Below are 144,179 nucleotides of genomic sequence, written 5' to 3'. Positions count from 1 at the left end.
CGGACTCGAGTCCGAGACCGGACTCGAGTACTACATCACTAGTTTTTTCCTCTGCGCCGTTCAGAGAAGAGTTAACAGACAGCTGCAGGGTTTTGTTAACTAAGTTATCCTCTAAAAAAAAAAGTTTTGTTTAGAGATGAAAGATACCCTCTGCCCGTCAGGGAAGATTAACATTACAGGTTAATATTGTGTATCCTTTGCTTTAGGCAGAGAAGAATTAGCTTTACGTGCTAGTTATTTTTGGTTTATCCTCTGTTTTTTTTGTAGGCAGGGAGGTTAAGTGTGAAGTGTTGGTCATTTGGAAAGTTAACAATAGTTAAGCTGTGTTAACAAGTGTACCCTCTATTGTAGACAGTAGAGAGAAGTTTTAATGTTTTGTGGGAACAGAAATTCACAAAATGTTTAGGAAAAGTACTAGACAGATTACACCTTTTTGGACAGATAGTGAATTCAAGTCTTTGTTATCAGAGCACATGGACTCCATCGTGACTGAGCCAGTCAGATTGAATTTAACAAAGAAATTTGGCATTGATCCAGAGAAAGTGTGGTCAATTGAAGATTGCAAGAAAGTGTTGGGTGCATGTATCAGGAAGAAAAATCTGAAAGGCATCATCTGTTGTCACCGAGAATTTAGCTTATCCATTGCACAAGAACAAGCTCGTTGTATTGCTACGTTAAACGATCAGAACAAACAATTGCAGACTCACATGTCCTGTCTCAAGACAAAGGTGGGCCATAGCAAAGCCTCAACCAAATGTGATTCAGAAGACCAACAGTCAGATGAAAGCTATCCTGATTTACAGTCTTTTGATAGTATAGAGGACAATGTCAATGCAGATGTAAATGCAGTTGAAGTGTGCGTAGCTAGACAAAAGCCTCAGGGAAAAGGTGTTGATACAGTTCCATTTGCAACCCCCATATTGCAGCCACAAGCAGTCAAAACATCTTTACGTCCGAAAGATATTGAGAGAATTGCTGAAAGTTTGCCATCAGTGCAAAGAAATTTTTCTGAGTTTAGGAGAGCATTGTTCAGTAAAATGCATCTTTACGACATGTCGTTGCCGGAAGTCACACAGCTGATGTCACAAATTCTAACTGAATCTGAATTCAACAATTTTGAGTCTGCTGTTACTTCCGAACTGCAACCTGTCAGTAAAGGCGATTTGAAAGAAGGTGTTTTGAAAATCCTAAAGAATATCTTAGGACCGAAAATCGATTGGTCAAGAGTTACTAGCTGTGTACAAGAGAAAGAAGAAACTGTGAGTGAATATACTGAGAGGTTCTGTCAGGTAGCTGCAGTGTACAGTGGAATAGTGGATGATTCCGAAAGTGTGTTAGCTGACAAAGGAGCTCTAATCCGAATTTGGGCAGATGGTCTTGTAGCTGAGTACAGAACAGCCTTGCCATTCCTAGATATTACGTGGGCTAAAAGAACTCTCAGAAGTAACCTAGAAAGTTTAGCTATTTGGGAAAGAGACTCTGATGTCAAAGAGAGAGTAAGAATTGCAGCAGTTTCTGTTAAGGTCAACTCAGAGAAGCAAAAGAAACGCAAAAGTCCTAGAGAAGCCAGTTGTTCTTACTGTGGCAAGCACGGACATTTTGGAAATGAGTGTAGGAAAAGCAAAAATAATTTTAAAGATGTAAATAAGGTTACTCAGCTTCTGCTTAGCCTGCTTGATATTCTGAAGCAGCCCCTCCCCTCCTCGTTAAACTCGTGGGGCAACTTGATACAGTGTTAACCATTTGGGCTGTGAGTGCTTAATTTCCCCAGTAACTCACAACAAAGATGAAAGACTTATTTTTGTTTAATAGAACAAAAGGAAAGTGACTGTCTCAGCCTTTGTTTGGGGGACATTAAGTAAGACTCACAGCCTTAAAATGTTATACTGCAGAACACTACAATCAGACACCATCCTCTGTTAATGATGTTTATTAGGACTGATGTTTCACTGGAGAATGGAAATGTGCCCATTTTCTCACACACTGTACAGTGTGTACACAACACAGGGATAGGATAGGACACATGGACCAGTGAGGAACGCAGGGAAGAACTGGAAGCAACATGCTTTCGGGGGCCAACCCTGCGGTGAAGATTCCCTTATAGGCCCTTCCCAACCATAGTCCATCCTCACCTCACTGTTCCTTTTTAGGTGTCTCATAAATTAAGAAATAGGGAAAAAAGGAACCACAATTAGCAGACTCAGATTGAATAGAGGATACAACCCTAAAGTTTGTAGTCTTTACAATGAATACTAGTCTGTTGCAGTTGTTCTTTGTTTGTTTGTTTTTAACCATATGCACTGACCTACACACCCGCATATGAAGACCCAACCTCCAGAAAACAACTAGACCAACTGCAGAGACTATAACCAACACAGAAGAAAAAAATACACAACACAGACTCACCTACGGGAACTTCAGTCATCCCTCATCATGATCAAGATTGTCGTACTACTACTAACCATCACGGACATCGCACAAAGTGTGGACCCCAGAAACAACATCTTCTTAGAGCTGATGAATATGTCCAGAAATGCCTTGTTTGCTGGAAAGAACGTTTGCATGCCATATGCACCTTCAGTAGGAGCCGGAATCCCATGGGTGACACACCCTATTTCTGTCTACAGCATCCTACCCAGCCCATTCAACGGCAGGTGCACCCTGGTTTATGTTCTACCAGCTATCAGAGAAAATACACACTCCACCCCAAGCTCTCCACAGCTACAAAATTCAGCTCCTTCTATCAACAAAGATGGCTGCTTTCCAGGACTCACTAGTGTTCAAACGTGGTGGTCAAGAACTCTTGGAGCATTAATCCCATCGTATGGTGTACCTGAGTGCTGCACCGGGTTGATGGATCCAACAGAGAACTTGAACAAAATCCAACAAGACATTCTTGATCTTTCAACAAAATTACACCAGATGACTGAAGACAATTCTTCATGGTTCGGAAACTTGATAGGAAAAACCCTGGCTGTGGATTAAAGAAATAGCAATGCTGCTGTTATTTCTCCTACTGGCATTCTACGTATGCTTCCACAGTATCAAGTGTTTCATTCAACAAATGACTCACGCCTTGCACGAGAAAATGACTGGTCCAACCATAAAAGAATATTACCCGTAAGAACTTTACGGACCCTAATTGCATGTTTTGTTTCTGTGTCAGCATGCAATTACAGATGAACAACACAGAACTTGCTATGTGCCTGTAACTTACACAAGTTACAAGAATTAACTTTTAAGTGTATAAATTTGTATTTTGTGAGAGTTTTTTTAGACTCTCAAAGGGGCAAGTGTGGGAATCCAGATTTATTAAAATGTTTAATTTAGGTTTACATTGAATTTAGCATGTTAAGGTTAGGTATAAATTATGATTATCAGAGTTTTCTAGCAAAAGACTCTGGTCGGTCCTGTTTTACTGAAACTCTTGGAGTTTGTGTTTTAGCAAGAAAGTCCAGCCAGTCCTGTACTCGGGTCTCAGTGTTCGAATAGATATGCTGAGTGGATTAGGGTGGGCAATGCTCTGTCTAAAACTGGTTCCTGCCCCTAAATGTATATAAACTGTAAGAGAACATTTCACGTCAGACTTGGTGACTGCAGCTACCGACAGCTCGTGTTCTCAATAAAGAATCCTGCTGAAGAAACAACCAAGTCTCCTGGTCTTTCGATTCTAAGTTCACAACAGCTCCTTGTCATGAGCTGTGATTGGTCTGTCCTTCAGACAGACGTGGTGTAATTGGTGCTATAGTCCATAGTCTATTGCCCATAGTAATAGGCAGTTTGCAGTTCCACCATTTCTAGGCGTGTTCCCCGAACCATACCTTAGGAAGGTGCTTAAGATATACCTTCTTACGTTCGACGTTAGCGGGTGCGATGGTGCTGAATTGGTTGATATCGATGGTTCGAGAATCAATTATTCTCTCGTGCAGGGGCTGCTTTACTGCATCATGTGAGAAAGCTGTGTTCTTTATAAAAGAAGCACTTCAGAAATAGTTGAAATTGCATTTATTAGGACTCATGGGATATTATAAAAAAATAATCCAAACTATAATAGCCTAGCCTACATATTTTTAAATTCTATCATATATTGCTGCCATAATAACCATTTCAAATTTTTACGTGCTTTCTTCTCTTTCCCATTTTTGTTCATTGAGGTGGAGCTGCGATGAAATATTGTTCTTGTAAATACTTTCCAGCATTTCAGTAATAAAAGTGTACATCTTACGTACGGTGCTCGGCAGTGATCAAAAAGGTTTTAATCAGTGGATTTTGAATCTCTTCTTGTAAATGTCAGGTTGGGGGTGAAGGAAGAAGCGAGGACTCAGGTGCAGAATTGATGGGCTTTATTTTAAAAATGAAATAAAACAGGAACAAACAAAAACTACCCCGAAGGGGAAAACAAGACAGACTTGACTTTGACTCGGCTTGACTTGACTTGACGGCAGGGAAACACACAGTGTAGATACGACAACGAACCAGCACAGGACTGCAAACACAAGGAGAATAAATAGAGAGAGCAAACAAAGCAGGTAACGAGGGAGGACAGGTGGGGAAAATGAATCAATAATCAGGTAACAAGGTGGGCGGGGTTAGACAATTGACAGGAGAGCACATGGCACAAGGAAACACATGACAAGCCATGTGCTCACAACAAACAGGACTAGAACACAAAACGAGACATGAACACGCAGCTAGTGAAAACTCATAAGCCACGTGTTCACACAAAACATAACATGAAAGCACACAGCCAGTGAAAAACTAGCTGTGTGCTACACAGCACAAGACAAGAAAAAACACGCAGACAGAAGAGCGCGCGGCTCGAGCGAACTCGAAACCGCGCGCGCTCACGTGACAAGACAGAGCGCACGAGAACGAGCGAAAGCTCATTCCGTGCGCTCACAAAAGAAAACAAACACGCGGAGCATTGATGTCCGAATCCCGACACAGAACCGAAATCTAACTAGACAGACATGTCGGGATCCAAACACCATGCCCCGCACAAATAACAAGGCACGTAGACAAGTGAGTGCACGGCCCGAGCGCGCTCGGAACCGCACACTCACACAGAGACGAGACAAAACAGGGAGTGTCAGAGCTCTGTCACAAAACCAAGAAATTAACTAGACCGAAGTGACAGAACCCTGACAGTAAACTCAGAGATGTGGATTCAGACGGCAATTAAATTACCACACAACCTGTTTGTCAAAAAACAGTAGGTACTAATTTGGCCAGGGATTTTTACGTGGATTGGGTGAGAAAAAACACTGACATTAAGGATTTGGACAGCACTAAAATCACAGACTTTCCCCTTTAAATGTTTAAAATACTGTACGAGCCCATGAGAAACAATTAGCGTCCGAATAGGCCTAGGACTTAACTGACAATAGCCTATGCTTTCACTGGCCTTTAAAAGCACTCTTTAATTAAATTAATAATATAATATATATAGTAATATAACAACAATCAGTGTAATGACAATTTTATTCTTTGCATGAAAACACTTGAATTCGCCTAATTGAACACTGTCTGTGTGTATTAAAACTTCAGAATTATATTCGTATAGACCTGCAACAGTGATAAGGTAAAGCTAAGAGTGGTCCAGACCAACCTTCCGAATGTATGACTTAGGTATACTTAACTAAGATCGTTTCGGGAAACACGTATTAACGTTAAGGTATAGCTTATTGTCATATGAATCAGACTTAATAGTTTTTGATTGTAAAAGTTGCTTACAACATCAAAAATAAATGCAAATATATATTTTTCAGAATTGCAAGATTCTTTATTTGCATTATCCACTCACAAAACCCCAGTACAGCTGCAGTGATGCTGTGGCTTGTACTGTTACATCACTGATGGTCATTTTGGCTCATATTTCATATGATATTGTCTCCTATATTTGTCACCCAATAGTGCTTTAAAAGGCAAAATCAGCCGTTGTGCCATGTCTTACATCGTATCTACCCCGTGCAAGGCTGTCTACGCCGCATGCGTCAAAGCAAAGGTGCGAATCATTTGTCCTTCGTGTAAATTAGCGCAAGTGCGTGTAAATACTCACACTCCTTCCTGTTTGATTGACGAATGCGCATGCGTCGCGTCTGAACGCGTTGTTGTCTTTGGACTTCCATCGATTTGATTTATAATTCTTGATTTTTCTCTTAAATCTCACTTACAACGAACATTTTCTACTTTTCCTCACCTCATAGTTACAACGCGGACTGTTGAGCAGACGCATCTCAAGCCTATTAGTGATCCAACATCGGATACTCTTATAGGTTACTCCTGTGGATCACGGCTGAACGCGTCTTCTCCACACTCACTTACAAACAAACATTTTTTCGCCTATTGTGCGTCTACTCTACACCCGTACCACTAAAAAGACGGATTATATCCAAGACTTCAGTCATAAATTAGTATTAATATTGATAGCATCACTGGTAGCGTCGCTGCTAACTTACTGTCCATCTGTTAAAATGGCGAATATATCAGATGTAAGTAGTCTACCTTTTGGTGCAGGTGAGGACACATTTGAGCTGCACGCACTGCAGTCTGAGCTGGAAGCTGTTGAGAAACAGATCCACTACCTTTTAGTGAGACAAGCCGAGCTGAGAGACCGGCGTTTAGCTCTTGAAACATCACGCGCCGATGCACACAAATCAGTGATTAACGTTACAAACCCGCTGACTCCGACCTCGTCTACTCCGTGCGTTTCTCAGCATCGGTCCCGAGCACCGAGGTCGCGATCAGCCATGGTCTCGTTCACTCCGGCTCCAACACGCCACCACGAAGCCTGGATGATTCCGCAGCGGAAGACGCGAGTCAGGTCTAGACCAAGACTCTCTCCGACCCTCCCGGTTTTCGAGATATCCACCCAAAATCGTTTCTCCCCTCTTCGCGAAACAGAACGCGATGCTGTCATCATCGGCGATTCCATCGTTCGCCACGTACACGCTACGTCAGGTAAAAGTAAGGTGCACAGTCACTGCTTTTCTGGTGCTCGTGTTTCTGAAATCGCTGCTCGCGTTCCCGAGATTCTGAACGGTGACGAGCGCGTAGGAACTGTGGTCCTGCACGCGGGAGTGAACGACATCAGGCTGCGCCAGACAGAGGTTCTGAAGAAAGACTTCAGGACTCTGATCGATACGGTACGCAGCACATCGACTGAAACAACGATCATTGTGTCAGGACCGCTTCCCACGTACCGACTAGGACATGAAAAGTTTAGTAGATTATTTGCGCTAAATGAATGGTTAATGTCATGGTGCAATGAGCAGAAACTGCTCTTTGTAATTAATTGGAATCTGTTTTGGGAGCATCCTAGGCTTTTCCGTGCTGATGGCTTACACCCAAGCAGATTCGGAGCGGATCTTCTGTCGGATAACATCTCCAAAATGTTAAATACCTTTTGACTAGTAACCAAAAGTCCAAATCACAGTCTCTGCTGCACCAATTTAACTGATATAAATACTAGTGTAGAACATTGCATAGAAACTGTGTCTATTCTTCATTTAGTGAGATCAAATAATAAATCTACTGCAGGATCTAGGAAAAATCTAATTGTTATTAAAACAGAAAATGTTGCTATTAGTAAACAAAAACAATTTCTAAAGCTAGGTCTTCTAAACATTAGATCACTCACACCTAAGGCAGTTATTGTAAATGAAATAGTCACAGATAATAGCTTCGATGTACTTTGCCTTACTGAAACCTGGCTTAAACCAAATGATTATTTCGGTCTAAATGAGTCTACTCCATCAGGATACTCCTATAAGCATGAGCCCCGTCTGATTGGTCGTGGCGGCGGTGTTGCAACAATCTATAGAGATATTCTCAATGTTACTCAGAAAACGGGTTATAAGTTTATTTCGTTTTAAGTACTTGTACTAAATGTTATGCTCTTAGATGTTAGAAAAACATCCCTATTATCTCTAGCCTTGGCTACCGTATTTAGACCGCCTGGGCCTTATGTCACCGGGTGAAAACCTGGCAAATCCAAAAAGATTCCTCATTGGTTCTAATTCTGGCTCTGTTGAGTGTTGGCCATAACGAGCGCCAGCTGAATCAAATCAGCTGTGCTTCATTGAAGCATGTGCTCAGGAAAAGGAGCATAAAAACGGAGTGTTTGAGCAGTGTGGGTCATGGGCAGGCAGCAGTGTGTGTTCTGACAGCCGCGGTGAAATAAAAAGGCTGAAGGTTTAATGTCGGCTCGGAGTTCTACTGTGAGATTCCCCGAGGCATGCTCATTTGGTGAGTTTTCTGAAGAAACCACGAACAGCAACGCGATGAAGTAAGTGAGAAGGTTATACAGAAGGAAAACAAAGGAGAGTGACTGGCAGAAGTGAGAGAGGAAACCACTGCAGGAAAAGTTAAGTGCACTCTTCATTTGATTACCCGTTGAGAAGACCACATTTGAAGATTGACCATCACCAGTGTGCAACTAACCTTTGTTTGCGGGCAGTGTGTGTGATTTTGTTGACAGAACGAAGCGTAGTAACGGGGACAGCTGGGAGGATCGCTGATGTGTTCATGCTGATCTTCTGAAAACATTATTCCTCGAGTCATCCACCCTACAGAGAGAAGAGAAACGAGTCGATTAATCACTGTGGAGATGAAGTGAGTTTTTGCAGTGTCTGAAAGAGTGAAGTGTACACATGTGAAGATTTACAAGAGTGATTTATGCACAAGTGTGGTGAGATCAAACGACTGCGATTCCTCTGAAACTTTGATGGATGAATATTGACTTATGACTGTGAAGATTTCTTCAAATTGATCTGTCTAAAGCTGTGTCCAGGTTCCCACTCGAGCGTACGGTGTGGAGGGAAAGAGCTCAACGCACCCCGAGTACCACACTCCACGAGCACTGTCTCTCACGTCCACGAAAGTCCAGTCTCACGAACTCTCCAAACGACGCCGCTCTGCTGCGCACGGAACGAGAGCAAAGGCGGGTAAATTACCACAGTCCTGTCTCACTTGTTATTATCTAAGCACCGTCACTGTCTGTCCCTCAGAAGAGGTGAGGAAGCTGCTGTCATTCGATCGGCTGTTCCATGAACACGTCCCCAAGCCGAGTCTGAGCACCGTCACTGCCTGTCCCTCCGAAGAGGTGAGGAAGTTGCTGTCATTCGATTGGCTGCCCTAAGAACATCTTCACGAGCCGAATACTTACCTGCTCTGTCTGTGGGGGAAAGCTGAAGGCGAGAAGAAGCCTCTGTCCGTCCTATAAGCACATTCTGACGAGTCGGGGAAACGAGAAGAAATTACTGTCTGTCCCACAAGCACTTTTCTGACGAGTTGAAAAGACAAGAAGCCATTGTCCCACCTACGAGCCAGAGAGAAGAGGAATATCCTCTTCCCAAACCAGGTTCCAGCCCCGAACATTCCGAGCATTGTTTTTATTGTTTTAAATCAATAAAAAGAAAAACTTATCTTCCAAAGTCATTCTGTTGTCCGCCTCTGGTGTCTGCTCCTCCGGAGTGTGGTAATTGTCCCTCGGCCCTAACATCGGTTACACTTACGCTGATTTCCTAAAAGAGTTTGCAGATTTTCTCTCAGACCTATTAGTCAATGTCGATAAAGCATTAATTGTTGGAGATTTTAACATACACGTAGATAATCCAAATGATGCGTTAGGGACTGCGTTTACAGATTTATTCAACTCCTTTGGGGTCAAGCAAAACGTTACCGGACCAACTCATCGTTTTAATCATACACTCGATTTATTATATCACATGGAACCGATCCAACCGATATAGACATCATTCCACAAAGTGATGATGTCACTGACCATTACATGGTAACTTGCATATTACGTACTCCTGTAATATGTCATGCTGCGCCGTGTTATCGATCAGGCAGAACAATCATTCCATCCACCATAGATAATTTTTCAAATAGCTTATTTGATCTATCTCAGCTGCTCAGTGAACCCAAACAAATAGATGAACAAGAGGAATTAACTAGCACTATGAGCACCATTCTCTCTGGAAAATTGGATATTGTTGCACCCATTAGATTAAAAAAGGTCAGAGAGAAAAGTAAAGCACCCTTGTACAACAATACTATGCATGTTCTAAAGAGAGAAACCCGTAATTTAGAGCGTAAATGGAAACAAACTAATTTAGAGGTCTTTAGAATCGCATGGAAAGACAGTATGTCACGTTATAAAAAGGCCTTAAAATCGGCCAGGGCTGAGCACCTCCGCAAACTAATAGAAAACAACCAAAACAATCCTAGGTTTTTATTTAACACCGTGGCTAGACTAATAAATAAACAGATGTCACCTGAACAAAATATTCTGTTACAGTTTAGTAGCAATGATTTCATGAAGTTCTTCACTGAGAAAATAGAAAACATCAGAACCACAATTGTAAACGTTCAGTCCTCAATCGCGCCTTATAATTCAGCCTCAATTATCACCCCGCAAGAACAATTACAGTGCTTTACAACTATAGAACAAAAAGAGTTAAATAAACTTATCACTTCATCTAAAACAACATCATGTTTATTAGATCCTATACCCACTAAACTACTGAAAGAAGTGTTACCTGTAGTGGAAGAGCCTCTCCTCAATATTATTAACTCATCTTTATCTTTAGGTCATGTTCCAAGAACATTTAAATTGGCAGTTATAAAACCACTCATTAAGAAACCACAATTAGATCATAATAACCTAGCAAATTATAGACCCATTTCAAATCTTCCTTTTATGTCTAAAATACTAGAAAAAGTTGTATCCGCCCAACTGGGCTCTTTCTTGCAAGAAAATGACATCTATGAAAAGTTTCAGTCTGGATTCAGACCGCATCATAGCACTGAAACTGCGCTCGTTAAAATCACAAATGATTTACTATTAGCTTCTGACCAAGGCTGTATCTCAATACTAGTTTTACTTGATCTTAGTGCTGCGTTCGATACTATAGATCACACAATACTCTTAGATCGACTACAAAATTATACTGTGTTCAAGGACAAGCATTAAGCTGGTTCAGATCATACTTATCTGATCGCTACCATTTTGTCTATTGAAATGGAGAAAAATCGATCATAACTCCAGTAAACTATGGAGTGCCGCAGGGATCTGTGTTAGGCCCTCTGTTATTCTCAATATATATGCTGCCACTTGGAAATATTATAAGGAAACATGGAATTAGTTTCCATTGTTATGCTGATGACACTCAAATCTATATTTCATCACGGCCAGATGAAAACGCTAAATTATCCAAATTGACAGAGTGTGTTAAAGATATAAAAGATTGGATGACGCGCAATTTTCTTTTATTAAATCCAGACAAGACAGAGGTACTAATCATCGGTTCAAAAAACCGCCCACAAAACCTCTCACACTACAACTTTAACATAGTAGGATGTCCTGTTACTTTATCCTCTACAATAAAAGACCTGGGTGTTATACTAGACTGCAACCTGTCTTTTGAAAATCATATTTCATATGTTACAAGAACAGCCTTTTTCCACCTTAGAAACATTGCTAAGCTACGTAACATGCTATCAGTTTCTGATGTAGAAAAGTTAGTTCATGCATTCATGACATCGAGACTAGATTACTGTAATGCTTTATTAGCCGGTTGTCCTGCATCCTTAATAAACAAGCTATAGTTAGTCCAAAATGCCGCCGCTAGAGTTCTTACTAGATCAAGAAAATATGATCATATAACACCAATTTTATCATCACTACATTGGTTACCTATAAAGTTCAGTATTAATTACAAGGTATTGCTACTGACTTATAAAGCCCTAAACGGCTTAGCTCCAGTCTATTTAACGGACCTTCTATCACCCTATAATCCATTGCGCTCTTTAAGATCACTAAATTTGAGGCTTTTGGTCATACCTAGGATATCAAGGTCCACCAAAGGAGGGAGAGCATTTTCACATTTAGCTCCAAAACTCTGGAATAGTCTTCCAGATACTGTTCGTTGCTCAGACTCGCTCTCCCAGTTTAAAACTAGATTAAAGACGCATCTCTTCAGCCAGGCATTCATATAATACTTTTAATCTTACAGTTAAATCCGACCTCTAGACGCCAGAGGAGAACTGGCCCCCGACTGAGCCTGGGTTCTCCCAAGGTTTTTTTTTTTTTCTCCATCAGGTCACCTGATGGACTTTTTTCGGTTCCTTGCCACTGTTGCCTTTGGCTTGCTCAGTTGGGGATATTTAATTTAATTAATCAATCAACAATACTATTGATCAGCATTACCAAACGTGGACTTTTTCCACTAGAAACAAACATTGATGTATTATTTTAATTTAATACTGTTAAGCTGCTTTGATACAATCTGTATTGTGAAAAGCGCTATATAAATAAACTTGACTTGACTTGACTTGACTAGTACTTCAGAAGAATGGGCATCCGTTTACTGTTGTGCTGCACCATGTCCCGTCCAGTGTAGACAGTATCACTGATTATATAATATATAATGGGTGCTATTTGCTTTAGAGCGCTGTCACGCTGCTTGCATCCAGTGTAGAGAGGGTTTTAATGATCATGATGCTCAGGATCTGTGAATGATCATAATTTGTATATAATCCTGATTTTATCCTGATTCACTGATTCTGATGGAAATATAAAGAAGCCCTAAACTCCAATAATATTTTGGAAACAGGGTGTTTTAACCACACAAACAGTACTTAAGCTCAGTTTGAACGAAACACCCATAGTATACAGTTCCTTTCAGGGGTGCAAAATTAATCTGTTTCCACCTGAGTGTAAAGCCAAACGTGATAGGTTGTAACGATAACGTGCTACAATTGGTCTGTGCAGTGTGGCTCTTATCTGATTGGCATAAGTAGATGGTGGGTGGAGTCCACTAATTGCGGATTTGTCTGCAAGTCTTGATGCTAGTGTTTCAAAATCCACAAATGCTTGCGGGGATCTACAAAAAACACGAAGCTGTTCACAAATGCATACAGCCTGAACACCACATCAGCATATTAATGAAATCTGAAGGATGGCTGTTGAAACAATTCAGCTTTGCCATTACAAAAAAATATATATAAAACAGAAAACAGTTACTTTAAAATGTAATACATTATTAATGTTTACAGTATTTTTGATTAAATAAATGCAGCCTTGGTAAACATAAGAGACTTTTAAAAAACATTAAATAATCTTACTGACCCCAAACCTCTGAACGGTAGTGTATATCATATGACATTCCAGGAATTAACTTATCATGTAGAATATGAATGTAATAGTTATGCAGCTATATGTTTTCAAGCTTTAATTCTAATTTAAATGCTAAAAGAGTTTCATCATCATCTCATCACATTTGTGTTTGTGACATACAGTGCTATGCATAAGATTAGACACCCATACTAAAGTTGACTAAAAAGAGGAATAAAAAATCATCTTTTGGAAATTGAACTTAATGCCTTAATTTAAAAAATTTGGAAAAATCCAACCTTTAAGGACACCAATTTTCTATGTGAATGAATAATGTATCGTAAATAAACAAATGTTCTTCCTTAAAATACAGGGTGCATAAGTCTGGACACCCCTATGTTAAATTCCCATTCGCCACCTAGAGATTGGCATGGTTTTATTTCAGTTAGCCTAATAGCTGGTTTGATTTGCATTGAGAGATGATCTTATGGAAAGTACTCCATGCCAATCTCTAGGTATGGTGAAGGCTATGTGATGATGTGGGGCTATTTTAATTCCAAAGGCCAAGTGAACTTTATCAGGGTGCATAGTATCCTGGATCCATGAAGTAACTGGCCTTTAAAAATAAAAATCTGCCTGCCTCTGTGGGAATTTAACATAGGGGTGTCCAGACTTATGCACCCTGTATTTTAAGGAAGAACATTTATTTATTTACGATACATTATTCATTCACAAAGAAAATTGGTGTCCTTAAAGGTTGGTTTTTTCCTATTTTTTTTTTTAATTAAGGCATTAAGTTCAATTTCCAAAAGATGATTTTTTCATTCCTCTTTTTAGTCAACTTTAGCATGGGTGTCTAAACTTATGCATAGCACTGTAAAACACATTTGAATTTTTTTTTGTTTGTTTGTTTTTTTGTTGCAAATCTCATTTTATTTATTTGTGAATTTTATTCGTTATTGTGAAAATATTAAAAAGAATGTGTGAATCTATTTATTTGTATTTATTTATTTATTTATGTATTTATTCTATAACAATTCTAACCCCATAGATCCTGCATCTAATCATCCTTGCTGCAGCCATTTGTGACAATAGAAAATATTAACAAATAAATAATAATTAAAATGAATAAATTAATTAAAATAAAATAAAAATAATTTATTAGAGGCAATCCAAAATTTGGTTAAAAATGTCTGTAAAAAACTGTTGTTTAAACTTAAGTGTTGTTTGTTGTTTAGCTATCAACTCACTTATAACATTCTTTTTCTTGTCACTGTCCACAGTTAAAACCACCTCAGTGATATTCAAAGATTATTTGAAATAAAAATGGAACTGCGATTCTATTAAATAGTATATTTTTAAATGTAACATTTCCTCATGACATAAACATTACAAGACAGTTGCTTTTTATGTAATTACTGCCGCAAAATTCCAAACGAAGCATACAGTTTTAACAATCCTAAAACATATTAGACATTATAATCTGAAATCACTTAGACAATTTTAATGATTGCAGTAATGGATAAAAATATAATATCCTAAATGGAAACAAAAGCAATCAAACAATTTATAAAATCACTACAAATAGGTCTGTCGATTTCTCGCACTACTGAAAACACAATGAAGTGAAAGAAATAATCAGTTTTGTTTTCAGAAGTGGAAAATAACATATTGTATAGTATCTGCCTAATTAGAATTAATTCAAAAGTATTATTCAGTCTATATTATTTTTTATTTGTCATTTTTAATTTAACAACAAAAGAATTTAAGCCTAAATTTAAGATGAAGCCTATGTATTTTGTCTGCATTTCATCCATGTGGATTACAGTAGATTTAATGCAAACAAACTAGGAAACTTAATCATTTATGTGATATACATAAATGAAACAAGAATGAGATTTCTGTAATAATAATCAAGCTTTAAATGCACAATAACCAGGTTTATATATTTATCAACAATAAATACAGTTTGCTTCAGTCTCATATATTGTAACTTGAATCTAGCTTGTTCCACACATATTCATACTTTTTAGCAGATTAAATTGAATTGTTTTCACAATGAACAGCAGAATGAATGCAGATTCTAAGCAACAGAAGGAACTGTTCTGGAGGTTTTAGAAGCAACAGTGCATCTACAAAATGCTCTCTTCATTGCATTTTGCAGTTCTTTATTCCTCAAGCTGTAAATGATGGGGTTCAGCAGGGGTGTGAGCACAGAGTACAGCACAGCGATGACTATACGAACATCTGGGTCAAATTTAGCTACTCGATATGAGATATACACAAAGAAGGCTGAAACATATGAGATGCACACCACTGTCAGGTGGGACACACAAGTGCCCGCAACTTTGAGCTGCTGTGACTTGCTCATTTTTCTCATAGCTTTGCCAATAAAGACATACGAAATTAAGATGAAAAGAAATGTACTGAGAAGTGCAATGAGTGCGTTTGTTAAGGACAATATGCCGTTCCTGGTGGTGTCTACACAGGCAAGGCTCACTACTGAGGAGTGATCGCAGAACATGTGCCTAACAATATTAGGCCCGCAGTAAGGCAGCAAAGTCGCCCAAATAAATGAGGGCAGCACCATAACGGACCCAAAACCCCAAGCAGCAAATATCAATAGAATACAGAGCCGCCTGGTCATAATAGTTGTGTACCGCAGGGGGTTACAGATTGCTACGTACCGGTCAAACGCCATCACAGTCAGCAAAGCGCGCCCTGTGAGTCCAAATGAGAGAACAAAGTACATCTGTAAAAAGCATCCCGTTTTGGAAATGGTCTTGACCTCAGTCAAGATCACCGACAGCATTTTGGGAATGGTCACTGACGTGTACACAATATCAGAAAAGGACAAATTATGAAGGAAAAAATACATAGGAGTGTTGAGCTTGGGGTCAGTTCTAACAAGGTAAATGATCATGCTGTTTCCACACAGAACAGAAACATAGACAGTGAAGAAAATGGGCAGCACGTTTCTGTCCTTCAGTCCATCAAGGATGAAATATTCCACAGGCCCGCTGGTGTTCATTGTGGTGATATGCAAGCATGCAGATCCTGACCTGGTCAAGGAAATACTGTATATGTAGAAAATAACAGTAAAACCAAACAAAACAAAAAAACTCTTACAATATGCAACTTATGCTGTATGTTGGGGATTCATCATTATCTATACAGTTTTGTGCTATGTCTTGAAAATTATGTAGTCTTTAAAGTATATGCACTCACATTAAAAATGATAGAGAATCCTTTTACAATACACTGTTTACTAGTTCTATGAATAAATCATAGTATAATATACTATATTAAATATTTTTTTGATTTATATATATTTTATATTTTATTATATATTGCTATTAATAAATAACATTGTGCCTTAAATGTTCAGATTTTTTTACTGCATTAAAAAATAAATTATATATTAAAAAATACAATTTCAGGATGTGTAGAGAAATTGAACCAACCTTACAATAAAATATTAAGTGAAATGTAGAAAGTACTATACACTTTAGAGTACTATAGAGAGTCTCTAACAGTTGATAGTCAGCATGGGTCAGTGTTGTCACTCTGGCATCTTCCTATGTGACAAACATTAAACACAGAAGGGGCTTTAAATGCGGTAATTTTCAAAGAGGAAAAACACACTGTTTTTTTTTTTTTGTTGTTGTTTTTTAAACCAATTTCCATTTAATGCATAATGATGTTGTGCATTTTATATCCTTGGCAACAACTCTCGTGGTGCATCATTAAGAGGAGCAAATTATAGTTTTGTTTTGTTGTGTAAAATGTAAACATATTATTACTATCATCATTATTATAAGCTGAAAATATTTTAAAGATATATGTAAATAAAATAAAAGAAACCAAACACACGCACACACATACATATATACAGTACTGTGCAAAAGTCTTAGGCAAGTAAGTATTTTCACCCCAAAAAAATGGTTTTAAGCCAGTTATTTATGGATTATTACAATTAATGGCTAAATTAATATATATATATTGAATAGACCATATAATATGGTGGTGGTTAAGGTATTCCCTGTTACAGTATCTATAAAGCTCTTTGAGCAGTCTTATTTTCCTTCTTTTAAAGAAAATTGTACTTAAAATTACAATGTGCAATTGATGCAGTTGTGCAGCTTTTAGGATACCGGACAAGCACTAAGGATATATATTATAAGGTTACAGTACATATGTGTGTGTGTGTGTGTGTGTGTATATACTGTATATATATACTGTATATATTCCCATTTAATTTCAGGCCTAATTTATATATTGATCTAGTCCTTTTATTTTTAGTGTGGTAGATGTAAATAATAATGGCCTATGATGCCATCTTGTGTTGAAGAAGGAAAGTTACACTATTATATACATTCAGTATATTCAGTTCACTAAATTAATGTATTCATAAAATCTGTCATGGTTACACCAGGGGGGCAGTGTTCCGGAAAACATTGAAGCTTCCCCGGGCGCCGCCATTGATTAGCAGACCCCCACCTGCTGTTAGCATTCCATTGACTCCCATTCATTTTTGCGTCACTTTGACAGCGAATAACTTTACATCTGAGGCGTTTAAAGACTCTATTTGTCCATTGTTTATTTCTAAAGAAACACGACAATGTATAAAATGCTCCATTACCTTGTATCTTACGTTATGGCCCAGTAGAAACAGTTTTTGTAAAAATAGGCTAACGATTGCATCATAACCACGCGACTCTCTGTCGCACAGTAGAGAAATTACCGTATGGACTGGAGGAGAAGCTTGCGCGCAATCGGGGGGACGTGGAGGCAAAATGACAAAGTAATTAATCAGAATACTTAGCAAAAGTTGCTCATGCTCCTAGCTCATGGACACCTCCTACTCACACTCTCCGTCTCTGCAAGTTTCGGAAAGGAATGATTCAGATTTCTCTTGGCACAGCTACTAGAAGACAGACAGTTTGCTCACGTGACATCTACGTCGTCAAGCTCAGTTTGAGTCTGCGCAGTACGCTCGGCCATCAGGGGGTGAGTGCTTGTAATTGACTTCACTTGTCTCCGTTGAATCCAATGGGGTCGCTGTGTCCATTTCTTTTACTGTCTATGGGTTACACCAGGGGATACACATGCATTTGTTGACAAGCCGATACCCCCGAACTCTGCAGAAGGAGTTCTCACGTCTTGGGCAGACTGCCTGCGTTGCGTGTGAAATGTCTTCATCCCAGGTACAGTGGCATATATTTCAGCATGTCATATGAATATAATTTCATGGGTTTATTTTTTTTTTTCAACTGCCAAAAGATCGCGTAGCTCACGTTTACAAGCCAGCATCATTATAGTAGCCTATTGGCTACTGTTTTACAGAATGCTAATTCAATTCAATGTTTTTGTGGTAGGTAATAGCCATTTTTCGTCAATATTATAATATCAAGCTACCATAGATGAATCTGAAAAGTTGAAAAATCGATTTGCATTATAGCCTGACGCAAGACACTTTCACCAGAAAAATAAATAAACAAACATGACTATCAGCCTGCAGTCATTAGGCTACTTAGCCTAAAAGATGATTTTGTCCGTCTAATCATGTATTATTTACTTGCAAGAATGTAGCTCCTACCAAACTTGTACACGCTGTTTAGACATAGGCATACTTCTGACTTTTTTTTTTGTCCGTTGCTGCTTTGGCCATGACAAAAACATACGCACGAAAGCCGGAAAACAAATGCTGGTTGGCCTCTCACGTCCGAATTTGAGTAAGTGGTTGGAGAAGTGACGTATGCCGTAAAGCAGTCGAATTTTGTAGTTCCCTTTCGTAAAGGGAACTCCCGCTGCATCGATACTCGATACTTTGGGGAATGCCTTCGGCATGAAGCGTCTGAAGTCTACTATACAACTATTCCAATCTGGATTGGTGCAACGTCATTACGTCAGCCGTGACGTCGCATGTGACGGTGATCCGGAAGCTATAAAACGGTCACAGGAACCAGGAAATGTTAGCTTCTGGTCTTCAGCAAGCGTTCTGTGTACAACTGTTTGTCTTATTTGGTGTTGTCTGTCCGTGAAAACATATATATATATATTAAAATACAATGGCCGAGAAACAGTTTAGGCAGTGTGCGTCCCCTTGCCCGCGCTTTCTCGCCGAGGGTGACACACACTCGCTGTGTGTGATTTGTTTGGGAGCGGAGCATGCACAGGCAGCGCTCGAGGGTGCTGTCTGTGCTAACTGTGAAATCATGCCCCTGAGAACGCTCCGCTCCCGGCAAGCACTATTTACTGAGAGTGGCCAGCCCCGCGATCCCCGTGGATCAGGTCCCGCGTTTGCCGAGGCAGCGCGGCGTCTGCATTCATGGGGATCGCAGAGAGATCTAGTGGATGATGCCGAGACGGCTTCGGCCCTTTCTCGGCATTCTGAAGCTAGTTCTCATAGTTCCGCTCAGGGTGCGGAAGCCCGCCCTGCGGCTTCTTCCGCCCCAGCAGAGGAACCGATGCTCGAATTATCTGGTTCCGAGGAGCTAGATATTTTGGGCATCGAGGCAGGGGAAAGTGAAAGTCTACCTCATTCCCCTGCCTTTGAGGAGCTGCTAGAGGTTGTGACCAGAGCAGTTAATAAATTAAAGATCGACTGGCCATCTGAGACGCAGGAAGCGACGGTAAAAAGTAAACTCGATGAGCGCTTCCTGCAGTCTCGATCACAACCTCTACGCCGGAGTCTGCCATTTTTTCCCGATCTCCACACCGAGGTGTCGAGATCGTGGAATAAGCCCTTCTCCTCGAGAATATCTAGCCCCAATGTACATTTATATTCAAACATAATGGGTGCTAGGGAGGAGGGCTATGGGATGATGCCCAGGGTTGAAGAGTCGTTTGCTTCGCACCTCTCCCCTGACGTTGCGTCATCCCTGCGGGCTCCGGCGCTTCCCACTAAACCCTGCCGTACAACATCGGCTTTGGTCGGGAAGGCATATATGGCGGCAGGTCGGGCTGGTAGTTGTCTGCATACGATGGGGCTGTTGCAGGCATACCAGGCCGACCTCCTCAAAGAGGTGGATGACGGTGGGGAGGTCGCCTACGACGACATTAGGGAAATGCGTCGTGTGGTCGACTTGTCTCTCCGTGCTACCAAGGAGACGGCCCGCGCCATCGGCCGCTCCATGGCAGCACTGGTAGCCACGGAGAGACACTTGTGGCTGAATCTGTCGGGCATCGGGGACAAGGACAGGGCTTGTCTCCTCGATGCCCCGGTTTCGCCTTCTGGCCTGTTCGGCGACGGTGTCAACAATGTTGTCGACAGGTTTCAGGAGGCGAAACGACAGTCAGCCGCATTTAAAGAGCTTATCCCCCGCCGTCGTTCCAGGTCTCGTGGGTCTGCTGCCAGGGGGCAGTCCCACGGGGCCGCCGCCAGCTCCTCACACCTGCTGAGGCAGAAGGAGAGTGTGGCCTCTCGTGCTCCCCCCCAAGGGGCATGGAGGCAGGGGCAACACTCTCAGCCGAAGCCTTCTAAACCGAAATCAGATCTGAGGACTGTTATTCAGGCAAGGAAGGCTTCGGCTAAGAGGCCTTGACGGGGCGTCCAGGCCTCTGAGGGCATCCCCCTCCGCGAGGGCTTTTTAAAACTTCGCTCCGCGGAGCCCTCAGGAAATCGATGTTGCTTCCCGCCGTCAAGTGCGCTTCGGGACGCATCGAATTCTAGCGAATGTTTTTCACAGAATGTTCCTATGAGATCTTTTATTCTGAAGCGTTCGCTACCTCTCACGAGGCCTGTAGAAAAAATGATTCGGTTAGTTCCTGCCAGAAGAGTGCTTCAGGTCACCGAAAATATAAATGAGAATAAAGATGAAACTAGAGATGTGGATGGAACACCTGAGGTTAGTCCTGAAAGACTAATTCCCTTAGTAGATTATTTAGACACCTGGAAGGGTCTTCAAAATATATCGCAGTGGGTCCTGAGTACGGTTGAGAAGGGATATAGAATCCAGTTCCAGTTTAGACCACCCAAGTTTAGTGGTGTTGTTCAGACGCTGGTATCTCCTGATCAGGCTCAGGTAATGGAAGATGAAGTGCAGACTCTCCTAGCTAAGGAGGCCATAGAATATGTGCCCTTAGAGCAGAGGGATTCCGGGTTCTACAGCCGGTACTTCATAGTTCCAAAGAAGGATGGTGGGCTGCGTCCCATTATAGATCTTAGGGTATTGAATAAATCTTTGAGGAGATTTAAGTTCAAAATGTTGACGATACCTATGATCGTTCATCAAATCAGATCCGAGGACTGGTTTGTGACGATAGATCTTAAGGATGCATATTTTCATATTTCCATCATTCCACATCATAGGAAGTTTCTGAGATTTGCTTTTGGGGGAAAAGCTTATCAATATAGAGTTCTTCCTTTCGGCCTAGCTTTATCACCTCGCACCTTTACTAAATGTATGGACGCTTCCCTTGCTCCACTGAGACTTCAGGGGATTCGTATCTTGAACTATATAGATGACTGGCTTATTTTAGCCCAATCAAGAGAGTTGGCGATTCAACATCGAGATGTTGTTTTGAGCCATTTGAGGTGCTTGGGGTTGAGACTCAATGTGAAGAAAAGTTCCTTAACTCCTCTTCAGAGGACTACGTTCCTGGGAGTAGAGTGGGACTCAATTACGATGCGGGCACAATTGTCTCCTGCTCGTATTAATACTACTTTGAACACAATGAAGAGTATTAGGCTAGGCCAGGCTATCACTGTCAAACAGTTTCAAAGAGTTTTGGGACTTATGGCTGCAGCTTCCACGGTAATTCCCTTTGGTCTGCTCCATATGAGGGCCTTGCAGTGGTGGCTCAGGAACAAGGGGTTTTCTCCTCTGGGAAACCCTTTTCGCACAATCAGAGTTACGAGCAGATGCCTTCGTTCTCTGGTTATGTGGAAGAAACCATGGTTCCTGTCTCAGGGCCCGGTGTTGGGGGCACCATGTGAGAGAAAAACTCTGACTACGGATGCGTCCCTCACGGGCTGGGGTGCGGTTATGGAGGGCCGTTACACCCGAGGTACTTGGAAGGACCATCATCTCTCATGGCATATTAATCGCTTGGAGATGTTGGCTGTGTTTTTTGCCCTGAGGCACTTCCTTGTGGACCTCAGAGGCCATCATGTTCTTGTTAGGACAGACAATATGTCGGTGGTCTCTTATATCAACCGCCAAGGAGGTTTGAGATCTCGCCCTTTTTTGTAGACTGGCGCATCAAATTCTTCTTTGGTCCCAGGACAAATTTCTCTCTGTCAGATCCATTTATATTCCTGGGGTTGAGAATAGGGGAGCAGACATTCTGTCGAGGCAGGGGCTGAGGCCCGGGGAATGGCGGCTCCACCCTGAAGTGGTTGAGCTTATATGGAGGGAGTTTGGCCGGGCGGAGGTTGACCTGTTCGCCTCTCACGAGAACTCTCATTGCCCGCTCTGGTATTCTCTCTCACATCCAGCTCCTTTAGGCTTGGATGCCATGGTACAGATGTGGCCGAGGTCACGTCTGTACGCTTTTCCCCCGATCGCTCTGCTCCCTGGGGTTCTAGAAAGGGTCAGGAGGTACGGAGTGAGACTACTCCTTGTAGCTCCGTACTGGCCGGCCCGAATTTGGTTTTCGGACCTTATTAGTCTCCTGGAGAGTCCTCCATGGAAAATTCCTATTAGGAGAGATCTTCTGTCTCAGGCTGATGGTACACTATTTCATCCCCGACCAGAGTTATGGAGACTATGGGTCTGGCCCCTGAGGGGGTCCCACCCATATTTAGGTTGCCCTTTCCACCGAGGTGGTCAGGACATCCATACTAGAACCCCACTCTACTAGGAACTAAACAATTAAGTTAGGGAGTGCATCGAACCCAGTGTATTACTGCCCACTGGCTTCAGTTCTGGTGTTCCATCCCGCTCTCTAACGGGATCTCCTGTTCATGCTTAGGGCCTCTGTGGCGGCCTTCAGTGCCCTCCGCAAGCCTTTAAGGGTGTTCTTGAAGGGACGTTCCCACTGAAACTCCATGTTCCTGTAGATTGGAGAATGGATCCTTTTCATCCAGCCTATTGGCTTCAGGCTGATGGGGTATCCCTGGCACCCATCATGTCCTGTGGATGAAGTATACGATTATATATTTGAGAATATATAAGTATATATAGGAGAATCTATTGAGTCTGCTTCCTGCTCGTCTTACTCCCTGGAAGAGTGGTGGTGCTGCCCCCTCTTACTTGCGAGTGTGGGAGCCACTCTACATTATTGTTGCCCCGGTACCGAGGTGCCGGTAGGCGATATCATGATTCTTCAGGTATTCCATCCTCCATCGCATGTGTCGGGTGGTCAAGGCTAGCCTTGGAGGTTCCTATGCTAGGCCTCGGGCTGGGAGGAGTTAATCCATCTAGTAATGTATCAAGGGTTAGGAGATATTCCCCTCTATCAAGTAGACAGTGGGTTATCTGCAGAAACCACTTATAATTGAAATATAAGGTGCGCTTTTGCCTTCACCTTTTATCTTATACTTTCTACTGTCCGGGGTTTTTCCCTTTCCACGAGGTCAGTTGAGTCTCCGGCTCCTCACCTCCCCTTCTTACACCAAATCTTACGACAAACTAGTGTGGATCTACCATCTACTCATTTTATTGTCCTTGAGTGTACCAGATCTTTGTACCAGGGCATTTTTCTCTCAGTGTGGCGGCGTGGGTATTTGTTCCCCAAAGTATCGAGTATCGATGCAGCGGGAGTTCCCTTTACGAAAGGGAACGTCTCGGGTTACGTATGTAACCCTCGTTCCCTGAGTAGGGAACGAGACGCTGCATTCCTCGGCCACACTTTTCGCGCCCCTGGGAACGACTTGCTTTGACCAATTAGAAGCTAACATTTCCTGGTTCCTGTGACCGTTTTATAGCTTCCGGATCACCGTCACATGCGACGTCACGGCTGACGTAATGACGTTGCACCAATCCAGATTGGAATAGTTGTATAGTAGACTTCAGACGCTTCATGCCGAAGGCATTCCCCAAAGTATCGAGTATCGATGCAGCGTCTCGTTCCCTACTCAGGGAACGAGGGTTACATACGTAACCCGAGACGTTCTTTTTGTGCTCGGGTTACTACCCGAACCCGAAGTTACGTAGTGCCAGTAAAAGCGGCACAGACCCCGTCAGGCTATGGCAGACGTGTCATTCAACCTATTGTAAGTCGATGTACCATCACAAGGGTCTTGGAAATATATTATGAAGGTTGAAAAAATACATAGTGTTGCTTTAAGTAAATTTAACTGATTTGGCAGCACTGAAATGAACTATTTAGATAATCAGTGATTTGCACAGCCATCAATTTCTCTGAAACCTTTGAGACTATTGGTAAAAAAACGAATAGGTCTGTAATTACTAACAGCATGAGAATCTCCACTTTTATACATAGGCAATATAACAGATGATGACTTCCAAGCACATGAGAACGTCCCCTGAGAAAGTGAAAAGTTGATAATTTTGGTGATTAACTTGTTTGGTTTTAACTCGTGACTCACTGAGCTCTTTAAGCATTACTAGGGGAGAGCGGGGCACAAAGTAACGCTTTTTGACTTTCTCAGTTTGTGTAAATCTACTTATGGTTCAGAGTATTTATTTTTTCCCACATTAATTTCCCACATGTCTACTACAATTATGTGTTTTTGATTTATTAATACAGTATATACTTTTTTCTTGATATACCCCGAAAGAATGGAAGCGAAATGTGACAACATGCCCCATAGGTGGGGTACATTGTAACATGTCGTGGGGCACATTGTAACATAACATATGACAGCTTAAAATGTTATCTCATCTAATTAAAAAAATATACAAAACAAACAAAAATATTTTCTAAATATAATACAATTAAAAAACTTTTTTCATATAAAATAATGGCAATTTTTAATAATTAAATATAAACTCATTTTTGAGCTTTGACTACGAACACATGAAAACACAGCTATACAACATAGTTCAAAACAAATAAATAATTAGTAATTTCTGAACATTGAATCTCAGTCTTTATTCACCTTTTTCTCACGTTTTCTCAATAAAATTAATAAAAGTATAGAATATAATAGCATATTTCTAAGAGGGGCACATTGTAACGCAGTGTTACAACATGCCCTGCCTGCACAACTGGGATTTAAACCCGGCTAGTGTCTTCTGCTAGTTAGCGAAGCATTAAAGAACTATCTCAACTGTTAAATAACATCTTGGAGATTAAAATAATATCAGATTTGTCTTATTTTAAATAAACACAAAAAATAGAGATGAAAAATTAACTTAAGTAAGAAATTTACTTTTGCTATGGTTTAATAAATGTCTATGGATATCTTCAAAAAAATAATAATTTTGGCGGATTTTTTTTTTCTATATAGTGTTGATATGGCAACTAGTAAGTACACAAAGTTTCGTCATCCAAGCATGTGCGGAAGTATTTAAAACAAGCGTGTTACAACTAACCCCGCGTTAGGTTGTGCTGAACAAATATGAACACATACATGTTCAAATTCAGAAAGCCTTAAATGATGTGGCTTGGTGCCGCGATGTCTACAAGTGTCTGCAAGCAGGCCGCTTGTTAACATTCTTTTTACGACGCATCGATTAATCAACAAACAGGCCCCTGTTGTTATCGAACTATCACTGTGCTGCGCAAGAACAACTCCCTACTGTGTCTAACGTTTGGTCTTTGTGAACTGAAGGCGAATTACAAAGACTGGCTCCATTCAGTGTCTAGGACTAACTGCTTCCCTCATCAATTTTACGACTCCTCAGGCTGATAAGTGAAGTTGCATACAAAACTACCTTTGTCTCTGAGATTGCCATTTTCAAATTAAACCCCCAACCCCTCACGTGGTACGCGCACCACGGGATGCAACAGATACCTCACAGACATTCCAAACACACACACACAAACATCATCCATGGACCTTTTCAGAGAAAAGTACCTTTAAATGTATTAAATGTATTCCTTTTGTGCTTGGATGTCTTCACATGTCATATTGGAGTATTCTACAATTTTGTCGTGTGTGAATCGAACTTTAAATGCCTATAATCGTGCATTTGATTGTAACTTTATATCCTTAGCTGTTTTATATTTCATTCTTGGTATCTGTTTAACCGTCTTGTTTTGACTGAACCACTCATACATAGGAGATTACAGTAAAATGTATTGTTCTGTGTGTACAATCTTTCTGGGTAGAAATGACGAAATTTTATACCATCATAAACTATGCAAAGAAGTTCTTCTGACAAGACAAAGAGAATTCCTCCCGCTCGGAAACCCCTGAAAGTGATTGGTCCACGTATGCAAAGTAGGCGTGAACCCATCTTTCCCATAAAAGACCGACTCAGGAAATTTCTAAGAGCACTTCATCTGAGAGAATTTCTGGTTCCATGGCTCCTTAGGGAGCTCTCATCTCCATTTTCTTTTCTTTTAGTCTTTTGTCTTTGTTTTTCATATTCTCCTTTGTTCATTTCCATCTATTAGGGAAAATGAACTTAGCCTGAATTATTTCTTTAGTAACTTCGCTTTCAAAGGACCTTTAAATTCCCGCGACTGCGTTCGCCCCGGAAGACACGAGAGAACATGCCTAGCTCCAAAAGGCCCATACACGCGCCTGCCTCAGCAACACCGCAGACCAGGTGCAAGTATAATCGAGCTTTTAATCCTGCTTAAGGTTGTCTATTCCCTTTTTCAAGGTGATTTGATTCCTTGTTGTCTTTCAAAAGGTTATTGTCTGTGATTTAGTCTACTGTGATCATTTCAGATGATCTCTTTCCTTCCTCTTCCATTCTCATTTTTCGATCTCTCTCTCTCTCTCTCTCTCTCTCTCTCTCTCATTTTCGTTATTCGTTTAGTCTTGTATTTGTTTACGTGTTCTGTATTTTGTACATACATGTATTCCGTGTGTAAATGTAGAATCCTGTAGCCGTAGTTTTGCATGTATTAAAATCCAATATATCCTCGATTGATTCTGTCTGTCTGCTCATATTACAAAGTCAATGAAATGTTTGATCTTAGCTACAAAGCTTTACGATTTGTTAGAAGAACAAATTTGTTTATAAGGACAGGAGAATAGTTTCCATGGCCAGAAACTATTTTTGCCTGAAATTATAAGAAGTGTGATAACTTTATTGAGAAGGTGATAAGTTAATCTTACGGCCGTTTGCTGAACAAACAGATTGTTTGATAACTAAATTAATTCCATTAAAGTTATCTCATAAACTTGATCTGAAATAAGACGATTGATATATTATTGACGAACCATAACCCGTTGTGGTAGTCATTCGATCGATCTATTTTCAGCTTCGATAATTTAATGTAACTGTAATATGCAATATATTAATCATATTCATGATTAATTATTAAAATTCCCTATAGATCATTTGAGCTAATGTTCAATATACCCAATGCGGTTACACTGCTTTTAAATGCAAATAATTGTATGTATCTTTTGGCAGTTAAGTATTTTATATTAGCAGCGTCAGTATAAAATTGCTTAGTAACTAATTCCACAACTATTCCTATTATCATATAACAAATAAAATAATAAACAATAACCTTTTTTTGCAATTTGTAATTGACAGAATCTTCACACTAAATGTTGGACTAAATGTTGAGCAAACATATTTTTTAAATTGAAGTCAATGGGCCAACTAAAAAATAATAGGCTATGCATTATTTTTGATAATATATTCAGTGTTGGAATTGACGATGATGAATGAATACAAACAAATAAATAATATTTTATATTAACTACTAACAAATTATCTTTTTATTTGTGCATAATTTGACAAAAATTGCATCAAAGATAAAAACAGCAGAATAAAAATATTTTATATGTGAAACTGACCTGCTTTTTATGTTCTCCTCATTTTATTTTGTTGGCTCTTTGGTAACTGGAAACAAAAACTTTTGAAGAAATCATTTTCACTTGATAAATAGGCTATTCAAATGTTATATGTTTATTTATTTTTGGTTTATCATAGTTTTACAATGAATTTTAGTTTTAGATTGAAAGTCTAGAGCTGGAGGGTAAATCAAAATCTATATATAAAAGTAATTTAAAACATTCACACGTGATAAAAAAAAGAAAAGAAAAAGGTTAATCTAATTGTTTGAAGCAACAACTAGAACATAAATACGCAACTTTAAATAAACTAGTGCAAAATACCCGTGCAAAATCAGTTTTTGTGTGTGTTTTTAGTAATTGTTAGTTTGGTGTGTTTGAGTGCTTATTGTTACAATTACACAGCAAAAGTTCAGTGACATTTTTATTTGTGCATTGTAGAAAGCACACAGTGAACTCCGAGAAAACGCTATGCTTGAGCAAACAGTTTGTGAATAGGCTACTACAAATGATGCCCGTGAAAGAGACTGTGAATGCATTGAATAGGATATGTTTAGTTGGTGAATAGAATAGGCTACTATTTACACAGTAGCGATAATGTTAAGCGCACCAGAATGAAATATAATATTCAGAAGTAAACAGCATAGATGATTTACAGATTCAGTTAACATCCACAAATGAATAAGTGTGTCGATTCAGGGAGCAGTGCAAAGTGCCCATGCAAAATCAGTTTTTGTGCGTGTTTTTAGTAATTGTTGGTTTGGTGTATTTGGGTGCTCATTGTTACAATTACACAGCAAAAGTTCAGTGACATTTTTATTTGTTCATGGTAGAAAGCAAATACTGATACTGACATAATGACATACAATAAATGTGGAAAATTGAACTACACGATTCAGGGAGCAGACTACACAGTGAACTCCGAGAAAACACTACTTAAGCTCAGCTGCTTTCTTCGACCCTCTCTGTCTCTTGTCCTGGGCTGTTCTCACTCAGTGTGCAGTGTGAGAGGGGGAGTGGCCAGCTGTGCTCACTCAGTGTGCAGTGTGAGAGGGGGAGGGGCCAGCTGTGCTCACTCAGTGTGCAGTGTGAGAGGGGGAGTGGCCAGCGGCTAGAGCAGCAAAAGCCAGTGTGTGCTGCTTTTACCAATATATATTTAACGATATATTTTGCATTTCTAATCCAAACAACATCAAACTTGGCACTGCACTTACTCATGCTGTAGCAAGACACCTGTCAAGTTTGAAATCTATCGGACTAATGGTTCGAGAAATATGCGAATAACACACACACACACACACACAGACAGAAAGACGTTCCGTAATTTATAGATAGATATAATATACAGAAGTAAACAGCATAGGTGACTTACAGATTCAGTTAACATCCACAAATGAATAAGCGCAACGATTCTGGGGGCAGGCTGCACAGTGAACTCGACGATTCAGGGGGCAGGTGACGATTCAGGGGGCAGGTGACGATTCAGGGGGCAGGCTACACAGTGAACTCGACGATTCAGGGAGCGGGCTACACAGTGAACTCAACGATTCAAGGAGCGGGCTACATAGTGAACTTGACGATTCAGGGAGCAGGCTACACAGTGAACTCAAAGAATCAGGGAGCAGGCGACGATTCAGGGAACAGGCTACACAGTGAACTCTGAAAAAATGCTACGCTTGAGCAAACAGTTTGTGAATAGGTTACTACAAATGATGGCTGTGAATAAAATGAAGAGTTTGGTTCCAAAACGCGATAAACGCCATTTTTCAAAAAATTTAGTACCCGCAAAAATCAGTATTGGGTCGGTATTGAAAAGGCAATTTTTAATCTTACTTAAAATGCGATATCCGCCGTGTTATTCTGTCATGTTTTCTCCCTTTCTTTAGCCTGGCAAGCCAGACCTACATCAAGATGTTAGGTCTGGTAACTCACCATAGACACGGCTCAATCCGAGGGGCGGGATAAACGGGTGTCTTTCAAATTCCCTCTGCACGCAATAGGACAGCGCTTCAACCAACCAGAGTGTTTTCCCAACAGTGGAGCTAACGTTAGTTGATAGATTCAATTTTTGCCATATCTGGCCAGCAAAAAACTACGAACACATCTTCCTTTTTTAAGAATGACTTCGGTGCCATTCTTTGCTCTTTTCTCAAAGAAAAACTTAACTCCAAGTCATTCAGAGTCACGGCCAAAGCCGATTCGAAAGACTGTTCTCCAGCAGCAGCAGCCATTCTTTGTTTTCAAGTAGCAGGGAACCGTCGCAACTCTGTCGTCATTATGTTAAGCCCGCCCCACCTACTCTATACACGACATGATTGGCCTGACCCAATTTAGGTTTTTGCAGCTCGAAAGTCAATGGAGAGTTGCTAGACTACCCTGGCTGCAAAATAAATTTTGCTGCCGCTAGGGTGCGTCTAGATTTCCAGGCTACCCTTTCTTTCCAAACCGTGACAAACGCCAGTCTCCTTTCTCTGCAGAATGCGATAAATCCGTTCAACCAATCACAGCGCACCATTCCACGCATTGTAAACAGTAACGGCGGCGCTTTAAATACACCCGGCATCCTAGTTTTCCTTATCTACTTTGTACTTTTTGATCAACAAACAAACAAAACAAAAAAAATACATTTGACGGCATTGATGAACCTGTGGTGGTTTCTGTCGTAGGGAAGAAACGTAACGTTCGAACGTTCGCCATCGAAATCTAATCATTTACGTGAGGAGATTAAGAAGATGAGGCACGCGGGAGGAGGAAAAATGCCAACTGTTGCTTGTTCTCACACGACAGCATCAAACTTCTGTCACGCTGACACGTTGACCCCTGGGAATCTTTTAAAAAACTTTCAATTATTGTACTCAAAGTCAACGAAAACCGAGCAGGACCAAGCCATTTTACAGCTGATCGCCGTCAAAAAAAAGTTCAGGAGGTATTTCTTAGCGATGGCTGATTGAATGTAGACTATTTTAGTCCAGTGCCTGTATAGCCTAAAGCAGGGTTTGATCAGGGTTGGAGCTAAACTCTGCAGGATAGTGGCCCTCCAGGACCGAGTTTGAGAAACCCTGGCCTAAAGATTAGTATTGACCGAGTTCAGAGGCTGTCATATGTGGATCAACTTACTTTGTTGTGTATTTTCAACAGTTTCAATATGAAAAATAACTTGTATATTGATTCAATGGATTAATTGCATTTTGAAAAAAAAGTGTCATGAATTTATTGCATTTTTGGGGAAAAATAATCAGTTTTTTATAATAACTAGTGCAAAAAATGCCCGTGCAAAATCAGTTTTTGTGTGTGTTTTTAGTAATTGTTGGTTTGGTGTGTTTGAGTGCTCAATGTTACAATTACACAGCAAAAGTTCAGTGACATTTTTTTTTTGTGCATGGTAGAAAGCACACAGTGAACTCTGAGAAAACGCTGCGCTTGAGTAAACAGTTTGTGTATAGGCCACTACAAATGATGCCCGTGAAAGAGACTGTAAACGCATTGAATAGGATATGTTTAGTTGGTGAATAGCATAGGCTACTATTACACAGTAGCGATAACGTTAAGCGCACCAGAATGAAATATAATATTCAGAAGTAAACAGCATAGCTGACTTACAGATTCAGTTAACATCCACAAATGAATAAGCGTGTCGATTCAGGGAGCAGTGCAAAATGCCCGTGCAAAATCAGTTTTTGTGTGTGTTTTTAGTAATTGTTGGTTTCTTGGTAAAGAAAACACATTTTTACTCAAATTAATCAAAATGGATTTATCACGTTTTGGATCCAAACTATAATATTCAGAAGTAAACAGTGTAGCTGACAGATTGTCAGAATGTTTATTTTTAAACCACAACCTTCTTGGGGCTTCTTTGACCGATACAACTCTCTAGTGTCAGAATGTTTATTTTTAAACCACAACCTTATAAAAATGATATATTTAACGATATCTTTATCATTTCTCATCCAAACAACGTCAAACTTGGCACTGCACTTACTCGTGACCGTAGCGAGACACCTGTCAAGTTTGAAATCCATCGGACTAACGGTTCGAGAGATATGTGGTTAACAGACACACAGACAGACAGACAGACACACACACACACACACACACAGACAGACAGACGTTTCTGTAATTTATAGAGAGATGATTTATGTTATTATAACAAAGATGCTATGTGAATGTTTGAAACAGAAAATAGTGGTTTTCATCTAGCCACTTTCTTGGTAAAGAAAACACATTTTTACTCAAATTAATCAAAATGGATTTATCACGTTTTGGAACCAAACTCTTCAAATATAATATTCAGAAGTAAACAGTGTAGCTGACAGAGTGTATGTCAGAATGTTTATTTTTAAACCACAACCTTCTTGGGGCTTCTTTGACTGATACAACCCTCTTAATGTCAGAATGTTTATTTTTAAACCACAACCTTCTAAGTGCTTCTTTTACCTATATATTTAACGATATCTTTAGCATTTCTAATCCAAACAACATCAAACTTGGCACTGCACTTACTCGTGCCCGTAGCGAGACACCTGCCAAGTTTGAAATCCGTCGGACTAACGAGAGATAGCGAGAGATATGCGAATAACAGACAGACATACAGACAGACAGACGTTTCTGTAATTTATAGATAGACTAGTGCAAAATGCCCATGCAAAATCAGTTTTGAGTGTGTTTTTAGTAATTGTTGGTTTGGTGTGTTTGCTCATTGTTACAATTACACAGCAAAAGTTCAGTGACATTTTTATTTGTGCATTGTAGAAAGCACACAGTGAACTCCGAGAAAACGCTATGCTTGAGCAAACAGTTTGTGAATAGGCTACTACAAATGATGCCTGTGAAAGAGACTGTGAATGCATTGAATAGAATGTTTAGTTGGTGAATAGCATAGGCTACTATTACACAGTAGCGATAACGTTAAGCGCACCAGAATGAAATATAATATTCAGAAGTAAACAGCATAGCTGACTTACAGATTCAGTTAACATCCACAAATGAATAAGCGCGTCGATTCAGGGAGCAGTGCAAAGTGCCCGTGCAAAATCAGTGTTTGTGTGTGTTTTTAGTAATTGTTGGTTTGGTGTATTTGAGTGCTCATTGTTACAATTACACAGCAAAAGTTCAGTGACATTTTTATTTGTGCATGGTAGAAAGCAAATACTGATACTGACATAATGACTTACAATAAATGTGGAACATTGAACTACACGATTCAGGGAGCAGGCTACACGGAGAACTCCATGCTAAAAATGTCAAACTTGGCACTGCACTTACTCATGCCCGTAGCGAGACACCTGTCAAGTTTGAAATCCATAGGAATAACGGTTCGAGAGATATGCAAATAACACACACACACACACACACACACAGACAGACAGAAAGACGTTCCCGTAATTTATAGATAGATATAATATACAGAAGTAAACGGCATAGGTGACTTACAGATTCAGTTAACATCCACAAATGAATAAGCGCAACGATTCAGGGAGCAGGCTACACAGTGAACGCTGAAGAAATGCTACGCTTGAGCAAACAGTTTGTGAATAGTTTACTACCATAGACTGTAAAAAAAATATGGATGTAGTGTCCGTGACGTCACCCGTAGGTTTCTGAAGACCGTTTTTGAAGCCTAAAGTGGGCGTGGCCGACCGTCGCCATCTTGGCAGCGCGTCACTCCCGAATGTATTTATTTTTACAGTCAGACAATGAGCTGAGGTAATGTGACGGCTAACAGACAGCAGACAAATGGCTAATGATGACTAATGACCACAGCAGCGGGAATCCACCTGTCACTCAAAAGTGGACACCCTTAATTATGCAGAAATTTAAGGCTTAATATAATGTAAACGGATGAGTTATAAAAAATAAAAATAAATCACCCCCCTCTGTAAAGTTGGGCATTTTAACATGGGGGAGATACAGATTTGACTCACTTCTGCACCCAGCCTCAAGCGGCCAGTTGACGAATTGCCGTTTAATTCATTTCCGTGTTGGTTTCAAGAGAGACAAAAGGAAGTTGCCGCTTGGTTACTACAAATGATGGCCGTGAATAAAATATATTCAGAAGTAAACAGTGTAGCTGACAGAGTGTTTATGTCAGAATGTTTATTTTTAATCCACAACCTTCTAAGTGCTAGTATTACCGATATATTAAACGATATATTTTGCATTTCTAATCCAAACAAAGTCAAACTTGCCGCTGCACTTACTCGTGCTCGTAGCGAGACACCTGTCAAGTTCCAAAGGACCAAAGGTTCGAGAGATATGCGAATAACAGACAGACATACGTTTCTGTAATTTATAGATAGATAACCATTTCCATCCTCAGGAATTCTGGCGTGGCGACAGCACCATTGTGACGTCATAGGCACTCAGTCATGAGTTCGATGAGTGAAAGCAGTGTAGAAAAGTGAATCCGACATCAAAGGTAGGCAAAACTATATTTACATTATTGTCATTATTGGCAAAGACTGTCTTTATGAGACAGTCTGTCAGTAGTGAACACGGAAGTGAACACATTTGCAAGACGCAAATGACTAGCGTGTCAGGGCACAGGAAACCCCTTAACTGTTAAAAGTTCAATATTGCAGCAGACATTCAAACAGATTTTTATTAGGAATAACGTTATATGACTGAGCTGAAGGAAAATGCTATATCTACTGTAAATGCAGGTACTCTCGCTTACTCAATCTCTCTGTCACGGATGGAACAGGAGTCAGACAGGTGGTAAGTGAAATATTTTTTCTTTATTAACAGAAACACAGAACCAGATGGAGATATGGTGAGTATGCAAGCAGATGATAATCAGACAGGAACTTAACTGAAGAATAATCAGAGTCTCTGTTTCAGATGGCGGCTGGAAGATCTCAGGAAGAGGGCTGAAGACTGAAGGCAGACGGAGCTTCGGATCGGGTGAGTAGCCGGGTGAGTAGTCAAGTCAAGTTTATTTATATAGCGCTTTTCACAATACAGATTGTATCAAAGCAGCTTCACAGTATTAAATAAAATAGTACATCAATGTTTGTTTCTAGTGTAAAACGTCCACGTTTGGTAATGCTGATCAATAGTATTGTTGATTGATTAATTAAATTAAGTATCCCCAACTGAGCAAGCCAAAGGCAACAGTGGCAAGGAACCGAAAAACTCCATCAGGTGACCTAATGGAGAAAAAAAAAAAACCTTGGGAGAACCCAGGCTCAGTCGGGGGCCAGTTCTCCTCTGGCGTTTATGAACTAGAGACCGGATATAACTGTAAGATTAAAAATATTATATAAATGCCTGGCTGAAGAGATGCGTCTTTAATTTAGTTTTAAACTGGGAGAGCGAGTATGAGCAACAAACAGTATCAGGAAGGCTATTCCAGAGTTTTGGAGCTAAATGTGAAAATGATCTCCCTCCTTTGGTTGATCTGGATATCCTAGGTATGACCAAAAGCCTCGAATTTAGTGATCTTAAAGAGCGCGATGGATTATAGGGCGATAGAAGATCCGTTAAATAGACTGGAGCTAAGCCGTTTAGGGCTTTATAAGTCAGTAGCAATACCTTGTAATTAATATGGAACTTTATAGGTAACCAATGTAGTGATGATAAAATTGGTGTTATATGGTCAAATTTTCTTGATCTAGTAAGAACTCTAGCGGCGGCATTTTGGACTAACTATAGCTTGTTTATTAAGGATGCAGGACAACCAGCTAATAAAGCATTACAGTAATCTAGTCTCGAGGTCATGAACCCATGAACTAACTTTTCTGCATCAGCAACAGAAAGCATATTACGTAGCTTAGCAATGTTTCTAAGGTGGAAAAAGGCTGTTTTTGTAACATATGAAATATGATTTTCAAAAGACAGGTTGCAGTCAAGTATAACACCCAGGTCTTTTACTGTAGAGGATAAAGTAACAGGACATCCTACTATGTTAAAATTGTATTGTGAGAGGTTTTGTGGGCGGTTTTTTGAACCGATAAGTAGTACCTCTGTCTTGTCTGGATTTAATAAAAGAAAATTGCGCGTCATCCAATCTTTTATATCTTTAACACACTCTGTCAATTTGGATAATTTAGCGTTTTCATCCGGCCGTGATGAAATATATATTTGAGTGTCATCAGCATAACAATGGAAACTAATTCCATGTTTCCAAGTGGCAGCATATATATTGAGAATAATAGAGGGCCTAACACAGATCCTTGCGGCACTCCATAGTTTACTGGAGTTATGATCGATTTTTCTCCATTTAAATAGACAAAATGGTATCGGTCAGATAGGTATGATCTGAACCAGCTTAATGCTTGTCCTTGAACACCAGTATAATTTTGTAGTCGATCTAAGAGTTAAGGATGGCTGACGCGAAACAGTCGTTCCGAAGCTTTGCGAGATCCCGAAGCGCAGATGTGTCGAAACACTGATCCGAAGCGTGATTCAAAACACCCATGTCACGTGACTATGACCAAACGAAGCCTCGAAGTGTTTCACTAAGTGTTTCATCAGGTGTGGTCCGCCAAATCAGCGTTTGATTGACACGGTCGGGAACAAACCACACAATCGCACATCTGTATAAAAGTGAAATAAACGCATTTTGACCTCGTGGGTTTTTGTGAGAGGAGTTTGACTTTGAGGTAGTGGATTTTTGATGATATTGTGACATAGTGCGATTTGATTAGTTATAGGCAATTTAGGCTTACATTTAAATTTACACAACACATTGACTGATGCTAGAGACAGACAGAGTATATAGTGACACATTAATAGATACATAGATATTCATATAGACAGATTAATAGATAGATACATATAGATAGATTACAGATACATATAAATACATATATTATAGATAGATACATATATAGATAGATTATAGATACATATATAAATACATATGTTATAGATACATATATAGATACATAGATTATAGATAGCCTACATATCTAGATACATAGATAGATTCATATAGATAGATAGATTGATTTGGATAGATAGATAAAATGGAGGCTCCCCAGAAGAGATGCCGTACATCTGTGGTGTGGGAGCATTTCCATTTAGAAACCCCAAATAAAGTGAGATGTGTGTATTGTGATCGGTATATAGCCTACTGCAACAATACATCATCCATGATGCGCCATTTGAGGAGCACTCATCCTGCCATTTTGCAGGGTGCAGAGGATGGCATTCCCCCTGTAGGCTACCTAGGCCTGCTACTGACACTGCTGGGCCATCTATGCAATGTATGCATTGTTTGAAATATAATTATAATTGAAATATAATTATAATTGAAATATAATTATAATTGAAATATAATTACAACCTTTTGGGACACTGTTTATAAAGTCCATAGCCCAATGCCCTACAACCTAATGTCCCAATCACAACTGCCAATCATGTTAAAAATAGCTTCAATGTGAATATAATATAATATAATATTGTGTGAATATACATTTTATAGGTCTACATATGAGTACCCAATATACTGCAGCTGATGCCACAGTGGAAGTGAAAAAATACATCAACGATGCATATTTGCCCAGAACTCATGATCCACTAACTTACTGGAAAGAGAGAGCAGTAATCTTTCCTCATTTGTATGTCCTTGCTAAAAAATATCTTTGTATGTCAGCAACAAGTGTCCCTTGTGAGAGGATTTTTTCAAAGGCTGGAGAAATTATCTGTAAAAAAAGAAGTAGGCTAAGTCCTTCCACAGCAGAGAAATTAATATTTTTTGAATAAAAATCTCTAAAAAAGTGAGACATTGTGGCTTGATTTATTTTATTAATATTCATTTTTCATGACCAAAATAACATTATGCACAGTGAGGAGCCTATAGGTTACAAGCTTCACATATTAGAAAATTATAATAATAAAAAAACAACACATTTTTTTAATGGCTCGTCAAGGTTGTTTCAGATCAACACCTGCAAGTGACCACTAGGTGTCACCGTTGAGACGGGTGTCGGATTGATTCGAAGCCTCGAAACAATATGGCACATTTGGTTCAACTGTTTCATTTGCTTCACGAGGCCTCGATCTGGCCATCACTACTAAGAGTATTGTGTGATCTATAGTATCGAACGCAGCACTAAGATCAAGTAAAACTAGTATTGAGATACAGCCTTGGTCAGAAGCTAAGAGTAAATCATTTGTGATTTTAACGAGTAGCCGGGTGAGTAGCCGGGTGAGTAGCCGGGTGAGTAGCCGGGTGAGTAGCCGGGTGAGTAGCCGGGTGAGTAGCCGGGTGAGTAGCCGGGTGAGTAGCCGGGTGAGTAGCCGGGTGAGTAGCCGGGTGTGAGTAGCCGGGTACGAGTAGCCAGGTGAGTCTTGTAGAGACGAGACCAGACAATGAGTGTGAGAAGAGGAGTTGAATATAAAGGGTGGTGGAATGATGAGATGCAGGTGATGATGATTAGTACTCCGGAGATGATGAGCGAGTGGGAGGAGTGAGTGAACGAGTGGGAGGAGTGAGTGAATCTAGTGGAACCCTGACACTCTCACAATACTCTACTCTTTAAGCTTCAATGAACAATATAAATGAGAATATATGTTTACGTTGCTAGTGGTTGCTAGGGTTGTTGTGTAGTGACACATAGAACCGTTGTGTGAAGCGATCATTGCCGTGTTTTATCGTAAAAAAATAAATATATATATATATATATATATATATATATATATATATATATATATATATATATATATATATATATATATATATATATTATATTATATATTATATATGTTACACTAGTAACCCAGCTAGTCATTCTTTCAAAACCTGATCCCATGCTTTCATTACAGTTATGCATATATTAAGTCCACATCATTGTTTCAAAACACAAGATGATTGTAATATGTAAATGAGAACATTTAGTTCAATCACCAAAGCACAACAGTATGACCATCTTTCAATTTAGTCCTTTTAAAGGAATAGTTCACCCAAACAAATATTTTATGGCCCTGTATGAGTTTCTTTCTCCTGCTGAACACAAAATAAGATATTTTGAAGAGTATCAGTAACCAAACAGTTGATGGACCCCATTGACCTCCATAGTATGGGGGTAAAAAATATTATGGAGGTCAGTGGGGTCCATCAACTGTTTGGTTACCGATACTCTTCAAAATAAATTATTTTGTGTTCAGCATGAGAAAGAAACACTACAGGATTGGAACAACTTAAGAGTGAGTAAATGATGACAGGATTTTCATGTTTGGGTGAACTATGCCTTTAACAGCTGTTAATTTAATAGCAAACAGTGCAATATTCATGTTTCAAATCACCCTCTTTGCTGAAATAAGTAACACAGGCTACAGTTGCCACTTAAGAAAATACATTTACATTACCTAAGTTACGTAACATAAAATCCATAATGTTTATCTATCATGTGTGTTATCAAAAGATTTGATGAAGTTATGAAACTGCCATGAAGTTTTTTGCTATAGGACAGTTTGCTGCCAATACAGTAAAGGTTCTCACTGTGCCATATAATTGAATCTATATTGTAGTTGACCTTTATAAGGCTGAGTTACAGTAGTCTACAGTAGTTTATGGTATCACATGGCATACTGTAATGTAAAATGCTGTGTTTGGTGACATCTGTCTCCCTTCTTCTGATGCATCTCTGATCAATCTGATATTATACACATTCATTGGCTGTTTCCTGTCCCTAGTCTATCCTGCTCTGTTCACAAATAGCTAATCTCTCTGACACACACACACACACACACACACACACACACACACACACACACACACACACACATATACACAATGTAAAAATAAATAAAAAATTTGCCCAGTGATCACGTGTGAAAACACTTATACATAAATTGATCACATAGAAATCAATAGAAGTCTGTAGTTTGACGTGTAAATGACTAAGCATTAGATTGTTTGTGTGTTGAGTTGCATGTTGTGTGCATGTTTTGTGTAGTTTAGAGAAAAGGAGACTGTTTCAGAAATTGTGTGTAAGCTACCGTATTTTAAAAAAAATCTGTAGTAATAAGAGTTTTGAAAATGTAACACTTGCTTGTGGAAATTGTGCCAAAGCAATTAAAAAAAAACTGTAATTGCATATTGGTTGTTTCCAGGGACGTTCTGGTCAGATTGTTGTTATGCTTTTTTCAGTTTTTTTTTTTTTTTTTTTAGCACTCACAATTGCAGATTGTTATACATGCTAGGCTATAATATTTTACAGACAGACAGACAGATAGATCATAGATAGATAGATCATAGATAGTTCTTCCAAGTTAAAGGGGTGGTGGTGGACATAGATAGATAGATAGATAGATAGATAGATAGATAGATAGATAGATAGATAGATAGATAGATAGATAGATAGATAGATAGATAGATAGATAGATAGATAGATAGATAGATAGATAGATTATTTTTGTTATACTTTATTTTTTTGTCATCATGTTTAGTATTTACAGTTGCAGATTGTCATTTCTAAAATTGTCAGATTGATTGATTGCTGATTGTTGTTATACTATGCTTTTGTGTGTGTATACAATTGTGTGTGTGTTTACAATACAGGGTGTGTGTGAAGCGTCTAGTGCAATAGTAGCAGCTGTTGCCGCTGGCTAGCCTTCTTGATAGAGGGTGAAAAGAGGAGCAGAGTGCGTAAGCCTCCTCCTGCCAGTACAGAGCCTCTCCACCACCAAGACTCCTATGTGCCTCCTTGGGGCCACACACGGAAACTGGGTACCATACGGCAGGCTAAACTACAAGGGATCTCGGAGCAGCAGTGGGCCCCAGAGATGCGGTGCGCAGGCCCACCACTGCGTGGAAACGCCCTGGTGCCCGTCAACCACTGTCCCAGCTATGGGCAAATAGCTTCACTGCCTTGTGGTTAGTCTGTTGAGACAATTGTTCGCACAGGTGTAGATAGATAGACTCCTTCCAAGTGAAGGGGCTGGTGGTGGGCATAGATAGATAGACAGACAGACAGACAGACAGCTTATTATAGATAGATAGATAGATAGATAGATAGATAGATAGATAGATAGATAGATAGATAGATAGATAGATAGATAGATAGATAGATAGATAGACATCTAATTTTTGTTTTACTTTATAATTTTTTTCATCATGTTTAGTATTTACAGTTGCAGATTGTCATGTCTAAAATTGTCAGATTGACTGATTGCTGATTGTTATGCTTTTTTGTTAATTGTTTAGCATTAACAATTGCAGATTTTTATGTGCTATAATAGATAGATGGATGGATGGATGGATGGATACAGTATCTCATGAAAGTGAGTACACCCCTCACTCACATTTCAGCAAACATTTTAGTATATCTTCTCAAGGGACAATAGTATAGAAATGAACACTTTTGTTGCCAGCTATTTTGACAAAAATGGCTGTATGTTGACTTATTTTCAGAGGACAGTAGATATATAATGCTATACAAGCAGCACATTGACTACTCTAAAATATATCCAAGTTTCATTTCTATAGTAGTAGTCTTAACATAGATGTTCTGTCACTTTTGATTGATTTTGGTAGATTTATGGCCCCCTGTCACTCATGATTGACAGGGAATCCATGTGTCAAAAAATATATACCCAGATAGCAAACTGACATTGAATCAACGTAGAAACAACGATTTGCTTTTTCCACAATAAGAATGTGAATGAATTTAATGTGAAAATTTAATTATATCTCAGTATGGAGGTCTTCTCAATTCTTATCCAAGAATAAAAAGCCAAATACATGACAAGCCTGAGCTTTGACAATTCCTTATTAAAAAAAAATAGTAGACTTTTATAAAAAAGCTAAAAGCAACTTTCAGTAAAGTATAAGACTGATTCTTAAGTGCTGACTGAAGTGGGACTTAAGTGCTGCAAACTAGGGACTACAATGATGTCAACCCAAAATGGCCACCCTCAACCACTATAAAAGCCAATAGTGAGCCTGCAAGGGTGAGGTCACTGCAGCATCACCAATCATTTAATGTAATTATAATAAAATAATTTAATTAAGACACTGAAACTTTAAGATTTCATTTTTATTTTATTGCTTTGCATTGTGCAAAATTATCACAAATTAGTATTGATGCTGTGGAATCCCCTGTGGAAAAGTGAGGCAAAGGAAAATTGTCAGATTCACCCTTTATTCAAATAGTATTAAAAATGTGTTAAAGATTTTGTAAGCGTATTGTTATGGTAAGAATGATGGAAAACCAGGGCGAGATGCAGTTTACAGTCTTTAATGAATAAAGGAAATAGTCCTCAAAGGTTAATCAGAACATAAATCACAGGCATTAAACACAGCCCGAACAGAAACTGCCAGACGACTGGATCCTTAGAAAATCAGCATCAACTTCCACGAGGACAGAGGCAGAGGACCAGAGATGCATACAACCAGTCAGGGAGTGTGAGACAGCAGAAAGGACGAGCAGCTGAGAGCAGGCACAGTACAGGTACTCTGCAAACAGGCACAGCTAGATAATTCACAGTCTGATGGCAGTATTACTCACAGCAGCAATTATCGTGTAACTTCTCACAAACAAGACAGGACAGGACAAGACTAGAAAGCAGACGTCTCTCACGTAATCCGACAACAGGACAGGGCTAGGAAGAGAGAATAAGAGGCAGAAACAATCAAGAGGTAAAAGGGAACAGGTGAGAAGGGAACGAAAGGGGAAACAGCTGTAAGAGATAATGAGCGGAGGAATGGATGTGTGTGCGTGATAGTGTGTGCGAGTGAGTGTGTGACCACAAGAGGGAGACAAAGAAAAGAGGAAAAGAGACCAGGATCATGACACGTATTGTGTAGTTGTGCCTGGAGTCAATTGTTTATTTGTGATAACACAATGAAACATTCCAACATGTACTGACATATTTTTTAGCCATACTGTCATACAAAGAAATTATGAACACATGAAAAAAGAAGAGAGGACAGTGAAATATTAATAAATGACTATGTTGCAGACAATGTATGATTTTATTAAATTTTTTTCCTGTGAGCTTTTTAGTTTTTCTAAAACCTATAGCTGTAGTTTGCCCTTTTTTGTCACTTAATATTCAACAATATTACTGATCTGCCTGCATTGACACTATTATATGAGAACTGAACTGAGCTGGATGATGACATCATTTATCTATACAGCCGCTCTGGAGAAATCAGTGAACTAAATAGATAACTAATGATTTTTTACAAAGGAAATGAAAGCTTTAGCATAAGTTCTGCTTGGAGGACTAAATTGTTACGACACTTACCTTCTCATCTATCCAGTTGTGTTCTAATACTTGTAGTATAAAAGATCGGTAGGCTACTTAACATGTCTTGAGTTCGCTGATGCTGACGCCTACATTCACCTCCATCCTCCCCACCACCACCAGGATGGTCCCTGTCCATACCTCACAGGGGTCGGCTGCGCTCCGCCTTAATCTTCAGGCAGGAAATGCAGATTCCGTACCCTCAGATTGCGAGCTACGGACGGGGCCTACGCCAAAGAACTTTATAACACATTATTTGCTTGCTGGGCTGTTAATAAATGTATACTTGTTTCGGTATTTTGCCTCCCGAGTCTTTCTGGTTGAAATGAATCAACACTGAACTTACTTAAGCCAGACAATGACACTATTTTCTTCTAGAGCTGCTGTACAGCCAAGACTAACATTGTTGCATTATTTTCCTGTTAACTCTGTAAAGCTGCTAAAATACACAAAAACCTCTGTACATCACTTTTGGGCAGTACTGTATATTTGGTGTGGTCAGTGCCACAATAGTGCTATTCAAGAGCCTGCTAACTGTGGACTGAAGGGCCCGAGTCATCACAGGTGCACTGCTGCATTTTTCCAGTCGCCAAAAATATAATTATTACTTTCATTTCATTCCTGTAAAATTTCTTAAAGGTAAGTTACAAAAAGTGATGGAAAATATATTGTTTAAAATAGGAAACTAAAACCGACAGTAGGTGGATGTACGTCATTCCTTACGTTTGCACGAGTGCCCACTACTGCCGGAAACTGCAAGGGGCTGAATTGGAACGTGCTAAGCCCTTGATCGCTTGGAATCAGCTATGGAATTGATTTACTATTTACATTTTTTTTCCTTTAAGAATTTGTTTGATGCAGCATCCAAATGTATAGCCTATGTGTGTTTGGGTTGTTTTAAATAATTTAAAAAAATATAATTAATTTATCATAGAGTTTGTGGTGGTGGGAATTAGACGAGATCTGCGGTGAGGTCACAATCGTGTTACATTGTGGTATATGGAGCTGCCTGAAGTGTACATATGAAGTAGACTCGGTCCCTCGTTCAAAATCGAGGGAATGAGGGTCTGTCCATATAAACTTCCCTCATCCACTTAACGAAGTGGCGGCAGGGATTCCCCCGAGGGGAAGTGCTTAGGGAAGTTAGCAAGTGTGTGTCTAAAAGTGGACTGGAACGCAGCCCTCGTCTCCTCTCTCCTCCGTCCTCCATCCTATGACCCGGAAACCGATCGAGCTCAGCCATCTTGAAGGACATCTCAATTTTCTAATTGCACCGCGAGGAGTCGAGGAATGAAGAGTGATGAGGCTTCCTGAGGAGTCATGAGCGAGGATACACAGGTGTATTCTTTGCGGAAGAGTTTTTTTGTTCATTGAGGTGGAGCTGCGATGAAATATTGTTCTTGTAAATACTTTCCAGCATTTCAGTAATAAAAGTGTACATCTTACGTACGGTGCTCGGCAGTGATCAAAAAGGATTTAAACAGTGGATTTTGAATCTCTTCTTGTAAACTCAGAGATGTGGATTCAGACGGCAATTAAATTACCACACGACCTGTTTGTCAAAAAACAGTAGGTACCAATTTGGCCAGGGATTTTTACGCGGGTTGGGTGAGAAAAAACACTGACATTATGGATTCGGACAGCACTAAAATCACAGACTTTCCCCTTTAAATGTTTAAAATACTGTACGAGCCCATGAGAAACAATTAGCGTCTGAATAGGCCTAGGACTTAACTGACAATAGCCTATGCTTTCACTCGCCTTTAAAAGCGCTCTTTAATTAAATTAATAATATAATATATATAATAATATAACAACAATCAGTGTAATGACAGTTTTATTCTTTGCATGAAAACACTTGAATTCGCCTAATTTAACACTGTCTGTGTGTATTAAAACATAAGAATTATATTCGTATAGACCTGCAACAGTGATAAGGTAAAGCTAAGAGTGGTCCAGACCAACCTTCCGAACGTATGACTTACAGAAGGTATACTTAAAGCTACACTGTGTAATTTTTTTAGTTGATTCTTAGCAAAAAACACTTAGTTCTTTCAAAAATATATGTGCTCATTAATGTATATTTACTTCTTTCAAGTAATAAAGTATTCTCGTAAGTTTATAATCTGCCATTGAAAGTACATACGGGTGAGGGGTTCGAATGCCAGTCGCCATGTTGCCCCTCCATCTTGAAACTACATTAGCCAAAGAGGGACATACCTGTAAATTCAAGCTTCGCCTTTCGCGCTTTAGTGACACAGAGACGAATGCGAGGGGGAGATTATTCACGACTGCCGGCAGATTTGAAAGATTGCTGATGGAGGATCACGCCTATTTTCGAGGACATGTAGCAGAGTCGCCAAGGAAGCGAAAGAGAGAATTAAAACGTCAACGCGACAGGCAAATCAGCAAGACCAAAGTCAATACTGGAGTATCTTTTCCCAGATGGAAAGAGCTCATGAGGAGCAAAGATTTTAAAACGGACGCGAAGTTGCCTGCTTTCTTCACAACAGGTAATTCAGCCTATTTGTGTAAATTCGAAGTTTTATAGTTGCTTGTCTAACCATAGCATGGTTGTGCATAACGCCAGAACGACCTCTAGTATAACTTGCGTTACTTTTCCTCACGTCACTGGTGAAAAAGTATTGTTTACCTTGTAACATCTGTGCTGGGACGGATCACAGGTGATAGTTTTAAAGGCGCAATAGGCTTTGTGCACAAGTCCCGTGACGTACTTCCGTTTTCCACAGTGATCGGCAGATCAGTTTCCGGTTTACTTCCCGCTTCATCGCATCACCATGAATTTTACAAGATGTTTACAGAACCTGCCAAAAATATCAATAAATGATGTTCACCGTATCGTGGATGCCCACTCCCCTGCTCCCAAGAGCAAACGGGAAAAAGGATTTCGTCTTTATATATCCAGTTACGTGCACCAGTACGAGGGTAAGTAGATTATGTGGCTATGCTATCCAGCTAGCTAACGTTGGTGATGTGCTATGTTTAAGCTTTGCGTTTGTTTCGTATTTCTTCACTGTAAACCCTAACGCTCAAAATAATTAATTGGTTTGAGTAGGACAAACTTAAATTAAACTAATTTGTTCAGTCAAATTAACTTTTATGAGTATTTAGCACTTTCTTTTTCTTTCAAGTTCACAGAACTGATATATTTTAAGTAAACTGAACTGTTTCATTGTTTTGAGTTTTATGAAATGATTTATTTTAATTTAAACAAACTTAAGTTTAACTGAAACGGCTGGGATGTCTATTTCCCAGCATGCTTTGCCGATGTCACTTGAATGGGAGAGTTAATGCTAAAATTAAGTGTAATATAATGGTTTTTTTTTTATATTAATGTTAAGTGGGAGATTTAGTAGTGATTAATGTTTTGTTATGCTAATTTAGTAGAATTTCTGTTATTGTTGGTTTTAGGATAGTTACCATCATGGTGACAAGTGGTGCATGCGGCTTGATTTGAGAGCAAATAAAATCTTTATATTGTTGTACTCATACAGCAAGTGCTGTATAATATACTATTGTTAGCATGATAACATGTTAGCAAACTAACTTGTTAAAACTATAAGTTAATACTAATGAAAGTGTTCTCATTGAGATTACATTAAGGTTTTAAGTTAAATGTATGAACTAGTGTACTCTGATTTTAATTGTTCTTAACTTGAAATGTTTAAGTTCTCTTGAATTAATGCAATGAGAAAGATGAATAAATATTCTGAGTAGCAGAAACTGAAAATGTTTGAGTTTGCTTAATCAGTCAATTTAAGTTAATTATAATTTAAAATTATATTTAAAATAAACTCCAAAAATATAAGTGATGATGTACTCAAATGTTTGAGTTTATGAACTTAAAAAAATTGTGGCAACTGATTGCCTCACTTTTTTTAAGTTCTGCTTACTTATTCGGGTTTACAGTGTTGTTGTTCAAACTCTGTCAACTTTGTCTCTCTCTCAGTGTCAGAGAAAGATCAGGGCACGTGTGAAGTTGTTGTCAGGGCGCTGTGTTACAGGTCCATGAAGAAAGCTGAGAAGCCTCACAGTTTGAGTGTATGGTGAAGCCAGAATAGATAAGACAGCAGCGGTTGCTGAGAGAAACCCAGTGTTCCTGATGTTCTTGGGGACCTAGCAAGATCATACATTCTAATGTAACTCTAGAATTTGCTCACAATGAAAATAACGGTTAAAATAACAGGTAAGCTGACCTTGCTGGTCCCCACTGGGTTACTGCATGCGTTCATGTTCAATCTGTAATGTTGTTATCAGTACGGTAAGTTATTATAACTCAGGTTTCCCGATGTTCCTGGGGATGCAGCTAGATGAAAACAGTGGTTAGAGGAGGCCGGTAAGTTTACTTAGCTGATCCCCACTTGTTATTGCGTTCTGATTCATATTTTTCTCATCAGTTCCATATGCATCAGTAGTATTAACATATACCATGTGTCACTTTTGGGTTAATATTTGATTGATTTATGACCCCCTGTCACTCATGATTGACAGGTTATCCGTGTGTCAAGAAAACAGTGTCTCTGATTTACAGCGCCGAGCTGGCTGGGGTTTGCTTCCTGATTGACATGTGACTGCGTTGTCACATATCCACACGTGGTGATGTCCGGTGGGGGATGTTTTAAAAGACAAAAACAGATCAAACAGATCAAACAGATGTGTCTCTGATTTACAGAGCCATACTGTCTAGCCATTTGTTGATTGGTATCTGACTCCTTCCAGTCTGATGGGGCGAAGGTGTCTGGACAGGACGCGCGATGTGTATTGCAATATTTTCTGTGATGGTAGGTGCGTAAATGGCGTTGTGAGGGAACAGCCTACATTTAACACTTTTGACCGTGCGTAGGTACCTGTATAAAAATAGGGGTTTATTTCATTCAACAAACAGCTCGCATCAGCGTCCCTGTCTCGTCCTCAAACTACAATTTTTAACGTTGCATTTCGTTATTGGAAACGTGAGTGTTGTTCACAAGAAGATGGACGCCGGTCTTAACAGTAAGTGTGTTTTATTATTTAGTAAATATTGTTAAGAAACTTACGAGAGTCACAGTTCTATTGCGTTACTTAAAACAGGTTTTCTACGCTTCAGGTGGTGTGACTGATATGAGTCTTTTCGATATCGTTGAGGAGATTAATTTCCTGAATCAAGCGAGTGGTACGTAATAATTACGTTTTATGTTTAAATGTTAATATTGTTTGTATGCTTGTATGCTTGTATGTGCGTGTGATGCATAAACGTTTTTTTATATATATTAGGAGGAGCTCCGAATCTGAGATCTAGCACTGTAAAGGATCCTTTGCCAGAGCGCGCGGATGTCCTTGTGCATCGTAAGTGTTCTGCTTCCTAAAACTGATCCGTATGCGGTGTGTGTGAGAACACATGCTTCATATACTGTATTGTGCGTAGGAAAAATATCGTATCTTCTTTGTATCTCACTCTCTCTCTCTCTATCTTTTTTACCAGCCCGACCGAAACGGGAAACTGTCACAGCTTTAGTACATACTAGAGCACCGCGTGACAATGTGCACATTCCCCCGATCCGTGAGTGTATTTCGACATTATCGATCATTATACTATTTGCTATTACGGTGTGATGATTTTAGTTTAAAAATTCCTTATGTATTTCCAGAAGGCTTATCAAACGTTGTGAACCGTGTTGGTGCGTCTGAATCCACTAACGATGCTGCGAAGACTAATTCGCGTGGAATAGAGGCAAAGCCGAAAAACAGACTCAAGCGGAAAGCTGGTGTGAACATTGTCCCAAAAGCAAAAGTACCAGTTGATTTCAAACCACAGACATCGAGTCGGAAGAAGCCAAGACGATCTGCTGTTAAAAGTATGTGAACAAACAAAACTGGTGGAATGATTTCTCTTTATACTAAATCAGATACAAACAATGTAGTAGAGTATGATATTGTTTTTATTTGGATGTAATAGAGAGAGAGCTCATGTCTCTCTCTCTGGGTGTTTGTGTGTGTGTGTGTGTGTGTGCGTGCACGCACGCGTAGGTCTATTGCAATAGTTTAAAACATGCATATCTCTTAGAGTATGCTTTTAGCCTGTCTTTTTAACAGGCTGTAGTGGTGAACACTGTGTAAAAGTGCCTCTTCTCAAATACCTTTATAAATAGGTATGTTGAAAATAAAATAAAAAATATATAATAAAGTTAATCTTTTAACGCATAAATTATTCTAAATTATTCTATTTTTCTCCCATCTCTTTTCTCAACAGATGTGGTCGTGGATGACAATGTGGTTCCCGATATAAATGATGTACAGAGCTGGAGTGATGGACTGATAGAATCGTGGGATGACTGTGTGTTTACACCCGAACCCGAAACACAGCGACCTGTTCCATCCAGCAAACGTGTGGTGGCTGTGGAAGAATCTGACCCTGAACAGCTGCCTTCAAATCAGGAGGCTTTCAGACAGGAATCACAGCCCAATATAGACACTCAACAAATAATCAGAGCGATACATGCAATTGAGAAAAAGATTGATGCTCACGCACATTCTACAGCTACAGTGCTACAACAGCATGGTGTTTGGATTAAGCAGCTCATGGCAACACAACAACAGCATGGTATTTCGTTCAAGCAGGTCATAGCTGCACAACGACTGCATAGTGGATCTGTCCAAAAAGCGGCCGTAGATCAATGTTTGTCGGTGGAATTGTTAAAGAAGGTCGTGTTCATGGCAAAAAAGAATCACCGGTGAGTTGTCTTTTTCTTTTTCTTTTTGCTGGGTGTGTTATACTTTTTCTTTTATACAATGTTTTTTTCTTTTTTTTTTTACATTTATCCCAAGCTGTGTGTGTTATCGCTATGATTGTATAGTTGTTGGTTAGTTGGTTTTCTTTCTTTTTTCACTGTTTTATTTTCCGTAGTTATTTCATGTGTAAAACCTACGTGTGTTTAAATAAAAACAAAACAAAAATTGATTTAAAATGGCCAAACGTTGTCGGGAGTCAGATGATTTTGATCAGGATCGGGTAGCAAGGTTTAGACGAGATGATGGCAGTGTGGTGTCCCTTGATCAATGCAGTACCACAGAAACTTTGCGCTATTTAATACAGACAATGGATGAAATTAATAGGCCTAGGTCTACAACAGATACATTACTAGAATTATTAAACATCATGAACACAATGTCAGATGAATATCCAGAACCAAATTCTGATTTTGAACATTTTGTGAATACACCACATAGAGGGGATATGTCAGATGAAGATCCAGAACTAAATTCTGATTTTGAACATTTTGAAACTACCCAACAGTCAGGAGAGGTGTCTGAACCTACTCCAGAACCAAATTCTGATTTTGAACATTTTGATACTCCCCAACAGTCAGGAGAAGGGGTGTGTAACCAGTCACAACCCACACTCAATCCTGAAGCACCCAACATGGGTCTCACACATGATGATATAGAATCACTTGTAAGAGAGGGTGGTGATGTGAGTGGGTACACTGTACTGCCACGAACTCGGTTCAATGGTCTGGAAATCCACAGGCTTATAAATCTGCGGGAAATATCTTCTACAGATTTAGCAGCCTACACTGTGTTTTTACATGACACCCTTTCTGAAATAGTGGCGTTTTCCAGACTGTTAGGCGGAGATGGTAGTTTAATCAGCATCACCTTGAGGGGTCCTAGTTTGACATCGGATGTTAGTACACTTTTGTCAGGTAGCAATGGTTACAGTGTTGATCTATTTATAAACGAGCTTGAAAAAATAATGCAGAGTAACTCTGATGTGCAGTTTGATGAGAGAATGAATTTAAGAGTGTCGATAGCAAGAAGTAAAAGTGGCGGTGCTTATCGTAAGTTACGTGACCTTGCTCACAATGAAGTGATTGGTAAAAACAGACTTAATCTGTTCTGCCCCACGAACGTTTCAAACAACCTTTGTTTTGCAATCTGCCTGGCACATTTCCTAAACCCACAGAAACCGCACGCTGAGCTAGAGTCAGTTGCATCTTCATTGCAGAAGTCAGCTGGATATGCTGATCAACACAAGATAGCGTTTAATGACATCAGACAGTTTGAACGCATGCTGAATGTTAAAATAGTTGTCTTCTATCGGTCTGATACAGGTGTTTTGGAGAAGTATACAAACACAGACGACCCGCATGCTAAAACAGTATTTTTGTACCTGCACGACAATCATTATTTTATGATTAAAAATCTACGCGCATTTATTGGTACACCATATGTGTGTGAGTTTTGCTACCAGGGATTCACCTGTAGGAGAGATCACAGATGTCGGTACGTCTGTGATGTCTGTAATGACCCAGAATGTCATAAACACCCCAAAAAGCCAAAACATTGCGATGACTGTCTGCGTTATTGTAAGTCTGACTACTGTTTTGAGATGCATAAAAAACCACCTCAAGGTATGCAATATGCGCAGTGTGATGTGACTAAATATTGCGGAAAATGTAATAGACGCTACCATGTCAGCGGCCCTAAACCCAAACCCCATAAATGCCCTGCAGATCGTTGTGTGCACTGTGGTGAGAGTTTGGTTACCGATGGTGTGCATCAATGTTTTATCCAGCCTGTTAAGGCGGAGGTGCCAAACGATCGTTACATTTTCTACGATTTTGAGACCCGTTATGAAAACGGAAGGCACATCGCCAATTTCGTATGCGCTATTACGTTTGCTGGCGACGAATTCGTGGCTGAAGGACCAGATTGTGTGGATCGCCTCGTTAAAAAATTCAGACATCCTCGTTACCGTAATTACACGTGGATTGCGCATAACGCTTCGGGGTTTGATAATTTCATCCTTTTGGAATACTTTACTAAGAAGGGGATTGCCCCTAAAATTACGATGCAAGGCTGTCGTCTAATCTTAATGTATGACGCGGCATTCAAACAGCGGTTTATTGATTCATACTCTTTCATACCCATGCGGTTAGCCAAGACACCCGTCGCATTTAATCTGCCTAATGCTGAAAAGGGGTATTTCCCACATCACTTTAACCGCGTTGAAAATGACAACTACATAGGCCCGTACCCTGACAAGAATTTTTACGGGTACTCGACTATGTCAAGTCAAGACAGAGTGGCGTTTGATAACTGGTACAGTACCATTTCAGACAAAACGTTCGATTTTAAAAAAGAACTGGCGATTTATGGTAAAAACGACGTTGTTCTGCTGAGGGACGTGTGTATGAAGTATCGCGATGAATTCATCCTCTGCGCAGGCCTTGATCCGTTTAATTACACTACATTGGCGGCCACATGTATGGCTACGTATAAAACACACTTCATCCCTAAAGACACAATAGCGCTAACACGCGACAATGCGTACATTAACCAGAACAAGACGTATTCAAACATTTCAATTGAATGGCTTGAATATATTCGAACAACACGGTCCATAGATGTTCAACATGCTCTAAACCATGGTGAGGCGTCATTTGGAAAATACTACGTGGATGGTTTTTATGCCGACGGTACCGTGAAAAAAGCATTCGAATTTCTTGGGTGTTTTTTTCATGGTTGCGAACGTTGTTATAACCCTAATGATCTCAATCCGTTATCAAAAGTACCTTATGGTATTCTGAAAAGACAATGTGATGACAAGCTTGAAATTTTGGAGCGTGCGTACGGTCTTCAGGTCGAGGTGATTTGGGAGTGTGATTGGGTCCATGCTAAACAGACCGACACAGCGGTGATGGACTTCATGGCTACTTACAACCACCCTGAAAGATTGAAACCTCGTGAAGCACTTTTCGGCGGACGAACTAATGCGTTAAAACTGTACCACAAAGTCACGGAGGGCGAGCGTATTAGGTATGTAGATTTTACCTCATTATATCCCTTCTGCCAAGCGCGAAAATGCTATCCAATTGGCCATCCTGAAATAATATACAAGGATTTTCAAAACCTTGAAAATTATTATGGCTTTGTCAAGGCTACCGTCATCCCTCCGCGGAAGCTGCTTCATCCTGTATTGCCTTATAGGACAGGTGGGAAGTTAATGTTTCCACTTTGTAGGTTGTGTGCTGAACAACAAAACCAGACACAGCCATGTGTACACACAGATGAGGATAGGGCTATACACGGTTGTTGGGTTAGCATCGAGCTGTTAAAAGCAATTGAGAAGGGTTATGTAGTGGCAAAAATCGATGAGGTTTGGCATTTTCCCCAACGATCTGAAACATTGTTTTGTGATTATGTTAAAACATTTTTGCAGTTCAAACAGGAAAGTTCAGGTTTTCCAAAAGATGTTGTGACTGATGCCGACAAAGAATCTTATGTTAAAGATTACTTTGAGAAAGAAGGGATTAAGCTGAATCTGGACAAGATCGAGTTTAATGCCGCACGCAGATCCATTATGAAGCTTATTCTTAATTCATTGTGGGGGAGGTTCTCTATGCGCGAACAGCTCCCGACAACTGAAATACTTACAGACCCTGAACAGTTTGCCCGACACATTTTTGGCATTGAGTATGACGTGAAACATTTCTCATTTGTGTCAGACACCGTAGCGATCGTGCAATGGTCTTACGCAGATGGGAAAGGAGCTCAGACTCGTGACATTAATATTTTTCTAGGCGCTTTTACGACTGCCCACGCCCGGTTGGAACTTTATGATCTTATGGACCGGTTGGGGGACAGGCTGATTTATTGCGATACCGATAGTGTTGTGTACATATCTAAAGACGGTGAATACGAACCCCCACTAGGTCCATACCTTGGCGACCTTACTGATGAAGTCGGGGGCGACGATTTTATTGTTGAATTCTCCTCGAGTGGTCCTAAAAGTTACGGGTATCGTACAGCCAAGGGCAAGGTCTGTATGAAGGCCAAAGGCATCACACTGAATGCTGTAAACTCTGAGGCCATCAGGCTAGACTCATTAATAGGACTTGTTGATCAGTATGTGAGGGGGCGGGGCGACAGCAGTTATATTCTTGCACACGCCGACAGTATAGTGAGGAACAAAAAGCAGTTCACATTACACAACAAGTCAGTTGTGAAAAAATTCCAAGTTGTGTACAACAAGCGTGTTTTGCTACCTGACCTAACTACATTACCATATGGCTACTGACAACGTTTTTGGTCATCGAGGGGTGGTAGACACAGCTGGATTCGATTTCAGATTGGATCACCCATTTTCTTGTGTATTAAGTGGTCCTTCTAACTCAGGAAAAACATTTTTTGTAAAAATGTTGTTGGAAAATGCTAAAAGTGTCATTTCAAAAAATGTTGAAAACATTGTATACATTTATAATTGTTGGCAACCTTTATATGACGAGTTGTTGAAACTGTATGATATTAAATTTATTGAAGGTATCCCCCAGACTCTGAATGATGATCATTTGTTTCCCCCCGACAAGAATAATTTTGTTATTTTAGATGATGTGATGCAGGATGCTAGTAACAATTCTGAAATCCAACGTTTATTCACGATGTATGTACACCACAAAAACCTGAGTGCATTGTATATTGTACAAAACTTGTTTTCTCAAGGTAAATCCAGCAGGACCATCAGTTTGAACACCAATTATCTGGTGCTGTTCAAAAACCCCAGAGACAATACACAAATTAATGTATTAGCACGCCAAATGTACCCCCGAAACACAAAAATTTTTATGGAGTGTTATGAAAATGCGACCAGCATGCCTTTCGGGTACCTTTTGATTGACTTTAAAGCAAAAACACCAGAGCAGTACCGTCTCAGAACAGACATTCTGTCACAATATCCAGTTGTGTACGTTCAGAAAAGAAAACATTGACATTGTTAGACGGAATTTGAAAATGTCTGCAAGACTTTTAAGAAACCTGCCTCTTTTAAAACTGTTATTAAAAGCTACACCTAAACAAAGACGTGTTATTTTAGAGGCTGCTGCAGACGAACTCATTGTGACGTTGTGTGAAGTAGCTCTTAACGTAGTCCATGGAAATATTCCACTATCACCACAACAATATCAGAAACTAAAGAGAAAAAGAAACGAGATCAAAATCGTTGCAGATAAAAAGGTTGGCGTTAGACGTAAAAGACGGTTAATCAATCAACAAGGCGGATTTCTATTACCTTTGTTAAGCGTTGCAATTCCCTTTATAACCAGTTTAATTACATCTAAATAAGCTGGTGATGGAGTATGCCGAGAAGATGTTTTTAATCCCGCAACACCAGTTGGATAAACTGAAATCCTCTAACACCCGCGAGTCTATACATCATGTTGTGGAGAACGATTTGGATACGACTATAAGAAATATATTGCAAAGGTCTGACATAGATCACCACGAAAAAGCTAAGATGTACACCACTGTTTTACAGAGGTTTTTAACACTCGCTAGACTGGGGGATAGGGAATCTTCCACATTAACATTAAGTCTTCCACAGCCTGACAGCCTTGTAAAAGAAGGTCCACACCCAACAGACAGCGTTACAGCCCACGATGGTTTAGATGATTTTGCAGATGAGGTTTTAAAAAATATTCCACAGAGGAGCGTGAAAAATGTCCGTTACATTTTAGATAAAATGTCTAAAACTAAAGATATTACGTCGTGGACTGAGTCGGGGGAGTTTGTGTTCAAAGGCAGAACAATCCCCGGTTCACACATGCTTGACCTTGTTAAAAGCATCACAGCTCCGCATAAGATTGCTGATGAGCGGAGACCAGGCGGATGGCACGAGTTTCTGGAGGCTTTTGCTAATTTAAATCTGCCATACTCTGTGGTACCAAACCAGTATGTCAGACAAGCAATTAACTCATTCAAAACCAAATCGACCCCTACTGTAGCCGATTTACCTAAGAAGAGTAAAAAACGGAAAGTGCATCTGAGCACACCGATACATTCAAAACACCCAGAAGACATCTTGTTCAATTCACCCAGTCTAGACCAGAGTCGATGGTTAAGTTTTTAATCCCCCAGTTTGTGTGTAGCCTATTGCGTTCTCTGTTTTTTTTGTTGCTGTTTTGTTTTGAGAACTTATGTGTTATGAATTACATGTATTGTTGAATATGTAGTGTGTATGTGTAATAAAAAAGAGTTTAAAGAAATATCTGTTTCTCGAGTATCTTTATTTAAAGATATTAAGCATGATACATGTACATTGCACCCAATTGCACACACTGAATACATTTGAAAACATTGTCATTACATGGAACATGTTTTAGTTTTTTCACAAATGTTGACACCATTTTATCATTTTTAATTAAATCATTGGTATACAATTTCAACACATAATCATAATCATATCCCTTTGACATGTGGTAGAGAAAGAACACACAGTGTTGACCACACGTGTCTGATGAAAAATCTTGGACTTGCACAGTGGAATGTAGTACTTTACTAGAATTGTGATTTAAAAAGTCTTTGATAACAGGGTGAAAGCCTTGGTAATCTGGTTTATTACCAAAACTATCGAAAAAACAACCTACTCTATCAGCATTTATGTAGATTGCCAACCAATGTTGGCCTGGGAGTCCTGATGGATCTGTATTGATTAAAACCATTGATGGTAATGTTCTTAAAGGGGTTTTCGGTAGATAGTCACACGGTAGTACTCCAAGAAAATAAGTATTGCACGAAATCTTATCCATGACCCCCGTAAGTTGTACTGTGTTCATTTTAACGCCTTAATAGTAATCAACAAGTACCTGTCGTCGATTTGACACTTCAATTATGCTGTCAAATAATGCGTAAACAATTAAGTTAACAGTCTGTGGTAGTGGTTGTCTAAAGCGCGCTTCTAGTCTTATATTGCCGCTTTTGATAAGTGATACATGCTGGCTGCACTCCTCGTCTGGTGTAAAATTGAACGAGTAGAGTGTATAGCCATGCAGAAAATCCTCCCTATCGATACTCAGAGCCTGGTTTTTAAGATGCTTTCCTGAAGCCAGCGCCAACTGGTAAAACTACCGCACTGCAGAACCATTTTCATATTCAGGCTGTAGAGGCTTCGAGGGGTATTGTTGACCATCCAGATAAATAGCTAAAAATTCTAAATCGTAGTTTTTAAAGGCAAAAGGGTTTTTATTATATGCCCCGACAAATGCATCATTATCAACCATCGCTAGAACCAGAGATTTTGGTAAATGCCCTAAGAATAAGTTCTCTTGATTACAGACCCGGGAACCGGCTGGTAATGAAAAGCTTTTCAAACACACCCTGTCGATGGGATACTTGGCTGTGGTTGAGAGTAGGGCTTGCGCATGACCCAGTCTCACAGCTGGTGACACTGTCACTTTTTTCACAAATAGCGACGCTGTCTGGATGTTCAGTTTGTAGGCTCTGTCATTGCTCCTCATCAGACAGAACTCGTCTTTACCCCTTGTCATTCTAATTTTAAGGTCCAATCCATTGAGTAAAAGTTTATCTTGAAAGAAGATGTCACTGTGAACTGGCGCAAGTAGTTCGACCACGTTACTAGCGTTGGTGAAGGCTGCTCTCTTTGTCAGACCGCTATTTTCTCCGGCGGGGTCCGACACATCCATATGCCCCGCCTTGTCTTTGTAAAAGAGTCCCGCTGAGAAAAGTGTTTCAAGGGTGTCTTTACCATAATTAGTAAGACACTCTATCATACAGCGGTATGGGTATGTGCTAGAACTCTGTGAAATGAGTCGATCTCCAAGTGATACGTCCACTTGTGAAAAAATTGTGGCTCCCGGATAGTTAACAAGCCCCACGGGGTCTCCGTCTGCAATATCCGTTCCATCTGCATAAGTGATTTTGACACGCATAAACAACAATGTGTTGTTTAGATCCACGTAATCCTCTCCATTCCCCGCAATAAAAAATTCCAGAGGGGATGTGTCAGATATTGCTGATAATGGTGGTATTTCTATATAAGTGTTTTTTTCAATAGCGGTTTGAGTCAGTGGTACAGTAAACAGATCCAGTTCGGTTTTTAAACACTCTTCTGACATGTTGTGAAGTAACACCATGATCTAAAATATTGTTTTAACAGAACTCCTTGATCTTTTTGAAGCACTGCTCTTAGCTGTCTCCTTGCGCTTGCGTTTTACAACTGATGTTTTCTTGGGGGGCTGTTTTGTTTTCTTCTGCTTCTGGCCACTCCTCCGCACACCCGGAGGCCTAGGTACGCTTCTGCGTGCCATCACCATTAACCCGGATCCGTCTTGAGTATCGTGATTGTTATTAAAAGATCGTGATAACGTATTACTAACAACGTCACTTAGTATGTTTTTCGCTGCTGATTTAAGATGTGGCTTGGCTATGCTAAATCCTCGTCTTAGTAGTGGTATAGCCATTCTAAAGAGACCCCTAAAAAGACCACCCAAACCAGCGCCATACATAACTCCGCCTCCTGCATACCCCGGAAGTCCATTTCCCGCTTGATTCTGGTAATAGGCCACATAACGCATGGGATCAACATTGTGATTGTTGAAATACACCATTTTAATGAAAATTTTTTACTGGCCTAAAGTGTAGTTTAATGCACACTTTCCCGTAAGAAAAAGGGATGTAGTGATTTTGATCGTCCTTCACTTCTATAGCAATATCTGTGATGACCGATTTGTTGACAGATGCGTAGTGGGGTTTGTCGTATCGAACACTGACTGTGTTATTGTTATCCCCTGTTATTTGTACGCACTCCAGGAGTGGTACGAAGGCATCACCTACTGACTGGTATCTGATAATATCTGTGTATATATAAAGAGTATAGAAGCCACCGTGTATGTCTGCCTGGTGCATTGCATATGTTACAATATCCTTTTCAAAATTAGTTTTTCCAGGGTTTGTTTTTTGTCGCATAGAATCTCCTATCGGGACACCTGGTTTCAACCCTAAAATAATAGCTAGTTTTCCATGGAAGGTTATTGAAATGTTAGGTTTTGCTTTCAGAAATACTTTGTTTTTTACAACATCGTAACCGAATGATCCATGAGGGGCTAGTAAATCATTTATCACACTAACAACGGATGGGACCTTGTCGTAATAACCTGTTTTTATCGCTATGCGTAGTCTCGATAATTCGGTCTTCTTCACATCTACACCACGGCGTATGTTGTTAGTGTTTTTTTCGTCGTCGACAGTGATGGGTTCGATGTTTATCTCAAAAACGGCATCTTTGCTGTTAAATGTGTACCAACTTCTAGGATATTCGATTTGAACAAGGCCCACCTCCCATTCTCCTTTTATATTTATAGGAGTAGCCATCCTTGTTCTATAATTAGAGATTGTATTATCAGGGTATACAGACCGTGAAGCATTGCATGGTAGTGTGACATAAAAACCACCCTCTGCCATGTCTGTTTTTTTATACAACTGCAGACAGTCTGTGTTTGTCCTTTGTTTTTATGGCACCTGTACGTCGACTAATTCTTTCTGATCGATCCATGACGCAAATTTTGCAGGCCATCCGAGCCACTGTACCAGTACTAATGTTTTGCGACCCTTCGTCTTCTTATCCAAAATCTTTTCAACTTTAAATGTCTTGTTTTTACTGACAAATATTTTTTGCAATTCTTCAGCATAAAAAACACCGTTGATAACATCCCCATCATAATCACTCAATCTGTAAACAGGGGGGTCTCGTGGAATACACACTGATACAGTAAAATACTCTTGTGTGTAGTTTTCCTCATACCCTTTTGCAAACGGACCTCTGACTTTAGAAATTCGAACCACGTCACCGATCTTGTATTTAAATATGCGGTTAACATTGTAAGGTTTGGTATCTCCATACAAGTTATGTAGCACCACAGATTCGTTTTCTTTTCTCACATCAATCGGTCTCATCTTAATGCTTCTGTGATAGCTCACATTGTATCCTTGTGTAATGTCTTGAAGTATGTCGATGTAGCGTTTGGAGTTTATAGCTGTTAAATATCTCCACATTCTTCCTTTTAAGGTTCTATTAAACCGCTCGATAACACAAGCCTTTAATTCTGTGTCTGTTGCAAAATGGTTAATATTGTACTTTTTTGTCACGTTTTGAAAGTGTTTGTTAAAAAACTCCTTTCCTTTATCAGTTTGTAATTTCTGTGGCGTGAAAAAATTCCAAGTTGTGTACAACAAGCGTGTTTTGCTACCTGACCTAACTACATTACCATATGGCTACTGACAACGTTTTTGGTCATCGAGGGGTGGTAGACACAGCTGGATTCGATTTCAGATTGGATTCAAAAGCTTTAGAGACCTCTGCACCACTCTTGTTTTTTAATGCCCTCGTCCATGCGTGCTTACTAAACAAATCGATGCATGTCAACAGAAAGTGATTGTTGTCGTTTACCTTGGCATATGCTGACATATCTACTAGATCGGCTTGGAACTGCATATCAACACCATAGACAAAAACCCGATTCCTTTTATATTTTAGTGGTGCACTTCTGTGTAGTGTATACGCATCCTCACCAGCGAGCCATTCTGAAACTTCTTTATTGGTTAAACGAACCCCCGTCTCTTTTAAAACACCTTCTTTTAAACGTTTTTTACCCCCTAAAGAACCAGGGTTAGAAGGTGTGTAATAAATCTTTTTCATTTCTTCTGACATATTGACACTTCAGGCTCCACATAAGAATAACACAGATGGTTTAAGTGGTTCGGGTTTTATTTCTTAAACATTAAAAGGATACAAAGGTATCATACAGCATCAATGTAGTGTAGAAATTTTATACACATCACAATATTTTTCTCAAGAATGTAATCAACCAGTGTTTCAACAATTTCACATACATTAGTCTGATTGTTTCTTGTCAACATGTCCACACATAGATCCGATACATATGTACACAAGCATAATATATCAGCTATTCTAATAAAGCTACCACATTCAGTCATCAGGTCTAAAACTTTTTTGATGGTTACACAAACAGTATCACCACCATTAACACATAATCGCATCATATCAGACCATTCATTTGACACATTTCTTACAAGAGACATTTGTTTCTTAAGGTTTGTAAAACGTTTGGCATCAACACCACACCTGTTTACAGTAACCGATACATTGGCACATTCATTAATGTTGTTATACAACAAGGTGGTCATCTCACATCTAATACGTTGTTTAAGTAGACACTTAGCCAGTCCAGTTGCAAAACAAGTGTTCCCCATGCTGTTGTCACAAACAGTCAACTTGGACAATACCTTTCCAGCTGTCCACAGCGTCATAGACAATTTGTTCACTGCCGCTGTCCACAACTTTCTCTCTGACTTCGCGAAGCTTCTCAACAATGAAAACCTCGTCACGCAGTTCGTGTAAAATAGCATCCACTGACCCCTGAATCCTCTGGGGGTGTACCCTTAAACCACAACGACTCAATGCTTGAGCAACGATGTGCTTAAGGATTTGATTGATTATTTGATAACTTTATTTTTGACAAAACATATTATATTTAACATAAGCAAATATTGGCAAACAAAAGCTTATTTGAGGTGGCAGATATTTTACATTAAAAATGTATAATCTACCCAAAACTAATCAACGAAATGTTGTCTTTCATATGTCTGTAACATAGGTCTTTCATTTTTATTATAAGAAATATAAATGTTAATTTGCAGTTTAAATCCAGGAAATTTGTTAATGAAAAAATTATTAAAAGTAAGATACAATTGATACAAAACGAAATTCGTTTTAAAGAAAGGATTTGTACTTTCTGTTTTGAGGTCTCTGTGAAAGTTTGAAAGTCTTTTAGTGATTTTTTTAGAGCGCTCGCGTCCATAATGGAGAACTGTCACGTAATATTGTTTTTTCCTCATAAATGCGAACACGAAAAATAAAAGACAAAAGACTTTTAAGTAAAACTTACTCCGAAATTGTGTTCTCGGCGGAATTCGCTCTTCAAAATGCTGCCGTTCGTCGTCTGAGTTACAATCTTCCTCTGAGGAAAAGGTGCATTCTTCCTCGCCGTCCTCATCTGAAGGGCGTCTTTATTACCGGAGAAGCGTGTCATACTCAAAACGCGATGAACTATCAGTAAGTCTGATGAAGAAACTTTTTATGGCATTGATCGGGGGGCGGGTGCGCTGCATACTAGATCATCTAACTATTTACATGTGAATCGCGCCGGGGGCGGGGCGGCCGCAGCTGATTATAGAGATAATGAGGCAGAAGGAAAAATGGTACCTCTCCTTGCTTTCAAACGGATTACATGAGTTGAAAACATTTGTTTTTTATATAAATTACTTCATTTAAAAGAGGAGATTTCAAGCTTCATAAAGACATATCTCACGTGCCTGTGTGAGAAGTATTCGCTGAGTTATGATTCATTTTCGGACGCGTTTCAGAATGGACTACACGGACAGAGAGAAGGCAGAACTTGCTTCGTGTTTATTTTTCTTTATTTGGCGAAAAGCACAACACTTTGTTTTTATTGTGAGTGTACACAAAAATAATACACACTTAACAGGATAGATTGATGTATAACACAAGCATATAAGATAAAAATTAATATTTTTATTTTATTATTTTTTTGCACTCATACGGAAAAAAACGAGCCTATCGCGCCGGCGCGATAGCCGACCTCAGGGGGTTAAGGTCTGGTCTAACCAGATTACGTGTCAGCTCCTCAAAGTAGGCGTCAAAGAAATAGGGGTCCGGCTCAAACAAACAGGAATGTCTAATCTGACTGGGGTGATCCACTTCACACCCCAAACAGATTTCTTTCAGCTTTTTGTTGATAACATGTTCCAGAAGGACCACAACAGTTGCTTTTATGATTTTGAACCCGTCAGAACGGATACAGCTGTCTGTGTCATCAATTCCTGCTAAGGCCGCAGCTCCAGCTATGGCACCGGTGTTGCCGTATGGAGTTGTAAGGAAGGTCAGGTTGTGATATCCTAGATCCATACAAAATTTATCCAACCAACTGTTGTCACAGGTTTGTGGGTGGGGTTCCAGCAGTGTGGCATTGTCATCAGGCATCGCTGGGGCAGTCTCAGGGGTGTTGCTGTAGCAGTAGACAGGTGTAGATCCGTGAGACATGGTGAATGAATGTTGCGATTGTACCGATCCGTACGCGTTTTTAATGACTGTAATATGTGGGTGGGCTTAAGAGGCGGTCTTCGGGGTCGGTGACGCCCTTCTCAGGGTGAAACAATTGCATCTTTACAGAACTGTAACGATCATACATGTCACACCATCTAAACATCTTGTTTATGCTTGTAAATATATTGTCAAGCATACGAACATCTCTCCACTGAAAAAGAAATTTCATGTCGTAGCACGTGTGATGCTCAGATTCTCGAATAGGCCAGGCATGTACGTTGAGCTTTGTCTTGTCGTTACAGCAAAAAATATAAACACAGTCGTCTGGTAGCTTTTTACTGTGGTCCCCGACCACCCGAAATCTTGTGTTAGGAGTTGATCCATCCCACTCGGCGACGTATAACGGATCATCACCACAGTCGTTCAAATCTCTCCAAACGTAGTTGAAAAACAGAAACCAGTCTTTGTCTTGAAAAATCAGACATGGAGTATGCCATGTAAATTCGTCTCCAACATCAGCAGTGTAGAGTTTCACAATACGTAGCACCTTGTCAAACGCATATCTCAGCACACGTTTACCAGACAATGGGAAATCACTTTTCACGTTAGCTATGTCTTCATGAAGAAACTTTGTCAAGCTAACATTTTGCTTTTTCCTTGGTGCAAAAGTTAGTTCCTCTCTCATTTCAACAGGTCCTCTTGTTGGAGAAATACACATAACCTTTCTAGGGGTTTTAGGAGTTCCCGGAGCAGCCATTGTAACAGGAAAAGATGCAGAATGTCTTCTGTGTCTAACACAGTAACCCCTAACCTTATTTAATCCATGGTGTAGTTAGTGACGTAGGTGTGAAAAGACATACCACGAAAGACCCTATCATAAAAACTTCATTGGCATATGGTGAGGTGTGAGTATTCACATGTCAATCAGGAAGCAAACCCCAGCCAGCTCGGCGCTGTAAATCAGAGACACTGTTTTCTTGACACACGGATAACCTGTCAATCATGAGTGACAGGGGGTCATAAATCAATCAAATATTAACCCAAAAGTGACACATGGTATATGTTAATACTACTTGCATCTTATCGTTCCTGTCACTAATTATTAACTGTGTTTTACCTAAACTCAGTCATTTTTTAAGGTGTAAGCTGGTTTTGTGGGTATAAGGCATAATATTGATGTAGTGCATTCGAAATATTAAGCCAAAATACTCAAATGTATATTTGCTTAGTGGCTATTAGAGATTAGCCTGGTAATACCAGACCCTGCTACTTCACTTTGCTTCGTAGAGAGAGTCTGGAATAGCATAATAGAGAAGTGTTTTCTCTCGCGCGGGGGGGCGCTTGTCTGAAGTTTAAAATCATTGGTTACCCATAAGCCAATCACATAACGTTTGGTTATGGCGTGTGTTATGCGCATGCTCAGCCGCATCTAACTTCCACTGTAAACACATGTATGATGCAAAAACTAAACCATCGGGCGAAATACCGGAGTGAACATGGCTGTGAACGACTTTTGCAGATTATGTGAAGTAAATCTACGCAAGTACGCATCCACCACGGTACAATCAGCGTCTACGTCACGGCTCTCAGCCCGCCCTCTGTTCGTTGATTGGCCCGGCTGTTTTCAGGCCGGTGGAAAACTGAAAGATACGCTGCTATCTCAGACTGACTACAGGAGCGAAATGAAATTAGCGGAAGTAGGAAGTCTGACGTAGTCAGGCTAATTAGAGATAGGAATGATTAACATAAACCCAGACTGTGTCTAAAAGAATGATTAAACAATTAATTAAGCCAAGTTTAATAAATACTACCTATGACATTTTACTTTTACAGGTGGTACTGAAAGATTCCAGTCCTGTGGAGCTGGTGCATCACTGCTGCACATGTGTGGCTGGAGCAGCTTTATGTAACCACTGTGTAGCCTTACTTTTCCAGTCTGCACATTATTCTCAGCTGAAGGTGCCTGTGGTCCCCCCTATTCTAAGCTGTACTGAAGGAGAACAACAATGGCACAAGCCCAGAACTTTCGTAAGTGACAATAAAAGGCATATATATCTGTTGCACACTCATTATATACGTGTTGGTGATATTTTCTGAACTATATCCTGTTATTTGATAGGGTATAAAACCAGGACCTGTGGATAAGATGGCTGTGCTATCTGCAAAACCAAAGTGTGGAGGAACAAAAGAGGGCATAAGGTAAAAGCTGAACATTGTAGATTTATTACAGTATCCTGCATGAATGTTTGAATGAAAATGTGTATGGCACATATGTAAAGTTTTATGTTTCACATAGGAGCACACTCTACAAAGGCCTGAGTGGGCATTTACCCGATCTCTCTGTGCTTCAGGTAGGGGTAACAAGATCAAATTCCAAAGGACAGTATAATATGATCTCAACTTAAATTTATATACATATACTTGTATTTCACAATTCTAAGAGGAGCTGTTTACAGAAGGGTTTTCGATTACAAAGCTATTTTTAGTGGTGTGAGGCCATGCACAGTGCACACCACTACATTGAAAAAAGGGAAGTGTTTATGGTATGATAATTACTATTTATTACATGCCTAGGTGACAGAAGCCTATAAGAACTTCTCCGCAGCTGAGGCACCGATGATCTGCAGCATGGGCATCAGCTGTGAAGTTCCTCTGGTTGACTCTGCCCTTGGCCCAGTTCAAGCTGGAAGTCCATTGTCCTACCAGCAACCAGCAACAGCTAAGAGGGACCTGTCCTTCCATGCTGCCCCACCACCTCCATCTCTGCCTCTTAAGAATTATCACCTGCAGCCATCTAATTGCATGTTTGTCTGTAGTGAAGCACAGCAGCTGTACCTTAAAAGTCTTGATGTCACTTGGGACATGGCACACAAATTTGAGTGTGCTACTAGAGAACAAAGTTCGTGCAGTGAATGGCATCAGTTAAGGAGGCCAAGACTGACTGCCTCACGTTTCAGGGAGATCTGTCAGGTAAGAGAGTGTACTGAAGACAGTCTGGCTGATCGGATACTGCAGGGAACCCGTCAGACTGCAGCTATGAAGAGGGGGCTTGAAATGGAGGCAGATGCCATCTGGGAGTACTGCCAGATGAAGAGGGTCAACCACTACCCTTGTGGATTTGTAATCCACCCTGATGCCCCTTGGTTGGGGGCATCTCCCGATGGGGTAATTTTTGATCCTTCAGAGCAGTGTAATTTCGGTTTGATTGAAATTAAATGTCCGAATGTTAAAAGCTATGTTGACTGTCCATATCTCAAAATGAATTCAGGCAAACTGGAGCTCAAAAGATCACATGCTTATTACTCGCAAGTACAAGGGCAGATGCTAATAACAGGAATTAATTGGTGTGACTTTGTTGTCTCAGCTGAGGAAGACATACTAATTCAAAGAATTTACAGAGACCGTGACATGTTAGATGTCATCAAAGAAAAGGTAGACAGGTTTTATTTCAATTTATACATGCAGAAATGCATGTAATGTGTGCAAATCCAATCACCATGCACAATGTAATGAAATGTAATGTGTGATGTAATATAAATGCTTATTTTGAAATTGTATAAATTTATAATGCAACATTGAATTCGGTGACTTGATTTTAACAAAACCTATAAACCACTGGAGGGGCTGCTATGCCAATACTTAGTTGACAATTTTCCACTGTGGTGGGTTCACTGAATGAGAAAGATACTCAGCAGACATTCATGTGGTTATAACAATGCATTTATTCACAATCTTCTGGTTCATTTCCCATTTCTGGTCTTTCTACACACACTTAAATTAGACTGATAACTAATTAACTAAACAAACAAAAGGTTTAAATGCTAGCCACAATGTGATGGGGAAAAAACTGTATACATATATATACACATATATATATACATACATATATATATATATACATAGCCTATATATATATATATATATATATATATATATATATATATATATATACACACATACATATATATATATATATATACATATATATATACATATATATACACATATATATATATATATATATATATATATATATATATATATATATATATACACATACACATACATATATAGAAAAAAATTTCAGATGGCACTTAGAGGCTTTTGCATCTGAACTCTTCATATATACATATATACATATATATATACACACACATATATATATACATACATATATATACACATACATATATATATATATACATATATACACATACACATACATATATATAGAAAAAAATTTCAGATGGCACTTAGAGGCTTTTGCATCTGAACTCTTCATATATACATATATACATATATATATATATATATATACACATATATACACATATATATATATATACATATATACATAATATATATATATATATATATATATATACATATATATATATATATATATATACACACCTCCGGTGGCCCTAAGATATTAACAAAAAACAGAGACATAACTGATTATCACGAATGTGTAACATTTATCTTTCTAAGTGCTAAGTAAATAAAAGATGTGTGAGAGAGAATCAACAAATTGAACATAAACAAGACTAAAATGTAAGCTAAGGAATAAACAAATTCATGTTCATCACCATACCCCATGCAACTTCAACAAAATAGTAAATGGTAAGTAAATGTGGATGTTCTGAAGACGCAGTCCATTGCTCGTTTCAACTCTCCTGTTGCTTCCTCTTCCTCATCTTAAACATCATACATCCATTTCTTGACAAGAGGCCCATTTTGGTAATTTGTGAGGAGACATGCAACTGTGAAGATTTGGTTGATGCTGCCTGAGATGGACAGAGGAATTGTAGAATCAAAAAGTTTATTTTCTTTGACTCTTCTGATCATCCTCTCAACGTGCACTCTTAAACGAGCAATGGACTGCGTCTTCAGAACATCCACCTCCAACATTTGTGTCCTCTTGGAGAGAAAGGCAGGACGATGAACAGTCCCAGGTACAAGGTCATCCACCAGGAAGCCCTTGTCAACCATGATGGCCATGTCAGGTGTTAAGAGTGATGTAATCCCTGACTGGCGAAACACCTCCCTATCACTCATGGATCCCTCAAAGAGTGCTGACACAAATGTCAGGGCTCCATGGGGGGACATTCCCACCATGGCCTTGAAGGTGCAGTGGGACTTGTAGTGTGAAAAGACCTCACTCTGAAGGAGCAGAGATGAAGGAGTCTGACAGCGTAACTCTGTGCAGTCAAGGACCACATGTGTGTCGCTGTAGCTACCATGAAAGTCCTGTGGGAGATTGGCCTTCACAGCTGCAGGAGACATCCATGTACATACCGATCCCAGTAGGCTGTAGAGAAAGTTGGCCCAGGTCACAATAATTCGGCTGACTGTTGCTCGATTTATGGCCCAGCTCCCTCTGGGTACAGCCAGTGGACAGATATGACAGGAAGAGGAAAAGTTCATCTATTGGCAGCAGTTTCTGTGGGAAAATATTAAATTAAAATGAGATCATAATCATAATATTCATGGATGTGTGTATTTGTGTATGAGCCTGCTACTTACAGTCGGTCTGGTTACAGGACTTTCAGTTGTTGTGCTCGTTTTCCTTGCTCTGGTGTTGGTGACCCTAACCATCTTCACTGTAGCAGAACTGATCAGGCCCCAAAATGCCATCAAATGCTCATATGAGGGGAATCTAAACAGTATTGTAGGTTGAATTAATTATCATACTTGCTCAATTTTAGATTAAAAAGACAGAGAAAATAATACACTAAAACAGACAATAGAGGCAACCACTTACAGTAAAGTTAAACGTTGATCTAACCACTACTAACTTGGCTTGATAGATTGGTTGCGCATATCTTACCTGGTGTAAAATCGGATATCCTCTGGTGATGATGCAAACCTCTGGAGTCCAAATGAGCTCTGTAGATGTTTGGATCTACGTTTGGACCTGCTGTCTCAGCATCTCGATTTCATCTAGTAGCTTCTCATATTGCTCCCGGTCGACACACACTGTGGGACTTTCTCCGTAGTCGTGGTCGATGAGCATGGGGACCATTGCTTCCACAATCTCCTCCTCAGTCTCCTCAGCCACGGGGTCAGGACTTGATGTGGGACGAGTGCGGCGCTCCCAAACGCCAGCCCGCGTCTTGCTGTTCGTGTAGCCGTTCCATTCATACAATGATGGCACAGCACTTGCAGCTAAAAATCCGTTTACCCTTAGCTGTAGTAAGGATAAGATCGTTAGTGAAATGTCTGCTGCATACCTTCGTATGCGGTGTTACGGAAAACCCCGTCCTTCGGATCTTATGAAGCCACTGCGCACGAATGCCGTTATGTTTTGGAAAGCGGTGGAAGCTGAGTTCACTGTTATAACGGCTGGATCCCGTACAAAGTGGCACACAGCAATGGTCATTTGAACCACCCACCGTTTTCTGTAACTTGAATACATCTCTGACGTCATATTTAGGGTTTTTTCTTACGGTTACAGCTCTTGCTTGTTCACTTTGCAGCATCTTTACCGCCGTTGTAACAGGGGCGGGAAGTAAACCGGAAACTGATCTGCCGATCACTGTGGAATACGGAAGTACGTCACGGGACTTGTGCACAGAGCCTATTGGACGAAGTCGAACTGGAAGCCATGTTAATCTTGGAATAATACGGCCACCGTAGGAGTTAAAACGCCCTCGAAATTGAAAGGAACAGAAACTAATATTCACTGGGTAGTCATATACAATTTCACCGCTAGATGGGGGAAAATATCACACAATGTAGCTTTAACTAAGATCGTTTCGGGAAACACGTATTAACATTAAGGTATAGCTTATTGTCATATGAATCAGACTTAATAGTTTTTGATTGTAAAAGTTGCTTACAGCATCAAAAATAAATGCAAATATATATTTTTCAGAATTGCAAGATTCTTTATTTTCATTATCCACTCACAAAACCCCAGTACAGCTGCAGTGATGCTGTGGCTCGTACTGTTACATCACTGATGGTCATTTTGGCTCATATTTCATATGATATTGTCTCCTATATTTGTCACCCAATAGTGCTTTAAAAGGCTAAATCAGCCGTTGTGCCATATCTTACATCGTATCTACCCCGTGCAAGGCTGTCTACGCCGCATGCGCCAAAGCGAAGGTGCGAATCATTTGTCCTTTGTGTAAATTAGCGCAAGTGCGTGTAGTACTTCAGAAGAATGGGCATCCGTTTACTGTTGTGCTGCACCATGTCGCGTCCAGTGTAGACAGTATCACTGATAATATAATATAATGGGTGCTATTTGCTTTAGAGCGCTGTCACGCTGCTTGCATCCAGTGTAGAGAGGGTTTTAATGATCATGATGCTCAGGATCTGTGAATGATCATAATTTGTATATAATCCTGATTTTATCCTGATTCACTGATTCTGATGGAAATATAAAGAAGCCCTAAACTCCAATAATATTTTGGAAACAGGGTGTTTTAACCACACAAACAGTAGCTCAGTTTGAACGAAACACCCATAGAATACAGTTCCTTTCAGGGGTGCAAATTTAATCTGTTCCCAAACGTGATAAGTTGTAACGATAACGTGCTACAATTGGTTTGTGCAGTGTGGCTCTTATATGATTGGCATAAGTAGATGGTGGGTGGAGTCCACTAATTGCGGATTTGTCTGCAAGTCTTGACGCTAGTGTTGCAAAATCCACAAATGCTTCCGGGATCTACAAAAAAACACGAAGCTGTTCACAAATGCATACAGCCTTAACACCACATCAGCATATTAATGAAATCTGAAGGATGGCTGTTGAAACAATTCAGCTTTACCATTACAAAAAAAAAAATATATAAAACAGAAAACAGCTACTTTAAAATGTAATACATTATTACTGTTTACAGTATTTTTGATTAAATAAATGCAGCCTTGGTAAACATAAGAGACTTTTAAAAAACATTAAATAATCTTACTGACCCCAAACCTCTGAACGATAGTGTATATCATATGACATTCCAGGAATTAACTTCTCATGTAGAATATGAATGTAATAGTTATGCAGCTATATGTTTTCAAGCTTTAATTCTAATTTAAATGCTAAAAGAGTTTCCTCATCATTTTTTTTTTTTTTTTTTTTTTTGCAAATCTCATTTTATTTATTTGTGATTTTTTTTTCATTATTGTGAAACTATAAAAAAAATGTGCGAATCTATTTATTTGTATTTATTTATTTTTTTATTTATTCTATAACAATTCTAACCCCATAGATCCTTCATCTAATCATCCTTGCTGCAGCCATTTGTGACAATAGAAAATATTAACAAATAAATAATAATTCAAATAAATTAATTAATTAAAATAAAATAAAAATTATTTATTAGAGGCAATCCAAAATTTGGTTAAAAATTTCTGTAAAAAACTGTTTAAACTTAAGTGTTGTTTGTTGTTTAGCTATCAACTCACTTATAACATTCTTTTTCTTGTCACTGTCCACAGTTAAAACCACCTCAGTGATATTCAAAGATTATTTGAAATAAAAATGGAACTGCGATTCTATTAAATAGTATATTTTTAAATGTAACATTTCCTCATGACATAAACATTACAAGACAGTTGCTTTTTATGTAATTACTGCAGCAAAATTCCAAACGAAGCATACAGTTTTAACAATCCTAAAACATATTAGACATTATAATCTGAAATCACTTTGACAATTTTTATGATTGCAGTAATGGATAAAAATATAATATCCTAAATGGAAACAAAAGCAATCAAACAATTTATAAAATCACTACAAATAGGTTGATTTCTCGCACTACTGAAAATAAATGTTCAGTGTTGTTTTCAGAAGTGGAAAAATAACATATTGTATAGTATCTGCCTAATTAGAATTAATTCAAAAGTATTATTCAGTCTATATTATTTTTTATTTGTCATTTTTTATTTAACAACAAAATAATTTAAGCCTAAATTTAAGATGAAGCCTATGTATTTTATTTACATCCATGTGGATTACAATAGATGTAACGCAAACAAACCAAGAAACTTAATGTGATATACATAAATGAAACAAGAATGAGATTTCTGTAATAATAATCAAGTTTTAAATGTACAATAACCAGATTTATATATTTATCAACAATAAAATACAATTTGCTTCAGTCTCATATATTGTAACTTGGATCTAGCTTGTTCCACACATATTCATACTTTTTAACAGATTAAATTGAATTGTTTTCACAATGAACAGCAGAATGAATGCAGATTCTAAGCAACAGAAGGAACTGTTTTTCTGGAGGTTTTAGAAGCAACAGTGCATCTACAAAACGCTCTCTTCATTGCATTTTGCAGTTCTTTATTCCTCAAGCTGTAAATTATGGGGTTCAGCAGGGGTGTGAGCACAGAGTACAGCACAGCGATGACTATACGAACATCTGGGTCAAATTTAGCTACTCGATATGAGATATACACAAAGGCGGCTGAAACATATGAGATGCACACCACTGTCAGGTGGGACACACAAGTGCCCGCAACTTTGAGCTGCTGTGACTTGCTCATTTTTCTCATAGCTTTGCCAATAAAGACATACGAAATTAAGATGAAAAGAAATGTACTGAGAAGTGCAATGAGTGCGTTTGTTAAGGACAATATGCCGTTCCTGGTGGTGTCTACACAGGCAAGGCTCACTACTGAGGAGTGATCGCAGAACATGTGCCTAACAATATTGGGCCCGCAGTAAGGCAGCAAAGTCGCCCAAATAAATGAGGGCAGCACCATAACGGACCCAAAACCCCAAGCAGCAAATATCAATAGAATACAGAGCCGCCTGGTCATAATAGTTGTGTACCGCAGGGGGTTACAGATTGCTACGTACCGGTCAAACGCCATCACAGTCAGCAAAGCGCGCCCTGTCACTCCAAATGAGAGAAAGAAGTACATCTGTAAAAAGCATCCTGTTTTGGAAATGGTCTTGACCTCAGTCAGGAACACCGACAGCATTTTGGGAATGGTCACTGACGTGAACACAATATCAGAAAAGGACAAATTATGAAGGAAAAAATACATAGGAGTGTTGAGCTTGGGGTCGGTTCTAACAAGGTAAATGATCATGCTGTTTCCACACAGAACAGAAACATAGACAGTGAAGAAAATGGGCAGCACGTTTCTGTCCTTCAGTCCATCAAGGATGAAATATTCCACAGGCCCGCTGGTGTTCATTGTGGTGATATGCAAGCATGCAGATCCTGACTTGGTCAAGGAAATACTGTATATATAGAAAAATAACAGTAAAACAAAACAAAACAAAAAACTCTTACAATATGCAACTTATGCTGTATGTTGGGGATTCCTCATTATCTAAAGTACATACAGTTTTATGCTGTATCTTGAAAATGATGTAGTCTTTAAAGTATATGCACTCACATTAAACATTATAGAGAATCCTTTTACAATACACTGTTTACTAGTTATATGAATAAATCATAGTATAATATACTATATTAAACATTTTTTTATTTATATATATTTTATTATATATTGCTATTAATAAATAACATTGTGCCTTCAATGTTCCGATTTTTTTACTGCATTAAAAAAGAAATTATATATTAAAAAATACAATTTCTGGATGTGTAGAGAAATTGAACCAACCTTACAATAAAATATTAAGTGAAATGTAGAAAGTACTATACACTTTAGAGTACTATAGAGAGTCTCTAACAGTTGATAGTCATGTCAGTGTCTCTGGCATCTTCCTATGTGACAAACATTAAACACAGAAGGGGCTTTAAATGCGGTAATTTTCAAAGAGGAAAACCACACTGGGTTTTTTTTTTTTGTTTTTTTTTTTTAAACCAATTTCCATTTAATGCATAATGATGTTGTGCATTTTATATCCTTGGCAACAACTCTCGTGGTGCATCATTAAGAGGAGCAAATGATAGTTTTGTTTTGTTGTGTAAAATATAAACATATTATTACTATCATCATTATTATAAGCTGAAAATGTTTTAAAGATACAGTGAGGAAAATAAGTATTTGAACACCCTGCTATTTTGCAAGTTCTCCTACTTTGAAATCATGGAGGGGTCTGAAATTGTCATCGTAGGTGCATGTCCACTGTGAGAGACATAATCTAAAAAAAATAAATCCAGAAATCACAATATATGATTTTTTAACTATTTATTTGTATGATACAGCTGCAAATAAGTATTTGAACACCTGTCTATCAGCTAGAATTCTGACCCTCAAAGACCTGTTAGTCTGCCTTTAAAATGTCCACCTCCACTCCATTTATTATCCTAAATTAGATGCACCTGTTTGAGGTCGTTAGCTGCATAAAGACACCTGTCCACCCCATACAATCAGTAAGAATCCAACTACTAACATGGCCAAGACCAAAGAGCTGTCCAAAGACACTAGAGACAAAATTGTACACCTCCACAAGGCTGGAAAGGGCTACGGGGAAATTGCCAAGCAGCTTGGTGAAAAAAGGTCCACTGTTGGAGCAATCATTAGAAAATGGAAGAAGCTAAACATGACTGTCAATCTCCCTCAGACTGGGGCTCCATGCAAGATCTCACCTCGTGGGGTCTCAATGATCCTAAGAAAGGTGAGAAATCAGCCCAGAACTACACGGGAGGAGCTGGTCAATGACCTGAAAAGAGCTGGGACCACCGTTTCCAAGGTTACTGTTGGTAATACACTAAGACGTCATGGTTTGAAATCATGCATGGCACGGAAGGTTCCCCTGCTTAAACCAGCACATGTCAAGGCCCGTCTTAAGTTTGCCAATGACCATTTGGATGATCCAGAGGAGTCATGGGAGAAAGTCATGTGGTCAGATGAGACCAAAATAGAACTTTTTGGTCATAATTCCACTACGTGTTTGGAGGAAGAAGAATGATGAGTACCATCCCAAGAACACCATTCCTACTGTGAAGCATGGGGGTGGTAGCATCATGCTTTGGGGGGTTTTTTCTGCACATGGGACAGGGCGACTGCACTGTATTAAGGAGAGGATGACCGGGGCCATGTATTGCGAGATTTTGGGGAACAACCTCCTTCCCTCAGTTAGAGCATTGAAGATGGGTCGAGGCTGGGTCTTCCAACATGACAATGACCCGAAGCACACAGCCAGGATAACCAAGGAGTGGCTCTGTAAGAAGCATATCAAGGTTCTGGCGTGGCCTAGCCAGTCTCCAGACCTAAACCCAATAGAGAATCTTTGGAGGGAGCTCAAACTCCATGTTTCTCAGCGACAGCCCAGAAACCTGACTGATCTAGAGAAGATCTGTGTGGAGGAGTGGGCCAAAATCCCTCCTGCAGTGTGTGCAAACCTGGTGAAAAACTACAGGAAACGTTTGACCTCTGTAATTGCAAACAAAGGCTACTGTACCAAATATTAACATTGATTTTCTCAGGTGTTCAAATACTTATTTGCAGCTGTATCATACAAATAAATAGTTAAAAAATCATACATTGTGATTTCTGGATTTTTTTTATTTTTTTTTTTGATTATAGCCGCTTTCCGACCAAGTAGTTCTAGGAACTTAGTTCTAGGAACTGTCCACTTCTAAACAGTTCTAGGAACTACTCTCCCCCAAACTTGGGTTTGCTGTTTGCGTTCGCACTGGCCAAGTGGCCATAGGAACAGGTAGGAGGGGTAAGGGACTGACGCAAGCACGGCGACTTTTCTTTTGACAGAGCGACGGACCTTTATTTTGGCGGCGCTGAGAACGCCAGAGCAAACAATGCTCGCATTCTCTGTGTTCATTAGTTAGCGATCTGTCTAACAGTACTGTTTAATATCTTATTAGATAGAACTGTTAAAGAAAGTAGACAGTATATGAAAAAAGGTTATTAGCCTATGCCGTGTGGTTGATGTCCTGTGTTGCTAGCTGAGCAGAAATACATAATCATGTTTGACTTGCTCCCCTCAAAGTTGCGTTGGATTTTCTCTTCAGCATAAAGGTTTAGATGCCCATCTATCATGTTTTCCATGTTTGTATAGTTAGTTTATGGAGTAAATATATAGGCTATTAATCTGTGTGTTTACATTCTAGCTGTTTTAAAAATGGCGGGTGCTGGTGTTCCGCGTGCGTTCGGTCATCAGCGTACACTAACGTCACGGGTAGTTCCTATAGTGCTGGTTTAGACCCTACTCTGAAGTAGGACCAGAGAATGTCTAATATGGCGAGAAGTACACTTCCGGCTTCTGAACTGGTTGCAGTTCCTCTCTGATTCCATATGAGGGCGCTCACAGGACGAGTGCAGAATGAATGGAGGTCTATGGCGCTATACCAATAAAAATCCACTTTTCTCAGGATATAATTTTTTGTCTAGTAATTTGTCTAGTAAATTACACATTGCTGGGTGTTCGATTTTTTTGAGTCACTTATTTGCTTTAAAAAGTATTTTAAAGTGTCAATGACGTCATACACATGTACGACCAGAGATACTGCTTTACAGCAATCCTTCAGTCACTCTGGTGCTTTCGCACTCTGCACTTTCTTTTCTCTCGAGGCATCGACAACACAGCTGACACAGGTAAATACACGTGCTAGACTTGTTTTTGTTTTGTTTGTTTGTGGTCCCGCTTTGGATGCCACGATGCCATCAAGCGGGATCTCTGGTCGTAATCAGTCCTTCACTGACCAATCAGCGTCCATTAGCAGAATGCTAGCGTGTTATGGGCAACAACAACTCAACCTGTAAGAAATGAAAAGGACATAAGTACTCGTTCATTCAACTTTCGACCTAAAACCCATGTTGAACTTGCAAAATCTACAATCAGATCTGAGATTTCTCAGCGGCAATCGGGTGAAAGAGACAAATTTAGCCGTCTAGCCCCATTGACTCCCATTCATTTTGCACTCATGGCGATCGCCCCCAGTGGAACTCTGGTGGTACTACAACCAAAATTCGGTACAATAGGACTTAATAGGGAGTGGGCAGGCTCTCCGTAGACGGGCTCTGGTAGGACCTAAATTAGTTCCTACAAATGGAGTTCCTAGAACTAAAATCGTTCCTAGTTCCTGCGGTGCGAACGCGCCGACATCCGGGTACTTTAGCCAATAGTTCTAGGAACTGTGAAAAGGTTCCTCCGGAAAGCGGCTTATGTCTCTCACAGTGGACATGCACCTACGATGACAATTTCAGACCCCTCCATGATTTCTAAGTGGGAGAACTTGCAAAATAGCAGGGTGTTCAAATACTTATTTTCCTCACTGTACATCGTTTGAACCTCCTGCGAACTACACGAGCTCCGGAAGAACCGAAAGAACGCGTCCAACTAACGGACGCACCTAGAACGGACACTCACAGACACGCATTCCAGTTCAGCAACAAAAACCAATGCAAGTATTATTCTTTTTCAAGGTTTAAATGCATATTATCTGCCCCTGCTTAAGGTGATTTTGATTCTTTTGCTGGTTCTCAAGGTTCATTGTTTGTGATATATTTGCCACGCTGTGATTTGTTTTTCTGTCTTTCTTTATTTACTTTCCTTATATTGTTCATATATGTATTCTTTGTTAGATGTAGTTGTACATTTATAGTTTAATTTATTAAAAACCCATTATACGCTTGATTTTCTCTGTTTGCTGCTCACAGAACAAAAGCCTCTTAAATGTGTACGATTTTTAGCTACAAGCTGTAGGCTATTTGTGATCAGACTACTTTAGTTAATAATTTTGTAAAACAAGAAAGTTCTTCCTCATGGCCAGAGGAATAGCCTTTCTTGACAGTTTATAAGAAGAATCCTCCTTGAGAGTCGATAAGAAATCGCATGATTCGTTTGGCGGACAAACGAATTATTCTATGCGACATTAACTTTGTAGGAAGTCACAAATTTGATATATAGCCCATCTGTATATTCATAATTAATTGTAATTTGTTGTGGTTAATTATTTATATATAGAGATACAAATATATGGGCTTTGTATTCCCTTTTTGGGCGATTTAAAGTGTGTAAGTGACAGCCAGTATGATTAGTTATTGATTGTTAATAATTGATAATTAATAATTGTACATTCCCCTCATTTGAGCTGGTGTCGCTACTGTTATGTGGATACAGAGATGAACCCAAGCGCAGACAGAATGCACTACACAAGGTTTATTGGTGACAAAGAATGGGGAAAACAAAACCCGCGAGGGGGCAAAACACAGACAGGACAACGAGTGACTAAACTAGACTATGACTTGACATAACTAGACTACAAACAAACAGCTAATACAGAAACAGCACTTTCTCTTGACGACACTCTAAAAACTCCTGGGTCAAAAAATAACCCATAATGGGTTATTTTTGACCCAACTCCTGGGTTAAAAAGGGACCAACTAATTTATGGGTTATTTCAACTCAGAAAATTGGGTTATGCTTTTTGACCCAAATTCTGGGTTAAATACCTGACCCAAATGATGGGTTTAAAAAACCCAACATCTGGGTAGAAATAACCCCAAAATTAGTTGATCCTTTTTAAACCCAGGAGTTGGGTCAAAAATAACCTAACTTGGGTCACTATCCCAGTATGCCTTATTTCAGAAAATAAAACTTTGTTTTACATTATATTACACACTTAAAGCACTTTTACATTTTTATTGAATTAAATTAAAATCTATATAAAAACACACTTGGACATGTTTATTTTCCCATTTATTTTAGGTCACACTGTAATAACAATATTAGAAATAAAAAAATAGAAAAATAAACAATTCTCAGAAGAGCCTCAGGAATTTAAGCCTGGGGTCAACTTTGGGGACAAGATTTTTGATAGTGTCCTCAAAGAGAAGAAATGCCTCCTCATCTATGTCTTCATCTGAAAGACAGAAAACAAGACAACATGAGTATTGTTAATAAGTTGAGACAATTGTGAACCACTCACCAGACACTCTTTCAGTATCAAGCTAACAAATAATCACTTTTAAGGGAATGCAGTAGCTTTCACAAAATCTTGCACTGACAGATTTAAGTCTTATTAAAAAAATGTAGGTATAGAGAGATGATATAAGGGCAATAAGAGTAAAATGCTCACCTCTAAAATTCTCTGTCAGCTCAGCTCCCACTCAGTTAGCTTATCAGCGACAAAACTGTCCATTTCAAAATGACCTGGAGAAAACATAGCAATAAAGAGGTTAGCAACAATTTGAAGACTTGACCCGCTTAAATTTAACTCACTAACGTTACTTCAGCCAGTAGAGCACTGTATAATATGATAAGCACGGCGCAGTTGGTAAACATAACTCAACTATTGTGTTGCCTCGTCGCTCTGTAGCCGCTGCTATGGGGCTCGCACACCGGACGAGAAGCGCAGCGCAGTGTGCGATAACGTTACCTCGAGTTGTGATGTTGTCGTGATAGCCGCGGCTAACGCTAGTCTGTAGCAACGTATTTATTTATTTTATTTTTATTTTTTTAGCAAATGGTGCTAAACTAGCAACAGGGACATGGACACAGAAAAGTTTACATTACATCAACACTGAAAATACTCTTACCTTGAATATAGATGAAGTTGCACCGATGAAGCACAGGCCAAAACGGATCGAGGGCGAAGCAACGGTTATTTCAAACGAGTCCGACTGATGTGAGAAAATTCCAGAACAACTGCGGGTGGGCAGGCCAGAGAGAGAGAGAAAGCCAACCCAGAACATGGGTTACTCTTTGAAAAATAACCCAGAAACCCAAACAACCCATGAATTGGGTCAAAATATTAGCCCTATAACCCAGAAAATGGTTACTCTCTGAAAAAATAACCCATAATTTTAACCCAACACACACAAATAACCCAGAAAATGGGTTGAAGAAATAACCCAGGAGTTTTTAGAGTGCACTCTTGACAGGGTACTCACAGAGAGGAATGATAGCATGTAACAATGAACCGGCACAAGACAGCAAACACAAGGGGATTAAATAGGGAGACTAATGATAACACAACAGGTGACACAGGTAAAGCAATGATGACAAAACGAGGATAACAAGGGGGCGGGGCAAGAGAACGAGACAACACAAGCACATGGCCCAAACAAAAGGCCATGTGCTTGCACACAAAACATGGGTCTGTCATGATCCTGCCTCAAGAATTAAAGAATGACAAGGACTAGATGGCAGAATCATGACAGCTACAATATATATATATATATATATATATATATATATATATATATATATATATATATTTAATAGACCGTATAATATGGTGGTGGTTAAGGTATTCCCTGTTATCTATAAGGCTCTTTGAGCAGTCTTATTTTCCTTCTTTTAAAGAAAAAAAAAAAAAAAACTTGAAACAACAAAACTATACTTAAAATTACAATGTGCAATTGATGCAGTTGTGCAGCTTTTGGGATACCGGACAAGCACTAAGGATATATATTATAAGGTTACATTATATATGTGTGTGTGTGTGTGTGTGTGTGTGTATATACTGTATATATTCCAATTTAATTTCAGGCCTAATTTATATATTGATCTAGTCCTTTTATTTTTAGTGTGGTAGATGTAAATAATAATGGCCAAGGGGACATTTACTATGTCTATGATGCCATCTTGTGTTGAAGAAGGAAAGTTACACTATTATATACATTCAGTATATTCAGTTCACTAAATGAATGTATGCAAGCTTTAGACATTTTTACTGTAATATAAATCTGTCCACTGCCATTTAAGTAAATTTAGCTGATTTGGCAGCACTGCTACCACAAAATTTGGAGAATGGCAAGTCGAATGTTTTAAAGAAAAAGGGGTTGAATCTTATGTGCTTAGCTGCTGAACTTGAAAGAAAGTGCTGTGGAACAATAGACATGAGCAGTGATTTATACTTCACCCTAGGTTTGACCTTTTGAATGGCATATTGTAAATACACCTGTCAGTTTGACTGCCTATTTGAGAAGGATCCTCTATCTGACCTTCCTCCAAACTATACTGCCATGACACGCATGAGCACTCTTGATTACTTGAATCAAAGCTCCTCCTGAGTCAGCAAGAACTGTGACACTGCAATCAAGTCAAAACTGCAAGGCCAGATTCCTGCTTACCAGGCAAATCACCAAAAAGTGCAGTCTTGGTGATGAGGAAACTCTTATAGTCTATAGCATTTAAATTAGAATTAAAGCTTGAAAGCATAGCTAGCATACCTGCGTAACTATTACATTCATATTCTTCATGAGAAAAGTTAATTCCTGAAATGTCATATGATATACACTACCGTTCAAAGGTTTGGGCTCAGTTAGATTATTTAATGTTTTTTATCTCTTGTCTTTAGCAAGGCTGCATTTATTTAATCAAAAATATTGTAAACAGTAATAAAGTACTGGTAAATGTTTTCTGGTTTATATATTTTTCTTGTAATGGCAAAGCTGAATTTTCAACAGCCATCCTTCAGAAATCATTAATATGCTGATGTGGTGTTCAGTTAACATTTCTTATCATTCTGAATGTGGAAAACGTCCCCTGAAAGGGGAACGAGACGCTGCGTCAAAAGGTACGATGCGTTCCGCCTCTGCGTGAATTCGTTTCCGTATTCAATACAAGATACTTAACCCATGGCCTGATTGGCCAAACAAGTCGATCACAGGCATGCAGGAAGTATGGCAGGGCAACGCAGCATCTTGTTCCCTTTTAAGGGGACCATGGTTACAGTCATAACCTGAGACGTTCCCCATCAAGGGACCTCGTGCTCCGTCGGAAATCATGTCACTATGGCAAGGTTAATACCCACTCTGCCATACTGACAAGTGCCTGTCTGGTGAGAATCTTGCAGAGCACAACCTAGGAGCACCCAGGACCCCGGTGCAGTGTCCAAGTCTAGGTCGTAAAACCTCACAAATGTAAGTGGAGAGGACCAGCCCACCGCATCACAAACTTCTTGTAGGGATACCCGGCATACTTCTAGTTGAATGAGCTCTGACAGCCATTGGTGAAGGCCAGGGCTGTCACTAGTGGGGTGAAAGGTGGTGACAATTATAGGGGCCCCCGCTGCCCAGGGGGCCCCACAAAATCCAGCAGTTAGACTATATAGGCCCCTGTTGAATGAATAATTATAATATTTATATTAGTTGTATGCCGGAGATTTAAATGAAAACCACAAAAACATGCAATTTGGTTAAATATTTTTTCAAAATATCTGCTTCTCTTACCTCCCTAAAAATGGTTTAATCCGATCTAAAGTATTTATTAATTATTCAGTCAGTGACAAACATCAGATGGACCCAATAAAATTGTAAGTCCCACCGCAGCTCGTGAACAGAACCAGTCAGAGTTGAGGCGGCAGTGCCTGAAGTTAACGATGAAGTTGATAGAAGAGCAGGAGACTGACTGACTGAAAATTTCGGGGAAAAGAAAACATAAATCAGGGTACCCGAAACGCCATGAAAAGAAGGAGAGGGAGGTCAGGAGAGTTGTTGTATCCCAGTCAATCAATACGTTCTTAAAGACAAGTTGCATTGTTATTTCGCTGGGAATAAGAAAAGTACCGTCGACTAAAGCCTGCCGGGTACTGTCACTTTTCATTATCGCTGCACACCACAATCGAACGAATGATTACGTGGTCAAAATTTCTACTATTACACTATTGTACATAGAGTTAAAAAATTTACACGAGTCACGACGCATTGCATTATGCACCTGACCTGCTGGCTTGATGATTTATTACATCAAGAAAACACAAATACAACACACTGCACTTGGATGAATACATTTATTAGATTTATTACCAGTTCCATATTATCTTTATTAAAAAATAAGACAATAAATTATTTTATTTTTTAAATTTGACTGCCTTCTTGTCAATTTCTAAATGTTTACTTTTTGATTTATGAATTATAACAGACTGATGGGAAAAAAACAACATTATTTTGCTGTTACTTTTTTAAAATTGGTTTTATTATTATTCAACTATTTCTTGCGTTTTGTTAGTTTTTATTAGTTGTAATTTTATACAAACATTTAACTTTTAAAATAAAGGTTTTACAACAACATCACCATCTTCTGTTATATTTGGGCCTCCATGCTCATCTATTTACAGTATATGATATTGGTGGAGGGGGCCCACATCAATATTTTTTCAGGGGGCCCCCGAATCCTCTAGCTACGGCCCTGGTGAAGGCTGTCCTCAAGCCTCATATGCAAGAGAGATAGCCTTGACTATCCACTTGCTCATGCTTTGCTTGGTGACCTGAAGCACACAAACAATTGATCAGACTTTTGCCACAGGAGCAGAAGCTCTGTGGACATAAGCATCCAACGCCCTGACAGGGCATAGCAAACGTAGCTTCTCCTGGTTCAACATCCAAAAGAGAAGAGGGCAAAAGGCCTGCAACACTATGGATCGCGCCACATTAGTAGGGACCTTGTTATAGGGTGTAGAAACACTTTCACCATGCCAGGTGCAAACTCAGAAGGGGCAACCGACAGTGCCTGAAGGTCTCCTACTCTCTTTAGAGACGAAATGTCTGGAAGAAAAATTTCTCTGTGATGGTTTCAATGGCCTCAAAGGGAGCCGTCAACATGCCTTCCAGTACAATGGCCAGATGGACAGCTCGGAGCTGGACAGCTGCAGCACCGGACCTTCACATTTAGGGTGGAAGAAACCTCTGAGCGTGCTTCCGACTCCTGAGAGTGGGTGAAAGTAGAAAAGGTAGAGCCCGTCTTCAACCCCTCTACTAGATCCACCTGCTATCCCCACGATCTAAGTCGCCAGTACCCGAACTGCGAGGACCGCGTGCCTGGACGGCCTTCTAAAAAAAAAAAAAACATGCCATGCATGCTCTGCCCCCAAACAAATGACACATAAATCAAGTGTCATCCTCCATCCCCATCTGTAATGTAGCAAGGGCAGGAAGGAACACACATTTAAAACGCTGTTTGCTCGTCATTTCACAAATTTTCCAGTATGCTTTCCTACGGGACAAACATCACCATAGACAGACAGTATGAACACAAAGTGCTCATTGAAGGAACAGCTGACATTGTTTGGTCTGGGTGCGCTTTATAGATTCCTGGCCGTGACATCACACGCTACTAGATGACGTCCCGCCATGCCATTAGATTGATTACACATGCTTCAAGACGCAAATACAAACAGGCGGTTTCAATTTCTGTGACAAATAATTTGCTGACAAATAATTTTTACTGATGTTTTGAATGACAAAAACTATGACGAAAATCTACTGACATTTTCTTCAATGGATAAAAACAAAAAGAAAATGTTAGGGAGGGACGATTTGGGACATGTTTCATAAAATGTTAAAAAATGTAAATGTCTGGGAGAAAGAGAAGAGAAGACATATGGATATACCTGAAAAATTGGATGTCTATCAGTGTATTGGATCTGCGCATTCAGCCTTAAAGTGACAGCAGTCTAATAAACCTGCTGCTGTCCATCATTATTTTTAATCAAACAACAAAAGAAAAGGAGAAAATCACTCAATGTTCTCAACTGAATAATTTTAAAGGTTGAAAAATGAAAATTACCCCATCATTTATACACCCTCAAGCCATCCTAGGCACATATGACTTTCTTCTTTCAGACGAATACGAGTTGTTATATACGAGTTGTATTAAAAAATGTCCTGGTTCTTCCAAGCTTTATAATGGCAGTGAATGGGGGTCGATATTTTGAATTACGATTTAATTTATACAAATAAATATGTCTGCTTGAAAGAATGAAAAATGCTGTATGCAAGGTGTTATAAAAAAAATGCATATCAATTGAAAAGGCCATGTTCTTGTTTCTTTATGAGAAGTGGTTTTATTTCATTTTAAGATAAATAAAGACGTCAAAAGCAACTTTTCCCTATTTATGGATAGGATGAGACACGAACGGGCGAGTGATGCGAATTTCACGTGAAAACCATCCCGACTGGTCTACACACTTACCTGTATAATAGGCTTACCATAGTGAATCAGAGCAAGAAGAAAAAAACACAATGGATGAAAGCCTTGTGTCGCACCACACAATCAGCTATTTGTTACTGATGCAATTGAAGGAACATGTGCCTCCCTGCTGGTTTATATAAGCAACCTCTGTAGAACTGTCTGTTTTAAATTTCACTAAAACAAGCTGTCAACGAGGCTTCCGGTAATGGCAGCGGACTGATCAGTCGCGTTTTCAACTCTCCCGTTCCACGTTCCTGCTGTTCTTTATCTACCTTCACCCATCTTTCTCAAAAGTCATTATTTAGTTGCCTTATTGCTTCTTTATCATGCCCAAGCCGTCAAAACAGAACAAGCCGGACCATTCCCGAGGTTTTACGGAAGAATGTACTGATTCGGGCGAGGCTAGTGCTAGCAGTAGCCATGCGGTTAGCAATGAGAGCTCGTTACCTGATTTATCACATGGGGCTTTGTTGAAACACATTGCCGAAGTCGTTGCAGAAGAAGGTCGGCACACGCAAAAGATGCTGAATGACTCTTTTGTTAAGCTGGAGTCGGGGCTGGACGTGAAAGTTGATTGCATCATCAAACGCATCGATGAGGTTGCTGCAGCCACCGACTCCCTTGCGACGCGCCAGGCTGAAACAGAAACTCGTATCTCCGTCCTGGAAGATGACATTGTTCCACTTAAAGGGAAATTGGCCGCACTCGAGAAGCTTAACTCGGCACTTACGGAGAAGGTTACGGATCTAGAGGGGCGTTCTAGACGGGACAATATCAGAATCCTTAACCTCAAGGAGTCCGTCGAGGGAAGTGACCCCATACTTTTCTTTGAAACTTTCATTCCAAAACTGCCCGAATATCGCAATTGACCGCGCACATCGAGGGCTCGGTACTCCTTCGGATGGTCGGCCTCGACCTGTTATTATCAAGATTCATCGCTCCAGAGACGTCGCTACAATTCTGACCGCTAGACGCAAAGGCCAGCTTCAATACGAGGACCAACCTCTCCGTATCGCTCCTGACATTTCGCCTACAGTTCGTGCCGCGAGGAGAGCCTTCAATCCGATCTGCACTGAGCTTATTAAGAAAGGCATCCGTTTCCAAATGAACTTCCCAGCCGTGTTGGTCTTCAAAGCAAACGGCACGCAGAAAACTTTCAGAGACCCGAAAGACGCCAAAGCCTTTATGGACGGTAATTTGTGAACTCTTTTGGCTTTTCGTTTTACCGGTAATACGATCCATGCAACGGTTATGTTTATTCAATGATGGGTGTTTGCCAAAAGGAATGGGAGAGTTTTCACATGTGTAAACCGTTATTATCGTGAAGTTTTTGATTTAAGCTGGGATATTGAACAGGTGCATATCTTTTTTCTGTACTTTTAATGATTAATAGATCCTAGTTTTCCATTTGTTTCACAGGAGTTATAGACATGGTCGCGGCCAGTCTCCTCCTTGTTCTGTCTTTGTTTTTGTTTTGTTCTAATGTTAGGTTTTCAAAGCCTGAACCAGAGAAGTTCCTATTTCCTCCCCATCTTTTTCCCCTATGGAAAGTGTGTTTTTCTTGTTTACTGCATAGTTTACATTGCTATTACTTTTTAAATGATTGATGGTGCCAAGTTGAATATTCTCAACCTCAATGCAAGGGGCCTGAATAACCCAGTGAAGCGAGTTGCTGTTTTAGACTTTTTGCGGAAACAAAGAATTAATATAGCCTCCCTACAAGAGACTCATCTGTTAAAAAGGGATACAAATCGTATGTCTAATCGCTTTTTCCGGGTAGTTGCTTGCTCGTCAGCTTTAAACAAATCGAAAGGGGTGGCAATCATATGCCAGCGTAATTTGCACTTTAAGTTGTTGGATACTTGGGCAGATCGCAAAGGCAGAATAATAGTTGCGAAAGTTCAAATAGAAAATAGAGATGTTGCCTTCGTCTCAATTTATGCCCCTAATACTTTTGAAAAAGAATTTTATGAACAGCTCACTAAGGTACTGATGGAGCTCTCTGACTTCAAACTCGTAATAGGTGCTGATTTTAATGCTGTTGTTGACTATTCAGTTGATAGATCGGGACAGACTGAAAATTTAGATCAAAAATATGCTTCTGAGGCTTTATGTTCCTGGATTAATGATACTGGGGTGGTGGATCTCTGGCGTGTATTAAATCCTGGTGTTAAGGGCTTCACCCATTTTTCATCAAGACATAAATCTTCCTCTCGAATTGACTTTATTTTTTCTTCTAGAGATTTGTTTTATAATATTGTTACTGTCAACTTATTACCAGTGGCTTTTTCTGACCATAATGCAGTGATTGCTTCTGTGTTGTTAAACTCAAATCCAGCTCGGGCCCCTAGATGGCGTTTTAACACCTCACTACTCCGAGATGAAGCATTTAAAACCAAGTTTTCAAGTCAACTATCAGATTTTGTAAATATAAATAAAGGCTCTGTGGATGACCCAAGGACAGTCTGGGATGCTGTTAAAGGTTTTATTAGGAATTTTACTGTATGTTATGCCTCCAACATAAGGAAATCTCGTTCATCCAGATTACACGATTTAGAGTCTAAATTATCAGCATTAGATAGCCTATTACAACAAAGTTATGATGAGGAGGTTAGGCTTCAATTTGACCTTGTGAAAAAAGAGATAAATGCTGTTATTGTCATGATTCCTGTCCTGTGTTTCCCTTGTCTGGTGTGCATTTTTGTTATTTCCTGTTCTGTGCCATGTTTTGTAGTCCTTTGTAGTCTTTCTTGTTTATTAGTCTCCCCAGGTGTTTCAGATTAACCACGCCCCCTTGTTATCTTGTTTAGCTTGTTAGTCTCTGTATTTAAACCCTGTATCTTGTTTCAGTGTTTGTGTATGTTGGCTGTTTGGTTCCTGTGTCCTGTTTCCCGAGTCTGAGTTTGTGTAGGTTTTGGTTTATTAAATAAAGTTTGCTGCATGTGGATCCTGCTTCCTCCTATCATTCAGCCAGCAGCGTTACAGAAGAACCCACCACTTAATGGATCCAGCAGCAGCTTTGGGGAGTCTCCAGCCAAGATGGCGGCCACGTCTGATTCTGGTTCCCAGGATGGCCGCCACGTCTGATTCTGGTTCCCAGGATGGCCGCCACCACGTTGTCTGAGAATCTCCAGCCAAGAAGGCGGCCACGCCTGATTCTGGTTCCAAGGATGGCCGCCGCCACGCTTCCTGAGCCTCTGTCTGTTCCTGAGACCGCATCTGTTCCTGAGTCTGAGCCTGTTCCTGAACCTGAGCTTCTTCACGTCGCTTCTGCTGATCCAGAGACTGTTCACGTCGCTTCTGCTGATCCAGAGACTGTTCACGTCGCTTCTGCTGATCCAGAGACTGTTCACGTCGCTTCTGCTGATCCAGAGACTGTTCACGTCGCTTCTGCTGATCCAGAGACTGTTCACGTCGCTTCTGCTGATCCAGAGACTGTTCACGTCACTTCTGCTGATCCAGAGACTGTTCACGTCGCTTCTGCTGATCCAGAGACTGTTCACGTCGCTTCTGCCGATGCAGAGACTGTTCACGTCACTTCTGCTGATCCAGAGACTGTTCACGTCGCTTCTGCTGATCCAGAGACTGTTCACGTCGCTTCTGCTGATCCAGAGACTGTTCACGTCACTTCTGCTGATCCAGAGACTGTTCACGTCGCTTCTGCTGATCCAGAGACTGTTCACATCACTTCTGCCGATCCAGAGCTTCACGCCATCCCAGAGTCTCCTTCATCGCTGGTCCTGCCCAGCACAAAGCCTTCACCGCTGGTCCTGCCCAGCACAAAGCTTTCACCGCTGGTCCTGCCCAGCACAAAGCCTTCACCGCTGGTCCTGCCCAGCACAAGGCCTTCACCGCTGGTCCTGCCCAGCACAAAGCCTTCACCGCTGGTCCTGCCCAGCACAAAGCCTTCACCGCTGGTCCTGCCCAGCACAAAGCCTTCACCGCTGGTCCTGCCCAGCACAAAGCCTTCACCGCTGGTCCTGCCCAGCACAAAGCCTTCACCGCTGGTCCTGCCCAGCACAAAGCCTTCACCGCTGGTCCTGCCCAGCACAAAGCCTTCACCGCTGGTCCTGCCCAGCACAAAGCCTTCACCGCTGGTCCTGCCCAGCACAAAGCCTTCGCCGCTGGTCCTGCCCAGCACAAAGCCTTCGCCGCTGGTCCTGCCCAGCACAAAGCCTTCGCCGCTGGTCCTGCCCAGCACAAAGCCTTCGCCGCTGGTCCTGCCCAGCACAAAGCCTTCGCCGCTGGTCCTGCCCAGCACAAAGCCTTCGCCGCTGGTCCTGCCCAGCTCAGTGCCCTCTTTGCCGCTGGTCCTGCCCAGCTCAGTGCCCTCTTCGCCGCTGGTCCTGCCCAGCTCAGAGCCCTCTTCATCGCTGGTCCTGCCCAGCACAAAGCCTTCGCCGCTGGTCCTGACCAGCTCAGAGCCCTCTACGCCGCTGGTCCTGCCCAGCTCAGTGCCCTCTTTGCCGCTGGTCCTGCCCATCTCAGTGCCCTCTTCGCCGCTGGTCCTGCCCAGCTCAAAGCCCTCTTCATCGCTGGTCCAGGACTCTTTACCGGGGAGCCTCCCCATGAAAATTTTGGGGGGGGGCAATACACCTCCGGACCAGCCCGATCCGCCAGAGGGGTGGTCTCCTGTTCCGCCCTGGCCGCCCGAAGGGTCGTCTCCGCCGTGGCCGCCCGAAGGGTCGTCTCCGCCGTGGCCGCCCGAAGGGTCGTCTCCGCCGTGGCCGCCCGAAGGGTCGTCTCCGCCGTGGCCGCCCGAAGGGTCGTCTCCGCCGTGGCCGCCCGAAGGGTCGTCTCCGCCGTGGCCGCCCGAAGGGTCGTCTCCGCCGTGGCCGCCCGAAGGGTCGTCTCCGCCCTGGCCGCCCGAAGGGTCGTCTCCGCCGTGGCCGTCTCCTCAGCCAGCACTGCCCTGGCTGCCAGCACTGCCCTGGCCGCCTGCACAGCCTGCTCCGCCCTGGTCGCCTGCACAGCCTGATCCGCCCTGGTCTCCCGTTCTGCCACAGTCTCCAGGCCCTCTGCCGTTCCACGGGCCTGGCCCTCCACCCCGCCCCCGGGTCCGCCTCCGCTCCACCACCCTCCTGAACTATTTCCTGAGGAGCATCTGGAATCTGCTCCTTAAGTGGGGGGCTATGTCATGATTCCTGTCCTGTGTTTCCCTTGTCTGGTGTGCATTTTTGTTATTTCCTGTTCTGTGCCATGTTTTGTAGTCCTTTGTAGTCTTTCTTGTTTATTAGTCTCCCCAGGTGTTTCAGATTAACCACGCCCCCTTGTTATCTTGTTTAGCTTGTTAGTCTCTGTATTTAAACCCTGTATCTTGTTTCAGTGTTTGTGTATGTTGGCTGTTTGGTTCCTGTGTCCTGTTTCCCGAGTCTGAGTTTGTGTAGGTTTTGGTTTATTAAATAAAGTTTGCTGCATGTGGATCCTGCTTCCTCCTATCATTCAGCAAGCAGCGTTACAGTTATGAAACAGCGGGCCGAATTTTTAATTCATAGGACGCGACAGTTGTACTATTTTAATGGGGCTAGACCCAGCCGTTTATTAGCCCTTAGATTGCGGTCCAATGAAAATTTTGCAGATATCGGCACAATTAAGTCCAAAAATGGGGATATTCTTAGTGAACCCTCACAAGTTAATGCTACTTTCCGTAGCTTTTACGCTGATTTATATAGCTCTGAGATATCACATAATCAGGATACTTGTGACAATTTTCTAAACCAAACACTGCTTCCTAAGCTGTCTGAGGAAGACTCTCTAGAATTAAATACCCCCATTACTTTAGTTGAGCTTAAGGAGGCTGCTTTTGATATGTGTAGCGGTAAATCCCCTGGGTTGGATGGAATTCCACCCGAATTTTATACCACGTTCTGGGACAGTCTGGGCCCCCTACTCTTTTATATGATTCAAGCCGCTATTGAGAGAGGGTCCTTTTCCAGAGATGTGAATATTGCAGTTATTACGCTTTTGCTCAAAAAAGACAAGGACCCCAATGATTGTTCAAATTATAGGCCTCTGTCACTTCTAAATGCTGACTTAAAAATTTATGCTAAATTGCTCGCGCGGAGGCTCCAGCCGGCCATGACTAAGCTTGTTAACTGTGACCAGACAGGCTTTATTAGGACTAGATTAGCATCTGATAGTGTTAGGAGGTTACTCCATATAATACATGGGTCATCTTCGTTGACTCCTCCTACCGCGGTCCTTTCCCTAGATGCTATGAAAGCCTTTGATCGTCTGGAATGGCCATATTTGTGGTCTGTGTTGAAGTTCATGGCTCTGGGGTCCTCCTACATTCATATGATCAAGGTGCTGTATGCGAACCCCACAGCCATGGTTTTGACAGGTAAGACTTGTTCTTCACTGTTCAACATAGCCAGAGGTTCTCGACAGGGATGCCCTCTAAGCCCGTTTCTTTTTGCACTCTCGCTAGAGCCACTGGCCCAGACAATACGCATAAATAAAGGTATCACCCCAATCACAATGTGTGGGACCAACCATCATATTTCTTTGTATGCAGATGACATCCTTCTTTTTTTAGGCAATCCACTGCAGTCCATTCCAAACATTTTAACTATTTTTGGCAGTTTTGGCGAGATTTCCGGATATAGAATAAATTGGACAAAGTCGGCACTTCTTCCACTAAATGACGCAATGAGAAACTTAGCACTACCCTCGGGTATACCAGTGGTCAAACAATTTAAGTATTTGGGCATTATGATTGGTGCTTCATTGCAGTATATAATTAAGACCAACTATGAGGGCATCCTGTCAAAAATTTCTTGTAACTTGGATAATTGGTCATCACTTCCAAATTCCCTTAGATCGCGCATCTCGATTATCAAAATGAATGTACTCCCTCGAATTAACTTTGTGAGTTCTATGCTGCCCTTGCCTCCCCCTTCTCGTTTTTGGGATAGGCTACAGAGCATAATTACCAAATTTGTATGGAATGGCAAACGTCCACGTCTGAAGCTTTCCACGATGCAACGAGATAGATTCGCGGGTGGACTTGCACTTCCGAATTTTAAGCTATATCACTGGGCTTTTACACTACGTCCCCTGCTTAGCTGGTATAATGACAAAATTGATGTTTCGTGGCGTTCCTTGGAGGGAAATCTAGTTCTTCCTCTGAAGTTAGATGAAGTTTTATTTGCCAATATTCCTTTAAAAAAGTGTACGCTCCGTTTTGGTCCTTTAGTGTCACACGCTCTGTCGGTCTGGAGAGCAGCAGAAAAAGCTTGTAATATCTGTTCTAATTGGAATCCCTACACTCAAAAAAATGCTGGGTTGTTTCTGTAAACAAATTGTTGGGTTGATTGTGCTGGGTCAAAAAGTTGGGTTGTTTGGGGTACTGTAAACACATTATTGGGTTGCTCATGCTGGGTCAAATGAGTTGTAAGGGGGTCATTCACAAATAAACCGCTGGTTGGGTTATTTTGACCCAGCAACTGGTTACTTTTTTCATTCTTGCGGAACTTTCTGGATTCTTCACTTCTGACTCGAGGAGCACGCCACTCGGAGCAGGCAGTGTTTTATGGTAAGTTAATATGAATGTTTACCTATATTTTTAATAAGTTGTGGTGGTAGCAGCAAGCTAATTTCACTGTTCAACATAGGCTACAGTCTTTGATATGGAAGTGTGAGGGGTAACGTATTTATTCTGTGAAACATTAATTAGCCACAGCTAGCCGGTTAAATTTTTTTTACAAAAGGCTGCATCGTTATATCCTTAGTTTAAATTAAACCAGCTAGCCTATATCAGCAGCCTTTTTGAAAATGTAAATTCTAAATTCATCATGTAATTATCGTAGGCCTATTCATTGTGGACGTTGCGTATTTAAAAGTAAGAAAAGTGTTTTGTATGAAATCCATACGCGCAGTTTCCCTCACAGGGCTCGCACGTAAAATCAGCGGGAAATGAATCTTTAATGTACGTTAGGCTAGCTAGTGAGTTGTGAGTGAAAAGTCTGCTGGCATAGTTTTAGAAATACTCGTCTGAAGAAGTGACTGAGGTAAGTTCCAGCACAGTCTGCGTGTGTCTTCTGTAATGTCTCGAACCATCGTTTCTGCCAAAAAAAAAGGCTTTCAAGAGCTTGATATAGGCTAGCCCTTTTTTTAGTAAATGTATGACTTGCAATCTTTATAAACATCGACTGAGGAAATGAGAAATAAATGGACAGGCGCCAGTTTTGAGAAGAAAAGTATACCCGTTTAGTTGAACGAATGATCTTCAATATTTAAAACTTAAAAAATGTAAACTTACATGATAGCCTACCCTACCACCATGCATGTCATCTTTCATTTTATTGTGTGTAACGTTAAGTTAACATCTAAAGGCGATCATCAGCGCTGCCAGTCAGGAGATTAACGAGCAGCTTTGTGGGTTTGTGAGTTTTAATGTTAAAGACACTATCAACATTACAGTAATATTTTACTTTTAATAAAATAATGTTTTATTTTAATGCCTTAATGTTAAAAAATATTTGTCCAAATTACTCTTTTATTACTATTACTATAATTCAGTTTTCACATTTGGTCATTTGGTAATGTTTGGAATAATAATTGCATATTCAATAATAAATTGATACTTCCACAAAAAAAAAGCTTAATGTCAGTTTTATTGCAACACTCTCTAAGTGATTGTCCGGGAAGCAGACACACTCTGTCAGTTTAAATCTAAACTAAAACGCATATCTTTTACCTGGCTGGCATTCATATAGAACATTATACATTTCTATTAATCAAATCAGTTAAATGATTATTAGGCTGCATAGGTCAGCCGGAACCGGGGACACTTTCCTATAACACCTGATGTACTCATTATTTAATAAGAAGAATGGCATCTATGCTAATGTATGTCTTTCTGTTCATTCTAAAGTTTACTGAAGTCAGCCGGATCCAGGCCGTATCCAGATCAGAAGGTGGACCTGCGCCTGGACCCATCCATGACGCATCCCTGAAGGGCCAGCCTCATCAGCCCTGTGAAGGCCTCAGCGACACGACTGATCCTCAACAAACTCGTCTCCATACCGGTGTGATGACTCCGACTTCCAACCAGATGGAACTGGATAAATATTCTGAATTTTCTTATTCTATCTGACCTCTGATCTGTAATGCTGCCTGGATCATAATCATACACTGTTCACTCGCTGGCCAGAGGAGAACTGAACGACTGAGCCTTCTTCCCAAGGTTTTTCTTTCTCCGTTCTGTCACTGATGGAATTTTGGTTCTTTGCCACTGTTGCCTTGCTTAGTTGGGGACATTTAATATTCAACAATATTATTGATTTGCCTTAAGGTGGACGATGACGCAATTTTCTTCTAGAAACAAACTTTGTTGTATTATATTCATGTTACAGTATCACTGTGAAGCTGCTTTGATACAATCTGTATTGTAAAAAGCGCTATATAAATAAAGATGACTTGACTTGTGTAATCAACAGGTGAGGACCAACATGGTTGAATATTTACAAAATGAGATGACTGGTGAATTGCTGCACATTCTGTGCCTCAGGGATGAAATGAGGTTGGCCTTTTTGTCAGACCTTTGACATTGATTAACATTTGTATTTGATAAAGAAAAGTATTAAATGTATAAAATAAAATAAAATAAAAAATGAGATTGAAATCATACAGTGGCCTCTCTGGTTTATTGTATTACAGAGATAATAATTATTTAATTCATAATATAAAAAATATTTGTTTCTAATTTTATTAAGGCAATGAGACAAGAAATAACCCAGCACATGAGTAAGATTTAACCCAGCAAGAGGGTTAATTTCACCCACTGGTTGGGTCAAATGAATGACCCAGAAATATGGGTTAAATGGTAAAACCCAGCACTTGGGTCAAACCAACCCAGCGCGTGTTCTGTCCAATAGTGACCCAGCGGTGTGGTTAAGGTTGGGTTATTTTTTAACCCAGCAGTTTTTAGAGTGTACTCTCCTATCTTTAATAATGATGGTTTGCTAATTGCTAAGCGCCCAATAAAGATTGGCCAGTGTCGACAGTGGTTCGACAAAGGAATTCACTCCTTGGGTGATTTAATGGGTGATAAAGGCCTTCACTCCTTTGAAGAACTTTCCATTCAATTTAACCTTCAGAGCTCTACCTTTTTTTTTTACTTACAGTTGAGGGCTGCCATGAAGGCTTATGGGGTTCCTTGGTTGGCTCCTCTTAAAGATCACCCTTTACTTAAAGTGTTACGTGAGACTCGGGGAACAAGAGGTTTGGTTTCTAAATTATATAATTTTTTTCTGGAAAAAATGCATCCTCCTCTGACAATAGACTCTTCATGGCGGGCAGATATTCCGGACCTTTCCCCCAGTTTTAACTGGGACAGTGTTTGGGTGATGGTAATGCATGCCTCAAGGAATCCGGATCATCAACAAATCCATTTTAATTTTATTCATAGGACTTATATGACTCCCCGTAAACTCTATAGTATGAAGCTTAAACCTGATCCTAATTGCACACTGTGCCATACAGGGGAAATTGGTACTTTTTTTCACATGATTTGGGAATGCCCTGGGGTTGCGTACTTTTGGAATATGGTTAAAGAAAGTTTGTCCACTTTATTGAATGTTTCGGCCCCTTTGTCCCCATCTGTTTTTATTTTAGATGATCTTTCTGATATCCAACTTAACAAAACTCAGAAACGAGTGTTTTTAGCTGGTTTGACAGCCGCTAAGAAAATAGTAGCAACGAGATGGAAACCTCCACATTCTCTTAATAAGCAGTATTGGGTTCTCACATTTATAGATGTGGTGTATCTCGAATTGTCCACTGCACGCATTCATGGCGCAAGAGAGGACACCATTAGACTCTGGGCCCAAACATTGGAAAAACTCAAGGGTTTGCTGAGTTGAATTAATACCCCCTCCCCCTCTCTCTCTCTCTGGTTTTATGGTCATTTTATTTTTATTGTTCTTGTTCATCTGGTTAATTTATTTTTCCCTTATTATTAATCATATATTTCAACTGTCGTAGATTTCTTTCAGCTCTATTCTTCTGTTCTACCTTTTTTTTTTTTTTTTTTTTTTTTTTTATGGATATTAACAATTCTAATAATCTGTACTTATATATATTTGTGTATATTTTGAAGTATATTCTGTATGTTTGTTTATTATTTATTCATTATATATAATTTTTCTGTATCTTTGTTATCCCACTGATATAGTGCCCTATATATTTTTATTTTTTATATTTTTTAATCTTAATTATTGATTTATTTATTTTTATTTGTATCTTTTTTTTTTTCATACTGGGGTAATTGCTGATTGTTTGTCTTCGATATGTCATGTTTAAACGATGTTAAAACAATAAAAATTTGATAACAAAAAAACAAGCTGTCAACAATATTTTGCTGCAGCATTTTAAACGTGGCTGCAATGACATTTCAGAGCTTCCGTCTTTGGAAATACTATCAGTGAATAAAAACAAGTGTTTCTCATACAAAGCTACTCCAGAAGTCTTGGACATATACAGCGTATAAGGCCATATGGATACTTATGTGAAATGCATGCCTTTTTGGAGCTTTACAGACATGGTGATGAGCTACGTAACGTAACGATTCTTCAAAATTGCCCACCCAAAATTGTGTTCCACTGTAAAAATAGTGGTAGGCCAATATGACTTTAAAGTAAATAATGATGATAGAATTTGTTTTTGGGTAACTCTTCCAATAAGCTTCAAGATTGATCAAAATCTTTCTAATAATACAATAATAGCTTATTTAACCTACATAACCAGTGAGGGTGTCATGCACCAAATTGTATTTTTTATCATTTTTGTCCACAGGCTCTAGTCTCATTTATTGTAGGGTTATGTTTTAGACGTTCTACATTGCACTGAAGTTTGCAGCATGATTGAGATTTTAAAGGGGAACTGAAACGAAATAGGAAGTAAAGGTGATATAACATATGTGTTATCATTGTTATTTGTAGTAGGACACTTAAAACTGCTGAAGTAGTTACAAGGGGAGGAGGGGGCAGTGATGTTAGTTTGTTGTTTTGTTACTAGGGTGCAGCCATCAACGGTCTGTGACGTCACTGGCATGATAGGCTACCTTGACAGCTCCAGCAAAATGGCATCTCAAGAGCATAACAGATCGAGAGGGGGTCTTATTGCATTAGAAAAATTCAAATATTTTGATATGTCCAACAAGCGAATAACCCCTCCGATGTCATCAATAACCTGTTTGCAAAATGACTGTGGCATAAAATGTGACCACGGCGGGTCCTGTAAACAAGTTCCCCTCATCTCTTAGTTGTTATCGTGATGTTCACCTTCACCGCAGATCACCTTGCTAAATTAATCCGACATCGAGGATGCTATGCTATCCAATATAAGCAATATCCATCGACGACACCCGCAAGATACTTGTTAGTGTGATTTCAGCCGCTTTCTAACTGTGTATGAGAGACGCGGTGGCGCACCTTGCCAGTTTAAATTTGATGAGTGCACAATGTGCTGCACATGCCTAAAAGCACAGCACAGACAGCCAGCTGTCACAGCTGTGCACTAAACTAAATTCTCTTTATCGTCTTATTGCATTTAAAGTGTCAAAAACACAAGGTTCTATGTGTATCAGTATATTCTAGATCCCTGCATAGTTCTTAAAGAGACAGCAGTCTATAAGAATCAGTATACGTTTCATTCATACAGTGAAGAGTATGCATTGTTATTATTTCATTTGATGATTTAATTTCTTACTTAAATGCTGTTTTTAGTGTGAACTTGTACAGTTAAAAAAAATTGTACAGTCAAAATCAGTCAGTTCAGTCAGAGTAGCAGTAGAGTAGCCTAGTAGCCTACAGTGGTACCATGCCAGTGACGTCATCGAACACGGCTGCGCTCTGATAGCAACAAATGTACATTTAAAGGGTAACTAAACCCCTGGTCAGAGCCTGACTCCACCCACTGGCAATATTTGAAAAATGCTAGAAAAGTGGGCAGACTCCAGCGGAGATAGAGGGGACGAACCGAGGGCGGGGCATGCACCTGAGACCTGTTGTCAGACTCTAAAATGGAGAGTGACTCACAGGGTCGCAAAACGACGTAAAGTACATGCATCTGATGAGTTTTATCGAGTTGATGTCAATAGCGTGCGCTCTCTGTAGGCATATTCATATTTTGCCGCTATGTGAAAAAATCCAGCAAAATGCGCCGGCGCGTTTGTCGACCCCAGAGGATTAGCTTTAGCCTAACCATAAATTGTGATTAAAATATATATGATCACTCACATAAAGACGCCGCTGCGGTGGTGGAGTCCATGCAGAAGGAGCAGCGTTTGGTACTGCGTCGCTTTTCAGCGCGAGCTGTGTGGAGAAGCCCATTTCCACCTCTATTGCGTTGGAGAAGCAATCCCGCGTAAAATGCAGGTTGCATAAATTACTTGAGCTCTAGGCGGGAACTCACAGTCTTCCAGGCCAAGTGCATGCAACCACTGGCGCCTAATTTCCAAGTCTGCTGGAAAGCTATGCAGTCCAGCAGTGCTGTTGCAACCAGCAACACTACACCTACGTACCCTCCTGACCACTGTACTAAATACAGATAAATCTACGCTAACTCGTACCAAGGGCGTGGTGATGAGCTGGAACCTGCTTACGTCACGTAGTACCGCAAACATCCAATAGGAAAATTCAACTGCAGTAGCCACCGTTCAACCTGAAGAGGGCAGCACTCAGACGTTTTTACACCATATATTGTAGAATTAAAACACTTTATACCCAAATGTCTAAAAAGTTACTCGAATCAATGAACAGCAGTAATAAAGCCCCATTCTTATAGATCATTAACTAAAAAAAGTTGGTTCAGGGTTTAGTTACCCTTTAAAAAAAAATAAAAATAGAAAAAAACAAAACAAATGTAAATTACAGTCAGTATTAAAAAAAACTTCATATATGTTTTGTTTTTAATATTATTTTTGAATTAATTTGTTTACAATTTTAATAACCAACATGTTATCTAATTATATTTTGTTCATTTCAGTTCCCCTTTAAAGAGATTTATTTCAGGAAGCACAAAAATAGGCCTTTGTCTAAACTGACAAAAAAAAAAAAAATAACTCAAAATTAGGCTGAGTAGTGATGATTGTTTTTAAGTGATATAATTTGTTTTTGGGTAACTATCCTTCAATTTTAAAGATTTGAGACCTGAATCTTTCTAATAATACAATAAATGAAATGAAAACAGAGGCTGACATTTTTTATTTTTTTATAAACTGTCATGCACCTAATTTTTCTATTCTTTGAAAACATTTATTTAAAGGGATCATGTCATACTTTTTTTATAATCCCACTAAAATCCACTTAAAATGTTTGTCAAGATTTTTTTTAGCTGAATGATGACATCACTGTTTTCTGCAGAGCTGCTTTATAGCTGAAATGAACTCATTACATAATTGTTGAACTTTACAATGTAATCTTTACAATGAACTTTAGAATGTAAAAAGGTCACCCTAAAAACAAAGCATCTTATTTTAATACACACGCAAAAGAGAAAGAAGAAAAAAGAGGAGGGGGGGGGGGGGGTAATCACATTATCAAATAAAAAATACAAGTACAAGATTCCACGTGGAAATCATGCTAAAATACACTAACAGAAAAGTGTGTCTAAACATATTGTGCTACATAAGAGGTAAAAAAAAAAAATAATAATAGTGACAGGAGAAAGTAAATAACTTAGAGCAATTATTACAAAGAAGTTATAATCAGAATATGTGAAAATCAGAAAATCAGTGCTGAGTAGTAAGTAACCATTTTTTTAGATGAAACTTAAAATAACCATATGCATATCCAGTCTTCTAATTATTGATGGGATGGAGTTCCATATTCCCTTGCGGCTTTGACTGAAAATACAGACTAACTAAATTGACTTTTTCTGAGAGGAATAATACAGTCCCCTCTTTCTCCAGCCCTTGTGGACCGACGTGCAGTTGTTCTAACGTTAACGTACAGTTTTAACGGGGAAGACAGGCTATGTATATAGTCTTAAACGTAAGACAAACATCTACATCAGATTATCCCAATTTAGCAAATTGTATTTTTTTTTTTTTTTTTGTATTGAGCAAGAATGAAAATGAACTGATTTTATTTTTTTTATCAAGAAATAAAAAATGTGATTGTTTATACAGAGAGTCCAATGGTTTTAGAGTAGTTGTATTCGCTTGTGACCAGGTTGTTAAAACAATAAGTGATATGAGAGATAATAACGGAATGTACATAACATAGCGGCCTCTGTTGACATATAATATATCTAAAAATTGACAGGCTAAATTTGACCCGGTTACAGGCCTTTTTAACTTGAGCCTTAAAAGAAAGTCTGGAATCAATCACAACTCCAATGTACTTGTATGTAATGTATTCAGATACAACTTTTAGCCTTTCCCCTGATACAACAACATCTGGCACTACACTTGAACTATTTGTTTGGGTAAAAAAAAAACATGCACACTGTTTTACAGATATTTAACTGTAAACCGCTTTGTTCTAGCCAAGCTGTGACATCAACCAGGGATTTTTTAAGTTCGTTAGCGACTTGTGGACCTCGTGACACTCTGTTCCCATGTATATAAATAACGGTGTCATCCGCATTCATTTAGATGTTACTGTCGGGACAAACGGATGGAAGATCATTGATATACAACGTAAATGGCAATGGACCCAGAAAGATCCTTGGGGAACACCTGTGGATATACATAATGGGGGCTGGTTTATAATTCTGAACTCGGACATACTGTGTGCGACCGGACACATATGATTCTATCCACCTCAAAGTCTTTGGAGAAAAATACTAATAATTTAGACATAAGACTTCAGTGGTTTACAGTGTCAAAAGCCTTCGTGAGGTCAAGAAACACCGCCCGAAAACCCCACCTTTGTCTAAGAGAGACTTAAGTTTTTCTGTGAAAAAACAATTTGAAATCTCAGTTGAATGGTTTGCTCTGAAGCCAAATTGCATTTGATGAACTAGTATGAAATGAACTATTTAGATAATCAGTGATTTGCACAGCCATCAATTTCTCTGAAACCTTTGAGACTATTGGTAAAAAACCAATAGGTCTGTAATTACTAACAGCATGAGAATTTCCACTTTTAGATGTAGGCATACAGCAGATGATGACTTCCAAGCACATGAGAACGTCCCCTGAGAAAGGGAAAAATGTATCATTTTGGTGAGTTTTAACTAGTGACTCACTGAGCTCTTTAAGCACTACATCAATACCAAATATATCTTTAAGAGATGTAAATGTTCAAAAAATGTCTAATACATTGACTGCTTTTAAATGCAAATAATTGTATGTATCTTTTGGCAGTTAAGTATTTTATAATAGCAGTGTCGGTATAAAATTGCTTAGTAACTAATTCCTATTATCATATAACAAATAAAATAATAAACAATAACCTTTTTTGTTATTTGTAATTGACAGAATCTTCACACTAGATTTCTAAATGTTGGACTAAATAAAACATCTCAGTTGAATGAACTATGAAACTAGTTGAGCAAACATAGTTTGCAAACAAGGAATGGATCCTCCTTGCTGAATAAAATTATTAATTTCCTTCCCCAAAAATCTTACTGACCCCAAACCTGAATGGCAGTGTAAGAAAACCAGTTTGAAAAGAATTATAGTGTTAATTTAAATTTGGGATATTTGGAAAGTTTCAGGCAGGCTCTATAATCAAAGAAGAAGTTCAATAAGCCTCAATTTGTGTGATGAATGTAGTTTTTATATCTCTACCATCCCTCCTGAGGTCTGTTGAAGCCAAGAGCTAATTAACCTTACCATTGCTGTGAAAGCACACAGAGCAAAAGGTTAGATGGTGGGGTGCAAGAAATAATGAATGTTTAATGTTGTGATTTGATGATTTATATCAAATCCATTATTTCTGACTGCAAACTTATTAGAAGTTCAGTAAACTACATCGCCTCCTTAAATGGGATTTAAAATAGGCTGAAAGGGTTAATTGCATAAATCTCACCAGTAACTAATTATTGAAGGTGACGAGCATTTATTTCAGTCCTTTTCTGTGGTAAGTATGAGATTAAATCATTTAATGAGGATTTTTGATGGATTTACACTCTGTGTGAGGGTTGAAATTTGCCCACTACACATTCATAAGGCCTCACAAAAAGTTTTAGCTTTCTGATTTATTCAAATAATCCCAATAAACATCCTCTGTTTCACAATGACATTGGCTAAGCATAGCTAAACAATTAAATACTGTATCTAAACATTTAATGATATTGTGCATTCAGTGCATATAGTATTTAAAATATATATGTATGCGTATATTATATATATATATATATATATATATATATATATATATATATATATATATATATATATATACACACACACACACACACACACACACACACACACACACACACACAAATCAGGCAGTACTATGGCTCACATGCAGTAACAGCCAACGTTATGGAATAGTCCTATATATGAAACAGTCAGTGTTACTCTGGATTTGGCTCCATTTGTCATTCTACTCTGCATCTCCATTTCCCCATGTTGTTTACAGAAAAATAAATCAACAGCTTTCAATTAGCTTTCCATATACTGTATGTATTATGTCCCTCTTGTGTCTCTTTTTAATATTGCAAACATAATGCTGTCATATTCCTGCTCGAAACTATTTAGTGTAAAGACTTTAGCTGTAAAGAGCAGTAAAGACAAGAGTGCATCCATGTAATAAAAAACTTGGTTGGCTGTTTGCTTGGCTTTTGGCTTCAAAGCTCTATTTTCTCTAAAATCAGTATTAATTTATAGCCTGGGTTTCCCCATGCTGCCTTGCGCTGATTTTGCTGATTATGCTGATTTTATCGCAGTGTCTCAATGAGAAAGAGGTCTGACATTAGCCAGGCTAATTAATTTACCTAATATCAATGCAATAAATAAAGTAAATTTATATATAAATACAAGGATTTGTTTGTGGACACAAAAGTTTATTTTTGTGACCCAACTGAGCAGGGACTTAATGCCCTGTACCAAAATCACAGGCCTTTAATGTGACTTCAAATGCACACAAAAAAACAAACAAATCTACCGTTATGTTTTTTTTTTAAATCCAGTTTGGCACACAATGGGTCTGATTCACTAGCCAGATTTAAATTTTAGGATAAAAAAGATTCCTGTTGGCCTTTTGAACCTGGAATATGTTATGTAAAATTTGTATTCCTATACATTAGTTGGTAGTAGTAATTGAATTACTAAATGAACCTGCAATACATCTTACCTATTTATTCAGAATAGTAGCCGATCACAAGTCCATGCCTATATAAAAGCTGTTTATTGTGTTCTGATTTTGAGAAGGGCAGAGATGAAGACAGGTTGGGCATGTATTATACTAATTGATAATTACTGTGGGCACACACTCCCTCATTTAGAATAATCTGGATTCATCAACAATATACAACGACATGGGAACAAATTAGACTTAGTATGTCCAGCTTGCCCTTGTGAAAAGGAAGTACACTTTATACTTTAAAAAAAGAGTAGGCCTATTTATTATGGATATAATATACTTTAAAATAATATACTTAAAGGGATAGTTCACCCAAAATTTCAAATTCTGTCATTTACTCACCCTCACGTTGTTCCAAACCTGCATGAATTTCTTTCTTCTGCTGAACACAAAAGAAGATATTTTGAAAAATGTCGGTAATCAAACGGTTGATGGACCCCATTGACTTCCATAGTATTTTTTTTCCTCCATACTATGGACGTCAGTGGGGTCCATCAACTGTTTGGTTACCCATATTACTCAAAATATCTTCTTTTGTGTTCAGCAGAAAAAAAGAAATTCATACAGGTTTGGAACAATTTATTACAATAAGTTACACATAGGTCCATAGAGGACAAAAATGTCTGTGTCAAACTTAAGTTTGGTCTCATTTTAAAGAAGACCCTTGGCAGATTATTGTTGTAAAAAAAAAAAAAAAAAAGTAAAAAAAAAAAAAAAGTTATTTATGAACATTATTTTATATAAAATATATATTTTATGAAACATGTTGAACCCTAAAACTGTTAGAAAATCAAAGCCATCTATGTAAATAAGTTGTGATCCAAATTTTAGGTTGATATCCCAAAAAATGAGCTTTCAGTAAGATGTTTGTGGGCGCAGTGCCAAATTTTCCCTATTAGATGCCAGCAAAGCTTCTCTTTCAAATATTACAACCACACACATTTTTTTTTATTACACACATACAAATCACACTCTGACATCCATACCCACACAATTATAGCTGCATAATTTATCCAACTGGCTCTAAAATATGCTTGAGGAGAAAACAGGAATAAAGTGAGTATTTGCTTTATAGGCCCAACTTGAGAAAATGGCACCATCTCAAAAAAAAGTATACATTTTTAAGCCTTGCCAACAGAATGAAAGTCTATTAACAATTAGATTGCATAATTTTATAGTTAAATGGCACTAGGATTAAAATTTGTAAAGGAGCCATTTTTGTCCTTAAGGTCATGTGTGGAACTTTTTTGGTACCAGGTGCAAAATAAAGGAAATGGGGTGAAATAGTACAATTCCAATAAAATACACACCTGTGCCAAAATGTATGCAGTTGGCATTAACACAGGCAAAATAGATTTTTTTTAAAAAAACTGAAATAAGGTTGCAAGTTTGCAGTCAGAAATAATGGATTTTCAGTTTTGGGTGAACTATCCCTTTAGGTGCGTATCGATTTTGAAATTTGTTTTAAGGGATGGTTCGGAGTAAAATCAATCTAGGGTCCTTTGCACCATGACCTCGAGCCAAACACCCCCCCCAGAAGCTCTTTTTCCCTTGGTCGAACATTTTTAAAGTTAGAGCTTATTTAGAGATATCAGCCGAATGGTTTAGTGCAGGCGCTAACGCAGGGCTCCAGACTAACTTTTCCACTGGTTGCACTGGTGCTACCAACTTTCTCAGTTGGTCGCACCAGCATATGATTTGGTCGCACCTTTTTTTTTTTTTTGCTACATACCATGGGATTAATCAATGCATGCTGATGAATAGTGGTCTTAATCTGCATACCCTAGTTTTGCACTGATGTAATAAGACTGACAGTGACACAAGACCTCATGTTACCAAAATGTTTTAATCTTTTAACTCTAAAAAAAAAAACTAATAAAAAACATATATGTTCTTTAATGTTTGATTATAATTTTACTGTCTTCACATAGGGATGGGAATTGATAAGATTTTATCAATAATAATGCCACTGACGATTCCGCTTATCGATCCTCTTATTGATTCTTGATAGCACTGTGTGGAAAATGTATTCAAATGCTTTTCAAAAAAACAAGTGGTTTTATTTATTTTAAAGCTTAAGCTTGAGTAAGCAAACTGTACTTTTTATGTAATTTATGTAATGAATAGAACCTTATTGTAAAGTGTTACTGATTAGTTATACACCGATTCAGACGTCTCCTGAGTTCACTGTTGGAAAGATCAGTTTTTTTTAACCATTCATTAAAATGAATCGGTTCAAAAGAGTCATTAGTTCGCGAATTGGACGTGTCATGCGCGTTGTGTGATTATCCCAGCACTGACATGGACATCCAAGATTTGTGTCAACACAGAAAACATTTCATCACTGGCTATTTTTTTTTTCGTTTAATTAAAGTGTTGTTTTATGTCAGCTGAATGTCCGGAACGCTTTTCAGAGAAGATAAGGCAACTTATTTAGCACAATTCACACCCAGTGGTAATTCAGGAAAAAAAAAAAAAAATCTCCGAATGCTCCGCGGAAACTCTTCCGACCTTTTACCACCATGACGATTTATTTTGATTAATATGCGCGCGGGAGAGAGAGCAAGACAGCGCCTAGTTTGGAGACGGTGTTCGTCTTGTTTACACTTTCGCCTGGCTCCGAAGAGAGAGAGTGCGCGCGCGCGCGACCGGGTCTCTCTCTCTCTGCTCTTTCTAACAGGTTAAACAAGCGCGGCAGTTCATCTACATTACTCACCGATCAAATAAGACTTTGGCGGGCGCTAAAACAAGTTCAATGCAGGAAAATTCATGCGTGAATTTAACTGAGTAGTACATGACCATGTACTCGCACAAATGCGACCACATCAAATTTTAACTCGCACATTCTCAAAAAATGGTCGCATATGCGACCATTTTGTTCGCAGTCTGGAACCCTGCGCTAACGGATCCAAGGATGAATCTCATAAATTAGCCCACTAATAATGCCCAGAATCATCCTTGGATCCGTTAGCGCCTGCACTAGGTTGATTTTACTCCGAACCATCCCTTTAAAGTGTAGCCTACTGCTGAATGTACTGAAAAGCATTTAGGGTAAACTAAAACATACTTTAATGTCATTTCTATTGAAACTTGTATTTCATGTAGTTAAAACATTTTTGAAGTTGGAATTTAGTACATTTAAAATATATTAACTTTAAATGCAATATCGAATAACACACTACAGTTAAATTATAATCAAGTACTTTACATGTGCTTTAGTTTGTCAAGCCAACACATCAATATAAGTTTACTATTTTAAACCAAGACGAAAAAAATTAAAACTAGATTTAAAATGTGCTTAAAAATTGAAATGTAAAATTTGAACTGGACATTATTACAGTGCACTCTGTAGTCCCTTTAAGTACACTAAGAGGCCTTTTATTTCATTCATTTTATATTATTTGCAAAAAAAAATTTAAATATACCTTTAAGATCTGAAGTACACTATTAGTGCACATTCAATACAATTAACAGTTCAATATACAGTTCAATCTGTGTTGGTGATATTTTCTCTTTTTATTTCAATTTTTGCATTTGCAAACCCTTTCATTCGTTAGACCTGCACAGACATTTACTGTACGCACGAGGCCCCTGGTGTCTTCATATCAAGCATTCAGACAGCTTTCCCTATAATAAGCAAACTCATCAGGAAGACCATGATGAAAAATATCCACATAAAGAAGCGATCCATGACTTTGGCAACTTTCCGCCACTCCCCGTTTCGTCTCTGCGTGGCCTTCTGCTCATAATAAAAGTTAGCGATGTACTCGATATTCCTCAAGAGGCTTTGCTGATGACATAAACACTGACTTTCAACAAGTATCTCCCTTTTCTTCGCCGATTCTTTTCCAGTCGCTCCACTCTCTCCTGTAGCTCCCGCAACCTCTCCATGGTCAATGCACACACAGGAACTATCTGTCCAGCCAGTGTGGCACTCATTTCCTTGCCTTAGTGATAAGGTTGGACTGACATCCTCATTTAATTGATCTTTTATCTTTTGTGAACAACCATCACTGGCTGAAATGCTTCGTACCCTCAGAGCGAAGTCCTCGCCCCTGGCAGGGCCGTTTATAGTGCAGCTGCTTCCCTTTTGCGCAGGTTTGTCTGTGTGAGCAGACAGGCACCCCTCACCCATGTCATAGACGAAGCAAATCCGAGCCAGGTAGTGCAGGATAAAGCGACGTGCCCATGTAGGAACAGGTTGGGCCTCTGGTCCGCAGTGGTGAATGTTCATAATGAAGATAGTCAGGGCTGTAGAAGCTGTAACCATTGTCATTGTGGCGATGTAATATTTCCCTGTGGAAACATTGGAATTGGTGAACATAGACAGCAGACTTCATTTCAAAGCTTTCAGCAATAAACAGATATTTAAAGAGTCATTGATTATCTGACCTCAAGAGGAAAGTTTATGTTAATTATTCCAATGTTAACCATCGACTGGGCTAAAACTCCAATAGTGAGTTTGCTAATAAAAGGCACAGTTGCAGGCGGCCCTAGATTCATTAGAAAGGCTCATTAAAATGATTGACCCTTGGCACATTTTTTATTGCTCTAGCAGCCTATCTGCATTTCATACAGTCTGATAATTATTTATTTCAGGCCTTGTGGGTGGAGGTGTTTTCTCTTTGGTGAACCCCTTCATTGCACACCAGTGCAATCCAAGGGGGTGTTGTGCTGAATAAAGAAGACTAAACATTTATACAGCATGTGGCCAATTTTTTTGGGTAGGAACTAAAAGTGCCAGAACAGATTTACCCAGCCAAAGACACTTTAACACAGAGCATGCACTTAAGATGTGATGGAAAACTATGATTCTAATTGTCCATTATTTGATGTTAATTGAGGTCAAATTCTTTAGTTCTTTAGTACAGTTCATGCTGCATGAATTGTACAGACATACTGAATACCTGGAAAATATGGGAAAAGTAATTATCAATTCCAATTAATGATGACACTTGGGATGATATTTGGGAACATGCTAAAATAATATCAGTCTGTAATTGGGCAAAAGCTGTTCAGCTGAATATAGTACAGATTTCATATATCCCCTAATTGTAGACCTATCTTTAACAATTTCTTTTCACTCTTTTGTCTCAAATGTAAGACTGACATTGGTACTCACTGTTTATGATCATGGTATTGATACAGAAATAATGGCTTCAATGTATTCATGACATAGAACGCAGATCTTGAGTAGCCTACAAACTTAGAATAAAATCGTTTGGTATTTCACATGACATGTGAAAAAAATATTAAGAATTAATTCAATAATGGCCTTAAAGTGGATTGTGCCACATGTAAGCATGAGGCATACGTTCCATTTTAAACATAAGCAACATATTTTTCTACCTTACAAGGAATTTGCAAGTTCCTCAGTGGTATAAGCATACAGAGAAACACATATACAGATGGCATGAGTGAAGGGAGAGGAAGGAGAGGGGGAGAGATGACAGAAAGGGGAACAGAGAAATCTGAAATGAAGACAACCTCTCCTGTAACCTTTCTACGGTGGCCTAGAAGTGCAAAACAAACTTTGTTTTCGAAATGTTATTGTGTTTTCTAACTAGTTCATTTGTTTTTAGTCTTTCCATTGCGTTTATAAATTTGTTGTTTTGTTGTGGTTTGTTTTGCACTTCTCGGCCACCGTACGTTTCTCTCCTATGCTGACATGTAATAAAATAAGAAATAAGAGATCTCTCGGCAAAATAACTGGTGTTGCTTCCGATTCAGCCATAACAGGGAAAAGTCTACGCCACAATATTTCGTTTTTTCCCCTGAATGTCAAAAACCTTGTTAAAAATATTTTGATTATGCTTATTCAAGTTAAATTCTCTGAAAGCAAGTCTTACTATTATCTTATTATTATCAAATTTAGCTTTTCAAGTAACTTTTTTTTTTTTTTTACCATTATTAATGCAGTATATGCTGAAGCCACTGAAAGCATCAGCCAAATGCATAAATGGGAATTCTTTGTTGTGCTGAACATTTGTTTAAAAACCAAAGGCTATGCACTGCTATCATTAATAGTAAAATTATTAAAGGGGTCCTATTATGCCCTTTTACAAAGTCTTGGTTTTGTTTTTGGGGTGTACTAGAATGTCCTTTAAAAAAAAAAAAAACTATTTTTCACATATTTTATTATTACAGCACCTCTCTCCCCAGTCAGGCCCGAATGCGTCGTTTAGTTCCGGTTTCAAAGAAGCCCCTTCTTCTGAAATGCAAAATGTGCTGTGATTGGTTAGCTGGCCCAATGTGTTGTGATTGGCAGCGCTTAGCATGTGTTCGGGAAATGTCCCGTCCCTCCATAACTGTGAGTTCTACTCTAGTGTAAAAATTAAGGATGGCGGCAATTTCAAACCAATTTGAGCCTGATTCAGACCCTGACAATATTAACAAACAATAGGATCGTCCAGAACGGTTTTAATGCACGGACTTTGCGAGCACGAATTTCGTAGGACGTTTCAGAGTGGTATGTTTTTTTTGGGGGGGGAGGGGGTAATTTTCTTATACATTTTAGATACAATATGTTACACTATTTAATCATGATATTTGTCGGAAATCTATGGTAATACAAACAGTAATCGATCACAAAACCATGGTTAATTTTACTAAGAGGCGGTGAACAGCCTTACAAAAGCAAGAGCTTACAAAAGCTATAGTAAACATATCAACACTAATGTTGGCAGGCGAGTGTAGCAACAACATATAACATTTAATTGGAACTGTTATTAGAAAACGCAACTACAAATAATAAGACATACTTACAAGTTGTGATCCACAAACAACAGATTTTCCCGACAAAGTGGGAACTGCTCCATTTCAGGAGAAGCTTTTGTGCGTAGCCTGCATTCTGGTTCTGGAAGCTGTAAACTTTGGGATTATAATGTTCAAGAACAGTTTCAAATTAATTTTAACCACTAAGTTCGTCAGCCTTAGGAAGGTCAAACAAATGAGTTGTGGAAAAAACAGTGTCTCTTTAACATAGCAGCAGGCCTCGTCCGCTTTTTTGCGTATTCCGTGGGCGGGGACTATTTAAATGAGTAACATTATGACTTCAAAAAGGCCGGAAAAAACGCGTTGTAGTCCAAACGTGCCGTTCATTGTAGTTCTTGGAAAGTGCATTCTGTTGAATAAAATATCTCCCTTTGGAATAGACTTTGAGCTTTGTAATCTTGCAGATCTTTTTTATGCTCAAACAGCAACATTACACACTAACTAAAGTGAAAAAGCATAATAGGACCCCTTTAATGAGCAAAAAAAAATAAAAATCCCAGATACTGCATGTTAGAATAAAAACTAATTGTACAATTACTAGGGGTGTAACAATATATCGTGTTACAATATATCGCAATACAAAAATGCAATAATATGTATCGTGGATAGTGACAATATGTATTTAAGTTTACAGAGTTTTAGTGTCAGTACTACATTAAACTACAATATAATGTTGGATATAATGTATAATAATGCAATGTGGAAATTTTTATGGGTCCTGATAATGCCAAATGTCTTATGTTACCAGTAAAAAGTGGCCTATATTATTTTAAATATATCTAGTTTGTGACAGAGTGCAAGCATATTCATCTAAAATAATTCTGTATTTTCAGATTCAAAATCATCAATGTTTTTATTCTGGGTTAACCATTTTCCTGTGCATTGGGTTACCAGCACCAAGTCCAAGCCTATTCATTTCCACCCATTCATATAATAGCAAATTTTGTATTTAAATCAACAGTAAAAAAATTTGTTAAACTTTTACCATATGTCTTGGAGTATCGCAATAGTATCGTATTGTGAGCTCAGTATCGTGATGTATATCAAATCGTGACATGAGGGTATCATTACACCCCTAACAATTACAAGTGAAAGTTATTTTGCAGGATCTCACCAATGAGTGGCACATTCTCTGAAGGAGGCATGCTCTCCGCGACCAGAAGCTGGAAGACGGTAAGGGCTAGTAACACTGTGACCCCTAAAGACACTTTCTCTCCAGAGTCGGCTGGCAGGTAGAAGCCCAGTGGAGCCAAGAAGGAGATCATCATGCAGGGAATGAGCAGATTGAAGATATAAAAGGAAGCTCTTCTCTTCAGGTGAAGTGTGTAGGTGATATCTGGGTAGGGGTCTGAGCAGCAGCCATAGAGAATAACGTTCTTCTTAGCAGGCATTCCCAGAACCTGCCACTCTACGTTCTCCACAAAGTCAGAGAGATCAGCACTGTCCAGGGCAATGTGAAGGTCCATCTGGTTACCGTTGTGGGTCCAAGAGCCAAAGGTAAGGCGGCACTGCTGGGCATCAAAAGGGAAAAAAGACACATCCACTTTGCAAGAGCTCTTGGATATTGCCGGCTGGTCCCACATAATCTGGCCATCATGGCGGATCACCACATTGGTCTCCATAGAGCTGGAGAACTGGTCATCTGCACTGGAGGGCAGAAGGTGGAAATCAATGAAATCATTGTCATAGTCAGCACTTTTCTACTTTTCATAACCCTAATTAAAACCAAAAATGAATGCATGAATCATCTTTGATTATCATGTCCATAATTAACATATTCACCTGAAGTTCCTTCTTACTTGTGACTAGTCTAACACTGCAAAAAAATCATTTTCTTAACTGTCTTTTTGTCTTGTTTTCCAGAAAATATATAAAAAAATACTTAAACATCCTTAAAAAAAGATAAATATAAAAATGTTATATAATAAGAAATATTAGCTTTTCTTACCCCATTGGCAATTTTATTATTTTTCATTCTTTTTTTTTAACATCTGTAACTTTTGTTAATGTATGCTTAAAACAAGCATGCACACACACACACACACACATATATAGTATATATATATATATATATATATATTGGTCAATTGGATTAAAAAAAAATTAAGATGTGGAGTTGCAAATATAATAATCAGTTATACTGATCTTATTTAGGTACATTTAAATATTTTTACAAGACAAAAATACTGATTTAGGAAATTAATTTTTGCAGAGCAGACAAATAAACACACACATAACACACACACATACATATATGTGAGTATGTGTGTGTGTGTTTGTGTATGAAAAAATAATGAGTTAAGACTGACAACACTGTGGTGCAGTTTGTTATGAGAAGAGGAAACAGAAAACTTACTCTACGCTCCCATGAACAAGCAGTTCATAAGAATGTACAGCATTTGCAACAACAAAGTGATGACAGGACATGACATACAATTTGTGGCTGAATCGATGAAACCCAATACCAATCCGACCTACTTGTTATATAGGACAATATCGGGTCTCCATACATAACTACTAGGTATACGGATGGTATCAAGCCCATCGTAGTCTGTCTTATTCCAGGTGAGGTAGGCATCAAACCACACCTGACGAATCCACAAATATGTTGTGAGGATCTGGTTTCTTTCATCCTAGAAAATAAAGATGGATTTCACAATTTAACAAATACATTAATATTATATATTATATAATAAAATTAACAAATAAAATCCAGTCAGAAAAATAAATATCAAAATCAGTTAAAAATAGCTAAAATTGAGACATTATTTTTGTCAGAGATTTATTGAAAAACATATTACATGCAATTTATACAGACAATAGTTGTATGAATGATGACCATGCTTTCAGTTTAGGAATTAAAAGGCATTTTATTATTTTATGGGGCATAAAGTTAAAAATGTCTGTGTGGTATAACTGTCCAGAGATTGTATAAAATAAAATAAAAAAAGTCTCATTAAAAGTTGATCAAGTTTTGCATAATCTTTAATTACTATTCTTAAACAGATAAACAGTTTTGTTGTAAAAAGAAAAAAGAAAAAGATGTCACAGAGAGGGCCCCTGTAGGCACATAGGTGTCAAGGTCAGCTTTTTTTTTTCTGTTTTTTTTAAATAATGATTAAATGTGCACATTGTGTGTTTTTAAGGAAAATGTAAATATTTGAATACATTTGACTTGGTTGTAAAAGCTGACAATTTAAAATCATTAAATAAAAAATGTTGTTAAATGTTTTTTAAAATTATTCAAAACCGTATGATACCAACATGAATACAAATATTACATTTCTTAGCACATTTGTTTTAATATATTTAATGCGAGACACAACAAGCTAAACCATTTTCTCTTTCTCTTGTTCTGAGCCAGAAATCTATAATCTATATTCGGAATTTTTTTACAGAGGGGTTGATCACATATCATTGTTTGGTTTATATAACATTTTATTCATAAAAACATGGTGAAAATGCTTTTTTTTTCCCTGACTGTTGACAGGATTTTCTAATTTATGATAAAAAGAGATATCCAAAATTCCCTTTGTAAAAACTTCAAACTCGAATACAGGAAAATGAAAACCTAATTCTGAACCTGGCTTCATCTAGTGTTCAGATTTCTGTTCTAAAATACTTGTAATACAAAAATAATAATTGCCTTACTGTATTAATTAACTGGGGAATATCCAGTATGATATTTAGTTAACTAGTTTTACTCTATTCACCTGTAGTAAAAGAAACAGAGTTGACGTATTTCCTCAGACAGCACAATTCAAAGGTAAAGAGCAAAGCCGTGAAATGAGACATCAAAAAGAGAGAGAGAATGAGAACGAATGTGTGATTGACCGAGAGTCATTACCATATCAATGATCTGGGAGAGAGTGATCTGCAAGGTGACGTTAATGATGTTGTCCGTGTCCTCCACAGGCCTCAATGCACTGGTGTAATTCACGAATAAATCATTCAGCAGCTTGAATGCATATTTCCCCTGGGCACACAAACACACTGCCGAAAAGGAAGAGGAAACTGATTTAGATTTGCCTGATTTGTTTTATTTAGATTGATTGTAATCGGAATCCGCAGCAGCTCGAGTTCTTACCAGAACCAGGAAGTATGACCATGTTAGCCCGGTTCTGTCAACACTGCATTGGCTCCCTATTAAACATCGTATAAACTTACAAAGCACTAAATGGTTTAGCTCCCCAGTACTTGAGGGAGCTCTTAACGCATTATAGTCCCTCCATACTGGCGTGACTCCGACTTCCAATCAGATGGAACTGGATAATATTCTGAATGTTCTGATCCAATCTGACTTCTGACCTGTAATGCTGCTTGAATCATAATCATACAATGTTCGTTCATTGGCCAGAGGAGAACTGGCCCCCGACTGAGCCTGGTTTCTCCCAAGGTTTTTTTCTCCATTCTGTCACCTGATGGAGTGTTGGTTCCCTGCCTCTGTTGCCTTGGCTTTTGGCTTGCTTAGTTGGGGACATTTAATATTTAAAGGGGGGGTGAAATGCTATTTCATGCATACTGAGTTTTTTACACTGGTAAAGAGTTGGATTCCCATGCTAAACATGGACAAAGTTTCAAAAACTAAGTTGTACGTTTGAAGGAGTATTTTTGTTCCAAAAATACTCCTTCCAGGTTGGTCACAAGTTTCGGAAAGTTTTTTTCGAGTATGGCTCTGTCTTACGTAAGATAGGGCGGAATTTCCTTATATGGGTCCTAAGGGCACTTCTCCGGTAAGATCGCGGCCGCGCGCGCACTCGTAGACTAGAGCAAGAGAGTGAAAGCAGTTCGCCATCAAAGCGCCCTGCCCGGCTTTTGGGAAGTCAATGTCACCAAAGAAGTGTGTTTTTGGTTGCCAGGGCAAGACAACCCTGCACAGATTCCCAAAGAACCCAGCGTTAAGGAACCCGTGGGAGCTAAGCTTCGCCCACATGGCCCGCCCCCAGCCGCTCGTTTTTTTCCGGAAAGACTCGGTACAGCCTATCTTTCTGTTAAAAATTTAATAAAACAAAATACTTTTTGGAGATATGAAGGATGCAATATTACTCTATAGGTACTCAAGATTAACAGGAGATTGAGTGAAAATGAGCATTTCACCCCCCCTTTAACAATATTATTGATCTGCCTTACTTAAGGTGGGCTACGACGCAATTTTCTTCTAGAAACAAACTTTGTTGTATTATTTTCATGTTATCACTGTGAAGCTGCTTTGATACAATCTGTATTGTAAAAAGCGCTATATAAAGGTGACTTGACTTGATTAATCAATTAAGGCACAAAGTCAAACGGTGGTTCCTTGAGTATACTGAGTAAAACGTCTATCCTATTAAGTTTGGTGAGTGTCTAGGGCTGATAAAGAATAATCTGAGCACTTGAGGCACCTAAGCTTATTTATGGCAACAAGACCATCAGACCCTTTTTCATTCTATAGTCAGTGATGTTGCCCTCTCAATAATGATAATAATTCTGGACAAATACCACCACACCACTATTTTACTAGCATTTTATGTCTAAGAAAATTAAAATATTCCCTGTACTGATTTCCCAAATCCCCTTGATTCTTGCTGACACTTGGATTTGTCTGGCTGCCAGCTCAGGATGCCCCGATGAACGAGCATGCTTTATCAAAAAGCGCCAGTAATAGGAGAGCTACAACAACCTTTCAAACTGCAGTCCATATATTTGACTGAACTATGGCCACACTGCATGCAGCAGGGGAACTCTAGTGAACAAGCACGATTACTCAACTACCCCCTCCTGTTCTCTGAGGATGAGAGTGGTCAGCGCTTTCACTGGCGAATCAATTCACTTCAAGTGCCAGACAAAATAGCGCTCTAATGAAAGTTAAAAATGGAGGCTGTGGTGTGAAAAGGATGTGTGAGATCCAGCTGGCAGCGCTGCTGTCCTGCAGCATGAACTGGGCAGCAAGTGTTCAGAAAGTATCAAATTCTTGTGTCCAAAAACACTGGTGTCAAAGTTGCTTCTTTAGACAAAATGCAAAAATGCTTCAAGGACTCTGTGGGTCATATATTGGGTTGCTATTTGGGCAACTGCCAGATAGAAATAAACTTTTAAGACAGTAAATTTAAATAATACATGCAACATTACATTACAAGTTATTAAAGTTTCCTAGGATGTGTGTGGAAACCAGGAACTAATCACAGGAGTTCCATTTTTGTATAATTAATAACAATTGAAAAAAAGTACCTACAAAGGGAATTAAATAGAAATTCCGGGTAATACCGGGACTGCTGGTCTTTACATGCCTCTATGGAATTATAAGCGTTTATAATATAAAGTTTTATATTTATTTGAATAAGTGTATTATTTAATTCACATTCATGTGACTAAATCTACAAAAAAAAAAAAAAAAACAGACAGACAAAAACATAAACAATCTCAACAGCAAATTTAAAAAAATGCCTCAAAAAAATGTCAATTCATTTCCTTAACATGCTTAACTTTTTTTTTTTTACAAGTTCTCCGTAATTAAAGTGTTTAGAAATAAAGTATTTGCATTTTTTTTTTGTTCACTTAAGAATACTGTATTAGTGATTCATATTTCAGCCACAGAAATTAGCCAAGATTTTATTTTTTAATTTAATACAGTTATTGATATTATTGGTCATGCCACATGATAAGTGGTCGCTCCAAATGACAAGAGACTTCTATTTAAATCTATTTAAATAGATCAATAAACAATAAATTTCATACAAAAAAACAGATTCTATTAAAATTTCACTGAATTTTCATGAACAAATCTTTTATAAAAAAAAAAGTTATATAAAAATCACATCGCGCAAACATAAGTGCAACATTTCATTTAACTTGACAGGATTTATATATATATATATATATATATATATATATATATATATATATAAATGCAGGTATTGGATACAGGTCAAATTTGGGGTCAGTATGTTTTTTTTAAGTAATTAATACTTTTATTGATCAAGGACACTTTTACATTGATAAAAAGTGACAGTAAAAGACATTTAACAATAGATTGTATTTCAAATAAATGCTGTTCTTTTGAACTTTCTATTCATCAAAGAATCCTGACAAATAAAATGCATCACAATTTCCAAAAAAATATGAACTGATAATCAGAAATGTTTCTTGAGCAGCAAATCAGCATATTCAAATGATTTCTGAAGGATCTTGTGACACTGAAGACTGGAGTAATGATGCTGAAAATTCAGCTTTGATCACAGGAATAAATTTCAGTTTACTATATATTCCCATAGAAAGGTGTAACTCCGCTCTTGCTGCAGGGTCAGAATTATCTGCCTATGGCCAGCGGTTTTTACTTTGCTTGGTAAAATCTGGTAAAAATCTGATTAAATAGATTAAAATCGTTATTATTTATTTACTTATAAGGTACTAATAAATGCACAATATCCAAACTGAAATTACGTGCTCTAAATTATTTATTTTACATTATCTTGTTCAAACTAAGATATAACCGACATATAGATGAAAAAAAACAAAAAACTAATTGGAAGCCTGAATAAACATTCGTAAAAAGAGCGCACCATTAACTTACCTGGAATAAAACCAATGGTGGCAATCAAATGGAAAGTAGCCCAAATGACACGTGGATTCATTTTGTGGAGTGAATGAGGAATCAAAACTCTTCTGTGGTCTCGTGAAGGCAGATGCAGGATTTCTCAGACATTCCCATGGTTCAGTACCGTATTGAGACCAAGCAGCAGCGCAAAATCCATGCGCAACTCGCGAGGCAAGAGAAGTGTCGTGTGGTAGTTAAGCGATGACGAGTTTCACTACTAGCCTTGATACTGGAGTACTGGTAGTCGACTCGAGTGTCTGAAAATATGTCTCGTGGTAGTTGTGGGAGCGTTGTGGTAGGCTACTTGTAGTAAACATGCGTGGGACTGGAGAGTGGAGACGAGAACTGAGAGGAAACTAAGACCACTTTTGAGGCAAAGTATCTATCTATCCTCTGGTCGTATTTCTGCCCTTAAAGGTAGGACCTATCAAATACTTAGAAATTCTGCAACTTAGACTATTATGCTGATATGAATTTGTATGCATTTTTAACATAGCTCTCAGGCTTCTTCTTTTTTTTTTTTTACCCCTCTATACATAAAAAAATACACAGAAAATTTTCTTTAGAAATTCAAAGTATTTTATTCGTAGTTTTACATTTAAAAAAAATTAAGCACATTCATGCACAGCAATACTCAGACAGCCGCAAACACGCACCCATTCAACGAGCAGAATCTTAATTATCTGAAGCATAATCTGTCATAAACCAAGTTTAATGTTTACAATGTTTTTAGAAAATAAACCTTACATGAAACAAGCACATTACTAGAGGCTGGGGCATTTGTTGCACTAGAAAAAAAAAACAAAAAAAAAACACCTGAGGATGAAGGGTTCACATAATGCTGTAATGTAATTACATCAGCGAAACCCTATCCTAGTCAGAAGAGATGTCAGGTTGACTTTGATTAAAGTTTTATAAGAATCGCCAGTCACATATTGTTGAACACTTACGAACCACAAAATATATTTCTATGAACTTTCTTTGATCAACAGCATTGAATTTATTTAGTTTTACATTAGGTAAACCTTTAACAATAAGGTTTTCCAGATCAACATGTTGAAAACCCTACAAAAATAGACATGCCCAAACTTTTGTTTATTGTTGCCATATTTTTGTTGTGAGGAGATATTAGTTTTAAATAAATGCTTAATCTCTTCAAAAAAAAAAAAAAAAACTCATTACAGGCTGAGTAACCTTATCATTTACACAGAAGCACACTTGCAACTTATAGACTAAGGCAGTCCATGGGAACAATAAAAAATACTGTACTTACAAAAGGTTACAACACATGGTCACACTAAGATTTAAAAACACTACTGAAAAGACGGTCAAAAGAAAACTCTCCTTTTTTTTAAATGTCTTTATGAATTGTATAAGGTAGGCCCTAAATTCAACAATATTATATTTTAGCTTTGAATGGACCAGATGATACTTCACAATGTAACTGAATAGAAAAATGTAGAGTTCTCATATCTGGCATTTTCCTTCTGAGTATCTTAGGCAGATTAAATCAACAGATGTATTCAAATAGATACTTTAATTATAAAAGACACTCTCACATCATGTCTATGCCTACAAAACAGGATTTTGAAAAAAAAAAAAAGCTCCTACACAAACACACAAAGGAATGCTTTATTCACAAGTATTGTGCCTAAATATGCATCGAAAGTTCAACCACGGCCTGAAACAGCCATATAATTGGAGTGCTGAAGGTAATTCCACTCAAGACTCAAGTTACTTCTGCATAACTGATCGAGAAACCTATATCTTGATATTCAGTGACTGATAACATACTCTTGCAGGTAAGACTGAGTAAGGCTGCGGAGTTCCTCTAAAGCATAGTCCTCTGGCATGGGTAGACGTCCAATGTGTGGAGCAAGCTGGCAAAGAGGGATGCGTCGGGGATCCGGGATGCCTTCACCACCCTGCTGGAGACTCAAAACCACTCGGAGGATGTTAGCCACACGTTTGGCCATCTCTATAAGGCAAGAGAAAACCAAGGTTACAATTCTACAGTAATTGTGAGGATTCATATTGTTAATCATGTTAACCATAATAGGTTTTAAGCTGGTTTTCTAGCCGGTCCCATAAATTAACAAAGCTTTTCAGCAACATTATTTCAGTATAATTTTCCAACAAAACAGAGGAAAAGAATTTCAGACCTGATTGGGCAAGTCTGTCTTTAGCTTTGGAGCAGGGGAGGAGCTCTATTCTCCCACAGAGAGACGTCACCTCTGTATGCAGTCGCTCCAGCGCATAACCTGGGCTTTCAGCCTATAGACAGAAGATCACGTTAAACTTTTATTCTACTGAAGCAACATACTTTCCTGAAGCAGCAGCAGGTTACCTGTTGGATGTCCTGCAGTGTCTGGATGACATGGATGTAATCAAGGTAGACCCGCCCAGATGTGTCCCAGCTCTGAATCTGAACACTGCGCTCTGGCACTGCCAACCCCTCCAGGAATTCCAACAGATACTTATGATTATCATTAATTATGCAGTCTGAGGAAAAAAAAGACAGGAAGATAGCATTAGGCTGGTTTTCAGGGCAGGCATGCATTTAACTTTTACAGAAAGTTCTATACAGCAAATATGTTAAGTGCCGGGACTCCCGATGCTGCCTTGGAATCGCGTTCTGGAGGGAGTAAACCTCATTTGAAATCGCATTCAGGGGCTGTGATGGTCAGAGTACCGGCGACATGTGATAAGTGCGATAAGGTACCCACTTCGAGCACTGCATTAAAGCCTATATTTCAAAAGATTGGTGTGAAAGGGGAAAAAAAGGCTCAGCGACAAAGCTTCTTATGAGATGGTCACTCAAGACTTTGAACATGCAGCTTTTTTCAGACACTGCAACAGTTGATGTGACGTTACACTCTGCGGCATCTTTTTTAGAAACAAATTCAACAAATCCTATGTAAAAAAATAAATAAATAAATCTACTCCACTTTTCTGCAACACTACAAACTTCTGAGGTCATGCCATCACAGATTCATCTTTAAGGGTGCTTTCACACCTGCCTCATTTAGTTTGGTTGAATCGCACTAGAGTTAGTTTTCCCCGTTGGTGCGGTTCGTTTGGGCAGGTGTGAATGCGGCAATCGCACTCGGGTGCGTACCAAAAGCGGACCAAACAAGCGTACCGAGACCTCCTGGAAGAGGTGGTCTCGGTACGCTTTGAAACGAACGCTGGAGCGGTTCGTTTGTGGTGAGAACGTGATCCGACCTTGAACAGAACCAACTGCCAAATAACTGCGCATTTTTGGACTAAGCCAGTTGCCGTAGTCAGCTGCGCTGTGCATTAACGTTATATAGGATGAGGAGAAATGTTTGTTGACAGTTTGCAGCTCGCAGACAAACTTGGAGTTGTGAGGAGGTGCGGAGCCTGATAGAAATTATTATTAACATTATTTTCGAGCCGCATCCTCGGTTCATTCTCAAATATTATTGTTTGTCTAAAGTGGTGTAGACAAACTATAATAAAATATGACCAAGGATACAATCAGCCCACGCAGTTGTCTCTCCATAGTAAACAGCGGCGTGTTGTCTGCCGGATTTTCCACAGATTTTTTTGTTTACTTCCGGGAGTTCTGTTGGAATTTTCCCGCACGTTAATTCTGACCAAACGAAGTGCAGTTATGGAAATGTGTTCCGAGTGATGTGGATGTTGTCACATGACTGCATTTTGGTTCGTTTTATCAACTCATAAACTGATCCGGACCAGAGCGATCAGTGTGGTGTGAAAAGGAGCCAAAATGCCTTAAAAATGCTACAAAGTATCATTTGTCGCCCTTGGTCCGGACCAAATGAACCGAACTACAGATGTGAAAGCACCCTTAGTGGTCACACGTCTTCACGTGATGCAAATCAAACCCAAATTATTCAATGCGCCTGTGTTTCCCGTATCCTGCGTTTGCATGCATATGAATAAAAGTCAATGGGACGAAAAGTATAGTGTGACTGACTGTACAAGTTGCACTGTAAAGGGCCAGTGTGAATACTTGTAGTAATGATAGCCAAAATAAGCGTTTATATTGTCACACACACACACAATATGTATTTGAGGCATAAATACTTTGTGTGTTTTTGGCTTATTCTAACCTGAGGCCAGGTGCTGGATGACCAGCCGATGGCAGTGATTCCAGTGGCCGGCCTTGTAAAGGTGCAAGGCTTGACGATGTTTATCTCCCTCTCTGCAGGCACGGATGGCCTTGGCCTGATGGATCCACTGGATGGGAATCAGCAACTTTTCCATAAGAAATTGCTCCTTCTCCATTGACTCTTCTGTCTCCTCAAGGGGGCAGTGTAAGTTGAGCATCTCCCGCACTGCACACTCTCTACGTCTGCACATAATTATATAAAATAGGAATCATCTCGTGTACTAGTGTTGTCAAAAGTACCGACTTCGGTACCAAATCGGTACTGAAATTTAAAAAACTAAGCGCTCTTGAACGGATTCTTAAACACCTCTGATTGGCTGTTGTGTTCACACGTTCAACATATATGTCTGTGATTGGCTACAACGATCAACGCTTCAAAAACATGTCGTAAATTGATGTCTTTGGCGCTCTTCGGGAGCGTTTGAAAGCAGGCAAATCTACCAGTGGATCAGTCTATCAGCTGTTATATTAGGGACCCGCTGTTAGACACCTGCTTTCAAACGCTCCTGTGTGTATCTGTGTAAGTGCTTGGTGTAGATGTTCAACATGTTTTTGAAGAGTTGATCATTGTAGCCAATCACAGACAGATGTTTAGCGAGTGAACACAATGGCCAATCAGAGACATGCATGTTGAGCGAGTGAAGAATGGCCAATGAGAGGTGTTTAGGAATCTGTCCAACAGCGCTCAAAATGCTAGAGCGAAATGCTGGTGCGGTCACAATTTTAAAAATTCAGTACCAACTTGATACCGAAGTCGGTACTTTTGACAACACTATCACGTATAGTCACTCAACTCATCCTAATATAAAACTATCACAAACTAAATGAGTACTCAGAACAGAGCCGTCATTTACCCAGAGTCAGGTATGTGCAGCAGCACGAAGATAGCCATCTCCCAAAATCCCGCACTCTCCAGCTGGGCAGCATAGCTGCTGTGCAGCAAGCCCTGGCATGAGGTGGACAGGTGATTGTAGTTAAGAGCCTGCAACACGTTCCACAGGTGCCAGCACAGCCGGTAGTCCAGATGATCAGCAGTTACTGTGCTGGGATCAAGTAGCTGTTGTAGGCTGTAATGTCTTATGAGGGGGGAAATAGTATAAGAGCAAAATCAGCCTGCATACATAGACAGCCTATGGACATCACCATCAAAGAAAAAACAGGAATCAAAGAGGACGTGATTACAAACCTGTCACTGTAAAGTTTAAGTAGGTGGAAGCAGATGTCATAGAGTGGCTTTTTGGATTCAGTCTCATCCATCTCTTCATCCAATCCCAACAACTCAAGTTCATCTACATAGGGAGGTAATGGAGGGCAAGCATACCTTTTCACTTCCTCTGAACCCTGAAAAGCATACATACAGCATTTTAAAATATATAAATTTATTCACATACTCTTAAAGGGTTAGCTCACCCAAGTGAAAAAAAACAAAAAAAAAACCTCATGTCGTTCCAAACCCATAAGACTTTGCTCATCTTTGAAACACAAATGAAGATCTTTTTAATGAAATCAAATTTCTGTCCCACCATTTATAATACATGCAACTACCACTTTGTTGCCTCAAATTTCATAAAGAGATCATAAAACTAACCCATATAAATCAAGTAGTTTAGTCCAAATTTCCTGAATGGACATGATCGCTTTATATTATGATCAGATTGAATTAGGCTTTCATTCACATAAACCAGCTAACAAACAGAAGCTCAACCAATACATGCTTTCATTGGTTCTTGCTGAAGCTCAAACGTGCTGTTTAACACATGAGAATGAACCTTTGGTTCTCGCATGTCAAGAGAACATGCTCGAGCTTCTGTATACCACAGCTGATATGTGAGTTGATGAATGATTTTATGTGAATAAAAGCCTAAATTAAATCTGTTCATCATAAATCTCTTCAGGGGACTAAACCCCTCAATTAGTTTTACAATCTCTTTATGAATTTTTTGAAGCGTCAAATTGGTAATTGTGTACTGTCAATGGAGGGACAGAAAGCTCTCAGATTTCATTAAAAATATCTTAATTTGCGTTTCAAAGAATGAGTCTTATGGGTTTGGAACGACATGAGTGTGAGTCATTGACAGAATTAAAATTTTTGGGTGAACTAACCCTTTAAAGTCATTACACAGTTGATCAAGAATCAGTGGCATCTCTCAACAGGAAGGTGCTAAAACATGGTCTTTAAGCAAGCTATGGTCTTGTTGTGAAAAGTTGCCATGGTAAGTAATTCTATTGGAAGTAAATATATTTTTTTCAAAAACACTTACTGACAATAAACAAAAAAAAAAAGGTTGCCTAAGGGATTTTAATGTTTAAAACAACAACTTGTTCAAAAATGTGGGGTTCAGTAAGAATTTTTTTTTTTTTTTTTTTTTTTTTATTCAGAAAGGATTAATCAAATCTTACAAAAAAAAACGTATCTACTAAGACAACGTGCATAAATTACAAAGGAAACAAGTTAATGAGTTAAAAAGCAATTCAATTTGCAACTTCGTAACATAGCTAATGTTAAGAATAAATGTTTCTTGAGCACCAAAGCAGCATATTAAGATATATATATATATAAAGCCTTATATATATATATATAGAGCAGATGAGAAATTACAACAACAAAAAAAGAAACTAAAATAGCTTTCAAAAATTGTGTGATGTGAGGTACCTGAAATGCAGACTCGTATTTGGCAAGAGCATCAGCTACAGATGCAGTGGGAGGCAACATGTACCAGAGATGAACAGCAACACACCGCTTCCAGTCAAGCTCGGAGCACACGTTTATAACGCTGTCGGTTGACTGCCACACCTTTATTAAAAAAAAATGACAAATTAGGGCTGTACGAAAAGGCTTTACTTTTCTGCACTATATATTGCAATAAGAAATACTGGAATGTTTACCAGATGACTTGAATAGCTACAGTATATTTGGAAAGAATGAATCAGTTATTTTAACTGCTGTACTGTAAATGAAATTGAATATTTACTAAAAAGAAATTAAGATGTAAATATTAGTATTGTAATTTTAGAGGTGTCCTTTAAAATACAACTCTAAAATGATTACAATACTAATATTTACATCTTAATTTCTTTATTTTCAAACATTAATCCAAGTTTTTATTTGGATGGATTGTCAGCAAATGGATGGATTGTCAACAAATGGATGTATGCATTGCCAGTTTCAGAGTGAAAATCTGCCATTTGCATCCGTCGTCTGGTGTTTTGGGCATCTCAGATTGGCTTGATTCACCAAACTGTTCTGAGAAGCTGAAGCACTGTATCATGGGCTGTTACGCGTGTGGATGAGCAGTGCCACTCTGGAGCCGGTAGCACATAAATTACAAACTGCATGATTTGACGATCACACTAAGCCACATCATGATATCGATTTTATTTCGATATATATTACAAGTCACTAAACCGTATCCATCTTATTTTCCAACGCAGAAGCAAGCCAATTTCTGTGAATGTGCGAGACTTCAGATTAATTAGTTGCTATAGGTAATAACTAGAAGAATAAAGTGCAGTAAAAACTCTTTGCGCTATAAACCAGTGCGTTTATAATTATGACAATACACTCACCGGACACTTTATTAAATACACCTGTTCAACTGCTCATTAACACAAATCTATTCAGCAAATCACATAGCAGCAACTCAGTGCATTTAGGCATGTAGACAAGTTCAAACTGAGCATCAGAATGGGAAAGAAATGTGATTGAAGTGACTTTGAACGTGGCATGGATGTTGGTGCATGACGGGCTGGTCTGAGTATTTCAGAAACAGCTGATCTACTGGGATTTTGATGCACAATCATCTCTACGGTAGGGCTGCACGATTCTTGCTAAAATGTGAATCACGATTTTTCTCCATGGGAATTGAGATCACGATTCTCTTACACGAGTGCAATACATTTTGGTTGAAAAAATGAGAATCAAGTACAAAAAAAAAAAAAAAACAACAACAAAAAAACAAAGGACATTCAGTATAGTGCAGGAGTAACAAAAATGGTCTCTTTTCTTTATTTTAGACCCCTTAAAGTGAATAATTTTAAAGCTTTATGTTGTTGAACATAAGAGAACATTAACATATACAATAATAGCCTAAATAAAAATAACTAAATAGAACATGTGCCTTTTGCTCCAATTGGCACAGAATGTACATAGTACTTACATCTACTGTGTTTACGGGAATACTCGACTTGGCGTTTTGAAATATTTCTGTGTTTATTTGGCTGTTTAGACGCGCAACCGGAGATAAAGACTGCTTTTCCGTGTTGCGCTCGGAGCGCGCACAGCATCCTGTCAGTATAATTCAGTTCTCTTTCGCGACTTATCGCGCTTTTAATATTTATTTTCGATATAAAACACATTCTGCTCTTTTCTTTCTCTTTCATCCATGATTTGTTATTAATAACTTTAAACAGAATCATCAACTGAAATCTGCGCGGATTATCAAAAATACGACACATTTATAGGACATAAAATTGTCTCTGCGCAAAAGTGTAAGTAAAAGGACAGCAAAGCACCCGTTTCAATAAAAGGATATATTAAAGTTTATATAGCCTACTTTTACATTTTCGCTGCTGTTCTAAATGGTTTTCGCCATTACCTTAAACAAGCTGCAGCTGCTTGAATCCAGTGCAGGAGCTGTAACTATTAGATTACCACAGAAACGTAAGCGGTTAGTTGATTGCTGTGGTGACTCATGACACTCGCGAACAGCACTGAACACGCACTTTTGCCGGTACAACTTGAATATTATTATTATCATACACTTTTCATTAACTTCGGTAGGCTGTACAACAAGGGAATTGTAATTGGCTGCTTTTTCTGCAGAGATCTGAATGCAGGGAAATACATGGAAGTGAATCGCCATCATTAAGAAATGAGATCGCATTTATGTTTGAATCGAGATTGTGATTTTTTTTCGATTAATCGTGCAGCCCTACTCTACGGTTTACAGAGAATGGTCAGAAAATGAGAAAATTCCCAGTGAGTGGCTGTTCTGTGGATGAAATTGCCTTGTTGATGCCAGAGGTCAAAGGAGAATGACCAGACTGGTTCAAGCTGATAGAAATGCAACAATAACTCAAATCAGCACTTGTTACAACTGAGGTCTGCAGAAGAGCATCTCTGAACCCAAGCAGCATAACAAGCTGTTTTGAAATAACTGGAAGCCTCACACATAAAATTTACAAACTACTGCGCCCACTCTTTTACTTACTGGTTTGCCTGCAAGCAAAGCAACAATTCGCAGCCTCTCCTCTTCTATGAAGGAGTCTGTCTGCATCCTGTTCCAGTCAGTGAGCTGCAGAGCCAGTAGATCTCTACAAAACTGAGAGCCCACAGCCTGAGACAACATCAGTGAAAGGCGATGGTCCCCTATAAAGACACACAGCCTTTGTTAGAACCACTAATGCTGCTGACTGCATTCAGAAATAAATAGTGTACACTCACCACTCTTCTGGGACAGTTTGCAGGCCTTGCTTATGCAGTGGCCGGTAAGGTAACTGAATACAGCCTCAGCGTGGTTGCGCTGAAGAGCCCGGCCCACCTCCTCCTCTATACACTCGGCTGCACTTACAGAGAGCCAGTGTGAGAAGCTCCTCCGCCTCTCAAGCTGCTGCTGGTAGTCCGAGTATTGCTCAGTCTCCACGTCTCGGTCACCAAGACGACCCCACAGGGCAGCACACAAAGTCCAAATTTGCTGCCAATGGGCCAGACCAGCTAATGATGAAGATCAAAATGATTTATGATATATGCTTTTATATAATAAAGCTGATTTTTCAGCATCATTACTCCAGTCTTTCAGTGTCACATGGTTCTTCAGAAATCATTCTAATATGCTGATTTGGAGCTCAAGAAACATTTCTTATCATCAATGTTGGAAATAGTTGTGCTACTTAATATATTGGTGGAAACCCAATTTTTTCCAGGACCCTTTGATGTATATAAAGTATAGAAACAGAACAGAACTATATGAAACTGAAATCTTTTATAACACTAAATGATTTTACTGTCACACACACACACAATACTAAAAAAACAAAAAAAACACTTCATACCATCCCCTCCTCCTGTTTCTTTGTTGACCTCCACAATCCATTCTGCATAACCATGCAGAGCGTCCACTCCTCTCGCTGGCTGAATGAAAGGACAGGAGTCCTCTTTGTTGATTGTGCTGTGCTTTAGACTGATCTCCAGCGGCCTGTGGTAAAGAGCAAGGCTCTCAGCCGACTGCTTGTGCTCCAGGCCGACCACCTGCTCCATACGCACTTTAAACAGACTTTCAGTAATTCTGGTATGATGCAAATGAGAAAATTACTTTGAGAAAGGAAAATCGCTCTTATAAGGCAAGTTTTATTTGTGATGATAAACTATGAAGAAGTTAAACTTACTGTTTGCTCTTGGTTGGTTTGGGTAAGAAGCCAAAACCCATGCTCTCTGCTGCCTGCTCCTTCATTGTTTCTGTGACACTAAGTTGATCTCCACAGTGCACCAGTGTCCAGTTGGGACCCCAGCCCACTCTGAAAGACCGGCCTCTGAATAGAGCCGCGTCCATCAGTAAACGGCCTTTCCCTACAGTTACGGAGCCCTCCAGAGGTACTGGCCCACCTAGCCTACGGGCCCCGACGGTCCGAAGCGTAGGTTCTGGAGTAGGGGCCGGCAACATGAAGGATGGACCCAATGATGGCCATGGGGCTTCAGACACCAGTGTTTTGCTAAGCTTCTGAGGTATTCCTCCAAAAGGAGCCTCTGGGAACTGGGGAAAAAGCCCTCCACCTGCGGTGAACTTTGTTTGTAATAGGGCTCCGACTGCAATGGAAAAGCCGTTATATCAGACATGTTCAAAGAAGTGCACTTTGCACAAGTACAGTACATGAGAAAATAATGTTTTTGAAAGAAGTTTCGAATGCTCACCAATTCTGCATTTGTTTGTACAAAAAATACAGTAAAAACTAATATAGTGAAATTACAATTTAAACAAATTAACTTTTCCATTTGAAAACATTATTCCTGTGATGGCAAAGTTATTGTCATGCTGAAAAGTATCATGATTTCTACAAAAATATAAAGGAGTACAGCTGTTTTCAACATTGATATGAACCATTATTAATAATGGAGTACCAATAATATGAGATTATAATTGAGCACCAAATCAACATATTACAATGATTTCTGAAGAATCATTTGAACCTAAAGGACGGGAATAATGGTTGCTTAAAATCCAGCTTTGCCATCACAATAATAAATTAAACTTTTAAAATATAAAATTTTAATCAAACAAATGCAGCATTGGTGAGCATAAGAGATTTCATTTAAACATTATAAACTATTAATTATTCCAAAACCTTTGACCGGTAATGTTTGTAAACTGCATTTAATGAATTAGTGGCATACTTGATGGCCGACCAGGTCCAGAAAGCAAAACTTTGGGGGAAGCCACATCCAGTATGAGCTTTGAAGAACCATGCTCTTGAAACAAGTCACATTCATCATCCTCTGCAAAGAGAGAGGCCTTCATAATCTGTGTGGAACACAAATCAACATTACTAAAATATCAGAACGCAACGTATTTGCAATCGATGACTCAATTACACGCACGCTACCTGTAAGGTATGAGGGTTGATGCCCATGGAGGAAGCGATCTGGCTGGATGCAGACATGGGCTCATGCTCGACAGGAGTCTCAGATCTCAGCTTGTTCTCCTCCAAAGAAGTTCTCTCTCCATCCTCCTCACCCAAAACACTGTCCGCGGGGTGCTCTTGAGTAATGTCGGCCATGTCACTGTCCAACTCCGACACACGGCTGAGCAGCTCAAGTACTGCAGTACTCTACACATATGCACATAAAGAGATCAAGTCAAGTCTTTTGTTCTTGATCCAAGTGCAGAGTACAGTTCTGCATCATCATTAAACTGATGCTGACAGACCGTTAACCAACATTTTTAGCAAATACTTGGCAGGCATCGAGGATCTAGTTGCTGCCAAATCAAAACATTGCTATGAAGCATTATGTATTATCCATTAAATGTCCTGACACAAACATTTTATCTTTATTGTATGTTTATTTGTCAATGAAATACAAGACAAAATCAAAGATTCACACACTGTCTTTCATACATTTTATGTTTCACTGCTATACTTCAAAACATTCTGAAAGCCCACAGGCTCATATCTGTAGAATATCACAGATCAGACACACTTTTGATCATTGCATGTAATGTTAATCAAATCACCTGTTAAAAATAATGCTAAAATACATCTGGTCAAGCAAATTCTTTGCCCGTGTTCTACAAATATACTTTATATTTTGGCAACGACAAAACCAAGCATAATTAAATACACTAATAATAATAATAATAATAATAATAATAATAATAATAATAATAATGATGATGATTGGCTTATTCCACTTAAAACACATTCAGAATCACCCTTTTTTATTGTGTTTGAGAGTAAAAGTTTCATTTACGCAAGTGTAACAAATTATATTCCAGTGAAAAATGTAAGATCTAGTCTTTACACTCAAAGCACCTTCTAATTCAACTGCTAAGGGGAACAGTCAGCTTTACAAACTATAAATATTAGATAAAAGCTCCCTTTGTTATATGAACTTCCTTTGTAAACTTATATTTAAAATATGCACAGCATTTCCATAACTTCCGATCTCTTTGCATCACAGCTGAAAAGCATTTGAACCACTAAAACTCTTTGCTCTCTCCCCGCTGCTAGTGTAGATCTGGACTGTGGGGGGCACAGCAGGTATGAGTGAACTTGAGTGGCCCCCGGAGACCAATGTGTGTCAGACTCAGTGCGTTCCTCAGTCTACCTGAGCCTGTGGCGCCATCTGCTGCTGGGTCAGTGGAAGCTGTGAGATCCCAGGGGGGGCTCCTGTCTTCAGCTTCTTCAGGTCCAGCTTGGCCGGGGGGGCTTCCTCGTCTTCATCAGAATCCTGCAGGCCATACTTTGAGAAGTGGGCCACCTGTAAAAGGAGATTTCAGTTACATTCTCACAATTTATTATACACGACAACAGATAACTGCAATACAAGACCAGTCAGAAAATAAAATGATGCAAAGTGGAGCACTTGCTGTAGGCACTCATACCTCAAAGACCCAGGATCCAGTTTCGGGTCGGTACTCCAAGAACCGGGCACCTTGTTTGCGAGAGGCTGCCTCGAGCCGGCCCTCGTAGTTCATCTCATTCAGCCTCTCTAGACTCTTGATCTGACAGCACGTTGTCTTGTCATTGGGCCACACACCATCTAAAGTCACTTCAGCACGTCTGCATGTAACAGAAAACAATGTTATGTTGAACTAATAAGGAGAAGTGCCGTTTCAAAGACAGTGACAGAAGTGGTTGAGGAGGAGATAAGAGATATAATTTTTTTTTTTATATATATATTGTAATACACTACACTACATTTGACTGGACATTGACTCCCCAAAATAATGTAGAAACAACAAAAATGGTATCTCTAAAATATTTGTTTAATGGCATATTTTTACTAAGCACTAGTAGTCTAGTATCACTGATACTGAACTTTTTTTTAGCAATTTATTATAGCCATTCAACATAGTATAATTTAAAGCTATCAATATCAGTTGGCTTAAAAAAAATTACTTTTAAGTGAACTTAAAACTCACATAAACCAATTGTAATAAAGGTCACATTTAGCTGTGCCTTTGATATATCAAGGGCTCAACGCCAAGGTTTTTTTTTTTTTTATATATAACTGGCACACACAGGCCTGTTCAGATTTTTGCCTGCCCTGCTAAAATGCTCCAAAAAAAAAAGTTGTTTTAGTTGTAAACAATGCTTTGAGAATGTCAGGTAGGGTTGTTAGGTTGTCCTAACAGGTTACTGAGGTATACAGAAACTGAATAATCAAACACTGCATAGTCTTCACTGCATAAATTATAAATTGAATATAGATTAATCCATATTAAAGCTACAAAAGTTATTCAGTCAAGAGCAGCGAGTGATTTTCTCTTTGTCTTCTGTTCTTTTATTAACATTAATGACAGACAGCAGTAGGTTTATTAGGCTGCTGTCACTTTAAGACATGAAGTGGATCTGACACACTTCCTACTTTTTCAGACAAGTCTTTACACTCTTTTTAATCATTCTCTTTACATTCTTGAAAGAGAACTCAACGCAGTACAGACACATAGTCTTCGGGTCTTAATCGCACCACTACAGATTTGAGCTCTTTTTGCGTCTTATCGTGCTTGAATCGTTTAATAGCACTTGAATGAAAGACAGCATAATCATATACTGTAGATCAGCCAAAGGACAACAGAAAAAAAGGATGATTCATTAATTGCATTAATATTTTTAACATGTTAAACTGAGAAAAACAATTTATCGCAAAATTAATGTGTTAATTTTAACAGCCCAAAATTACTTATATCCCCATATAGAAAAAAAAAAAAAAAAGAAAAAATTTCGAATTGGCATAAATACACAGTATTCATAGATTTGTAGAATGGGAAACAGCATCGCATTTTTACTTTGAAACATGCAGCGCTAATATTTATTTAATGAAATCATAGCCTTTTGAAGTTTAATAAATCACAGTAGGTTGTATCTTGATTTCTGTTTTTCCATTCCCAAATTTAAGACCAATTAAATAGATAATCAAGAGGTTTGTTTTACCTCCCCGCAGGGAGCCCTTTAAGTCACAAACATGCAGCACGCTTCAAAATATTTACATTTTGAACATCTATTTTAGTCACAAATGCAAGTGAAACGCTTGCAATGTTGAATCCTGAGATTACCTGTTTAGTCCCTCTCCAACAGGAGGCTTGTCTTTGTCATCAGGGTACACGATTATCTCCTTACGCCGGAAGTACACAATCTCATCCAGGTTCATGTTGGTAAGATTCACCTCACCAGGGAAGAAAACGGACCCATAGCCTGCAAAACCACAACAACAAAACATTGTTATGTCATGCTCCACTGGTGGGCTACTTGGAATATCATTTGTTCTTTTGCACGGTGACGCTTCAAGCAATAGTTTTACCCTTTCTGCCAACAGTGAAGTTCTCCAAAATACACTCCCCGTTTTCATTCAACATCTTTCCCAGCTCTTCCATCGATGGGATGGTGTAGTAGCCTACACGACAAAGAACTATACCTGAAAGAGGTCAGAATAAGAAGGATTAGAATAAGATTTCTAGCCCATCAAAACATTGTATGTTTTAAGGAACATCAACTGAGACAAGCGTACCAGCTGGGTGAGGAGGTTTCTGAGCCTCCAGCTCCTCATCTCTTTCCTCCTGAATGGAATCCTCAGCCAGAGAGATCTCCTCACTGCTGGCCTCCAAGCCATTGCGATGACTGGCAGTTCCCCGCATGTTGAACTCCGAGATGGTGTCCTGTAGCAAGGGGCTTGGCTGGCCGTGTGGAATGGGTTTGGTGATCGGGTTGGTGTAGAACTTTGAAACCTCTAGATCATCCTCCCCACTTCTCTCCACAGTGACTTCTCTAGTCTCTCCATCATCCATACTCAGACTGAAGAGTGAAAGGAAAACATTAAATTTGTGGTTGCCTCTTTAATGACTGCAAAATATTACTTCACATCAAAACGGTTGAGAACTAGTGTCAACTCACCTGAGCCCATTCTGTGGGTACTCTGAAGGGGAGGCTAAATCATCAACCTCTCTGTTCACAGAGTTGTTATACAGACTGCTGTTATTCAGATTCTTCAACACAAGCTTCTTTATGCTCTTCCTAAAATGCAGACAGGAACACTTTAGTTATTGCACTACATCTTTTGACCTACATGTGCAATAAGTGTAGCTACAGTTATGACGTCAGGCTCTTACCTAGGCATGAAGGCTCCATTGTTAAGAGAGGGTTCATCATCATCAAGTCCATCGAAGAGCTGAGATTTGGAGGAGCCAGAGGAGGAAAGAGCTTTGGGACGCACACGGGTGGCAGGACGAGGTGTCAGTTTGTATTGAGTAGGGGTAGTCAGGGCTTTCTGGGCAGCTGGATTTGTGGGCTTGAGACGCTAATGAAGGAGAAGATATATTAGCAGTGCATATACTGTGCCAAATGGTCTCTGTTGTTTTATTAAATTAGTGAGTGGCTCAATAAAAGTAGGGCAGCATGATTAATGATTAAAACTAAAAGTGCGAGTGAACATTGCATTCTTTTTCCATGGTTCACAGTAAATGCTGCTTCACACGAACTCCATCTCTACGTATGCTCTGAGTTTGGGTCACTTTAACATGCAATTGGGAATGCAACATGCACCAACCATCTTCCCAAACTTGTAATGAGAAGTGCTCATCAACAAAAGGTAAGTTTTAAGGGCTGCCTGTTGTAGTTTAGTCAAAACAACTGTTTGATGGTTAAACATTTAAAAATGTAGAAATTAAGACAGCAATAAATATAGCAATGTCATTTTAGTCAGAAAACAAAATATAACTATATTCTTTCATAAACACTATTTTTACAGTATTTTTTTATTTTCATTTAGCAATAAGAAGAAATTAATGTTTTTATTTCTTAGGCATATTGATGTATAATCAAACTTTGGCTAAATTGTGCATCCCTACAACCAACATCAAAACTGGATTTTTTTTTTTCCTTCAAATCAAATAACAATTACTATTTTTTTCACCAAATTGTGCAGCCCTACCATGTTAACTTTAAAAATCAAACCTCTTCCTTCTTTTTGGGGTCCGACAGTGGGTTTCTGAAGAGGGGTGAGTCTCCAAAAGGAGAGTAGGCCAATGCATTGATCTGCTGCTGGAGGACGGCCTGCTGAGCGGCTGCTGCACTGGGGTCAGTCAGAGCTGTGAACAAAACACGGTATACCAGTCATTTATTTATGAGAGCTGCTGGTACATAATTCTATATTTTTGAATGAAAGATGTTTGTGATTTTTTCTACAGCAAAATGTTTATTTGTTTTTTGTCTGAAGGATATTGCTCATTTCACATAACAGGAGGATGTTGGTTAGAATTCTTTTATTAAATGCTAGAGATTCAGAATATGCTGAAGTTTGTATTCATATACTACAAGTATGCTGCTAGTACAGGCATATTTATTTTCCTGTTGGTTCTTTGCAATTTTGGGACATATATGCTGGCAAATGTAACCTTTACAGTTGACTTGCCAAATCACTTTCATTTGTTTTATTAATAAAATTAATATAGGATGTATTGGACGCAAATTCTTTATGGGTCATCATAAATACTTTGCTTTAAATGTAGGGCTGAACGATTTTGGAAAATAATCTAATTGCGATTAGTTTTACCAATATTGCGATTGCGATTTAATATGCGATTATTTTTTAAGCTCTTTATCTTTTCTATTATTTCAACAAAAACAAGCAATACATCATTGTAAAATAGGATGGGAATCTTTAGGCACCTCATGAGCCGATCAACTTTTTTTCTTATTAATTAATCTTATTAATAAAACTTAAAATATTTATAATTATAAGTACTTTTAAAAAGAAATACACATTAAAAAACTAAATGTTCATCTCTTTTGAAATATAAGATGTGGTTTGTCCTGTCTGTTAAAATAACTGACTGCGTTTACATTAATTTCGCGTCATAAAAGCATTTGCAAGTAGCCTACATTTAACCACGTAGACGGAGTCGCTCACAGCCGCATGCTCAAGTGCTCTTCGCAAAGCGCGTGTGACTATTTGAAACTGAATGCAGCTTCTGTCGGTGATTTTCATATTTTTAATATATAAGCCAACTGCATTCCAAAAGACATATGATGCCTTCGTAGAGCATTTGTAAGGAAAATACCGGCGCCGGCGGGCGAGACTACAAGAGTAACATCAAGCAAAGCATCTTATAGCGCATCTTGTGCAATGCAGCCCGCGAATGTCCTTGTAATTCGCTTCAACTTCTCCGAACTTTATGAAAGATTATTTTTCGGAAGGTTCGAGTGGTGTCGTGTGTGCGTGTGCGTGTGTGTGTGTGAGACAGAGGAATTAGAAGCAAGCAGAATAGGGTTGTTTATAAAGCACACGCAGCGTAATCACGTCTGTGTTTAAAACTAAGCTCAGACTCTATTCTGAAATTATCTGAATAGATACAAAATCGTTGGAGAGAATCTATAACACAATATCACATAAATTAAACACAAACTGTTCTTTCCTGTAGCCTATGCCAGGTCTATAATAGCGTGCCAAGTTGATGCTTCCTCCGTTAGTGCAGACTGCGTTACTCTCGCGTGTCACGTGACCAAAGTTTAATCGCAGCTTTTGCGGTTAGAAAATCGCGTTTCATCATATCGCGATATTATCGCAAATGCAATTAATCGTTCAGCCCTATTTAAATGTACCAAATAGTCACACACAAAAAAGATGCATCGATAATTGTTTTAGCATCGCAGCCCTCCGAATCGTAATCGAATTGTGAGGTGCCTAGAGATTCCCACCCCTAATGATTTAAACCAGTTTTAGGAATGAAATCATTTATGAAGCATTTGCACTGACCCACAGGCTGTTGAGGAGCACCAAAATTCAGAGTGTTGGCTCCGGTGTTGAACCCTCCAGTCCCGAAGGTGCCCATTGACCCCAGGGTGGAGCCCAGCTTGTTCTGGTTGTTCCCAAACAATGATGTCTGGCCAGTTCCTACAGCTGAAAATACAGATAAATACTCAGAAGGCCTGTTTTAATTCTCACAGTAACAAGCGACATTTAAAAAAACGACATTTAAAAAAAAAAAAAAACAAGCACCCTAAAACATACCTCCTCCAAAGCCAGTTCCCAATCCTGTTCCCAGTCCTGTTGCAGCAGTTTTGTTCCCAAAAAGACCCCCACCAGCCCCAGTTGCACCGAATCCTTCGGGAAAAAACACCAGCATTTAATTTCTAGATCAAATCTAGGAGTGAACTGGTTGTGAAAGTGATGGGCATCATTTCAAACAGAGACAACAACATTTGATTGCAGCAAATACTGATCAGCATTAACATCAAACAACTTCATTTAAAGACTCACCAAAGGTTGAGGTGTTCGTGTTAGCCCCTAGAGTGAGTGTAGGCTTATTTGCAAACAGACCAGTGCCTGTGCCAAAAGAGGGTGCGCTAGTGGTGGTGGTGCCAAATCCAGCAGGCTTATTACCAAAAAGATTCTGTGAAATAAAGACATAAATTAACCATTTTGAAAAAATGCAAAAAAAATTAACATTGTGAAAACCTGACAATTGACTTTTGAAAAAAATAAAGGAAAAAAAACAGCTAATTGTAGCCTCTTCAGAAATCACCTGTGTACCCACATTCCCAAAGCCGGTGTTAGTTTGACCGAAAATTCCTGTGCCAAAGCCTGCAGCGGTACTCGTGTTAGTGTTTCCAAAAAGTCCTCCGGCCTGAGAGGCAGCCGTGTTGCCAAACAGCCCCTGCTTAGAAATGAAATTAATGTATTAAACACAGAATTAACCTGATTTTAGAATAATAAGATCAGTTTAGTAAATCAGTGCAGACTGCAGATATTTAGTACATCTGCTGGAACTCACCATTGTGCTGGTGTTGGGCTGGCCCATGGTATTGGTGTTGCCAAAGGAGAAAGTGTTGTTTTGGGTGGTGGTGGCTGAGCCAAATGGTTTGAAGAGACTGGAAGCTTGCTGCTGTTGCTGCTGTTGCTGCTGTTGTTGCTGCTGTTGCTGCGGCTGGCCAAACAAACTTCCTGTGGTTGTCCCAAATGCCCCAGTGCCTGCAGTGCAAGAAGTTAAGAAGTTAACACTAGGGGTGTAACGGTACGTGTATTCGTACCAGACCGTTTCGGTACAGGGCTTTCGGTACGGTGCACGTGTATGTTGTTGCTGTACAACAACATACACAGCACGCTTTAGCCCAGCCTCTCGCTAGCTAGCGTCATGGCCAATGCAGACAAGCCTTTTTTTTTTTACAGTCTATGAGACAAGCCCATAGACAGTATGGACAAGCCGGAGCTTGAAGAGCCACCCTTTACACTTTGGAAAAGGTATATATATATATATATATATATATATTATTTTTATTTTTATTTATTTATTTATTTTTTTTAAATATGAGCAGGCCTACAAGCTGGGATTGGTAATGCTGCACTGTAATCATAGTTATTTATTTATATTTTTCATTATATTTTATTATGTGATATTGGTTTGAGACAGAGTATTTTATTTAGTGGAGAACTTTGCAGCAGTATTTTATTTCTTATTCTTTTTTTATTTTATATATATTTTATTATATTTTATTAAAAAGTGTTTAAAAAAAGTGTAAACAAATTGTTAAAAAAAAAATTATAGTAATAAACAACCTGCAGTTTAATGTTTGCATTTCTTTCCCTTACTGTACCGAAAATGAACCGAACCGTGACTTTAAAACCGAGGTACGTACCGAACCGTGATTTTTGCGTACGTTACACCCCTAGTTAACACCCATATTCAAGACAACAACAAAAAAACTAAACCAAACCAATTCTTAAGGTACTTACTCGTGCCAAATGAAGTCTTGTTCTGGCCGAAGTTGAAGCCAGTGTTTGGAGCTGAGGAGCCAAAGAGTCCAGTGCCAGTACTGGGAGTAGCTGCGGCTGTCGGTCCAAAGAGACCACCTGTGCCAGCTGCCATGGGGTTTGAAGGACCCTTCCTTCCAGCCTGGTAATCCTCAAACCTCAATTCCTTAGATCAAGGAAAGAAAGGTATAGCTATTTTATCATGGCTCCAAATCCTCAAAACTCTAGACAACAGGTTTGTTACACATTTTCTGTTTTCTGCACTGTGATTGTGACAATTTCTTCAGTAGGTCGCCACGTACTAAAACAACTACCACAAAGTGAGAATCCATCCTACCTCTAAGGATTTGTTCTCATATTCCTTCATTGCAGTGATGCACTGGTGTTTGGTGTTAATGCTGGTTGTCACACCACCTTTTACCATTGTGTCACTACCAGTTGGTGGCTGTAAAAAAATAAAATAAATAAATAAAATAAATAAATAAAAAACAAGAGATTTTGGTAAAAAACCTTGTATGAAAAACAGGTAGCTCAAAGTGCATCCATGAAGAAAACAAAAAAACAAAAAAAAATATATATATGAAAAGTGTAATCATGTCTAAACGAACATTGAATTTGATTGTTGTGCCAGGGGGTGCAGCAGTGAAACTTGATGCCCCAAACAAAGAGCCTGACGTTCCTCCAAATGGGTTGGATGCTGTGTTGGTTGTCCCGAACAATCCACCGCTACTGGTGCTGGTACCAAAAGCTGCAAAGCAATTCAAACAGTTATTTAGTGTGTTGTTTCCAAGGTAATCTTTTAATTCAATTCAATTTTTTTAAATACATTTATCTACACAGACATTCAGCAGGAAACTTACTGCCAAATGAGGCTGGTTTGTTGGCACCAAAGGCATTATTCTGCTGGGAAAACAGTCCTGCACTTCCGGTGTTGGTGCTTCCAAAAAGGCTGTTTGATGTGCCACTAGGCGCACCAAACCCGAACCCACTACTGGTGGAGGAGGTGACGGGCTGACTGAAAGTGCTTGAGCCAAAGAGACCACCTTGAGGAAAAACACAAATATTTCAAGACAAATGACACTGTTGACCAAATACAAGCTTCTTATGGGACCACTCATCTTATGTGTAGCACATCAGTGATTCTAATTAAGTCTTCCTTCCAAACCATCCTCAAATCAGTAATTATCAGATAAGTCTTCTCAGCGAGTCACAACTTGACTCACAGCAAATTCACTTCTAAGATGACTCACTCAACAGCAAACATTATTTTGTTCCATTACAGCTCAAGTCACCATTCATCTACGTATTCACGCTCTATTTTGCAAAAGACATTTAAAGTAAGTATTCTTGTCGTCTTAACCTGCAGTGAGAACTGGTTTTGTAACACACCAATGCGTTCATGCAGGTTGCCTCTGCATCCACACTGAATAAAGTAATGCTTAAATCTTAGATAAGTCTCAAATACAAGCGTATCCATCAATAAAAAGCTATTTATATATTTTTTTAAATCACAATATCAACTCAATTAAATCTTAAAGTGATTAATTATTTGAGTATTTAAAGATTCCGCATTACCTGGCTTGTTCTGGGTGGTCCCGAACAGTCCTCCTCCTGTGTTGTTTGCCGTACCAAACGCTGAAGATCCAAAGCCCCCTGTTGCTCCAAACCCAGCATCTGATGATAAAGGTAGCAAAAAAAAAATTCTTACTTTGTCTCTGTACAGTTTTAATTATTGGTTCTCTCATTTCTCAAAACATGGAATACTTCAGCACACGTATTAACTTACTTTGTTGCCCAAATGTAGAAGAAGTCCCAAATCCTCCTGTCCCTCCCCCAAAGGGAGCACCAAAAGATTTGTTGAACATCTTGCACTGCTATAGAGCCTGCATATGTCTACACAAAAGAGAAGAGCTTTTAGTTCTGGAATAGCAAAATACACTTCAGCTGATTAACATTCACATCAATCCATTAAAAATACCTAAATGGCTATGCGTCACACCATTCTTTTGTTCACTACAATGCTGAGTGTTGCAATAAATATTTCTGAAAGGTGTACCGGTACCTGCTATGGATTACTGCTGGGAATGACTGCCTGTCTGATTGTCTTATAAGAACTTACGAAGTGACAAAAGCATGAAGTCGACTGCCTTACAAAGAGTGGCATAGTACTGAATTTAGCTCCTTTTTACTTGATTTCCCATTTAGGCCTTTTTTTGTTGAAAAATAATGTTACATATCAATTATGATACATCAGGCTTTTTAATAATGTTTATTTGTATGTCTCTCAATCATCACTGTATTGCATTGAATTATGTTTAAACAAATAGGCTAGTTTGGGCCTCATGTATTCATATATAAACTCCATATTCTCACTATTTGACACTATATAAGCAAGCCTGATGTATCAAATGATACAAAACATAAAACAGATATGTAAAATGTAGACTTTTTAATATAAACTGTTCCATTTTTTTTATGTTTTCAAAGAATTAGATTTACATACTACTACTTAGTTTAATTTACTACTTAATTTAATTATTTTTTCACTAAGCAGCATTTTTTTTTCTACAATTACACCACCACAAAGACTAGTTGGACATAAGTATTTAAATGAATACTGCCTTTGCATAATTCACATTTTCATACTGTGGAAACATCCATACAGAAACAAATGAGCTTTCATGAGAAATGTGAAAGCACAAAAATACATTTCAAAACAGTTACATAATGATGTGCCCTGAAAAGACAGTTGCCATGTTTTTATTTGTAATTCAAGACAACAAGTAGCGACCATAGCATGGCATAAAATAATTCAAAATGTGGCATTAATTTTGTGACAATTTTAGAGAAGACAAAACAATGTCTATTAGCAACGTTGAGCGCCAGAAATGTCATGTGCAAGTGAATTTACGGCCTGTGAGAATTGTTATTAAATTTCCTTTGTGGTTCTATGATTGACATTTGACTGGACCTCGACAACACATTTCATTACATAAATATTTTGGTTTGTTCCGGATTAAACCTGAGCGAACCAGTCTGTACAAACAAGTGCGGACCAACGCAGCTAGTAAAAAGAAAGGTAACTTAGCCGTCATGTGCTAACATTAAAGTTTATATTTAAAATACATTTATTTAAAGCGTCAACGAGCTCCTATCAATCGATTTAATATATAACATTTGTCAAAAATATTTCGATTTATTTAGTCCCCCATACAGATACACAAATGCTATACGCAAAGTTTCCACTTTCAAATTCACATGGCTCGCTAGAAATGCTAACATGCTAGCAATCGGGTTTGAAACGCAATTTGTCTAACAAGCGCATCAGATCAGTCTTACCGTTTATTATCCGGTGATTCCTAAACCAAACGTCCAATAAAGAGTTTCTCGCTCGAAAGGCTCGATATTTATGGCAAACGTGAATCCGGTGTTGTCAGTTTAGGACATCAACTTGCTGACTTTCTGTCTCTGCTCAGTGTTGATGGAGGGAAACAACGTAGCTAACAGATAGCAATCCGCGTCATATTTAGACCTCAGACGTCATCACGCATCACGTGTTCATTTCCTTTGCTTAGGCTTTTTCTTCTTGTACAATATAGCCACCATAGACTGTAAAAAAAAAAAAAATAGAGATAGCTACGCACAAAGCGGATGTTTTTATATAAATGTTCAGTCAGGAAAAGTTGTTGTTGGTATGCGTACACACTAATGGCAAGACTTTATCAGCCAACTGCCTGACCTGGAAACCTATAAATGTCCTTTGGACATTTGGAAAGAGTTGGTGAACTCAGTAACGCAAATGCATGTAGCAGCCAGTAGGCCTATAATTTGGTACATTTACTGGTTGTTCAAAATAAGCAATCTAGCTCCTCTACAAAAGCATCTCGATGTAGGCTACTTTTATTTATTTGTATTTATTTTTTTGTTAAAGAATCATACATTTGGATGCTAACAACCCAATGCTAAAGTCACCATGAAATCAAATGTCATGGAATATTGCAGTATTTATTATAAATGATTTATCCATGCACATCATTACTGTTATTTTTTTAATTCATGTGCATAATCTTTAATCAATTAACTTTTTTAATAACCGCCCTCTTGCAACACCAGGTGTGTTCGACTTGAAGCGGCGCTGCGCAGACCGATCGGTGTATGATATCAAAGTGTGCAAGAGCAGGCGTCTCTATATGCTATTGAATCGCTCTCGCGGTACTTTGATGTCATACACTGACAATGTTGGGGAGTAACAAGTTACATGTAACGGAGTTACGTAATTTAATTACAAATAAAATGTTAATATTACAGTTACTTGTGAAAATGTTAACGGTGAAAATGTTAAAGGGGGTTACATCTGAATATTTTCTGTAAAAAGCTAGGATATGTTGAATAATTGTTTATTTGCCTGTTTATGATGTGCACGATGCCTCCTGCCATATAAAGGCCGTTTAGAAAATTTAGTAAATTACAAGTGTCCTATGATATACTACATGAGTCTTTAACTGCTTATCAGAATGCAGTTAAGTCATCTATGAGAAAATATTTTGCTGATCTAATCTTAAGGTACCAAAGTACTCAGAATATTTTATTCAATACTATCAATTCAGTGTTAAATCCCTCTACTACATGTCCTGTTTTGTCCACCATCACATGTGAGGATCTGCTGAATTTTTTGTGCAGAAAATTGATGATTAGGACACAAGTTGTACCTGGTTCATATGATCTCACGGTTACTTGTCTCACCTCTGCTGTGTTTGATAGATTTTCACCTATTTCTTTTCATTCTTTAGTTGAGGTGGTCGGGCAGTTAAAACGTACAAATTGTAGCCGTGATGTTATTCCATCTAGATTAGTTAAGCAGACTTTTGATATTATTGGTCCTAGTATATTGACTTCAATTAATAGAAGCTTTGAAACAGCAGTAGTTCCAATGGAATTTAAGCATGCTTTAGTACAGCCTCTTTTGAAAAAAACGAATTTGGATCCAAATGTTTTATCTAATTACAGGCCTATTTCAAAATTGCCATTTTTATCTAAACTTCTTGAAAAAGTTGCATTAAACCAACTACAGACTTTTCTAGTACAAAATTAGATTTTTTTAAATTTTCAGTCAGGATTTAGATCAAAACATAGTACAGAAACGGCTTTGTTGAAAGTTTTAAATGATATCTTGCTTGCGATTGATTCTGGTAGCTCAGTGGTTTTAGTTTTGCTAGATATTAGTGCAGCGTTTGATACCATTGATCACAATGTTCTAGTCTCCCGCCTAGAAAAGACAGTGGGAATTCGGGGTATGGCACTCGATTGGTTCAAATTATTCCTTTCTAATAGGTCGTTTTCAGTTAATTTTGGTCAACAACATTCAAAAGTGGCCCCATTGTCTAGTGGGGTTCCACAAGGATCCATTCTTGGTCCAATTTTGTTTTCATTATATATGTTACCTCTAGGTTCTATTTTTCACAAGCATGGAGTATCCTTTCATTGTTATGCAGATGACACTCAGGTGTATCTTACCGTTGCGGAAACAGGACAAAAATTATTTTGAGTCACTATTGAGATGTTTACAAGAAGTTAAATCTTGGATGTCCAAAAATGTTCTGCATCTGAATGAAAGTAAAACTGAAATAATCTGGTTCGGGGCCCCTGACACTAAAAATTATTTTGATCTGGGTGAGTTAGCTCCTTTTTGTAAATCTGTAGTGAAAAACCTTGGCGTCCAATTTGATAGTTCTTTGAAGTTTGATAAACAGATTAATTCTGTGGTGAAATCTTGTTTTTTCCATTTAAGATCAATAGCAAAGGTTAAACCGTTTTTGTCCTCCAGGTTTTTTGAAAGGATTATTCATGCTTTTATTTCTGTACGACTAGATTATTGTAACTCGCTATATGTAGGTGTCAGCCAAGCACTTTTGAATCGTCTTCAATTGGTTATAAATGCATCTGCTAGACTTTTAACAGGGACTCGTAAAAAGCAGCATGTAACACCGATTTTAGCCTCACTTCAATGGTTGCCGGTGGAGTTCAGAATTGATTATAAA

At 39.0% G+C, this 144,179-nt stretch overlaps 5 protein-coding genes and 1 long non-coding RNA gene across 10 annotated transcripts; all 6 read right to left on the bottom strand.

The window, feature by feature from the left end:
• Positions 1 to 15,203: 15,203 nt before the first annotated feature.
• On the bottom strand, positions 15,204 to 18,124 carry LOC307144791 (olfactory receptor 4E2-like; the record flags this gene model as incomplete). The annotated part of the gene is made up of 2 exons (XM_079847351.1): positions 15,204 to 16,182; positions 18,072 to 18,124. 2 exons carry the CDS (start codon positions 18,122 to 18,124, stop codon positions 15,204 to 15,206), a joined length of 1,032 nt encoding a protein of 343 aa, XP_079703477.1.
• Positions 18,125 to 72,303: 54,179 nt separating this feature from the next.
• LOC307144866 (olfactory receptor-like protein OLF1) lies at positions 72,304 to 73,293 on the bottom strand (the record flags this gene model as incomplete). Its single annotated transcript, XM_079847526.1, has 1 exon — positions 72,304 to 73,293. The coding sequence occupies exon 1, from the start codon at positions 73,252 to 73,254 to the stop codon at positions 72,304 to 72,306; it is 951 nt and encodes a 316-aa protein (XP_079703652.1). The 5' UTR covers positions 73,255 to 73,293.
• Positions 73,294 to 78,767: 5,474 nt separating this feature from the next.
• Positions 78,768 to 79,602, bottom strand: LOC307145085. Its single transcript, XR_013818891.1, has 3 exons — positions 79,531 to 79,602; positions 79,071 to 79,144; positions 78,768 to 78,854 (listed from the first exon to the last, which is right to left on the bottom strand). It is a non-coding gene; the product is annotated as an uncharacterized lncRNA (long non-coding RNA).
• Positions 79,603 to 88,091: 8,489 nt separating this feature from the next.
• LOC307144989 (uncharacterized protein) lies at positions 88,092 to 90,180 on the bottom strand. Its single transcript, XM_079847784.1, has 2 exons — positions 88,722 to 90,180; positions 88,092 to 88,420 (listed from the first exon to the last, which is right to left on the bottom strand). Exons 1-2 carry the CDS (start codon positions 89,478 to 89,480, stop codon positions 88,355 to 88,357), a joined length of 825 nt encoding a protein of 274 aa, XP_079703910.1. The 5' UTR covers positions 89,481 to 90,180; the 3' UTR covers positions 88,092 to 88,354.
• A 16,497-nt stretch (positions 90,181 to 106,677) lies between these two features.
• On the bottom strand, positions 106,678 to 117,896 carry LOC307174686 (neuronal acetylcholine receptor subunit alpha-10). Of its 2 annotated transcripts, XM_079898763.1 has the most exons (6): positions 117,500 to 117,896; positions 113,798 to 113,943; positions 112,429 to 112,583; positions 111,065 to 111,597; positions 106,987 to 107,472; positions 106,678 to 106,915 (listed from the first exon to the last, which is right to left on the bottom strand). In XM_079898763.1, the coding sequence occupies exons 1-6, from the start codon at positions 117,558 to 117,560 to the stop codon at positions 106,782 to 106,784; spliced, it is 1,515 nt and encodes a 504-aa protein (XP_079754889.1). In that variant the 5' UTR covers positions 117,561 to 117,896; the 3' UTR covers positions 106,678 to 106,781. The 2 variants fall into 2 exon arrangements, with proteins under 2 accessions (XP_079754889.1, XP_079754888.1); XM_079898762.1 differs by having other exon boundaries at positions 106,678 to 107,472.
• A 1,049-nt stretch (positions 117,897 to 118,945) lies between these two features.
• nup98 (nucleoporin 98 and 96 precursor) lies at positions 118,946 to 141,637 on the bottom strand. Of its 4 annotated transcripts, none has more exons than XM_079847759.1 (33): positions 141,481 to 141,637; positions 139,928 to 140,034; positions 139,717 to 139,815; positions 139,002 to 139,184; positions 138,750 to 138,889; positions 138,479 to 138,586; positions 138,124 to 138,307; positions 137,165 to 137,361; positions 136,916 to 137,050; positions 136,651 to 136,783; positions 136,402 to 136,494; positions 136,147 to 136,290; positions 134,346 to 134,479; positions 133,502 to 133,689; positions 133,287 to 133,406; positions 132,904 to 133,187; positions 132,697 to 132,810; positions 132,452 to 132,590; positions 130,778 to 130,955; positions 130,501 to 130,653; positions 129,279 to 129,503; positions 129,070 to 129,196; positions 128,067 to 128,484; positions 127,734 to 127,966; positions 127,126 to 127,395; positions 126,893 to 127,050; positions 124,336 to 124,476; positions 122,869 to 123,023; positions 122,537 to 122,758; positions 121,624 to 121,865; positions 119,871 to 120,025; positions 119,686 to 119,797; positions 118,946 to 119,501 (listed from the first exon to the last, which is right to left on the bottom strand). In XM_079847759.1, exons 2-33 carry the CDS (start codon positions 140,004 to 140,006, stop codon positions 119,299 to 119,301), a joined length of 5,466 nt encoding a protein of 1,821 aa, XP_079703885.1. In that variant the 5' UTR covers positions 140,007 to 140,034; positions 141,481 to 141,637; the 3' UTR covers positions 118,946 to 119,298. The 4 variants fall into 4 exon arrangements, with proteins under 4 accessions (XP_079703885.1, XP_079703887.1, XP_079703886.1 ...); XM_079847761.1 differs by having other exon boundaries at positions 136,928 to 137,050; positions 141,481 to 141,616; XM_079847760.1 differs by having other exon boundaries at positions 136,916 to 137,047; positions 141,481 to 141,616.
• Between the last annotated feature and the right edge of the window lie 2,542 nt (positions 141,638 to 144,179).

The sequence above is a fragment of the Squalius cephalus genome (genome assembly GCF_949319135.1).
Source record: "Squalius cephalus genome assembly, chromosome: 17".
Classification (NCBI taxonomy): Eukaryota; Metazoa; Chordata; class Actinopteri; order Cypriniformes; family Leuciscidae; genus Squalius; species Squalius cephalus.
The sequence above is the reverse complement of the archived record's forward strand: the minus strand, read 5'-3'. Positions and strand labels throughout refer to the sequence as shown.

Bases quoted from the DNA above. Each gene is read 5' to 3' on its own strand.
- LOC307144989 (XM_079847784.1), bottom strand. From the start codon at position 89,480: ATGGGGAGGCTCCCCGGTAAAGAGTCCTGGACCAGCGATGAAGAGGGC. The intron at 88,421-88,721 runs GTGCTGGGCAGG...CTGCATCGGCAG, and splicing joins GGACCAGCGGTGAAGGCTTT to AAGCGACGTGAACAGTCTCT.
- LOC307174686 (XM_079898762.1), bottom strand. From the start codon at position 117,560: ATGAATCCACGTGTCATTTGGGCTACTTTCCATTTGATTGCCACCATT. The intron at 111,598-112,428 runs GTAGGTCGGATT...TCTGCCCTCCAG, and splicing joins GATATTGTCCTATATAACAA to TGCAGATGACCAGTTCTCCA. The intron at 107,473-111,064 runs GTGAGATCCTGC...ATGTTTCCACAG, and splicing joins AGAGAATGTGCCACTCATTG to GGAAATATTACATCGCCACA.
- nup98 (XM_079847759.1), bottom strand. From the start codon at position 140,006: ATGTTCAACAAATCTTTTGGTGCTCCCTTTGGGGGAGGGACAGGAGGA. The intron at 133,407-133,501 runs GTAAGAGCCTGA...TCTGCATTTTAG, and splicing joins AATGGAGCCTTCATGCCTAG to GAAGAGCATAAAGAAGCTTG. The intron at 129,197-129,278 runs GTAGCGTGCGTG...TGTTCCACACAG, and splicing joins TCAACCCTCATACCTTACAG to ATTATGAAGGCCTCTCTCTT.